General features: G+C 46.0%; 1 non-coding gene across 1 annotated transcript; it reads right to left on the bottom strand.

The window, feature by feature from the left end:
- Positions 1-103,779: 103,779 nt before the first annotated feature.
- trnai-uau (transfer RNA isoleucine (anticodon UAU)) lies at positions 103,780-103,875 on the bottom strand. The gene is made up of 2 exons: positions 103,838-103,875; positions 103,780-103,815 (listed from the first exon to the last, which is right to left on the bottom strand). It is a non-coding gene; the product is annotated as a tRNA-Ile (tRNA).
- Between the last annotated feature and the right edge of the window lie 40,304 nt (positions 103,876-144,179).

The following is a 144,179-nucleotide window of genomic DNA, read 5'->3' as shown; positions in this document are numbered from 1 at the left end:
TTCTTTCTCGAAGGCTGCTCACTAACATCCTCTTGTCTATACCCCATTGTAGATGTTCAGTCTCTATGTGACATCTTATTGGATGACTACCCTGGTGTACCAGCAATTTGAACTCCAAACCATTCAGCCCTTCATCCAAATCGTTAATATGGATTGTAAATTGTTGATGGCCTCACACTGATCCCTGAGGTATTCCACTAAATACAGCTTTCCAACCTGAAAATAAATAATTATTTCTATTCTCTATTTCCATTTAGCGAACCAGGGCTCTCCTGTCACTGTGTAGAAACTTAGAAGAGTTGCATGGCCTCCTCCTGTGGTATGTAGCTAGTTGTAGAGGCGTTTCTAAGTTCAGCAGTACCCTGTTCGGGCTATTTGTTATCTGACCATCAGCTGGAGGTTGTACTGATCCTTGAGAGTTTAAAAGATGATCACAAAATACAGACTTGAGGAGAACGCTACACAGTCAAAAATGCTGTCTTTCGGATGCAGCAATAAATCTTGACTGCCCTCTCAATTTGGTGCTGAATTTTCACCGAACATGTATTGAGAAGGAGGGGAGATTTGCTCTCAGCCTGGTTAACATTTGTCCCATTATCAACACCACCTTTTCTGATAATCTTAATCATTAATTTCACTTTTGGCTGTGGGTGCTGTATGAAAAAATTGCTGCACTCGCTACACAGTAAAATAGACAATTGCAAATGAGGGGTGACCTTATAGAGGTTTATAAAATCATGGTAAATCAGCATAAAGAGTCAAGGTCTTTTCCCTGGGATGGGCAGCATCCAACCCAGAGGCATAGTTTTAAGGTGAGATGGGAAAGAGTTAAAAGTGCCCGAAGGGCAACGGCTTCATGCAGGGGGTTGTGCGTGGATAGGGTCTTACTTTATTTCTGTAACAGCTTCAAGGGGCAGAGTGAGAGAACAGCACATTGGATAAGGAGTGCAGTTGGCCATTCAGACCCTCAAGCGTGCTGCTCAGTTCAGAAAGATCATGGCTGATCTGTTTTTCCTGAAAACCCCTTTCCTGTTCATTCCCAATAAATATTGAATCTCCTGTCCTTCAAAGGTCTGTTGTGTACATAGAACATAGAACATAGAACAGTACAGCACAGAACAGGCCCTTCAGCCCACAATGTTGTGCCGACCATTGATCCTCATGTATGCACCCTCAAATTTCTGTGACCATATGCATGTCCAGCAGTCTCTTAAATATCCCCAATGACCTTGCTTCCACAACTGTTGGCAACTGCTGGCAACGCATTCCATGCTCTCACAACTCTCTGTGTAAAGAAACCGCCTCTGACATCCCCTCTATACGTTCCTCCATACAGCTTAAAACTATGACCCCTCGTGTTAGCCATTTCTGCCTTGGGGAATAGCCTCTGGCTATCAACTCTATCTATGCCTATCATTATCTTGTATCCCTCAATTAAGTCCCCTCTCCTCCTCCTTTTCTCCAATGAAAAACGTCCGAGCTCAGTCAACCTCTCTTCATAAGATAAGCCCTCCAGTCCAGGCAGCATTCTGGTTAACCTCCTTTGAACCCTCTCCAAAGCATCCACATCTTTCCTACAATAGGGCGACCAGAACTGGACGCAGTATTCCAAGTGCGGTCTAACCAAAGTTTTATAGAGCTGCAACAAGATCTCACAACTCTTAAACCCAATCCCCCTGCTAATGAAACCCAAAACACCATATGCTTTCTTAACAACCCTGTCCACTTGGGTGGCCATTTTAAGGGATCTATGTATCTGCACACCAAGATTCTTCTGTTCCTCCACACTGCCAAGAATCCTATTCTTAATCCTGTACTCAGTTTTCAAATTCGACCTTCCAAAATGCATCACCTCGCATTTATCCATGTTGAACTCCATCTGCCACCTCTCAGCCCATCTCTGCATCCTGTCAATGTCACGCTGCAGCCTACAACAGCCCTCTATACTGTCAACGACACCTCCAACCTTTGTGTCATCTGCAAACTTGCTGACCCATCCTTCAATCTCCTCATCCAAGTCATTAATAAAAATTACAAACAGTAGAGGCCCAGGTACAGAGCCCTCTGGAACACCACTCACCACTGACTTCCAGGCAGAATATTTTCCCTCTACTACCACTCGCTGTCTTCTGTTGGCCAGCCAATTCTGTATCCAGACAGCTAAGTTCACCTGTATCCCATTCTTCCTGACCTTCTGAATGAGCCTACCATGGGGAACCTTATCAAATGCCTTGCTGAAGTCTATATACACCACATCCACAACTCGACCCTCATCAACTTTTCTCGTCACATCCTCAAAGAACTCGATAAGGTTTGTGAGGCATGGCCTGCCCCTCACAAAGCCGAGTTGACTGCATCTTGGAATATCTTCAATAACCGAGTCTTCAATGTTCCCTGGGATTGAGAACACTGCAGATATCACAATATTTCAGGGAAAGAAATCTCTTTATCTCAATCAAAAATGGGACACCCCTTAAAGTGTGTTAATCTCACAGCAGGTCGCCTCCTTCTTCAGGAGCACAAGAAATTGGACCAGATTTGAATATTCAGGGCCTCTAACCTATCCCACATTCCCATTGAATTTGTTGACTGAAAGACTTATCAATATCGGCCTTCACAGATGTCTTGGTGACATGTTTCTCAGCACAATTCACTGAAACAAACCATGCATTCCAGTTTTTCCATGCTGACCAGACCTACTAAATTAATCTAGTCCCATTTGCCAGCATTTGGCCAATAGCCGTCTCATCCCTTCTGAATCAAATACCCATCCAGGTTGCCTTGTAAATGTTGCTTTACCAGCCTCCTCAACTTTCTCTGTCACTTTGTTCCATACATGCATCAAATTCTGTGTGAAAAAGATGCCTCTAAGTTCTTTTTTTATAACATTCCTCTCTCACCTTAAACTTATGCTTTCTAATTTTGGACTCTCATATCCTGGGAAAATGACTTTGACTATTCACTCTATCCACGCACTTCATGATTTTACAAACATCTATAAGGTACAAATTTTACTCCAATCAACACAAATGGTTATGTTTTTGTGTCATCGTGGGCTTAAATTCTGAAACTGATACCTCTTCCTCCTCGATCAAGTCACAATTCTAAAATAATTTTAATCAAATTTTCAACCTCTGTGGTATCTGGGCCTTTGGCCCCAGAGGTAGGGACACTCTCACCACATTGCAATAGCCCCTGAATCTGCAACATTTCTCTCCTGTATGTTTGCTCAGTAACCTGTTCTGACATGCCGTGACACACCTCTGTGAACGGCAGGACTTGAATCCAAAACTTCTGTTCCCAAACTGCAGACTTTTCAACAGGTTCAGAGATTAGAATCAAATCCAGAACTGTCCCTCAAAGGCATGGACGCTACCCACTACACAAGATCTAAGTTATGCCCAGATTTTGGGTCACATTTTAAGTGCCAGCTTTCAGCCAAGTCTGAATTTCTTAAATTCTGGTTGGTTTTACTGAATTACACAGGTAACTTTTTTTATTGTCCAACAAATGAAAGGTATCTGCCTCAACCATAATATATTGAGTGCAGATGCTCTGCCATCGAGATAAATAATTAGCATCTTTATTTGCTTGACCATGATTTCCAGTTTCATGGCTATTATCTGTAGACTGCAATGCTAGGGAAAGAAATCCTACAGACACATTATATACTATGATGGATCTCGCAAAGATATTATTACTGAACATCAGTGACAACGAAAGAGCAGAATTCCCAGCCCCAAATAACAGCATTGCAGATCACTATTTCTCACCTATAATGTGTGGCTGCCTTCTTCCTAAAACCATTAAATCTCACAAAGCAACAAATTATATTCCAGTGTCTCCTCACCACTGTCTGGTCAGAAATCCCCCCTCCTCCTCCGGCCTGCACAAGGCAAACCAAGCTCAGGGTTTTTTTGGAAAATCAAGGTCAGAATTTGTAGGCCTCCTGGAGAGAGGAGGGTCAATCAAAATACCAAGTGATAGTGTGGTGGGAGGGAATATCACTCGCTGGGCTGTAGTGTGGCAGATGGTGTTTAATTGGGATAAATGTAAAGTGTTGCATTTTGGTTAAAGGAACAAGGCTTACACAACTAGAGTCGGACCTTTGGTAGTGTTCATAGAATAGAGATACATACAGGGAGGATGGTTAAGAAGGCATTTAGTACCCTGCGCTCATTGCTCAGACCTTTGTGTTTATGAGCCCAGACATCGTGTTGAGATTGCACAGGATGTTGCTGAAGCCTCTTCTGGAGCACTGTAACCAGTCCTGTTTGCACAGCTATAGGAAGGGTAATACTAAGCAGGAGAGGCTTCAGAAGACATTTCTGAAGATTATGCCTGAAATGGGTTGTTTGAGGTATAACGAGAGGCTGGATAGGCTGGGATTTTTCGCCGGAGAGTTGAAGATTGAGAGGTGACTTTCTAGAGGTTGATAAAATCATGAGGGGTCAGATAAGTGGAATGACAGATGTATTTCCTAAGGGTGAAAGATTTCAAGACTAGGAGAGTATTTTAAGTATAGAGGAGTAAAGGTTTTAAAAAGACATGTGGGGTAATTATTTTCCACGGAGAGTTGTTTGTGCGTGGAATGATCTTCAAGAGAGAGTGGTGGGAGTGAATGTAGTTATAACTTTTAAAAGACATTTAGGTAAGTACATCAATAAGAAATCAGTTTGGATGGTGTCGTGAGCTCCTGCATGCCCAGTGCTTCTTTGAATAAATCTCTGTTGGCTTGCATCCTCTCACACTGCCTTGCGGAGGGTGACATTGCATGACTTCAAACAGCACAGAGACACACAGATACACACACAATTACACGGACACTTATACAGATAGGGGGTGCCTATCAGGCCTTCACTTGCTCTGTGGTTTGTCAATATTTCACTCCATCCCGCTGGTGTGTTCGAATTTCTGTTGTTCCATTGACAGTATTTCATTATTTGACTCACTCTGTGAGAGTACATCAGTATTTACTCACTTTAGTGAGTGTATCAGTATTTCAGTTGTTCCATGGGGACTGTGACCCTAACAGTTTCAATGCTGCATTATTGAAGATGTCAGGGCAAGTGGGGAGAGCAGTAACTGTCATAGATTTTATTCGGTATCTGAACTGTATGAAGGAGGAGGTTGAGGAGGGAGACTCCGTGCTCACTTCCTGGGAGCTGGTGGAGACGATGTGTTGTGAGCCCACCCTCCTGCCCACCAAGACCGTGGGGATTCCATTTGTACCGGCTCGATATAAAAGGGAAATGGCATCAGGGACACGATTTCTAAGCTGTGCCAGGTGGAAATGGAACAGATAGTAGATTAAAAGTGAGAATTACCCTTCACTGAATATTGCTTCTTACTCGGTTGGTGGGACTTGAATGTTTCAGAAAATCTACACGGGTCGTCCCGGTTCTCACCAGCTTGTACCAGGCTCCTCTCTGCATGGCATGGGCAGGGATGGACGGAACTGATGTCGAGCCTTCCAACACCCAGCTTGGCACTCTCTCTCCTATTCTAGGCTGTTTCTCCTGGAATGAGCAGAGGGAGTGAGGGTGAAAGTGGGTGATCCTGCTGTTCGTGATGGCGTAGTTGGGGTGAAATGGTGAGGTGGCTGGAGTGAGTCAGTTAACAATGGTGAATCCGTCTAGTGTTTTCAGTGTACAGGAGTCGCGGAGGCGCGAGAGAAAGGGAGACAGAGAGAGAGAGAGAAGGAGGAGACTGAATGTGGTGACAGTTACCCTGACAGGGCGGCGAAGGTTACTGATGCTTGCTCTGTATTGCTAGACGTTTATTCAGACTCCAGATACTGCACTGAGGTGGGAGGTGAGCTCAGACCATGATCGATGGGTCTGGTGTACCTTTGGAAAAAGAATGGTCCTTCTCTGTACTAGCCCACCCATCAGGACATCCGTGTCATTTTCGACAATGTTGGTGCAGTTACCCCTTATCTGCCAGGGTCGGGGTAAACCGTGCAGGGCAGCGCAAAACTGAGCAAGGTCAACTGTGTGCCCATTGGCATTTTAGAGAAGGCACTTGAACCAGGGATTATGGAATACCCGGGCCATTCAGGCGATGGGAACTATTACCTGCCGTGATAGGTGGGAGAATCAGGCTGGCATTGAATGAGAGGGATGGCATGTGTTGGGATGCTTGATAAGATAGCACCAGAAAACTAGCTCGGCCTCCTGCAGACTATCCCTGTGTCACACTCAAGTAAAATGTCACTGAGTGACATTTTAACTATTGTTAAAATCAGCCCAATGAACCAAAGACTGTGCTTGCCACACTCTCAGCCACAAATGCTCATTCAAAACTCTCGATCATCTGAAATCACAGCAATATCTTATTCACGTATCATTCCTGAAAAACTGTTCTAAAACATGTCAACACATCATTCCATGACACTGTCTCTCACTCTCCCCTTCTCTGTGTACATATCCAACCCATTCCATTCGTTCGTATTTAAATTGATGCCCCACCGTCTCTCGCTGGCAGTGATTTTCACACCCATGGCACCCCTTGTCATGGCACATTGGAGATATGGAGCTGTAAATGGATGCGATCCGCACATCCTGTCAATTCCTGCATAGGCTGCAAGTTTCCCCAGGCTGGGCAGCGATTTAACACAGCGTTACTGAGCACTGCACTGGAGCGGTCTATACAGATCTACACGCTGGGAGGGTAACTGCTCCGGGTTTACAGATCAGTTCAGTGGTGTTCACTTCGCAGCCCCCATGCTGGAGAGATGCATGGTCTGGGTTTATAGACCAATGCTCTGGTGTGGTCTGCACAGCTCTCCACACTGGACTGACATCTAGTTAACTGGTGAGGTCTGCACAGTGCTCCATGCTGAACAGATATTTCATCTGGGTTTGTGGTGTCTGGGCTGGTTCTGTGAGGTGGATTGAGAATGTGAGATAACTGACCACTTCAGCTGATCTGGCAATGCCTTTAATTTGTGTTTGCCAGTTGGCTTGAGTTTGGGGAGAGATTCCCACCGCGAGGCTGAGTGGGTCTCACCAAAACTGATGGACAGAAGGGACTTTGTGATGTGGGTCTTTATGACTCCATCACATTCTGTACCTGACATTCCCCGGAACATTCTGTAACTGACATTATTTCTGAACAGTTGGATGTCAGTTCATTGAACAAAAAATAAGATCCTGACGGATAATATCCCATTCCAGGGAGAAGGAGACACAGTTTCAAAATCCCCTCAGGCAGTTAAAGGGGTAAGTGCATTTTCCCTGTGTGCACGTTTCTTCACAACTGAAAATTTACCACAATTTTGACTAAAAGAAGAAATTTCCAACCTCTGTTTGTCTTCAAGAAACTGGGAGAGAATCCTTCAGGGAGGCAACATTTTCGCCCTCTGTATCAGGAACTGTAAAGAAGTGGCCTGTGCCTGCTCTCGAGCGATTGAGTGTGTGCAATGATTTAGAAACCGTCTGTTCTTATGGATGTGAGTTTGTGTCTTCAAGGAGGGAGAGTTTCTTGTGTTTTACATTACATTTCTTATAAAAACGATTGAGACATTACTATTTGTTAATTCAGCTTCATTTTTTTCAATAAATCAGTGATACATTTGAAAATATCACTGGGTCCTCAATCAAACTGGTTATTTTGCCTTCAGGCTGATGTATATTCCATTTGTTTTCCTTCCTCACAGTTAACGTAGTGACGATCTATGTCCTGCTTTATAAAGATTGTGGATTGTCTCCATGCGTCAGACGTTACCTGGGGGCCATGGCACTGGCAGATCTACTGGTCATTATCCTCGACCTGATCCTGAGGCACATTCCCATTGTTTATCTGGAACAGTTTTATTTCCTGTGGTTTATCCCCGTGTGTAATATCCACGCCGTTCTGCTTTATGCAGCCACTGACTGTTCTGTCTGGTTCACCGTCACTTTCACCTTTGATCGATTTGTGGCTATTTGTTGCCAGAAGCTGAAAAGTAAATATTGCATTGAGAAAACGGCGGCTGTGGTTCTGGGAACAGTGACTGTGCTGAGCTGTTTAAAGAACATTTTCTGGTATTTTATGCTCACAGCTCGCTATTGGCTGGTGAACCCCCGCTGGTTTTGTGAGGTAACATCCGATGTTTATTCCTCTCGTGCCTGGGTCACAATCGAGTTCCTCCACCACATTCTAACCCCGACTCTCCCATTTCTCCTGATTCTGCTGCTCAATGTTTTCACCGTCAGACACATTTTCGTGACCAGCAGAGCCCGCAGGAGACTCCGGGCTCACACCAATGGGGACGGTCAGGGTGACACAGAAATGCAAAATCGAAAAAAAAATCCATCATTTTACTGTTTGTGATCTCGGCCAATTTCATCCTGTTATTGTCAATGTTAATGGTGTATTCTATTTGGTACCGAATGTGGATGATTGGGTATGACTCTATTTATCTACATTACTTTGTGCAGGAATTGGGCTTCCTGCTGCAGCTCCTCAGTTGCTGCACAAACACCGCGATTTATGCCGTGACCCAGACTAACTTCAGGCAGCAGCTGAAGAATGTGCTGAAATATCCCTTTACCCAAATTCATCAATCAATCAAATTCACTCATTAATCAATCCATCCAGGATTTTCTCATTTCAGTTCAATGTTTCAGCAATGAAGCAGCCTGTCGCTATGGTAAGAGAAAAGGCACCATTCCACTGACAGCATCCATAACTTCAATATGTAATTAACGTTCATTAAAAAGTGCCAAGCAGCACAGCAAACTATATTGTTGCTTGTCTCTGTGTTGAAGAAGCTCAGCTGGAGAGAGACAGACTCGGCCCCAAGGGAATGGGAGGATTTCGGGACTGAGCTCAGGAGTTGGTTTTCAGTCACTGTGTCCTTGCGTTAACCTCTGATATATACCTGTCTCTTTCTCTCTCTCCTGCCCGTCCTCGCGCACTCTCTCCCTCTCATACCCACATTTCTTCGTAGCCCACCGCTCCCCATCCCTCTTGCCATTCCCTTCCTTCTCTCTTTCCACCCACCCTCTGCAAACCACTCCCTCCCTCTCCCTGCATCCTGTCTCTCTCTCCCTCCTCCTCGAATATTCACACTCCCTTCTCCCACCGTCTGCCTGGGTGAACCCCAACTCCCACTCTGTATTTTTCCCTCTGACCCCACCTCTCCCTAAATCCCTATCACACTATTTCCCTCTCTCCGTCCCCTTCCCCCTCTCTATCTCTCTCCCCATCCCGGCAGCACAGTGGCTCAGTGGTTAGCACTGAAGCCCCTTCATTCAGAAGCAGGTAGCCATTCCCTTTATCTTTGTGTCTCCAAGAAAAAAGAAAGGAAAAAGCTGAATGGGTCTTCTTTTTCCCTCTGTAACAGCCTGGGGGGTCCGAGTGAGAGACCAACATATGGGGTAGGAACTGCAGTTGCCCATTTGGACTCTTGAGCCTGCTGTTCAATTTAGAAAGACCATGGCCGATCTGTTCATGACGGAACACCCCTTTCCTGTTTATTCCCAATAAATATTGACTGTGCTGATCATCAAAGGTCAGTTGAGGTCAGCATTAAATATCTTTAATAACCGAGTCTTCAGTGTTCTCTGGGGACGACAACGCTGCTGAAAACACAATAGTGCAGAGAAAGCAAAATCCTTATCTCAATCTTAATTAGGAGACTCCTTAAAGTGCAGATGTAGGCCATTCAGCCCGTCAAACTTATCCCACATTCCCACTGACTCTGTTCCGTAAATTATTTATCAATCGCAAACTCCACTGCACTTGTGGGAAAATATCTCTGATTCCTTAAGACCATACAGCATAAGAAATTGGAGCAGTCTGCTCTGCTGTTCGATCATGCCTGACATGTTTCTCAACACAATTCTACTGTCTTCTGAACATAACCTTTGATCCACTTCTTAATCAAAATTTATCTATCGCTGTCTCGAAGTCACAACTGTATCTGTGTCCCGACATGCCTGTGTGTGTTTTTCTGAAGAAGCGTCTACACCCGAAACATCAGCCTTACTGCTCCTCTGATGCTGCTTGGCCTGCTGTGTTTCCAGCTCTACAACACTACCTAGAATACACCTCCTCTCACCCACCTTCCTCCAAAAATGCCATTCCCTATTCCCAATTTCTTTGCCTCCACCGCATCTGCTCCCAGGATGAGGTATTCCACTCCCGTACATCTCAGATGTCCTTTTTTATCAAGGACCACAACTTCCCTAACTCAGTGGTTGAGAATGCTTTCGACCGTGTATCCCGCATTTCCCGCAATTCATCCCGCACACCCACTCCCCGCAATAACAACCAAAAGAGAATCCCCCTTGTCTTCACACACCACCCCACCAACCTCCAGATCCAACACATCATCTTCTGACACTTCCGCCATCTGCAACGTGACCCCACCGCCAAAGACATTTTTCCCTCCCCTCCGTTATCTGCTTTCAGGAGACCACTCTCTCCATGACTCCCTTGTCCGCTCCACACTCCTCTCCAGCCCCAACACATCCGATACTTTTCCCTACAACCGCAGGAAGGGCTACACCTGCCCCCACACCTCCCGCTCACCCCCATCCCAGTCCCCAAGAAGACTTTCCACATCAAGCAGATGTACACCTACTAATCTGCTAATGTGGTATACTGCATCCACTGTTCCCGTTGTGGCCTCCTCTCCATTGGAGAAACCAAGCGGAGGCTTGGGGACCGCTTTGCAGAACACCTATGCTCGTTTCACAATAAACATCTGCAGCTCCCAGTCGCGAAACATTTTAACTCCCCTCCCATTCCACAGGCGACATGCCTATCCTGGGCCTCCTGCAGTGCCACAATGATGCCACCTGAAGGTTACAGGAACAGGAACTCATATTCCGCTTGGGAACCCTGCAGCCCAATGGTATCAATGTGGACTTCACAAGCTTCAAAATCTCCCCTCCCCCTATCGCATCCCAAAACCAGCCCAGCTCGACCCCTCCCTAACCTGTCCTCCTTTCCACTTACCCCCTCTTACCGCCTCAAGCACCACCTCCATCTCCTATCTGCCAACCTCATCCTGGCCCCATTACTTGTCCGTCCTCCCTGGACTGACCTAACTCCTCCCTATCTCGCTACCCACATTCACTTTTACTGGCTCTATCCCTGCCTCTTTGACCTGTCTGTCTCCTCTCCACCTATGTTTTCCTCTATCCGTCTTCTATCTGCCTTCCCCTCTCCCCGTATTTATTTCATAACTCCCTTCCCTCCCCCACTTCTGAAGAAGGGTCCAGGCCCGAAGCATCAGCCTTCCTGCTCCTCTGATGCTGCTTGGCCTGCTGTGTTCATCCAGCTCTGCGTGTTTCTCTGTATTTCTGCTTCAGGGCAGTGGAGTGGGTGGTCGTGGAGGGTAGTTTTTTTTCGACTGGCAGCTGATTACCAGTGGTGATCCACAGACATCGGAGCTGGGTCTACAATTGTTTGTCATTTATGAAAATGATTTAGGTGCGAATGATAGAAGGTACAACCAGCCAATTTGCAGATGACACTAAGGTTGGTTTTACAGTAGACAGAGAAGAATTTTATGTAAGATTACACAGAGATCTGGATAAATTTGATGAGTGAATCAAAAAGTTGCACAGCATGGGAACAAACCATTCCGTCCAACTTGCCCATGCTGACCATCTATCCGAAATTAATCTAGTCCCATTTTCCAGCATTTGGCCTATATCCCTCTAATTCCTATTCATATACCCACCCAGAAGCCTTTGAAATATTGTTTCTACCAGCCTCCACTACTTCCTGTGGCACTTCGTTCCCTACACAAATCATCCTCTGCGTGATAATGTTGCCTGCTGGGTCCTTTTTAAGCTTTCCCCTCTCACCCTAAACCTGCTTATTTTGGACTCCCCGACTCTGGGAGAAAGATCTTGACTGTTCACCCTGTCCATGCCTTCATGATTTTACAAACATCTATAAGGTGCAAATTTAACTGCAATCAACACGAATGGCTATGCTTTCTGTCAACCCGTGTGTCCACCCTGAAATTCAAAGCTGTTGCCTCTTCCTCCTCGATCAAATCACAATTCTAAAATAATTTTAACCAACTTGTTCAGATATAGCATGAAGCAACTCGGGGGTTTTGAATCTAGACTTTTGGGCCCACAGGTGGAGACACTACCACCACACTGTGATAGCCCCTGAATCCGCAACATTATTCTCCTGTATGTTTGCTCATCATCCTGTTCTGAAACAGGCAGTACTTGAATCCAGAACTTCGGCTCCAGAGTTGGCTGCCCACTGCACACGAGCGAAACCATGCCCAGATTTTGGGTCACTTTTAAGTGCCTGCATTCAGCTAAGTTTGGATTTCTTAAATTCTGGTTAATTTTAATGATTTACAAAGGGGACATTTGTTTATTGTTAAACAAATACAAGGTATTTGCACCAAATATAGGATAAACTATTGACATCTTTAATTACATGGCCATGATTTCCGGTTTAGAGACTATCATCTGTACGCTGATTCATGAGGGAATGAAATCCTGCAGACAAACACTGTGCGAAGAAGGATCTCAAATAGATATTATTACTGAAAACAAGAGACAACGAAAGAGTATAATTTCTGGTCCCAAAAGAGCATACTGCATATCATGATTTCTCGTCTCGAACCATTAAATGGTGCAAAACAACAAACTATATTCCAGTGTCTCCTCACCACTGGCTGGTCTCCAATCCTCCCTCCTCACCCTGCCTAGACAAGCCAAACAAGCTCAGGATCATTGGGAAAATAAAGTGGGAGTATCACTCACTGAGCTGTGATGTGGCAGATGGTGTTTAATTTGGGGAAATGCAAGGCATTGTATTTTGGTAAAACATATGAGGGTGAGAATTACACATTTAAAAGTAGTGCCTTTGGTTGTGTTTAAAACAGAGAGACAAATTGGCAGGGTAGTTAAGAAGGCATTTAGTATGCTGCCCTCATTTCTCAGGCCTTTGAGTTTATGGGGCTAGACGTCATGTTGAGGGTGTTGAGGATGTTGAGACGTCATGTACAGGACGTTGGTGAAGCCTCGGCTGGAGCACTGTAACCAGTTCTAGTTGCACTGGTATAGGAAGGATAGTGTCAAGCTGGAGAGGCTTCAGGAGACATTTCCGAAAATGCCGCTGGGAATGGATAGCTTGAGATTTCAGGAGAGGCTGGATCAGCTGGGACATTTTCACTGGAGAGTTGGAGATTAAGGGGAAAATTTATCGAGGTTTATAAAATCATGAGCGATCACATAAGTTGAATGAGAGATGTATTTGCGTAGGGTGAACGATTTCATGACGAGGAGAGTATTTTAAGTTTATTGGAGGAAAGATTTTTGAAAGGAAATGAGAGGTAATTATTTTCCATACAGAGTTGTTGTGTGTGGAATGAACTTCCACAGGAAGTGGCATGAGTTACAACTTTAAAAAAGACATTAAGGTAAGTACACAACTAAGAAATTAGTTTGGATGGTGTTGTGATCTAAAACTGTCCCAGTCCTTTTCTGAATAAAGCTCTGGTTCTCATCCTCTGCCACTGTCTGTGTAGTGGCGTATGAAGCCCAGCAGAGAGTGGCATTGCATCATTTCAAACACCACAGAGAGACAAAGAAACACACACAAATGCGCCAATACCTGCACAGATAAGGGGAGCTTATCGGGATTCCACTTGCTCTGTGGTTCGGCAATATTTCACTCTGTCCCTCCGGTGTGCTTCAGGATTTCTGTTGGTCCGTTGACAGTGTTTCATTATTTGACTCATTCTGTCAGAGTATATCAGCATTTTCTCACTGTAAGTGAGTGTGACAGTATTTCAGTTGTTCATGGGGACTGTGACTCTGTGACAATTTCAGTGCTGTATTATTGAAGATGTCAGGACAAGTGGGGAGAGCAGTAATTATTATAGATTAGCTTCAGTATCAGAGCTGTCTGAAGGAGGAGGTGTATGAGGGAGACTCCGTGCTCACCCACCCTCCTGCCCAACGAGACCGTGGGGATTCCATTTGTACCGACTCGATATAAAAGGGAGATGGCATTAGGAACACTTAGGTTTCTAAGCTGTGCCAGGTGGAAATGGAACTGACAGTGGGGTTAAAGTGAGAATTACCCTTCACTGAGCATTGCTCCTTACTCTGTCGGTGGGATGGGGATGTTTCAGAATCTCCACTCGGGTCATTTACCGGCTCCCTCCAGCTCGGACCAGGCTCCTCTCCGCATGGCAGGTGCAGGGGTGGACGGGACTGATGTTGGGCACTCCAATACCCGGCTGTGAACTTTCTGTCCTATTCCAGGTTGTTTTCCCTGGAATGAGAGAAAGAGAGCGAATGTGCGAGGGTGAAAGTGGTGGTCCTGCTGTTAGTGATTGTGTAGGTGGGGTAATGGTGAGGTGGCTGGAGTGAGCCAGACAACAGTGTGCAGTGCTTTTTTAGTGCAGCAGAGATGTGGAGGACGAGAGAAAGGGAGACAGAGAGAGAGAGAGAGAGAGAGAGGGAGAGTAGAGAGAATACAGTGACACTTATTCTGGCAGAGTGGGGAAAGTTCCTGATGCCTGTCCTGTATTTCTGGACATTTCTTTAGACTCCAAATACTGCAGTGAGCAGGGAGGTTAGCTCAGAGCGTGCTCAATGGGTCTGGTGCTGTGGATTCCTCTGGGAAGAGAATGGTCCTTCTCTGTACGAGGCCATCTATCAGGACCTCTGTGCCCCTTTTGACAAATATTGGTGCAATTTCCCCTTATTTGCCAGGCTCGGGGTAAACTGTGCAGGCTGGCTCCGAACTGAGAAAGTTCAAATAAGTGCCTTTTAGCCTTTTAAAGATGGAACCTGCGCCAGGGATCATGGAATACCTGGGCCATCCAGGCGATGGGAACTATTACCAGTATTAATGGGTGGGAGAATCAGGCTGGCATTGAATGAGAGGAATGCCATGTGCTGGGGTAGGCAGATAATGAGGGGAGTTTGATAAGATTGCATTATAAAACTACCTCAGCCACCTGCAGACTATCCCTCTGTCGCATTCAATTAAAATGTCACTGAGACACATTATTGTTAGATATAGCCCAATGAGTCAAAGACTGTGCTCACCACACTCTCAGTCACAAATGCTGAACAAATGCTCATTCAAAACTCTCCATCATCTGAACTCACAGCAATATCCCATTCATACATCATTCCCGAAAAAGCTGCCACATGTTGCAAGATGCCATCAAAATGTTTACATGTCAGCATTCTAAAACTTGTGAACACATCCTTCCATGACACTGCCTCTCAACATCCCCCTCTCTGTCCATATATAAAACCTCTCCCATTTGAAATTCGAAATAAAATTAGAACATTTCAGCACAGTGCAGACCATTCGGACCTCGATGTTGTGCCGACTGTCATACCGATCTCAAGCCTATCTAACCGACACTATTCCATGTACGTCCATATGCTTATCCAATGACGACTTAAATGTACCTAAAGTTGGCGAATCTACTACCGTTGCAGGCAAAGCGTTCCATTCCCTTACTACCCTCTGAGTAAAGAAACTACCTCTGACGTCTGTCCTATATCTTTCACCCCTCAATTTAAAGCTATGCCCCTTCGTGCTCGCCATAAACATCCTAGCAAAAAGATTCTCCCTATCCATCCTATCTAACCCTCTGATTATTTTATATGTTTCAATTAAGTCGCCTCTCAATCTTCTTCTTTCTAATGAAAACAGCCTCAAGTCCCTCAGCCTTTCCTCGTAAGACCTTCCCTCCATACCAGGCAACATCCTAGTAAATCTCCTCTGCACCCTTTCCAAAGCTTCCACATCCTTCTTATAATGCGGTGACCAGAACTGTACGCAATACTCCATGTGCGGCCACACCAGAGTTTTGTACAGCTGCAGCATAACCTCTTGGTTCCGGAACTCGATCCCTCTATTAATAAAAGCTAAAACACTGTTGCCTTCTTAACAGCCCTGCCAACCTTGGTGGCAACTTTCAAGGATCTGTGTACATGGACACCAACATCTCTCTGCTCATCTACACTACTGAGAATCTTACCATTAGCCCTGTACTTTGCCTTCCGGTTTCTCCTACCAAAGTGCATCACCTCACACTTGTCAGCATTAAACTCCATTTACCACCTCTCAGACCAGCTCTGCAGCTTATCTATGTCTCTCTGCAACGTACAGCATCCTTCATCACTATCTACAACTCCACCGACCTTAGCGTCGTCTGCAAATTTACTAAACCATCCTTCTATGCCCTCATCCAGGTCATTTATACAGATGACAAACAGCAGTGGACCCAACACCGACCCTTGCGGTACACCACTAGGAACTGGTCTCCAGAATGAACATTTCCCATCATCTACCACCCTCTGTCTTCTTTCAGCAAGCCAGTTTCTGATCCAAACTGTTATATCTCCCACAATTCCATTCCTCCGCATTTTGTGCAATTGCCTACTGTGGGGAAACTTATCGAACGCCTTGCTGAAATCCATATACACCACATCAACCGGTTTACTCTCAGCTACCTGTTTCGTCACCTTCTCAAAGAACTGAAGAAGGTTTGTGAGGAACGACCTTCCCTTCACAAAACCGTGCTGACTGTCCCTAATCAATTTATTCTTTTCTAGATGATTATAAATCCTATCTCTTATAACGTTTTCCAACACTTTACCAACAACTGAGTTAAGGCTCACTGGTCTATAAGTACCAGGGGTGTCTCTACTCCCGTTCTTGAACAGGGGAACCACATGCACTATCCTCCAGTCGTCTGGCATTATCCCTGTAGACAATGACGAGTTAAAGATCAATGCCAAAGGCTCGGCAATCTCCTCCCTGTCTTCCCAGAGGATCCGAGGATAAATCCCATCCGGCCCAGGGGACTTATCTATCTTCCCCCTCTGTAGGATTTCTAATACCTCTTCTTTGTGAACCTCAATCCCACCTAATCTAGTAGTCCGTATCTCAGTATTCTCCTCGACAACATTATTGTTTTCTGGAGTGAATACTGTTGAAAAATATTCATTTAGTGCTTCCCCTATCTCATCTAACTCCACACACAACTTACCACTACTATCCTTAATTGGGCCTAATCTTACTTTTGTCATTCTTTTATTCCTTAAATACCTATAGAAAGCCTGAGGCTTTACCCTGATCCTATCCGCCAACAACTTCTCATGTCTCCTCTTGGCTCTTCTGAGCTCTCTCTTTAGGTCCTTCCTGGCTACCTTGTAACCCTCAAGCACCCCAACTGAGCCTTCACATCTCATCCTAACATAAGCCTTCTTCTTCCTCTTGACGAGAGATTCCAAATCCTTTGTAAACCACGGCTCCCGCGCTCTACAGCTTCCTCCCTGCCCACAGGTACATACTTATCTAGGACACACAGGAGCTTTTCCTTGAATAAGCTCCACATTTCTGATGCCCCCATCCCCTGCAGTTTCCTTCCCCATCCTATGCTCCCTAAATCTTGCCTAATCTCATCGTAATTGCCTTTCCCCCAGCTATAACTCTTGCCCAGTGGTATACACCTATCCCTTTCCATCACTAAAGTAAACATAACAGAATTGTGATCGCTATCACCAAAGTGCTCACCTACTTCCAAATCTAACACCTGGCCGGGCTCATTACCCAGTACCAAATCTAATGTGGCTTCGCCCCTTGTTGGCCGATCTACATACTGTGTCAGGAAGCCCTCCTGCACACTCTGGACAAAAACTGACACATCTATAGTACTCGAACTATCGTGTTCCCTGTCAATATTTGGAAAGTTGAAGTCAACCATGACAACTACCCTGTCTCCCTCCCTCCGATCGAGAATCATCTTTGCTATCCTTTCCTCTACATCTCTGGAACTAATCAGAGGCCAATAGAAAACTCGCAACAGAGTGACCTCTCCTTTCCTGTTTCTAACCTCAGCCCATACTACCTCAGTTGATGAGTCCCCAAACATCCTTTCTGCCAACTGTTCATATTTTTAAAAATTCCCCACCATCTCTCTCTGGCAATGATTGTCACACCCATGACACCCCTTGTCAAGGCACATTGGAGATATGGAGCTGTAAATGGATGGGAGCCGCACATCCTGTCACTTCCAGCATGGGCTGCAAGTTTCCCCAGGCTGGGCAGCGATTTGAAACAGCATTACCGAGCACTGCACTGGGGTGGTCTGTACAGATCTGCACTCTGGCAGGGTAACTGCTCCAGGTGTACAGATCACAGCCTCCCGTGCAGGAGAGATAACTGGTCTGGATTTATAGATCAATGCATTCATGTGATCTGCACAGCTCTCCACATACTTGATAGGCCTGTAGTCCAGATTTATAGATCAATGCACTGGTGTAGTCTGCACAGCTCCCTGTGCTGGACTGATGTCTATTTGACTGTTGAGGCCTGCACAGTGTCCCACTCTGGACAGATTGCCAGGTTGTATTGAGCAGGACACTAGCCGATCTGCACAGTGATCCATGCTGAACAGATATTTCATCTGGGTTTGTGGTGTCTGGGCTGGTTCTGTGAGGTTGGTTGATAATGTGAGATAACTGACCACTTCAGCTGATCTGGCAATGCCTTTAATTTGTGTTTGCCAGTTGTGTTGAGTTTGGGGAGAGATTTCCACCGCGAGGCTGAGTGGGTCTCACCAAAACTGATGGACAGAAGGGCCTTTGTGATGTGGGTCTTTATGACTCCATCGCATTCTGTAATCGACAGTCCCCGGAACATTCTGTAACCGACATTATTTGGGAACAGTTGGATGCCAGTTAATTGAACAAAAGATATGATCCCGAGGGAAAAGATTCCATTCCAGGGAGAAAGAGACACTGCTTCAAAATCCCCTGAGGCATTTAAAGGGGTGAATGCATTTTCCCTGTGTTCATGTTTCTTCACAAACGAAAATTGACCACAATGTGGACGAAAAGACAGAAATTTCCAAACTCTGTTTGCCTTAAAGGAACTGTGAGAGAATCCTTCAGGAAGGCAACATCTTCACCCTCCTTATTAGGAACTGTAAAGAAGTGACCCGTGCCTGCTCTCGAGTGAATGAGAGTGTGAGAATTTTCTGTTCCTATGGATGTGCATTTGTATTTTTCGGGAGGGAGAGTTTCTTGTTATTTTATGTCATGTTTTTTGTTTAAAAAATTGAATCATGACTCTTTGTTATTTCAACGTTATTTTTTTTCTCAGTAAGTCAGTGATGCATTTGAAAATGCCACTGGGTCCTCAATCAAACTGGTAACTTTGACCAAGGCTGATGTACATTTTGTCTGTTTTCCTTCCTCACAGTTACATTGTATAAGTAATTCAGCCCTTACTATTTGTGACTTCAGGTCCAATTATTTCACGAAATCTCTGAGTACAGTGATGCATTTGAAAATGTCGCTGGGTCCTCAAATAAACTGGAACATTTGCCTCCAGGCTGATGTACATTTATTTTCCTTCCTCACAGTTAACGTAGTGACGATCTACATCCTGCTTTATAAAGATTATGGATTGTCTCCATGTGTGAGACGTTACCTGGGGGCCTTGGCAGTGGCGGATCTACTGGTCATTATCCTCGACCTGATATTGAAACACATTCCCATTGTTTATCGGGAACAGTTTTATTTCCTGAAGTCCATCCCTGTGTGTAATATCCACGCCGTCCTGCTTTATGCAGCCACTGACTGTTCTGTCTGGTTCACCGTCACTTTCACCTTTGATCGATTTGTGGCCATTTGTTGCCAGAAGCGGAAAAGTAAATATTGCAGTGAGAAAACGGTGGCTGTGGTTCTGGGAACAGTGACTGTGCTGAGCTGTTTAAAGAACATTTTCTGGTATTTTATGCTCACAGCTCGCTATTGGCTGGCGAACAGCCCCTGGTTTTGTTTTGTAACATATGGTGTTTATGAGTCTCGTGCCTGGGCCACAATCGAGTTCCTCCCCCACATTCTAACCCCGACTCTCCCATTTCTCCTGATTCTGCTGCTCACTGTTTTCACCGTCAGACACATTTTAGTGACCAGCAGAGCCCGCAGGAGACTCCGGGCTCACACCAATGGGGACGGTCAGTGTGACACAGAAATGCAAAATCGTAAAAAATCCATCATTTTACTGTTTGTGATCTCAGCCAATTTCATCCTGTTATGGTCAATGTTAATGGTGTATTCTATATGGAACAGGATGTGGTATTTAGGGTATAAGTCTGTGTATCTACATGACTTTGTACAGGAATTGGGCTTCATGCTGCAGCTCCTCAGTTGCTGCACAAACACCGCGATTTATCTCGTGACCCAGACTAAGTTCAGGCATCAGCTGAAGAATGTGCTGAAATATCCCTTTACCCAAATTCATCCATCAATCAAATTCACTCATTAATCAATCCATCCGGGATTTTCTCATTTCAGTTCAATGTTTCAGCAATGAAGCAGCCTGTCGCTATGGTAACAGGCTGAGGGTAGTGCTGGTTTGTCCAACCTCATCCCACAGGGGGTTACAGGGAAACATGTCAATGTTTTTCTCAACTCACAGGCCAAAGAGAAAAGGCACCATTCCACTGACTGCACCCATAACTTCAATATGTAATTAACGTTCATTAAAAAGTGCCAAGCAGCACAGCAAACTATATTGCTGTTTGTCTTTGTGTTGAAGAGGCTCAGCTGGAGAGAGACAGGCTCCCTCCCTGTCCATTCAACCCTGTCTCCCTCCCTGACACGAGCTGTCCTCCTTCCTGTCCCTCCCTCTCCCAGTCACTCACTGACTCCCTCTCCCTCCATGTCCCCCTACCTCTCCATCTCTATCCCTTACTCCCCCCCTGTCCCTCATTCTGTCCCTCTGTCCTTTGCTCCAGTCCCTTGCTCCAGTCGCTATCTCCCTGTTCCTCGCTCACTCCCTAGCTCCCACCACATCCCTCACTCCCACTCTCACGCCCTCTACGTCCCTCGGTCCCTCCTTCAACCCCTCCCTCCCCATCCCTCACTCCCTCCCTCCGTCCTCGTCCCTTGCTCCCTCCCTGTCTCTCGCTCCTTCCCCAACTCTCACACCGTCACTTGCCCCGTCACACTCCATCCTCAACATTACTCAATTCTCCCTCCCTGTCCTGTAACCCCTCGCTAGCTCCCTCTTTCCCCGTCCCTCACTCCATCTCTACTCTGTCCCTCATTCACTCCCTCCCTCTCGCGTGCTCCTTGTCCCTAGCTCCCTCACTTGCTCCATCCCTGCCCTGTCCCTCGCTCACTCCCTCCCCATCCTTCGCTCCCCCTCCCTTGCTCAATCCCTCCCTCGGTCTCTCCATCCCCATCCCTCAGTCCCTCGATCCCTCCCTGTCCCTCATTCCGTCGTTGGCTCCCTCCCCATCCTTCGCTCGCTTGATCCCTTCCTGACCCTTTCTCCCTCCTGCCCTCACTGTCCCTGCTCCTTCCCTCCTCCCCGTTCCTCGCTCACAACCTACCCCTGCCCCTTGCTCCCTTCCTCCAAATGTCTCACTCCCACACTCGATATTTCTTGCTCCCCCCATCCCCCCTCCCCATCAGTCCCTCACTCCCCACGCCTCCCTCCTCCCAGGTCACCCCTCCCTAGCTTCTCCCCACTCCTTCCCTCCCTAAGCAGTGCCTGTCCCTCCCTTTCACCCTCCCTCCTCCCTCCCCATCCCTCCCTTGCCCCATCCCCATCACCCCCTTCCTCTTCTCTCGCTTCCTCCCTCCCATCCCTCGCTCCCTCCCTCACCCCATTCCTTGGTCTATCGCTCCCCATCCCTGACTCCCTTGTTCCTTGTCCCTCATTCATTTACTTGTTCCCTCCCTCACCCCCTCACTGTTCCTCCTCCCTCCCTTCCCCGCCTCCCTCGTTCCGTTCCCCACCCTGTCCTCCCTCCATATCTGCCTTCCAGCTGCTCCCTTTCTAGTCCCTTACTACCAGCCTCCCCATCCCTTGCTCCCACGCTCCTTCCCTCCCCATTTCTCGCGCTCTCCTTCCACAATGTCCCTCACTCCCTCCTTCCCACCGCGCCTTGCTGCCTTGTTCCCCGTCCCTCCCTGCCCATCCCTCGCTATCTCCCTCCCACACATCCCTCACTACCACCCTCCCCATCCTTCATTCCTGCATTCCCTCCCTCCACCATTCCTTGGTCCCTCCCTCACTCCGTCCCTGTCCCTCGCTCCTTTCTCGCTCCCTACCTGTTCCTCCCTCGCTCCCTCCGTATCAGTCCCTTTATCGTCCCTCTATCCCTGCCTCTCCATCCCTCACTCCCCATCCCTCACTCCCTCACTCACCCCATTCCTCACTCCTTAGCTCCCCGTCCCTCGCTAACTCGCTGCCCGCCCATCCATCCTTGCCTCTTGCTTGCGCTTTCCCTGCCCCTTGCTCTCTCCCGACCTATCCGGCATTCCCTTACTCTCAACCTCACTCCCCCACCTCACCCTCGCTCCCCAGCTCCCTGTTCCTCCTTCATTCCCTCCCCATCCTGCCCTCCCTCGTGTCCTCTTTTGCATGCTTCTTCGGTCCCTTTCTCCCTCCCTTCTTGTCCCTCGCTCCCTCCCTCGCTCTCTCCCTCCCCAGCCATCTCTCCCCACTCCCTCCCTCCACCATCCCTCGCTCCCTCCCTTCATTCCTGCCTCACTCCCACTCTCCATGTCCTTCAATCGCTCCCTCCCCTCCATACTCCCTTCCCTCGCATCCTCCCCCTCTATCTTCTTCCCTTCCTACTCCCTCTCCATCCCTCCCTCCCTCCCTCCCCATCAGTCACTTTCTCGTCCCTCTCTCCCTGCCTCCCCATCCCTCCCTCCCCATCCCTCACGCCCTCCCTCACCACATTCCTCGCTCCCTCGCTCTCCGTCCCTCACTAACTCGCTGCCCGTCCCTCCATCCTTGCACCTTGCTTGCTCTTTCCCTGACCCATCCGTCATTCCCTTATTCTCTATTTCACTCCCCACATTCCGCGCTCACTCACTCCCTGTCCCTCACTCTCATGGTCCATCCCTCACTCATCCCTCACTCTCTCCCTCCCCAAGTCTCTCGCTCACTCACTCCCCGTCCCTCCTTCTGTCACTGGCTCCTCCCTACCCCATCTCTTGCTTCCCGTCCCTCACTGTCTGTCCGTCACTGTTTCGATCCCCACCCCTGACTTCCTTGCTCCCCATCACTCCCTCCCCCGCTTCAGATCCCTCCTCCAAGTCAATTGCTGTGCCCTCCCTGTCAGACAGTCCCTCAAACCTTCTCTCCCTCCCTCCTTCCCTCTCTGTCCCTTGCTCTCTACGTCCCCTGCGATCCCTCGCTCCCTCGCTCCATCACTTGCTCATTTGTTCCTGCCCTGTCACTCGCTCCCTCACCATCTCTCATTCCCTCACCGTGCCTCGTTCCCTCACTCTCCATTCCTTGCTTCCCTCACTCCGAGTCCTTCATTCCCTCGATCTGCACCCCTCACTTCCTCATTCCCCATCCGTCCCTCCTCCTCTCCCCGTCCTTCACTCACTGTCCCACACTCCTTCCCTTCCCGTCCCTCACTCTGCCACTCCATTCCTCCCTGGTGCTTCGCTCCCTTGCTCCCTGTCCCTCACTATCTGTCCCTTGCTACCCGTTCCTCAGTCTCCATCCATTGCTTCCTTGCTCGCATCCCTCCCTCCCTCGCTCCCTCCCCATCCCTTGCTCCCTCTCTCACTCCCTCTATTTCCCTCACTCCCTCCCACCCAGTCACTCACTGCCTTGCTCCCTCCCTGCCCTTTGCTCACTCCCCATCCGTTTCTCCCTCCCTGTCACTCTCTCCCTTCCTCCCTACGCCCATGCCTTGCTCCCTGATTTCCCATGCCTCACTCCCTCACTCCCTGTCCCCAGCTCCCTCGCTTCCTCCCTCCTACCCGCCCCTTCCATCCCGCCCTCCCTACCCCCATCCCTTGCCTCCTTCCTCCACCATGTCTCATTCCCTCGATGCCTGTTCTTCACATCCTCCCTCCCTGTACCTTCCTCCCTCTCTCCCTTGCTGATCCCCCATCACTCCATCCCTCGCTCTCACTCCCTCCCTCCCTCCCCATCCCTCGCTCCCCTTCCCTTGATCTGGTTCCCTCACTCCCAGTCCTTCACTCCCTTGATGCTTATCCCTTAATTCCTCGCACCCTGTCCATCCCTCCTCCTCGCTCCAACCCCCACTCCCCATCTCTCGCTCTAGTGCTTTCTCCCTCCCTGGTCCCTTGCTCCCTCACTCCCCATTCTTCGCTGTCTGTCGTTCGCTCCCTTGGTCCCATCCCTCCCTCCCTCGCTCCATCCATCCTTGCACCTCGCTCACTCTCCATTCCTATTTCATTCCCTACCTCCCCGTCCATCGCTCCCTCCCTCCCTACCCCCACCCCTTGCCTCTTTCCTCCCCCTGCGACATTTCTTCACTCCCTGTCCCTCCCTTGGTACCTCCCAGTCCCTCCCTTGCTCCCTCCTCCTCACTCCCTCCCTCCTCATCCCTTGCTCCCTGTCCCTCACGCCTTCAATCCCTGTCATTTACTTCCTCGCTCCATGTCCCTCCCTCTCCTGCTGCCTGTCCCTCCTCCACATCCCTCACCCCCTGAATCATTCCCTGTCACTCATCCCCTCGCTCGCTCCCTCACTACCCTGCCCTTCACTCCCTGGATGCCCATCCCATTCTCCCTCACACCCCATCCTTCCTTCCCTCGCTCCCCGTCTCCCCTTCCCTGTACCTTGCTCCCTCCCTTGCTCCATCCGCGCCCCTCACTCCCTCCCTCTCCATCCTTGCTCCCTCTCTAATCCCCTCTCTTGCACCCTACCTCACCTACCCTCAGTCCCTTGCACCCTGTCCCTCACTTGCTCGCCAACTCCCTCCGACCCACACATTCCTTCCTCCCTCCACACGGCCATCGGTCCCTTCCCCTCTTCCCTCGATCCCTCCCCCACTCCATGGTCCCTCCCTCACCCCTCCCCATCCCTCCCTCGCTCCCTATCCCCCCTCGTGGTCCCTCGCTCGCACACTGCTCATTGCTCCCTTCCTCGTCCCTTGCACCTGTGTCCCCATTCCTTGCTCCCACACTTCCTCCCTCCCCAATCCCTCGCTCTCTCCCTCCCTCACGTCCCTTGCTCCCTCCCACGACACCCTGTCCCTCTCTTCCCACATCTCAGTCCCCATCCATCACTCCATTGGTCCAAAGCCCTCCCTTCCTCTCTCCACGTTCCTCCCTCCCCCATTGAATGTCCCTTGCTCCCTCCCTCCTTCACTCTCCGTCCGTCGCTCCGTCCCTCGCTACCTGTCCTTCGCTACCAATCTCTCCCTCCCCGTTCCTTTCCATCCATCATTCCCTCCCTACCCAATCCTCGCTCTCTCCATCCCTGTACCTTCCTCCCTGCCTTCCTGTCCCTCACACCCTTGCTCTGTGACTTGCTCCCACTCTGTGTCTCTTGCTCACCCGCTCCCACCCAATCTCTCACTCTATTGCTCCCTCCCCAACCCTCATTCCTTCCCTGTCTTTTGCCTCTTCACTGTCTCTCGCTCCCTCTTAGACCCTCACTCACTCTCCCTCCCTCGCTCCCTCGCTCCCAACCTGCCCCTTGTTCCCTCCCCATCCCTCACTCTGTCCCTTGCTTGGTACCTCACTCAGTCCGTTGCTCCCCCCTTTCTCCCTCCTCACTCCCCACTCATTCCCTTGTTCCCATGCTTCCTCACTCTCTCTCCCTCGCTCCCTCCCACACTCCCCATCCCTCACTCCCTCGCATCACGTCTCTCCCTCTCTGTCCTTCACTCCCTCCCCCACTCCCCGTCCATCGCTCTCTCGCTGCCATCCTGTTCCTCACTCCCTCCCTGTCTTTCGCTTGGTCCCTCACTCAGTTGGTCAGTCTCCACTTTTTCCCTCATCACTCCCCACTCACTCCCTCCCTGTCCCTCATTCCTTCACTCCCATCCCACTCCTCCCACCGCCCCATCCCTCCCTCATCCCTGCCCTCCCCGTCACTCCATCACTCCGCCCACTCCCTGTCCTTTCCTCCCTCACCCCACCCCTTTCCTACCTCGCACCCTCCCTCCCTCGGTCCCTCCCCCATCACCGTCCATCCCTTACTCCCTCCCCTTCCCTCCCTCTCTCCCACATATCCCTCACTCACTCTTTACCCCATCCCTTGCTCCTCCCCCTTCCCATCCCTCCCTCGCTTCCTCCCCATTGCACCTTTCCTTCCTTCCTACCCGCCCCTCACTCCCTATCCCTTGCTGTCTCAATCCTCGTCCCTCGTTACCTCCCTCCTGGTCCCTCACTCCCTCATTCACATACCTCTCTCCCTCACTCCCTCTCTGTCCCTCGCTCCCTCTCTTGCTCCCTCTTCATCCCTCCCTCCTTGTACCTCACTCCTTCCCTATCTGCCCCTCAGTCCCTCCCCATCACATGCTACCTCCCGTCCTCCCCATCCCTTGCTCCCTCCTTGACCCCATCCCTTGCTACCTTCCTCCCCATGTCTTACTTCCTTGATCAGTGTCCCTCACTTTCTCCCTCTCTCCAACCCTCCCCATCCGTCCCTCCCTCCCACCCTCCCTCAGTCACTCCCTCCCCCTCATCCCTCATTCCCTCGCCCACTGTCCCTCACTCACTTGCTCACGCTCTTCCCCTCCCCATCTCTCCCTCGCACTCTCCCCATGCTCCATCCCTTGCTCCCTTCCTACTCCCAATCCCTCATTCCGTCATCCCCTGTCCCTCTCTCCCTCACTCCCCATCCATCACTTCCTCCCTTGCTCCCATGCCATATCTCACTCTTCACCCTGTCCCTTCTTCCCTCTCTGACCTCGTCCCTCCCCATCCCTCCCTCGCACCCTCCCTACCTCCTTCGCTATCTCCCCCGACCCTATCCCGCCCTCGCTCACTCAACCCCCTCCCTCATTCTCCCCATCCCCGTCACCCCTCCCCGATCACCATCTCTCTCCCACATCCCCCGCTCCCTCCCTCCATGTCCCTCCCATCATCGCTCCCTCCCTATCCTTCATACCCTCTTTCACTCCCTTTACATCCCGAGCTCCCTCGCTCCCTCCCTCCATGTCGCTTACTCCCTTGCTCGCTCCTTCCCTGCCCCTTGCTCCCTCCCCAACACATGCTCGCTCCCTCTCTCCCCGTCCCTCACTCCCTTCCCCCCCACCTCTCCCTCCCTTGCTCACTCGCTTGATCCTTCCCTCTAGGTACCCCCCTCACTCCTGCGCTCCCCCACTCTCCTTCGCTCCCTCCCCACTCCCTCACTCCCTCCCCCACCGTTCTTCCCTCCCTTCCTGCCCCATCCCTCACTCTTTCCCTCCCTTGTTCCCTCCCCATCTCTCCCTCACTCCCTCCCCGTCACTCTCTTCCCCCCATCCCTCACTCCCTGTTCCTTGCTCCCTCAAACCCCATCCCTCGTTTCCTCACTCACACTCCTTCGATCACAGCCCTCTTTCCCTCACTCCCAATCCCTCCCTGCACCCACCCCTTGCTCCCTTGCCCCCTCACTCTCTCCCTCCCTCTCCTTTCCTTACTCCCTCACTCCCTCCCCGCCCCTCTCTCCCTCCCCACCCCATCCCTTGCTACTTTCCTGCCCATCCCTCACGCTGCGTCCGTTGCTTCCTCTCTCCCCCTCCCTGTCCGTGCCTCGCATCCTCACGCCCTCCCTGTTTATCTCCCCTGTCCCTGTCCCTCCCTCGCTCACTCCCTCCTCTATCCCTTGCTCCCTGCCTCCCCCATCCCTCGCTCCCTACCTCTCCTTTCCTTACTCCTTCACTCCCTCCCTGTCCCTCTCTCCCTCCCTACCACATCCCTTGCTACTTTTCTGCCCATCCCTCATGCTGTGTCCCTTGCTTCCTCTCTCTCTCCCCCTCCCTGTCCGTGCCTCGCATCCTCACACCCTCCCTGTTTATCTCCCCTGTTCCTCCCTCGCTCACTCTCTCCTCTATCCCTTGCTCCCTGCCTCCCCCATCCCTCGCTCCCTCCCTCTCTGACGCCCCTCCCTGCCTTGCTCACTCCCTTGCTCCCTTTCCGTCCCTCCCTCGCTCCCTCCCCATCACTCTCTCCCTCATCCCTCGCTCCCTGCCTGCCTGTACCTCAGTCCCATGCTCCCACCCTCCCCCATGTTCCCCATTCCCTCCTTCCCTATCCCTCACCCCCTCACTGTCTCCCTCCCTCACCCACCCCTCGCTCCCTCGAACCCCGTCCCTCCTTCCCCCCGCCTCCCCATTCATTCAATGCTCACTCACCACCTCTTGATCCCTCATTTCCTCCCTGTCGCTCCCTCACTCCTTCATTCTCTCTCCCTGTCCCTCCATCCCCATCGCTCACTCCCTGAAGTCCGTCACTCCCTCCCTGTCCCTCGCTCACTCTCTCCCTCCCTGTCCCTCCCTGTCCCTTGCTCCCTATCCCTGTCCCTCTGTCTGTCTCTCTCCTCGATCCCTCCCCGTCTCTCGCTGCCTCACTGTCCCTCGCTCCCTCACTGTCCCTCGCTCAGTATCCTTGCCCCCGCCCTTTGCTCCCTCCCAGTCCCTTGATCCCTCCCTGTCCATCCCAACCTGTCCCCCTCCCTGACTGTACCTGTCCCTCTCTCTAACCCTCCCTTTCTGTCCCTTATAGCCTCCCTGTCCCTTCTTCCCTCTCCTTTGCTCCCTCTCCCTCCCTGTCTTTGTCTGTCCCTGTTCCAGTCCTCCCTGTCCCTCCATCCCTGTCCACTTTCCCTTGCTCCCTCCCTGACCTTCCCTGTCCCCACCCCTATCCCTTGCACACTGTCCCTGCCCTTTCTCCCTCTCTCTCCCACCCTCCCCTGTTCTTGTCCCTTGTTCCATCTCTGTCCCTCCATCCCTGTCCCTGTCCCTGCTCCTGCCTGTGCCTGTCCCTACCCCACCTCTACTTGCTTCATCTCCGCTTTCATGACCTGTCTGGCTTCCCTCCCACCTGCCTCCCTCTCTCTCCTCACTGACCATTCCCCATACCAACTCCCTGCCAACACTCACCGTTACTGGCTTCATCCCACCTCCTTGACCTGTATTTTTTCTCTCCACTATTTGCTCCACTATCCTTTTTCTATCATCCCCACCCACCTCGATATATATTCAGAGCGCCCTTCCCCTCCCTCATTTCTGATGCAGGGTCCAAACCAGAAATGTCAGCTTTCCTGCTCCTCTGATGATGCCCGGCCTGCTGTTGTCATCCAGCTCCACACCTTGTTATTTCACAGCCCAGCATTGGCATTTCCTACTAACCACAAAGGCTATCATCTGTCTTTTGTGACCTCACTCTGGACAGGAAGCTTGTAGAGCCCACCACTGGGCTGGGTACTTTCCATCACAAGTTGGTACCTCAGGGTATACAATCCCTCATAGACACTGGGAACAACAACCTGATTTATTCAAGAATGTTGCTTTTGGTGCTGATTTTAACATCTTTTAGTGTGGGTCATAAGTTTTGGGGTGGGTGCAATAAATGACAATGTCTCTCAGAAACTGAATTTGTTTGTTCTGAAATCTTTCCCTGTACAAACAGCGATGATGTTTGTAAATATTTCACAGAGTAATAGAAAGAAAGACATTGAAGATGAGAGAATCAAATCAAAAACTGTGTCAAGATACAACAGAGTTAATCAATTCATCAGGACCAGAAGGGAACATGTTTATGTGGTATGTCAGTGGGTAAAGATTTCAAACATCAGTGTGAGTGGGAAAGCGCCAACACCCACACACTGACACACCTGATTCTGAATGTTCCAGTGAGCTAACTGCAGAAATTATTCAACATCATCCAGTTAACATTCTGGGAAATAAAATTCCACAGAGCAGGGAAACTGTACACACATTGTGTTTATGGACAAGGATTCAACAGACCATCCAATCTGGAGAGATGCCAGGAGATCAGCATCATGGAATTACCGTGGGAATGTGTGGATTGTGTGAAGGGATACAGATACCCAGGGTAGCTGGAAGCTCATCGTCATCGTCGCTCTCAGGAGCGATCATTCACCAGGCTAGGCATCATTTATTGTCCATCTCTAACTGCCCAGAGGGTTCTTCAAAGCCAACCACATTGCTGCAGGTCTGAAGTCACATGTGGTGCAAATCAGGTAAGGATGGCACTTTCCTTCCCAGAAGAATGTTAATGAACCCGATGGGTTTTTCCAACAACCGACAATGGATTCACAGTCATCATTAGATTCTTAATTCCAGTTATTTATTGAATTCAGATTCCACTATCTGCATCCATACGGGGAAGAGGAAGAGACCATTAAACTGCTCCAAGTGTGGGGAGATGTTCAGAGATTCATCTGGCCTACAGGTACACCAGCAAGTTCATACTGGGGAGAAGCCATTCGTATGTTCTGACTGAGGGAAAGGATTATTCAGTCATCCAGTCTGTCAAAGTATAAGAAAGTTCACAAATGGTCATATCAGTTGGATCTGCTGTTAATCCGCATTATATATGCTGCTGGACAGCACATTTCAAACGGACAGTATCTACTGTCTCAAAACAAACAAGTGAAGCAGTTACATGGGACAGTCAGCACCTGCATGCTCTTCTCCATATTGCACACCATTCTCATTAACAGGATGGAGAAATGGAAGATTTGCGGACAGAAATCTCAAAATGACCATCACATGAAGATCTAATGGAGTCACTGAAATAATTGGGACTCGAAAATCATAATCTTCCATATTGGCTGTTCCTTTACTCTCAGTGATTCAAAATCCTGGAACTTCTCCCAAACAACACTGTGGGTGACCGTGCACCTCAAAAACTGGAGTCTCAGAAACACATTCTGACAGTGGGTAAAGTGGGAGGGTCAGAGGGTTTCTCTCTGCTGGACTGGCCGCTCTCACTACTTTGCTTCCAGTGACGCTGATGTTGTTTGAGCCTGGGACTGCACATTCCCAAGGAAATGATCCCCAAAAGCTGATGAAGCAAATTTCTTTTGTCCTGGATCGGAAATAATGTTTTCCTCACCAGTCCAACTGGATCAGAAGTAAATATGCTTGTCTTTATTCCATTGAGTGTCAAGCCCAATCAACTCAATTAGTCTCCATCAGTATTTACGCACCACATCTCCCCCAACAGAAGATCCTTCTATTTCTTGCAAATGATAGAGGGGTGATAAACAGAACCATGCCCCTTCAACATGTGGTCTGTAAATATCCTGATCTGGTTTTCTTGCTAATTAGCACATATTAATTTAAATATGGCAACTATTTTATTTGTTTATGAGTCATTGGTATCGCTGGGCAGGGCCAGATTTATTGCCAATCACTAACCACCCCGGAGAGGATGGGGCCAGCTATAGCCCATGTACTGTCAATAGATCCACCGTGCTATTTTGGGTTTTTTCCAGGAATTTGACCAAGCAACACAGAAGGAACATGATATATTCCCAGGCCAAAGTCAGAAGACACACAACACCTGATTAAAGACCAACAGGTTTATTTGAAAGCATAGCCTTTCGGGGTATTCCTCCTTCGTCAGGTGAAGAGCTACTTTATTACTTTGTTACACGTCATAAGAAAGTGAGAAATTCAGGTGCAGTTTTCAGAAAGCTTGTGTTTTCAAATAAACCTGTTGGTCTCTAACCTGGTGTCATCCGACTTCTGACTAACCCACCACAGTCCAACACCAGCATCTCCACGTTATATTTCCAGGTCAGCACAGTATGTGGCCGAGAGGGGATTCAGCAGGTGGTAGCGTTCCCATGTGACTGCTGCCCCTGTCTTTCTGGATGGTAAAGACTGCAGATTCAGAGGGTGCTGTTGGAGGAGCCTTGCTGAGTCACTGCAGTGCATCTTGTAGCTGATACAGACTGCTGCAACTGTGCATCAGTGGTGAGGGGAATACAGGGATGTAGTTTGGGTGCAAGTCATGGGGGCTGTTCTGTGTTGCATTGTAGTAAACACAACGTCAGAATTTTGAAATAAAAAAAGAAACAATGTCATACGATAACCCTGCCGCATCTTCACCATTCCCCCAGACCTTCCACTGACTGAGAACGAACGGTCAGTCCCTAGTAAGGGGCTCACGTTTGACCCCCTACAACCACACATCAACAAATACCAGTCACGTTTGGACAGAGAGCAGTTTTTCCGCCGCCTTCGCCTCCATGCCTACTTCTTCAACCGGAACCTAACCCTCCCTCCACTGACCCCTTCACCCGCTTCCAACACAAGTCCTTCTCCTGGACACCACCCCCAGGCCTCCTACCCACCCTCGACCTCTTCATCTCCAACTGTCGTCGATACATTAACCGCCTCAACCTCTCCAACCCTCTCACCCACTCCAACCTCTCCCCTGCAGAACGGGCAGCCCTCCGCTCCCTCCACTCCAACCACAACCTCACCATCAAACCCGCAGACAAGGGTGGCGCAGTGGTAGTATGGCGCACTGACCTCTACATCGCCGTGGCCAAACGCCAACTCTCCGACACCACCTCCTACCGCCCCCTCGATCATGACCCCACACCCGAGCACCAAACCATCATCTCCAACACCATTCATGATCTCATCACCTCAGGGCACTTCCCACCCACAGCCTCCAACCTCATTGTTCCCCAACCCCGCACGGCCCGTTTCTATCTCCTTCCCAAAATCCACAAACCTGCCTGCCCTGGTTGACCCATTGTCTCAGCCTGTTCCTGACCCACCGAACTCATCTCCACCTATCTGGATTCCATTTTTTCCCCTTTGGTCCAGGAACTCCCTACCTACATCCGTGACGCCACCCACGCCCTCCACTTCCTCCAGGACTTCCAATTCCCTGGCCCCCAACACCTCATTTTCACCATGGTCGTCCAGTCCCTATACACTTGTATTCCGCATGCAGATGGCCTCAAGGCCCTCCGCATCTTCCTGTCCCGCAGGCCCGACCAGTCCGCCTCCACCGACACCCCCATTCGCCTAGCTGAACTCGTTCTCACCCTCAACAAATTCTCTTTCGATTCCTCCCACTTCCTACAGACTAAGGGGGTGGCCATGGGCACCCGCATGGGCCCCAGCTATGCCTGCCTCTTTGTAGGGTACGTGGAACATTCCCTCTTCCGCACCTACACAGGCCCCAAACCCCACCTGTTCCTCCGGTACATTGATGACTGTATCGGTGCCACCTCTTGCTCCCCAGAGGAGCTTGAACAGTTCATCCACTTCACCAACACCTTTCACCCCAACCTTCAGTTCACCTGTCCATCTCCAGCACATCCCTCACCTTCCTGGATCTCTCAGTCTCCGTCTCAGGCAACCAGCTTGTAACTGATGTCCATTTCAAGCCCACAGACTCCCACAGCTCCCTAGAATACACCTCCTCCTACCCAACCTCCTGCAAAAATTCCATCCCCTTTTCCCAATTCCTCCGCCTCCGCCACATCTGCTCCCACGATGAGGCATTCCACTCCCGCACATCCCAGATGTCCAAGTTGTTCACGAACCGCAGGTTTCCCCCCACAGTGGTCGAGAACGCCCTTGACCGCGTCTCCCGCTTTTCCCGCAACACATCCCTCACACCCCACCCCCGCCACAACCGCCCAAAGAGGATCCCCCACGTTCTCACACACCACCCAACTAACCTCCGGACACAACGCATCATCCTCCAACACTTCCGCCATCTACAATCTGACCCACCACCCAAGACATTTTTCCACCCCCACCCCTGTCTGCTTTCCGCAGAGACCACTCTCTCCGTGATTCCCTTGTTCACTCCACACTGCCCTCCAACCGCACCACACCCGGCACCTTCCCCTGTAACTGCAGGAAATGCTACACTTGCCCCCACACCTCCTCCCTCACCCCTATCCCAGGCCCCAAGATGACTTTACATATTAAGCAGAGGTTCACCTGCACATCTGCCAATGTGGCATACTGCATCTACTGTACCCGGTGTGGCTTTCTCTACATTGGGGAAACCAAGCAGAGGCTTGGGGACCGCTTTGCAGAACAGCTCCGCTCGGTTCGCAATAAACATCTGCACCTCCCAGTCGCAAACCATTTCCACTCCCCCTCCCATTCTTTAGATGGCATATCCATCATGGGCCTCCTGCAGTGCCACAATTATGCCATCCGAAGGTTGAAGGAACAGCAACTCGTATTCCGCTTGGGAACCCTGCAGCCCAATGGTATCAATGTGGACTTCACCAGCTTCAAAATCTCCCCTTCTCCCACCGCATCCCAAAACCAGGCCAGTTCGTCCCCTCCCCCCACTGTACCACACAACCAGCCCAGCTCTTCCCCTCCAACCACTGCATCCCATAACCAGTCCAACCTGTCTCTGCCTCCCTAACCTGTTCTTCCTCTCAGTCATCCCTTCCTCCCACTCCAAGCCGCACTACCATCTCCTCCCTACTAACCTCATCCCACCTCCTTGACCTGTCTGTCTTCCCTGGACTGACCTATCCCCTGCCTACCTCCCCACCTATACTCTCCTTTCCACCTATCTTCTTTTCTCTCCATCTTCGGTCCGCCTCCCTCTCTCTCCCTATTTATTCCAGAAACCTCATCCCATCCCCCTCTCTGATGAAGGGTCTAGGCCCGAAACGTCAGCTTTTGTGCTCCTGAGATGCTGCTGGGCCTGCTGTGTTCATCCAGCCTCACATTTTATTATCTTGGATTCTCCAGCATCTGCAGTTCCCATTATCACTGAAACAAAGTGAAATATTGTTTTTTTTTTGAAATTATCTCTGGATCAGACAAGTGAATGGGAGGTAGTCAATTTGGGAAATGGTATCAAAGTGGGAATAAAAGACATCTCCTGGAGACATTCGCATTCAGTTCGACATCATTGGAAAGTGATAAAGTCTCAGACGAGACTCCTTCAGAAAAAAAAATCTTGCCACTGCCAGCACTAATCCCGATTACATCCTTTCCTGACCAATATATGCATGTTACGTGTAGTTATTGAAAACGAAAACTAACATTTTGTCAACACTCCCCATGTCATCCCTGTTGGTGAAATATTATTTCTAACCCAGACCCTTCTCTCACTTCACCCTGGTGCATTCTGTGTGGTTACAGCCGAGGCAGGGATAGGATGTTCATACCCCTGCTCCCACTGCTCTGGGTCTCAGTGTTGTATGTTTACGAAATACTGTTTTATCATTACCAATGTAGAAGAAATCTAAATGTGAACCTGATGGTTCACTCCCAGCCAGAAACGGATCTTTGATTTACGCTCATCTCTGATATGGAGCACATTTCCAGCATTCCCTGTTATTATTCCTCTGAGTCTAAACCCAGAAGGAAGCGAGATTCTATTCCATGTCTAGGAGCTGTGAGCCTTGGAAGACAGTAGCTGGGACACATTTCTTACACACAGCAGGATTAACCCACACCGTGGCTTGGCTGTCAGTGAAGAGAGACGTGAAAGAGTAAAGTGCCACCTGACCCCCTCAGTGTGACCCAAAGGATTTGCCCCGGCTGAAATTCTGTTGCTGCGTACGATCCCCAACCCCCCACCCTGAGATTGTCCTTTCTGAGCTCCAGGTGCTGTTCAACCCTCAGCACAAATACAACAATCTACAGTGATGTGTTTGAAGCAAAGCTGACTTATTTTACATTTCTTTCGAATAATAAATTTTAATCCAATTTGTCAGGTTATAAACATCATCAGAAGCAAACACCAAATGTCAGAACAAAAGTATCAGAAACTTAAAGTGCAAATCAAGGCCATTAATTTAAAATGTATTTGTATGATTTGGGTATTGCTGGCTGACCAGCATTACTTGGCCCATCATGGTTTGTGTTGGCTGAAATAGAACCACGTAGGCTTTGCAGCTTTGCGGACTCACCACAGAGACCAACAATTTCAGACTGTGAACTCTGCCCTCGAATTGTTCATAAATTTTGTTTCAATTTGTTTGTGTCTGCTGCTTACCTCATTACAGTCACATCTTTTGTTTCTTTTCCAGCCCCATCTCCATTCCCCGTGGCCTTGAGGGACTAACATTTCTGCAACTGAATCTCTCCTGCCTTTCCCCTGTAACAGAACCGCCTTTCTGCCCTTGTCTCACCACCATCTTGCTCATAACCTGTTACATTTCTGACGGGCCCCAGCCCTCAAGTCAGAGGCGCGAGTTTTGAATTCTCTTCCTCCAGGGACAATCTGAAATATTTGCGGCTGCAGCTTTCCCCAGATTTTATTTTGAAACAAAAACGCTGAAATTGTTTCGGAATTAAGTGTTTTTTTAGCCTTCGTCCACAATTTCATCTCTTTACAGCTGTGATCCACCCACAGTCCAAACATATGCAGGTTAGGTGGATTGGCCATACTAATTTGCCCCCTTCTGTGTCTGTCAGATGGATTGGTTAGCCATGGTAAATGTGGGTCATGGGAGTAGGGTGGGATAGAGGGTCAGCACAGACTTGATGGGTTGAACACCCTCTTTCTACACTGTACAGATTCTGTGATTCTAACCACTTGTGCTCATGGTCATCATTTCCTCATGTCAGCCCACACATAACCAGGATCATTCACCTGATGTCTTCATGCTGCCTTCCTGTTTTTTTGTGGGTTCTTACTTTTGTTTGGTTTACACAGTGTATTTGAGGATAAGAATGAATTTGTCGACAGAAAGTTTCCAACCAAAATCCCTTGGAGTTTAGGAACAGTTTCTGCTGCTGCCATTACTCATAAGGATCAGGAAAATAAAGTTTCCATCACAAATCCTACAGGAACACTGGTTGTAATCACCAGGACAGATTGAACAGCTTAAAACTCAAGAAAACAGGACTCTGAGGGTTAAACTGATACAAATGGGAAGCGTTGACCCTGTAAAACGAAATCATTGGATCTTAAACAAAATAGTGGGAATCAGTTCTGAGGAAGAGTGACCCGACCCAAAACATTATCTCCAATTTCTCTCCACAGATGGTGCCAGACTGCTGAGCTTTTCCTGCAATTTCTGGGGGTTTTTTTGTTTGTTTTTGAAGTACAGTTTCTACAGTCGTTTTGGTTTTGGTTAATTGAATCCAAAGGACTTTCATTGCCTCCAGGTCATCAAAGGCACTGTCTAAATGTGCATCTCTCTTTCTTTCTGTCTGTCTGGGTTAACAATCAAATGGAGAGGTCACTGACTGAGTGTCTTCTCAAATTCCGGATTGAATCTGCTTCCTCCATACTCTCAGTTCCGTCACCACTCGCTTGGTCATGGAGAAGCTCTGTTGTTAAACTGGGAACATTCTTTGATGTGAACTTTCTTTATATTTCTGCCCACTTCCCAGTTCCCTGCTTTAATTCCAGCTGCCTCTAGTCTGTCCAAATGGGGTTGTTGAATAAATTGTTACAGTTCAAAAAGAGAGCAGACTGAAATGAGAAATTAAAGAGTCAGAATGAAAGAGGAAGAGGAAAATATGCTAACAGGGGATCCCAGGGGAATGAGACTTCAGGATCCGCCTGTTGTAACTGTTCACAGAGTGACAAGAGACAGCATTCTCTGATGAGACTTAAACACAGGCAGCAGGAGACAGAGCACTGAATATTAACACATTTAGTTCAAACACAGGGGATTTGTTCAGCGAATAACAGCATGTATTGTAAAAGAAAAGGATATGAAGCGAGTAGTAAGGGGAAATAATGCCACAAGCTACAGATGGGCAACTCTTTTCGAAACAGGAGTAGGCCATTCAGCCCCTCAAGCCTGTTCTGTCAGCAATGAGATCATTGCCTGAGCTGTGGCCTGACTTTCAATTTCCAAAAGCCGCCAAGCCTATCAATAAGGCTCCGCTGAAACAGATAAAATGAATATTGATAAACCTGAAAAAAATCTGCAGATGCAGTGGAATCAGAAACAAAAAACAGAAATAGCTGGAAAAATTCAGCACGCCAGGCATCATCTATGGAGTGAAACCAGAGTTAACCTATTGGGTCCAGAGATCCTTTCACCAGATGCAGCTGACCATTCCCTCTTTTCTGTAACACTCTTTGGTACAGGTTATAGTGTGAGGGCAATGAGATTGTCAATAACAGCAGAGAAAACAGCAGGACCTGCTCAATCAGAATAAAACCCATATTTTCCACGTTTAAATCAACTGTAACAATTTATTCATTACCATTTCAGAAACAGGGAAGAGACAAGAAAATCAACTTTTTGTGCCCTTGGATTTGGGTACCACGGTTAATTCAACCTGGTCTGACCTACATGTGAATCCATACCGTAACAACGAGTTTGATTCTTCACCATCCTCTGAGCAGTTCAAACGGATGATAAATGCTTGCTGAGCTCATAATGCTATGATCACATGGACATTAAAAAAATTCAATTACTGCAGTTATTGTGAATCGGTTGTTGTTTCATCAAGCTGGATGACTGAGTGAGTTTTCCCCACATTCAGGGTTGGTGAATGACCTCTGCCCAGTGTATATTTGCTGGTGTACAGTGACGGTTGATGATGTCCGGAACCCGGTCCCATAGTGACAGCACTGGAACCGTCTCCCTTCAGTGTGAACATGTTTATAGTACATCCGTCCCCTTCAGCTACTCTAGTACTTCCCACAATCTGCACGTTTAATTGGTCTGTCTTCAGTGTGAACCTGTTGGTGTTTCAACAGGCTGGATGACCGGGAGAAATCCTTCACACACCTAGAGCAGGTGAATGGTCTCTCCACAGTGTGGACCCATTGGTGTGTCAGCAGGTGGGCTGGCTGAATGAATTCCTTGCCACACTCACAGCAGGGAAACAGCCCCTTTCCAGTGTGAAACCACTGTGAATGCGTTCTCACACATGCAGCTGGTGAACAGTTTCTTCCTGGTGTGATTGTGCTGATCAGTTTGCAGCTTGAATGGGTAATTGTAACTCCTCTCACAGTCCCCATGAATCCACAGTTTCCTGTCAGTGTGGCATTGCTTTAGTTTCAAGACGTCATTTGATGGCCTGAAGCCTCGTCTACAGACTGAACCTGTGCACAGTTTCTCTTCCCTATGAGTGGCACATCTATCTTGCCTTTTCAAAATCTGGTGAAATTCAACTTACAATAAAATGATGCAATTCTGTCAGATCCTGTCTCCCAACTACAATCCTCAAATTCTAAGACAATGTGGAGTTGACCAGAAAGAAAAGGAGCATACGATAATCGACAAAATGAAAGGCAGCGTGCGAGCTCAAGGTGAACGATCTGGTAATTTATGGGGAATAGTGACCATAAAAGCTGCTGTCTTGTCGTTAAATCACAAACTAGTTCTCTCATAGTAATCAGGGATGGGAACTTGTCATCCAGTCAGGATTCTGACATCAATGTGAAGAAAGAGCACTGGGCACGGTTTAAGAGTAGTCCATGCTTTCAGAGGGAGAGACTTTAGCACTCTACAACGAGCTGAAGGGGCGCCTTCCTTGTTCTTTTGTTCAGAGCAATTTAATAATAGCCAGCTTTTAGGGATCTTGCCAATCAGATGCTCACTCGCTTCTGTGGTGCAATTGATCAGCTATTGCAGCTCATAATGTAAGGTTGGTGCAATGTCTTTTTATTCCTTGTGACACAGGCTATAGAAATGCAGCAAGAGTCAAATATTTTTAATGTGAAAATATTCTTTGATGTGGCGACAATCATCTCTCAAACCCCGCTGTCTCATGCATCTGATTTCAATCCCACCACTTGGAGAATTCTCTCCCACCCACAATCACGAACTCTCATTTACGTCCTTCCTTCCACTTCACTGACACACTGCACAATCTAACATCCATTTTCAATTGACATCATTCATTCTGTCCTGTTGCCGTCAGTGTTGCTGTGTGAACGTAGCCTTCTCACCAGCAGGAACTTTAAACCAGTCGATCCATTTAGATACTGCGGTTGTGAGATAAAAACTCATGTAGGAGATTTTATGGGCGGGGACCAGTGATTACTGGAGCATCAGACTTAGGAAAGTAACAGAGGCCAATACTGAGAAAAATAGATTTCATCGAAAAAGGCCAGTTTCTGTGGGTTTCTGCGTCATTTATTTCATTTTTTAAAATTTGACTATAACTAGAGTATTGTGTGCAGTTCTGTAATTCACATTATTACAGGGATGTGATAGCACTAAAATGGGGCAGAAAGATTACAAGGACATTGTCTGGGCTGAAGTTTCAATTATGAAGAGAGATTCAATGGACTATGGTTGTGTTCCATTGAGCAGAGGAGATGTACAAAATAATGAGTGATATTGACAAGGTAGACTCAAATACATAGCTCCACTTAAGGGGGCATTGATTTAATGTAAGAGATAGGAAGGTTTGAGTAAATGTGCGGAAAAACGTTTTCAGCGAGTGGTTGATTTGAATCTGGAACTACTGCCTGTAAGTGTCCTAGAGGCAGGCTTCCTGATGACTTTAAGCAGCGTTCAGATGTGAACTTATGACGTTGTGGCATTAATGTCTCTGGGCGAAGCGATAGAAATGGAATTTGGATATTTAAGCAATTGTACTTGATTGGTGCATACGTAAAGGCCTTCCGGGGCATTTCTGCTCAAGGTCCTCCGTAGGTTAGTGGTTAGTATCCCTGTGTATCTTTTGAATGATGATGGATCCACATCCCATGGAGAAAATCAAACTTTTTTGGGGCCTTTCAGCAAGAGACCCAGCTTTACTTTCAGCTTCAGCTGATGCATGTGAAGTTTGCACATTCTCGCCAAGTCTGTGTTGGAGTGCTCCAGTTTCGTCCCACAGTCTAAACATATGCAGGAGAGGTGAACTGTCTGTGGGAAATTGCCCCATTGTATGCAGGGTTGTGCAGGCCAGTAGTGCGGCGATGATAAATGCAGGTTTACGAGGTCTGGAGTGTGTCACTATTCTATAGTGGGCTCTGGACGAGAATGGTCATTACTTCATATTGTGCTCTGAAAGAGAATGTTCACTGCTTTATATTGACTCTGTGGGAGAATATTCACTGGCTTATATTGGACTTTAGGGGAGATTGGTCACATTCGTCTATTGGGCGCTAGGACCAAATGTTCACTGTTGTCTCTCGGGCTCTGGGAGCGTTTTATATTGATCTCCATTCTACTCCTCCTATGCCTTCACAGGTGTAATACATGCTGCAGCAAATAACTATACCCCTTCAATAAAACACACAAAAATGGCAGAGATAACAAAGTGCGGAGCTGGATGAACACAGCAGGCCAAACATCAGCTTAGGAGCACAAAAGCTGACGTTTTAGCCCTAGAGCCTTCATCAGGGCCCAGCCCGAAACGTCAGCTTTTGTGCTCCTAAGCTGATGTTTGGCCTGCTGTGTTCAACCAGCTCCACACTTTGATATCTTGAATTCTCCAGCATTTGCTGTTCCCATTATCTCTGATCACAAAAATGAATGGTAAAGTGAATGTATATTTTGGGACTCAGTGAATAAAAAATGCTATGTGTCTGTGAGAATGTGTGCTTTATAAAGAAAATACAAGCTGCACATTTTAGGGATTTAGGTATTCCCAATGGAATAGGGTTTGGTCCCTTCTTTGAAACAGAATAAATTTCAGGTGTAAGTGAAACATGATCAGCACTGCACTGCAGGAAAAATGCACAAAGCCGATTGAGCCACATCTCAGATGACACCGTGCAACATATTTACAGTCACTGAGCCTGCATTGCAAAATAAGTAGTCTGAAAAAATAACACTTCCTCTCAAAAGGTAAGCAGATTTACAATTTGAGAAAGGCAGATCCTACTCCATAATTGTTCTAAAGGCAGTGCAGGGATGAGCAACATTATCATAATTCCTTTCACTTTCCCAGCCTTTCTGCTTAGCTGGCCGTATTCTGGTGAAGATTTCTGTATTTTGGGAAGGAGCAAATACCAGAGGTGACACGGCGCCATATTATCCGAGCGATTGGCTCAAAAATGATTTTTCTGATGTTGGTAGGGAGCAAAACAAAAGCAAAGGCACTGGGAAAAACTTTGAGGATCCCCGAACATCTCGTCCATTTTCTTTGCTGCTCGACTGTGCCTGGATATAATATCAACTTCCCAACAGATGCTAATAGCCCACCAATCAAAACAAAAATCTACGGCCAGCTGAATCTACTTTGTCAGATAAAAACCGAAAGAACTGCAGATACTGCAAATCAGGAACAAAAACAAAGTTACTTGAAAAGAAAACAGCAACAAATTTTTAAAAATGGTGGAAGAGCTCAGCAGGTCTGTCAGTATCTGTGAAGGAAAAAACAGAGTTAATGTTTCGGCTCTGGTGACCAGTTGAAGGAAGGGTCACAAGACCCGAAACGTTAAATCTGTTTTTTTTCCTTCACAGATACTGACAGACCTGCTGAGCTCTTCCACCATTTTTAAAAATTTGTTGCTGTTTTCTACCTAGTCAGGCTCGGCTGAGAGACAAATGTGATGCGGCCGGGAGGAAGTATATTTGGTAGTGCTTGCATAAAGAAAACATGAACTGCAGGACATTTCTGGAATGTTGATTTTCGCTTTGATAAATGATTTTGCTCTTTGCTCGTAACAGACCAACTTTCGCATTTACACGTAGCATGAGAAACGCTGGACGGCCAGGAAAACACACCAAGCTGACCAGACCGTGTACCAGATAATATTGTATAGCACACTGACAGTTGCCACACCGGTTTTATCGAATAAGTGGCTCAAAGATAACCCTCTGTCTGAAAAACTGAGCTAGCATGAGAATTCGAGAATGACAAATCACATTGCGAGGCTGTTCGAACCTCGGTGCAGGTATAAGCTGCCATCTGCCTTGATTTTCTCCTTAATTGAAAATTTTGCTGCACAGCTTTCCAGTCCTGGATATATGAACAAATGTCAGACGGGATCCAGGTGATTTGGCAAGCTGTGTGGGAAACGATGAAAAGCATATCACTAAATTTTAGGAAATTCAATGGTACTTATTTAGAGATGCACAAAAGGCCATTTTTGAACGCTTTGACAGAACATAAAAGCCAGAGATGTCACAGAAGTGCAAACAGCATGCAATTGCTTTTTGTTCAAGAAGTGAAAAGCTCTCGCGCCTGAGTCACCTTCATGTCTCTTGCTGCTGACTGAATAAGATACAAGTTGTATCACTTGGGCTGCATGTGGCTCCATTTCCTATCTCTCCATGTTTAGATTTTCTTGCTCCTCTTTGATATAAAGATAAAAGTATGGATGTAATGTCAATTGGTAGCCTATCCTGCCATTCCCTCACCTTCAATGCCAACATGGCTTGGACTTGAGAGCACACATTAATGCTCGTGATTCTGCAAGAGCACGAGTCATGAAGTTCGTCTGAGCCTGTCAATCCTTCACTCCTGTTGTTGGCTGAATGAGCTGTTACTGTGTCCGCTGCTATGAAATGGAAACTTTTTTTTTTATAATTCCAAAATGTGACTGAGGGCTTCTGACTTTGATTCACGCACTTTGAGACATAGCAGAGTCTGACGGAACTAGGACATTCGGAAACTACTTTGAGATGCATTTGACAGAGAGGAATGTGCAATGCACTGTGACTCCAACAAATCAAGCTTTTGCTTCACTTTGAGCTGGAACACTGTTGCATGTTAAGCGAAGGTAACACTACTCGGCCACAGGAAGAATTAGAGCACACCAAATGGACTCTTAAAAGGGATGACCATCTGTACACATGGATGACCAGGAAGCAGAGAAGTTTAACAAAGATTCATACCACAAAGAAATAGAATTATCCTCCTATTCACAACAAAAGCAGTTATGGTTTACTTCATTCAAAGAAAGTTTGGCTGATGAGAACAACAAACGGGAAATTTCATTCCACGTCCAACCAGAAACCTATCGCTGTAAAAGAGGAACATCACTATTTCTGCCCAGCTTCGACCTGGGGACCTTTCATGAAAAAGGCAAATACGATAAACACTACACTACAGAAACACGACCGTGGTGATATGCTCTGCAGTGACCTTCCTACAGCATTGAAATTCACAGCTGTTCAACGCTTCATCTCTCTGCTTCAAAGAGTTCGACGTGGTCCATCGATATTGGCATTATTGAAAAATAAAAGATAACATGTAAACCCGCCCAAAAAACATTCACGAGGACATTGTCAGGGTTGTAGGGTGCGGACTGTATGGCGATGCTGAATAGGATGGGGCAGTTTTCCCTGGAGCGTCAGAGGCTGAGGGACAACATGACAGAAGTTTATATAATAATCAGGGATATGGGCAGGGTGAGGAGTCAAGGTCTTTACGGCACGGCGGACGAGTCCACACCTGGAGGGCATATAATTAAAGTGAGGGGCAGAAATTTAAAAGCGACCTGAGGGCCATTTTTTCATGCAGAAGCTGGTGCAAGTATGCATTGAACTGCCAGATGATGTGGTGGAGCCTGGTAAAATTATAACATTTCCAAGGCATCTGGATGCGTATATGAATCGTAAGGGTTGAGAGGGATATGGGCCAAATGTCGGCAAATGAGGCTGCATTGATTTCGGATATCTGGTCGATAGAGGCAAGGTGGACCGAAGGTTGTCCGACAACTCTCCACATTTCTACGATGAAATTGATAACCACTGGCAGCATGGAAACTAGGAGCAGATGCTCTGTGCTCTCCTGCATCATTCATTGACAAAGCATTCCACTCTTCTGCTTTCATCTGAAACACAGCTCCTCCCTTCTTCGCCTCTGCATTACGGTCCCCTCCAGCACAACTGGCTGTCAGCCAAAGTCTTGTGACTCGGACCCATGGCTCCTAGAAAGTTGGAATTTGTTTGTAGTGCCTTAATCCGCTGGGCCACACTCCAACAAGCAGGGAAATGTTTACATACGAATCTTTCTGATATTTCTACTGCAACACATCAAAAAAGCAGGCTCAGGATAATGCTTGGAGGAACCTTCTCTTCATCCATTTTCTTACCTGTATGTTGAAATATTTGTCTGTGGCTTATTGCAGCGTTCCAACGCAAACGAGAAGAGCAGCACTTCATTTTCGACTTGGGGACCCTACAGCGCGCAATATTGAATTCAATAATGTCAGGGCCTAATCTCTCCCATGTCCAAGTCTCTACCCTACACACCAGGACTTGTTCCCACTCAGTCTGCCACTATACATCCCCTGTTGTAAGTCATTAATAGTCCCCATTAACATGTATTCACCATCCCAGCTTAATCATTATCAACTCTCTGTCTGTCCAACTGCCCTTCTCTCTATTTAGCCTCTATCCTGTTCCCTACCCCATCACACCCCAAACCGACCATTTTTTCTGCATGAAAACTGACGTTTTCCCGGCCACCATCAGTTCTGAGGAAGGTCACTGGACCCGAAATGTTAACTCTTTTTTTTTCCTTCGCAAATGCTGTCAGTCCTGCTGAGCTTTACCAGCAACTTTGTTTTTGTCCTGATTTATAGAATCCGCAGCTCTTTTGATATTTATCATTCAGTTCTCGACATGGTCAGCAGCCATCTCTCACACAAACAGGAAATGACATCACCGACGCAGGAAATGACATCGCCAACCCAAGGAAACTTAAACAGAATACCAGAAAGCGGGGCACAACACAGCGCTTCACCGGAGGCTCACTGATGATGTTACCGAGAACGGTGATGAAACATCTGGGAACAAACGTTCCAGCTCAGTCGCCCAGCTTACATTGGGAACAAAATAAAGACCCACTCTTTTGTGGACCGAGAGGAGGAGAATGCTGTGTTGGAGGTGGAAGGAAGACATCGGGTTGGCTGTGCAACCTTGCAACCAGTGGATCCTAATGCTGGCTTCGGCCTAACGCTGGTTCAGGGGAGCAGCCAACCTGCAATGATGGCTGCGGCGAGTGCTCGTGCTCCGGGTCAAGAGGTCCGGAACACCATCCGCGTTTCCATGAAGAAGGTGGATGAAGGTGCACCTGTGGGCCGCACCTTCTTCGTGAAGAGGGTTCTGTTGGACTGTTGTGGGCTCACTGCTGCAGACATTTACTGCCTGCAGGATTTCCCTGGAGGAGGTTTTTATGATGTAACCTTCAGGAGTGCCAAGCTTTGCGAGCACTTCCTGGAGGCTTTGAAGGAGAAAGGAGGTGAGGTCCCCCTCTCTGTACTGACTGCTGTCCCGCTGTTTGTGATGCCAGCACAGAGGAGCTGTATGGTGACTATACACATGTACAACCAGCGTGTGCCAGCAGCTGATGGCCTGACCTTCCTCGGAAGGTACGTGAAGGTGGAAGGGGACCTAACTGACATCATTGGACCCCTTTGGGATCTGGACCAGTAAGAGGCAGGTAAGGGTGATGCTGAGGATGGGCTCGGACAGGAACATCGTACACCCACCGTCCAGCTTCACGATCGGCGGGAGCAGGGGCTACCTGACGTACGCAGGGCAACCTAAAGTCTGCCATGCCTGTGGTAGGTCAGGTCACGTGACGGCCGAATGCAAAGCCACCATCTGCAGGAACTGCAGGGAGGAGGGACACCTTGCAAAGGATTGCCCAAAAGAAAAAATTTGCAACCTTTGTGAGGAAGTGGGCCACCTCTATAGGGCATGCCCGCAACAGGGTACAACCTACGCCCAGGTCGCCGGCAGGGGCAATGCGGGGCAAGCCCCCCCCCACCGGAAGAAAGGAAGGCACCAGGGCCCTGCAAGGACCCCCCTAATGTGCAGGAGGGCCAGGTCATGCAGGAGGGCCCAGCCCCGCAGGATGGACCCGAGGCCAGCAAAGCGCCCCTGCAGGCTCCGCTCGCCCCCAACAACCCAGAGTCAATGGAGGAGAGGAAAGGTGACCCAAGGGAATGGACGACGGTCCGGAAAGTAAGGAGGAAGGCGTGCCGGCAGGCCCAGCCACCACAACCATCAGGCGGGAAGAGGCAGCGACAGGGGGGCTATAAGAGCTCCTCGAACGAGGGAGATTCAGAACAGGGCCGCCCGAAGCAGAAGCTAAAGATCTCAAGAGAGAAGGAAAGCAGCACCCCACTCCCAGGTGACGGGAGGCATCTTGATGCTCCCTCCGACACCCAGTCACGTGCCGCTGGGGCCCTGGAGGGCCTCCTGGAACTTTCAGGCGGAAAGGAGGAAACAGAATGTCCCCAGCCTGACCCAGAGCCGGACTCTTCTGCCTCCATACCCCCGACTGGGTGATGCCACCCAGAAGGCAGCACAGATCGTCTCCTGAACCTGGACAGCATCCAGCAGTTAGCCCGGGCAATGGGCATGAAGGCACAGGACCTTGGACTTGGGGAGGGTATTGCAGTCACTGCCCACAATGGGGGTATGAGTTGCGAGCATGAATGTGTGCAGTGTTCATTCCACTGCAAGATGTGTGTCCACGTTGGCTGACCTGACCACTGTCAAGGCAGACCTCCTGTTTCTGCAGGAGTGTGGGACACCGCACTGCAGCAGGTACAGGAAATGGTCGGGCGCCTGGACCTGTGGGCCATTGATCTGGTCGGGGGGTAACGACTGTTCATCCTCAGGCCTGGCTATCCTGTTGCGGGGGCGCAACTTCACCATCTCTCAGGTTCAGGAGATGGTGTGGGGGCATCTCCTAGTGGCTGATGTCACCTACGGGAACGCTTCCCTGAGGCTGATCAACGTGTATGCCCCAGCGGTACGGAGTGAGCGGTTGGCCGTCCTGCAGTGGCTTCCACCCCTGCTGGCTACGTCCAGGCCGGTCCTCCTAGCCGGAGACTTCAACTGCATCATCGATGCAGATGGAAGATCTGGCGTGGGGACAGCGGGTGGGGGAGCCAACTGGATGTCACATCCAGATTCCTGATGGGCACGGTGAAGGACGCCAAGCTGCTCAACATTTTCAACACCCCTGAAGACAGAGCGCAGCAGAGATACACCTGGTTGCGGCCAGACGGGTCTATCCGCTCAAGGATAGAATTCCTGTTTGTGTCACGGGCGCTCTCGGTCAGGTACACCGGCGTTGAGCCGGTGTTCTTCTCTGACCACTGCCTCCTGCTGGCCGACTGTCACTTACAGGATGACCAGCCAGCCAGCAAGTGGACGCGGAAGCTCAACACGACGTTGTTGACCCCACAGAACGTCGAGGAGCTTAAGAGGGAGTACGCTGGTTGGAGAACCGTGAAACCCCTCTAAGTCTCCGGGGAACTGGTGGGAGACGATGGAGGAGAACTTCAAGAGGTTCTTTGTCCTCAAGGGTGTTCGGAAGGCAACAGAGAGGCAGGGAAGGCTGTCGCGACTCCAGAAAAGGGTGCAGAACCAGCTCCTTCTGCAGTTGATGGGGGTCAATGTCACGGAGGACCTCCGTGGGGTGAGGGGCCAGCAAGCCTCGCTCTTTGCCGGGGAGGCCTCCAGGATAATCTTCCGGTCCAGGGTCCGCTCCGTGGAGCAGGACGTGACGTGCTCACGTTTCTTCTTTCAGAAGGTGCTCAAAGAGAGCTCTGTGCTTAGCCGGCTGAAGGAGGATGACGGCTCGGTGACGTCGTCTCGGCCCGGCATTTTGAGGATCAGCAGATCATTCTATGCCGGACTGTATGAGGAGAAGCCCATGGACAGCATGGCCTCTGGGTCGTTCCTGTCGTCTATCACGGAGGTCTTAGACGACAGCACGAGGGAGTGGCTGGTCTGGCCGATATCCTTGGACGAGCTGACCAGAACCCTCAAGTCCTTGGAGAGTAATAAGACTCCTGGGAGTGACGGCTAACCGGTCGAGCCGTACTCCGCTCTTTGGGACCTGGTCGGCCAGGACCTGCTGTAGGTGTACGATAGTGCACATCGGGCAGGGGAAATGTGCACGTCCATGAGGAAGGGCATCATCACCCTCATTTACAAGAGGAAGGGGGAGAGGGAAGAAAATAAGAATTGGCGTCCCATTTCATTATTGAACATGAACTACAAAATCCTGGCCAAGGTCATAGCCAGCCGGGTCAGGTCTGTCCTGGAGTCGGTGATTCACCCTGACCAAACCTGTGCTGTGCCGGGCAGGAAGATCGCTGAGAGCCTCGTGCTCATCAGGGATACAATCGCCTGCGTGCAGGACAGGCGGGTGGACACCTGCCTCGTCAGCCTGGACCAGGAGAAGGCCTTCGACAGTGTCTCTCATGCTTACATGAGGGACATCCTCTCCAAATTGGGGTTCAAGGAAGGCATCCACAATTGGATCCGACTGCTCTACACCAACATCGTTAGCACAGTCTCGATCAATGGGTGGGAATCAGACAGTTCTCCTGTCAGATCTGGAGTCAGGCAGGGCTGCCGCTCTCTCCTGCCTTGTACGTGTGCTGTGTGGAGCCCTTTACCACATCCATCAGGAAGGACCTGAGCCTAAAGGACGTGGCTATCTCAGGCAGTGGAGGCCTTCATGTCAAGACCTCCCTGTACATGGACTATGTCGCCGTCTACTGCACTGATCATCAGTCGGTGAATCGGCTGTTGGACATCTGCAGCCAGTTTGAACTGGCCTCGGCTGCCAAAGTCAATAGGGGTAAGAGCAAGGTCATGTTCTTCGGGAACTGGGATGACTGCTCCTTCATCCCCTTCACCGTCAGGACAGACTACCTGAAGGTGCTGGGTGTTTGGTTCGGTGGAGCTGGGGCATACACTAAGACTTGGGAGGAGCGTATCACCAAACTGAAGCGGAAGCTGGGCAGGTGGATGCTCCGGTCACACTCCATCGCGGGTAAGAACCTGGTTGTCAGGTGCGAGGGGCTTTTGGTACTGTTGTATGTGGCACAGGCCTGGCCTCTTCCCTGGACCATTGAATGTGGGAGGTTGACACCTACACGGTTCCCACAACCACAGCCGCCGTTTTCTCACTGCAATAAGGCATTGCAGGGAGGGTTCAAGGGAATGGGAGGGAAAAACGCGAGGGATGGGGAGGTAGTGAGGTACAGGAAGGGAGGGCATGAAGTTCGGAGAGGGAAAGAGGGACAGGGAGGGTTCAAGGGATGTGGAGGGAGAGGAAGCAGGGAGCAAGGGAGGGAGCAAAGTGGGAGTGAGGGCTAGCAAGGAGAGAGCAAGGGGGGAGTGACAAACCTATCAAGGGACCAAGCGACTGACAAGGAGGGAACAAATGAGGGACTGAGTGGGGAGGAAAGAGGGAGAAATTAGGGAGCGATGTACCAAGTGAGAGACTGGCCGAGGGACGGGAGGGAGCGAGGGAATGGGTCGGAGTGATGGAGCAAGGGACGGGGAGTGAGGGAGTGAGCGAGGAACATGGATCAACGAACGGGGAGTGAGATCAATGGGGGAGGGATGGGGAGCAGAGGAGGGAGGGATAGGGAGTGGGGAAGTGAGGAACAGGGATCGAGGGAGTGAGGGATGGGCAGCGAGGGCCAGCGATCAAAGGAGCAAGGGACAGGGGGAAGGAGAGAGCAAGGAACCGAGGGAAGGGGAGTGAGGTACAGGGAGTTAGGGAGCAAGGGACATGGAGTGAGGGATCGAGGGAGGGGCAGGAAGGGAGGAAGGGGCAGAGGTGGGGGGAAGCAAAGATGAGGGAATGATGGAGCAAGGGACAGGGGGCAAGGAACGGGGAGCAAGGGAGCGAGGGATATGGGGGAGGGTCGCGTAGTGTGGAGCAGGAGGAGACGGGAAGCAAGGAAGTGAGGGACAGCAATCAAGGGAACAAGGACCGGGACAGAAGGAACGAGGGAAGGGGAGGGAGTGAGCAATGTACAGGGTAAGAGAGGGAGAGTCAGGGAGTGAGCTAACGAGGGACAGGGAGTGAAAAACAGGGAGTGAGGGAATGAGGGGAGGAAGGGAGCAAGGAACAGGGATAGGGAGGGAGAGAGGGACAGGGAACGATGGAACGAGGGACGGGGAGTGAGGAACAGGGAGTGAGGGAGTGAGAGACATGGGGGAGGGTCAGGGAGTGGAGGAGAGAGGAATGGGGAGCCATGGAGTGAGGGACAGGCGTATAGAGGGAACAAGGGAAGGGGAGCGAGTGAGCAAGAGATGGGAAGCTAGTGGGAGAGCGGGGGAGTGGTGTATAGGGAGGGAGGTAGCGAGGGGTAGTGAGGCACCGATCGATGGGGCGAGCGAGAGGAAGGAACGACCAAGGAATGGAGAAAGGAACGAATGAGGGATGGGGAGGGAGCCAGCGAAGGAGCGAGTGGGGAGTGAGCAGGGAGATGGGGGGAGAAGGGACTGAGCTAGGGAGCGAGCTAGGGATGAGGAGGGAGCGAGGGACATGGTGAGAGTGAGGGATGGGGAGAGAGCGAGAGACGGAAGGAGGCAAGGGAGCATGAGACATGGAGGGACCAAGTGAGCAAGGGACGGTGTAAGGGATCAATGGGTGGGCAGGGAGGGAGGCACGGGGAGGGAGCAAGGGAGTGAATGATTCGGAGAGACTGATTGAGCAAGGGACATAGTGAGGGAGTGAAGAATGGAGCGAGGATGCGACGGACGGGGAATGAGGAAGGGAGTAAGGTACTTGGAGGTAGGGACTGACGGCGGGAGTGAGGTACAGCGAGAGAGTGAGGGACCGAGTGAGGGACATGGGGGAGTGCTCGACAGCGGAGGAGGGAGGGGTGGTGTGCGACGAATTGAGGGATGGGGGGCAAGGGGCTGGGAGCAAGGCAGTGAGGGACGAGGGATGGAGGGAGCGAGGGAAAAATGGAAGGGGCGGGAGAGAGTGACAAAGCAATCGAAGGATCAAGGGTCGGGAAGGGAACGAGGCATGGGGAGGGAACAAGAGAGCATGAGATGTGGCGGGAGTGACTGAGCAAGAGATGGAGTGAGGGAGCGACAAAAGGGGACGGAGTGAGGGAAGGGGAGGGAGCGAGGGAAGTGGAGATAGCGAGGGACACGGAGGGTGGGAGTGACAGACATGGAGGGAGGGAGCGAGAGACAGGGAGTGAGCAAGCAAAAGAGTATTGGACAGAGAGAGAGCAAGGGACAGGGAGGAAGCAAGTGATGGGGGAGGAGAGAGGAAGGACGCTGCAAGGGAGGGAGTGAGGGGAAGGCAAGGAGACAGCAAGTGGAGAAGCGACAGTCCGAATGAGAGAAAAAGTGAGGGACAGGGAGGAAGTGAGGGATCAAGGGAATGGAACTGACAGAGGGAGGGAGGAACGGGGTGCAAGTCACGGGGAGAGGGGATGTGAGGTATGGAGAGGAAGGTAGTGAGGGATAAGGAGTGAGGTAGTGTGGGATGGGTGAGGAAAGCAGTGAGGGAGTGATGGATGGGGAGGGAGGGAGACCGGGACAAGGAGGGACGGAATGAGGGAGTGAAGGAGGAATTGAAAGAGGGAGCCAGGCGAGGAGGGAGGGAGGAAACAGTGAGGTGATGAAGGAGGGATTGACGGGGAGGTAGGGTGGGAGGGAGGGACTAGGAGGGTGCGAGGAAAGAGGAGGGAGGGAGCAAGGGATGGGGTAAGGGAGGAAGCAAGGGACTGGGAGGGAAAGGGGGGGAGCAAGGGAAGGGGAGGTAGTGAGGGACGGTGATGGAGGGAGTGAAGAATGGGGAGGGAGGGACCGAGTGACGGGAGCAAGCACATGAGGGAGTGATGGACAGAGAGGGAGTGAGGGATGGGGAGGGATCATGGGATGGGGAGGGAGTGAGGAAGGAGAGAGAGAGGGACGTGGAGGGAGCCAGCGAAGGAGCGATTGGGGAGTGAGTAGTGAGAGAGGTGGAGCGAGTGACAGAGCAAGGGACCAAACGAGGGATGGAGTGGGATCGAGGGACAGGGTGGGAGCGAGGGACGGGGAAAGAAGGCGCAAGAGACGGAGAGGGAGCAAGGGGGGGGAGAAACGGAGGGCGAGGAAGAGATGTGATGTGAGGGAGCGAGGGACGAGGAGATACCGAGGGTTGGAGTGGGAGCAAGGGACAGGGAGGGAGCAATGGAGTGAGAGATGTAGCGAGGGAGCGACGGTCAGGGAATTAGAGAAGGACCAAGTTACAGGGAGGTACGGAGTGAGGGAGGGAGTGAGGGATGGCTAGTGAGTGAGGGAAGAAGTGAGGGACATGGGGGAGTGTTCAGGAGTGGATGAGTGAGGGACGGGGAACAAGGCGGCAAGGGACAGGGGGATGCAGGGAACGGTCGAGTGTCAGGGATGAAGTGAGGCAGGGGGAGGGAGCAAAGGACAAGGGGACGGAGTGAGGGAGTGACGGACGGGGTCAGAGGGAGGTGTGTGGAGGGAGCTAGGGACAGGGAGGGAGTGATTGAGCACATAACGGAGCGAATGAGCGAGGGATGGACAGAGGGAACGATGGACCGGAAAGGAGGAAGGGAGAAAGGTACAGGGAGGGAGGGGACAGGAGCAAAAGCAAGGGAAGGGGAGTGATGGACATGGGGGAGGGTTGGAGAGCAGAGAGGGAAGGATGAGAAGCGAGTAAGTGAGGAACAGGGATTGAAGGTGTGAGGGATGGGAAGAGAGGGATAGAGAGCAAGGGAGCGAGGGACAGGGAGATGGAGGAAGTGAGGGAAGGGGAGGGAATGATCAACCAACGGGGTTAGGGATGGACCGAGGCTGCGGAGGGGACGAGCGATGGACAAGGAGGGACAGAGAGACGAGCAAGGAGGAAGGAGCACAAGAATAAGTCAGAGAGGGAGGAACTGGGCAGTGGGATGTGGGATGGTGAGGTTGGAGGAAGTGAGTGTTGGGGAGGGAGGGAGCGAGTGAGGGCGTGAGGAACGTGGAGGGAGTGAGCGAGGGTGCGACGGAAGGGGAGGGAGGGTGTGAGAGACTGGGGACCGGAGAGCGCAAGGGATGGGGAGGGAAGGGGAGGGAGCGAGGGAAGGGGAAGTTGTGATGGACGGGGAGGGAGGGAGTGGAGGACAGGGACGGAGGGAGGGAGAGTGAGACAAGGAGGGAGGGAGCGAGGAATTGAAAGAGTGAGCGAAAGAGGAAACAAGGGATGGCAGGATGGGGAGGGGGCAAGGAATGGACCAGGAAGTGCGGGGTCAGGGGCGTGGGTGTGGGAGAGCGCAAGGGTCAGAAGAGGGAGTTAATGTGGGAGTGAGGGACGGGGAGGCAGGCAGCATGGGACGAGCAAGGGAGTGACGTACAGGCAGTGAGGCATGGATGAGGAAGGAGCGAGGGAGGGAGCGATGGCAAGGGTGGGAGGAGGGAGTGATGGATAGAGATGAGGAGGGAGTGAGGGAGGGACAGTGAGGGAGTGAGCGAGGAAGTGAGGGATGGTGAGCGAGGGGCACGGGATGAGTGAGCAAGGGACAGGGTAGGAATGGAGCGAGGGATTTGTTGGGACAGAGTGAGGGAGGTATTGAGAGATGGGGAGGGAGCAAGGGAGGGATGGGGTGAGAGATGGTGCGAGAGACGGGGATGGAGCTAGAGATGGGGAGGGAGCGAAGGACAGGGAGGTAGCGAGGGACACATTGGGGTGAGGGTTAAGGGAGGGAGCAAGGAACAGGGAGCTAGGGACATCGGGGAGGGTCAGAGGGAGGAAGAGGGATGGATGTGGAGCGAGGAAGTGAGGGACAGGGATTGAGGGAGCGAGGGACAGGGAGCAAGGGACCAAGGGACAGGGAGATGGAGGGAGTGAGGGAAGGGGACGGAGTGAGCAAGGGACAGGGTTAGGGAGTGAGCGAGAGCAGGTGATGGAGGGAGTGAGTGACAGGGAGGGGGAGTTAAGGAGTGAGCGAGTGAGGGACAGGGAGCGAGTGACGGGAGATTGAGGCATTTGGACGAAGGCAGTGCGCGATGGGGGTGGAAGGCAGTGAGGTAGGGGTGGGCAGGGAGGGAGGGAGAGAGAGCGGGGCAAGGAGGAGGGATCGAGGGACCAAAAGAGGAAGTGTGAGAGGGAGGGACGGGGAGGTGGGGAGCGAGGGAGGGGTGGTGATGTGGGGAGGGACGGAGTGACACAGAGGTGGGGAGCTTGGGAGTGACGGTGAGGGAGCAACCAAAAGACCGAGGGAAGGGGAGGAAGGGTGCGAAACATTGTGGAAGGGAGGGAGCAAGGGATGGGGAGGAAGCGAATGCAGGGGACATAGCGAGGAACGGGGAGGGAGGGAGTGATGGACAGGGAGGGAAGGAGAGAGGGAGTGAAAGCGGAAACAAGGGACGGCAGGACGGGGAGGGAGCAATGGAGGGATGGGGAGGTGGGGAGCGGTGGACGTGGGCATGGCAGCATGCAATTGATGGGGAATTGAGGGAGCATGTGAGTGAGGAATGGGGAGGCCGGTATCAAGGAATGAGGAAGGGAGTGAGGGATGGAGAGACGGGGAGGGGGGAATGAGCGAGAGATGGATGGGGATGAGGAGGGAGCAAGAGAGTGACAGAGGGAGCGAGTGAGGGAGTGAGGGACGTGGAGTGAGGGACAGGGAGGGAGTGAGCGAGGGACAGGGTAGGGCTGGAGCGATGGACACGCGGGGAAGCAGCAAGGGAGGGATCAAGGGATGGGGAGGGATAGGGCGAGGGATGGTGCAAGAGATGGGGTGGGAGTGCGGGATGGGCAGGTAGGGTGCAAGGGACAGGGAGTGAACAGGTGCAGGGAGAGAGGGAGCGAAGGATGTGGAGCGAGAGACGGAGGGAGGGACTGGAGCAAGGGACAGAAGCAAGGGAGAAAGGGACAGGAGCGAGGGACTTAGTGGATGCAAAAGAGGGAGCGAGAAATCGGGGAGGAGTGAGGGATTTGGAAGGACAAGAAGTGGGAGGGGCAGTGAGGGAGCAAAGAACAGGAAGGGATGGACAGGTTTGGACAGAAAGGGAGGGAGTCTGTCTCTCTCCAGCGGAGCTTCTTCAACACAAACACAAACAACAATATAGTTTGCTGAGCTGCTTGGCACTTTTTAATGAACGTTAATTACATATTGAAGCTATGGATGCAGTCAGTGGAATGGTGCCTCTTCTCTTTGGCCTGTGAGTTCAGAGAAACATTGACATGTTTCCCTGTAACCCCCTGTGAGATAAGGTTGGATAAACCAGCACTACCCTCAGTCTGTTACCGTAGCGACAGGCTGCTTCATTGCTGAAACATTGAACTGAAATGAGAAAATCCTGGATGGATTGACTAATGAGTGAATTTGATTGATTGATGAATTTGGGTAAAGGGATATTTCAGCACATTCTTCAGCTGCTGCCTGAACTTAGTCTGGGTCACGGCATAAATCGCGGTGTTTGTGCAGCAACTGAGGAGCTGCAGCATGAAGCCCAATTCCTGCACAAAGTTATCTAGATACACAGAGTTATACCCAATCCACACCATCCGGTACCATATAGAATACACCATTAACGTTGACCATAACAGGATGAAATTGGCCGAGATCACAAACAGTAAAATAATGGATTTTTTTCGATTTCTCATTTCTGTGTCACACTGACCGTCCCCGTTGGTGTGAGCCCAGAGTCTCTTGCGGGCTCTGCTGGTCACTAAAATGTGTCTGACGGTGAAAACATTGAGCAGCAGAATCAGGAGAAATGGGAGAGTCGGGGTTAGAATGTGATGGAGGAACTCGATTGTGACCCAGGCACGGGAGAATTCAACAATGCCTGAAACAAAACAAAACCAGGGAACGTTCATCAGTCGATAGCGAGATGTGAACATAAAATACCAGAAAATGTTCTTTAAACAGCTCAGCACAGTCACTGTTCCGAGAACCGCAGCCGCCGTTTTCTCACTGCAATATTTACTTTTCAGCTTCTGGCAACAAATAGCCACAAATCGATCAAAGGTGAAAGTGACGGTGAACCAGACAGAACAGTCAGTGGCTGCAAAAAGCAGGACGGCGTGAATATTACACACGGGGATAGGGATGGACCACAGGAAATAAAACTGTTCTGGATAAACAATGGGAATGTGTCTCAATATCAGGTCGAGGATAATGACCAGTAGATCCGCCACTGCCATGGCCCCCAGGTAACGTCTGACACATGAAGACAATCCACAATCTTTATTACGCAGGATGTAGATCGTCACTACGTTAACTGTGAGGAAAGAAAATAAATAAATTATACATCAGTCTGGAAGCAAAGTTACCAGTTTGACTGAGGATGCAGTGACCTGTTCAAATGTATCACTGACTCATTGAAAAAAAATGAAGCTGAAATAACAAATAGTAATGTCTCACCATTTCTTTTAAAAAAGGAACATAAAATATAAGAAACTCTCGCTCCCTAAAGACACAAATAAACATCCATAAGAACAGATTGTTTATAGAACATTCCCACAGGCTTGATCACTCGCAAGCAGGCACAGCACTTTACAGTTCCTGATATAAAGGGTGAAGGCATTGGCATCCTGACGGATTCTCTCCTAGTTTCTCGAAGCCAAGTGGAGGGTGGAAATTTCTGTCTTTTTGTCAAAATTGTGGTCAATTTTCAGTTGTGAAGAAGCATGAACTCAGGGAAAATGTATTCACCCCTCTAACTGCCTGAGGGGATTTTGAAACAGAGTCTCCTTCTCTCTGGGATAATGGGAACTGCAGATGCTGGAGAATTCCAAGATAATAAAATGTGAGGCTGGATGAACACAGCAGGCCAAGCAACATCTCAGGAGCACAAAAGCTGACGTTTCGGGCCTAGACCCTTCATCAGAGAGGGGGATCGGGTGAGGGTTCTGGAATAAATAGGGAGAGAGTGGGAGGTGGATCGAAGATGGGGAGAGAAGAAGATAGGTGGAGAGGAGAGTATAGGTGGGGAGGTAGGGAGGGGATAAGTCAGTCCAGGGAAGACGGACAGGTCAAGGAGGTGGGATGAGATTAGTAGGTAGATGGGGGTGCGGCTTGGGGTGGGAGGAAGGGATGGGTGAGAGGAAGAACCGGTTAGGGAGGCAGAGACAAGTTGGACAGGTTTTGGGATGCAGTGGGTGGGGGGGAAGAGCTGGGCTGGTTGTGTGGTGCAGTGGGGGGAGGGGACAAACTGGGCTGGTTTAGGGATGCAGTGGGGGAAGGGGAGATTTTGAAACTGGTGAAGTCCACATTGATACCATTAGGCTGCAGGGTTCCCAGGCGGAATATAAGTTGCTGTTCCTGCAACCTTCAGGTGGCATCATTGTGTCACTGCAGGAGGCCTATGATGGACATGTCATCTAGAGAATGGGAGGGGGAGTGGAAATGGTTTGCGACTGGGAGGTGCAGTTGTTTGTTCCGAACTGAGCGGAGGGGGTTCTGCAAAGTGGTCTCCAAGCCTCCGCTTGGTTTCCCCAATGTAGAGGAAGCCACACCGGGTACAGTGGATGCAGTATGCCACATTGGCAGATGTGCAGGTGAACTCTCCTTCTCTCTGGAACGGGTTCTTTTCCCTCGGGATCTTATCTTTGGTTCAATTAACTGACATCCAACCGTTCACATATAATGTCGGATACAGAATGTTCCGGGGAATGTCAGTTGCAGAATGTGATGGAGAATATCGGTTACAGAATGTTCCGGGGAATGTCGGTTATGTAATGTAATGGAGCCATAAAGACCCACATCACAAAGGCCCTTCTGTCCATCAGTTTTGGTGAGACCCACTCAGCCTTGCGTTGGAAATCTCCCCCCAAACTCAACACAACTGGCAAACACAAATTAAAGGCATTGCCAGATCAGCTGAAGTGGTCAGTTATCTCACATTATCAATCAACCTCACAGAACCAGCCCAGACACCACAAACCCAGATGAAATATCTGTTCAGCATGGAGCACTGTGCAGACCAGGCTAGTGTCCTGCTCAATACAACCCGGCAATCTGTCCAGAGTGGGACACTGTGCAGGCCTCACCAGTCAAATAGATATCAGTCCAGCACGGGGAGCTGTGCAGACCACACCAATGCTTTGATCTATAAGCCTGGACCAGGTATCTCTCCAGCACGGGGGGCTGTGAAGTGAACACCACTGAACTGATCTGTAAACCCGGAGCAGTTACCCTCCCAGTGCGTAGATCTGTACAGACCACACCAGTGCAGTGCTCGGTAACGCTGCGTTAAATCGCTGCCCAGCCTGGGGAAACTTGCAGCCCATGCTGGAAGTGATACGATGTGGGGCTCCCACCCATTTACAGCTCCATATCTCCAATGTGCCATGACAAGGGGTGCCGTGGGTGCGAAAATCACTGCCAGAGAGACTTGGTGGGAATCATTTTGATCAAGAACAAATTCAGGAGCCTTGTATATGTATCAACAGAGAATGGGAGGTTGAGGGGCAGTGTCATAGAAGGATGTGTTTTGCAAGTTTTAGAATGCTGACATGTAAAGGTTTTGATAGTATCTTGCAACATGTGTCAGTTTCACAGAAATGATGAGTGAATAGGATATCCCTGTGCTTTCAGATGACGGAGAGTTTTGAATGAGCATTTGTTCTAAATTTGTTTCTGAGAGTGCAGTGAGCATAGTCTTTGGTTCATTGGGCTGAACGTAATAATAATTTGTCTCAGTGACATTTTTACTGAGTGTGACAGAGGGATAGTTTGCAAGAGGCCGAGCTAGTTTTCTGATGCTATCTTATCAAACTCCTCGCATTAAATACCTACCCCAACGCATGCCACTCCTCTCATTCAATGCCAGCCTGATTCTCCCACCCATCATGGCTGGTAATAGTTCCCATCGCCTGGATGGCCTGGGTATTCCATCATCCCTAATGCAGGTGCTATCTTTACAAGGCCAAGGGACACACAGTTGACGTTTCTCAGTTTTGAGCCGTCCTGTGCCTTTTACCCCCAGCCTGGCAGATAAGGGGCAATTGCTGCAAGATTTGGCAAAAGGGGCTCGGATGTGCTGGTGGATGGGCGAGTACAGAGAAGGACCATTCTCTTTCCAGACGAGTCCACGCCACCAGACCCACCGAGCATGGTCTGAGCTCACCACCCAGCTCAGTGCAGTACCTGCAGTCTGAAGAAATGTTCAGCAACACAGGAAAAGTAATAATATCCTTCCCAACACTGTCAAGGTAAGTGTCACCATATCTTCTCCCCTCCCTCTCTCTGTCTTCCTTTGTGTCGCGCTGCCACTACACCCCTACACTGAAAACACTGCATGGATTCAGCTCTGTTGACTGGATCACTCCAGCCACCTCACCTTTTGCCCCCAACCCGTACCATCACTAACATCAGGACCACCCACTTTCACCCTCACTCCCTCCCTCCCTTTCTCTCACCCCAGGACAAACAGCCTGGCATTTGGTCCGACTACCCCTGCTCCTGGATTGCGGAGATGAGTCTGCTACAAGTCGGAGGGGACTGGTATATGACCCGTGTGTAGATTTTGAAATATCTCCGTCCTACCAACCGAGTCAGGAGCAAGTTCAGTGAAGGGTAATTCTCACTTTAACCCCACTGTCAGTTCCATTCCCACCTGGCACAGCTTAGAAACCGTGCCCCTGATGCCATCTCCCTTTTATATCGAGCCGGTACAAATGGAACCCCCAAGGTCTCGGTGGGCAGGAGGGTGGGCTCACAACACATCACCTCCACCACCTCCCAGGAAGGGAGCACGGAGTCTCCCTCCTGCACCTCCTTCTGTAAACAACTCAGATACTGAAGCTAAACTATAATAGTTACTGCACTCCCCACTTGTCCAGACACCATCAATAATCAAGCATTAAAACTGTCACAGAGTCACAGCCCCCATGGAACAGCGAAATACTGTCACACTCTCTACATTGAGCAAATACTGATGTCCTCTTACAGAGTGAGTCAAATAATGAATTGCTGTCAACAGAACAACAGAAAGCCTGACACACACCAGAGGGAGGAAATGAAATATTGACAAGGCACAGAGCAAGAGAAATCCTGATCGGATCCGCTAATCTGTGTAATTATTAATGTGTTTGTGTGTGTATTTTTGTCAATCTGTGTATTTCTGTGGTGTTTGAAGTGATGCAATGTCACCCTCTGCTGGTCTCCACACACCACTGCACAGGCAGTGGCAGAGGATGAGAACAATCACGACTGGGAGGGTGGGAATTCGCAACACCATCCATACTAATTTCTTATTTATGTACTTACCTAAATGTCTTCTAAAAGTTGTAACGGCATCCACTCCCACCGCTTTCCCTGGAAGTTCATTCCACACACAAACGACTCTCTGTGGAAAATAATTACCCCTCATGTCGTTTTTACAATCTTCACTCCTTTCAACGTCAAATACTCTCCTCGACTTGAAATCCTTCTCCTGAGGTAAATACATCTGCCATTCAACTTATCTGACCCTTCATGATTTAATAAACCTCTACCTCTATAAAGTCACCCCTCAATCTCCAACGCAACAGTGAAAAAGCCCCAGCCTGTGTAATCCCTCCTTATAACTCAAACTATCCATTCTAAGCAACATCTTCGCAAATGTCTTCTGAAGCCTCTCCTGCTTAATATTGCTATAACAATGCGACCAGAACTGGTTGCAGTGCTCCAGAAGAGGTTTCACCAACGCCCTGTGCAATGCCAATATGACGTCTGGGCTCATGAACTCAAAGGTCTGAGCAAAGAAGGAAGCATACAAAGGGCTTTCTTAACCACCCTGTCTGTATGCGTCTCTGTTCTATAACATCACCAAAGGCCATCGTTTTAAATGTATAAGCCCTGCCCTCATTTGTTTTACCAAAATGCAAAACCATGCATTTACCCAAATTAAACACCATCTGCCACACCACAGCCCAGTGAATTATATTCCCACCCAAAACAATATGCCTTCGTATTTTGAATGACCCTCCTCTCTCCAGAAGACCTACAAACTCCAGCCTTTATTTTCCCAAAGACCTTGAGCTTGGTTTGCCTTGTGTAGGCGGGAGGAGGAGAAGGGTAGGTTGCAGACCAGCCAGTGGTGAGGAGACGCTAGAATATAATTTGTTGCCTTGGAACATTTAATGACTTTAGGAAGAGGATAGTCACACGTTAGAGGCAAGAAGTAGTGATAAACAATGCGGTCTTTTGGGGCCAGAAATTATGCTCTTTCGTTGTCTCTGGTGTTCAGTAATATTATCTACGCGAGATCCTTCATAGCACGCTGTGTGTCTGCAGGATTTCTTACCCGAACATCGCAGTCCACAGATGATAGCCATTAAACTGGAAATTATAGCCAAGCAATTAAAGATATCAATAGGTTATCTTGATGGCAGAGCATATACACTCAACATCCGATAGTTGATGCAAATGTCTTGTATTCGTTTAAAATTAAAAAAAAGTTCCCTGTGTAAATCAGTAAAATTAACCAGAATCAAAGAAACCAAAACTCAGCTGAATGCTGGCACTTAAAAAGAGACCCAAAATCTGGGTATGGTTTAGATCTTGTGCAGTGGGTTGCACCAGTGCCACTGAGACAGAGCTCGAGATTTGATTCCCACCTCCAAACCTGTGGCCATGTCCCCAGCTTTGGAACAGAGGTTCTGGATTCAAGTCCTGACTGTTTCAGACGTGTGTTGCAATATGTCAGTAGAGTTTACTGAGCAAACACACTGGAGAATAATGTTGCGAACTCATGGGCTATTGCAGTGTAGTGGCACTGTCTCCACCTTTGGGCCCAAAGATCTAAATTCAAAACCCACATAGGTGTTTCACAATATATCTGAACAAGTTGATTGAAATTATTTTAGAATTGTGACGTGGTCGAGGAGGAAGAGGTATCAGTTTTGAATTTCAGGATTTAGGCACGGGGTGATAGAAAGCATAGCTCTTCGTGGTGATTGGAGGAAAATTTGGAACTTATAGATGTTTGTAAAATCATGAAGGCATTGACAGGGGAATAGTCAAGATTTTTTTCCCCAGTGTAGGAGAGTCCAAAATTGGAAGGTGTAAGTTTAAGGTGAGAGGGAAAAAAACTTAAAAAGGCCATAAGAGGCAATCTTTTCATGTAACGTGTGGTGAGTGCAAAAAACAAAGTGTCAGAGGAAGTTGTGGAGGCTGGTAAAAATAACATTTAAAAGGCATAAAACTGGATGAACACAGCAGGCCAAACAGCATCATTGGAGCAGAAAGGCTGATGTTTTAGATCAAGACCCTTCTTCAGAAATGCTCCTGATTCTGTAATGTTGAAAAGGCATCTGGAAGGGGAGATGAATACGAAGGGTTTCGAGGGATCTGGGCCAAATGCTGGCAAATTAGACTAGAATAATTTAGGATATCTGGTCAACATGAATAAGTTGGTCTGAAAAGGTCGTTTCCATACTGTACATCTTTATGATTCATGTATCCAACTGATCCAGATCCCTTTGTAATTTTAGATAACATTCTTCCCTGTCCACAATAAAATCAACCTTGGTGTCATCTGCAAACTTGCTGATTGTGCCTTCTATCATTCACACCTAAATCATTTTCATTATTGACAAACAAATCTGTATCCAGCACCGATCTCTGTGGATCACCGCTGGCCACAAGCTCCCAGTCTGAGAAACAAGCCTCACCGACCACCCCTTCTCCTGCCATTAAACAGAAAAACAAAGAAACACACACACACAGGAACACAGTAACATTTGTGTCTTTAAGACAGCGATTTAAGTTTGATAAATAAGGGGATCAAGGGTGACATTGAGAAGACAGCAGAATTATGTTGGGAAACAAGCCAGGCAAGATCGAACAGCAGAGCAGACTGCTCCAATGCATTATGCTCTATGGCCTTAAGGTATCAGGAATATTTTTCCATGAGAGCAGTGGGGGTGAGATTAACAAATACTTTACTGAACAGAGTCAACAGGAACATGGAATAGGTTTGAGGGGGCTGAATGGTCACATCTGCTCCTATTTGTTGTGCTCTTTAAAGAGGAGGTAACGTGCTGTGAGGTTGACACACTTTAAGGAGTCTCCCAATTAACATTGAGATCAGGATATTGCTTTCTCTATAATATTGTCCTCTCTGTGGCTTTCTCATCCCCAGGGAACAATGAAGACTCGGTCGTTGAAGATATTCAAGGCTGAACTCAACTGACCTTTGATGGACATGAGAGTCAATACTTTTTGGGATTAAACAGGAAATGCGTGTTCAACCACAAACAGATCATCCATGATCTTTCCAAATTAAGCAGCAGGCTTGAGGGTCCAAATGACCAACTGCAGGTCCTATGTGATGTGTTGTTCTCTCACTCCACCCCTTGAGGATGTTACAGGGGTAACGTAAGGCCCATTCAATCAGTCAGGATGACTACAATGAGATCGGAGGAGACCATTGTACCCCTGTAAGGGATAGAATGAAATATTCAGTCATAGAGTCATAGAGATATACCGCATGGAAAGAGAATCTTTGATCCAACTCATCCATGCTGTTCAGATATCCTGAACGAATCTAGCCCCATTTGCCAGCAATTTGGTTCATACCTCTCTCAAACGTTCATATTCATATGTCCACTTGATGCCTTTCAAATGTTGTAATTGTACCACCCTCCACCACTTCCTCTGGCAGCTCATTCCATCCACACATCACCCAGTTGCCCTGCAGGTCGCATTTAAATCTTTCCTCTCTCATGTTACCCTTTGCCCTCTGGTTTTGGATTCCCCCCACCCTAGGGAAAAGAACTTGACTCTTTACCCTGATTTACCATAATGTTACAAACCTCTATAAGGTCACCCCTCAGTGACAATTGTTTATTTTATTGTGTAGTGACTGCAGCAATTTTTCCACACAGCGCCCACCGCCAAAAATATCATTAATCGTAAAGATTATCTGTGTTGGTGGGACTGTTAAAAGGACAAAGTAAACCATGCTAGCAAGAAATTCCCCCTCCTGTTCAATACATGTCTGGGGAAAATTGAGCACCTGATTGAGGGGGCAGACTAGATTTTTTGCTGAAGCTGAAATTTTTGACAGTGCAGCGTTCTATTCAAGTGTTAGTCGATATTCTGTTCTTGTCTTTTAGTTGCTCAAGAATCCGTATCAACGACAATACAACCTCAGCCTTATTATCTGACAACAAATGTCCCTAATGGTGTATTGCAGAGCACAGAAACACCTCCACAGCCGGCTACACACCACCAGAGGAGGCCATGCAATCTTTCTCGGCTGCTACACAGGAACAGGGAGCCCTGGTTCGCTAAAATTAAATACAGAGCAGAAATAACTACTTACTTTTATATTGGAAAGCTGTATCTTATGGAATTCCTCAGGGACCCGTGTGAGGTCATCAACAATTTACAATCCAGATTTACGATTTTGGAGGGAGTGGTGAGAGCACGAGACAGGGGGCAGCCGAGAAGGCAATATTCTGCGTTTAAAAACTTACCTTGTGAGTCGGCGGCCTCCTGATTTGAGAGGCCGGGGTGGTGAGAGCACCAGCCGGGAAGTGAACTATTATGTTTGGGCTTTGTCCTATATCAATAGTTTAGATAAACACAACAAAATGTACTCTAACTATATTTGTCAGTGATGCTAAGATTAGCAGGAAATTAAGCTATCAGGTGGAGGTACAGAGAATGTAAGTGGATAAGCAACTGACAATTTGGCAGATGAAATATGATGTTAGTAATTGTGAACCTGTGCGACTTTCAGGAAGAACAAAAGGCTATATGTTACACGAATGGAGGGAGATTATGGGTCCTAGTGATACAGTGTGTGCCAGAGGGTTCCCTCTGAAACTTTCAGACATTGGAAGCGTTGCTCTACCATCCTGATGGCTACTCCCTGATGGTCCGAGTTGCCTCATTACTCTCAGTACACACGGGATATTTTTATGTGGTTGGTTGGTGGTGAGCAGTCTTGAGGAGGGGAGTGTTTTGGAGTGTGTATCAAGGGCGTGGCCTTTATCCAAGATACCATCCTATATTTCTACATGAAGATCTTAAAGCAATGGGAATGGCTGCCTGCTTCTGAATGAAGAGGCTGTGGGTGCTGCCAGGACAGTGGGTCTTCACCACCATGATGTAGTGTGCATGGTCACACTGCAATGTTAATGGAGTGAGGGTTTGAAGGGTTCAATCACAAGAAAGAAAACATTAAATGTAGGTATTTTCAGATCAGCTGAAATGGTTAGTTCTATCCCATTCTCTATTCCAATCCCAGAACCAGCCCGGACACTTTTCTCTGTTCAATCACAGGATGTGGGCTTCATTTGCTGAGCCAACAGTTATTCCATCCCTCATTGCCCAGAGGGTAGTTAGAGCCTGTGACATTATTGGGTGTGTTGGGTCACATGTAGGCCAGAGCAGAGAAGGATGGCAGTTTCCTTTTCTACAAGATATCTGTGAATCAGATGGATTTTCCTGACAATTGCCAATGATTTCACCTTCATCATTCAACTTTTAATTCCAGACTTTTATTGAGTTCAAATTTCAGCATCTCACTTGGCAAGATTTGAACTCAGAGCGTTGTGTGCGTTTTTGGACGAATAACCGAGAAATAATACCCTCAGCCATCACTGTAAACCCAGACGAAATATCAGTTCAGCATGGAGCTCGTTGCAGGCCAGTATGTGTCCTGAGCTCCATCTTACAGGAAATTTCAGTCATTCAACTCCCCAAGTTCCTGTCACGGTCCAAAAAGTTTTCAGACAATTTCATACAACAGTTTTCTTCAAGCATATGTTTGAGACCCGTTTCTCATGAGGACGGGATAATAAAATGTGAGGCTGGATGAACACAGCACGCCCAGCAGCATCTCAGGAGGACAAAAGCTGACGTGTCGGGCCTAGACCCTTCATCAGAGACGGGGATAGGGTGAGGGTTCTGGAATAAATAGGGAGAGAGGGGGAGGCGGACCGAAGATGGAAAGAAAAGAAGACAGGTGGAGAGGAGAGTATAGGTGGGGAGGTAGGGAGGGGTAGGTCAGTCCAGGGATGAGGTTAATAGGTAGGAGATGGAGGTGCGGCTTGGGGTGGGAGGAAGGGCTGGGTGAGAGGAAGAGCAGGTTAGGGAGGCAGAGGCAGGTTGGACTGGTTTTGGGATGCAGTGGTTGGAGGGGAAGAGCTGGGCTGGTTGTGAGGTGCGGTGGTGGGAGGGGAGGAACTGGGCTGGTTTTGGGATGCGGTGGGAGAAGGGGAGACTTTGAAGCTGGTGAAGTCCACATTGATACCATTGGGCTGCAGGGTTCCCAGGCGGAATATGAGTTGCTGTTCCTGCAACCTTCGGGTGGCATCATTGTGGCACTGCAGGAGGCCCATGATGGACACGTCATCTAAAGAATGGGAGGGGGAGTGGAAATGGTTTGCGACTGGGAGGTGCAGTTATTTATTGCGAACTGAGCGGAGGTGTTCTGCAAAGCGGTCCCCAAGCCTCCGCTTGGTTTCCCCAATGTAGAGGAAGTCACACCGGGTAGAGTGGATGCAGTATACCACATTGGCAGATGTGCAGGTGAACCTCTGTTTAATATGGAAAGTCACCTTTGTGCCTGGGATAGGGGTGAGGGAGGAGGTGTGGGGGCAAGTGTGGCATTTCCTGCTGTTGCAGGGGAAGGTGCCGGTTGTGGTGGGGTTGGAGGGCAGTGTGGTGCGAACACATCATCCACCGACACATCTGCCATCTCCAATCCGACCCCACCACCCAAGACATTTTTCCGTCCCCACCCCTGTCTGCTTTCCGGAGAGACCACTCTCTGTGTGACTACCTTGTTCGCTCCACACTGCCCTCCAACCTCACCACACCCGGCACCTTCCCCTGCAACCGCAGGAAATGCTACACTTACCCCCACACCTCCTCCCTCACCCATATCCCAGGCTCCAATATGACTTTCCACATTAAGCAGAGGTTCACCTGCACATCTGCCAATGTGGTATATTGCATCCACTGTACCCGGTGTGACTTCCACTACATTGGGGAAACCAAGCGGAGGCTTGTGGACCGCTTGCAGAACACCTCTGCTCGGTTCGCAATTAACAACTGCACCTCCCAGTCGCAAACCATTTCCACTCTCCCTCCCTTTCTTTAGATGACATGTCCATCATGGGCCTCCTGCAGTGCCACAATGATGCCACCCGAAGGTTGCAGGAACACCAACTCATATTCCGCTTGGGAACCCTGCAGCCCAATGGTATCAATGTGGACTTCACCAGTTTCAAAATCTCCCCTTCTTCCACCGCATCCCAAAACCAGCCCAGTTCGTCCCCTCCCCCCACCGCACCACACAACCAGCCCAGCTCTTCCCCTCCACACACTGCATCACAAACCAGTCCAACCTGTCTCTGCCTCCCTAACCTGCTCTTCCTCTCACCCAGCCCTTCCTCCCACCCCAAGCCGCACCTCCATCTCCTACCTATTAACCTCATCCCTGGACTGACCTACCCCTCCCTACCTCCCCACCTATACTCTCCTCTCCACCTGTCTTCTTTTCTCTCCATCTTCGGTCCGCCTCCCCCTCTCTCCCTATTTATTCCAGAACCCTCACCCCATCCCCATCTCTGATGAAGGGGCTAGGCCCGAAACGTCAGCTTTTGTCCTCCTGAGATGCTGCTGGGCGTGCTGTGTTCATCCAGCCTCACATTTTATTATCTTGGATTCTCCAGCATCTGCCGTCCCCATTATCACTATCTCATGAGGACAGACTCTCCAAACAGTATATTACATCAGCTTTATACATGCATGTAATCATAAGCACACCTTATACAGACCAATGAAAAATGTATGCTGATTTTATTGCTATCAATATACAATCACTGTCAGTAATTTGAATTATTTTGCTTGGCCACCTTATTGTGTTCAGCCAATAACACCATCTTAACACATCTCATTATACAGTATAACTTCATGCAGACATTTATTTTGTCGTCAGCCATTATCTTGACCAGTATCTGACTTGTACCTTCTTCATTGGCATCAATGTTTCTATTGTCCTTTATCTTTGATAGTGTTATTTTATCAGGAAACTAAAGTAACATTTTCCATGATTTTACATGGCAGAACATCAGTCTCCTTTCACAAAACAACGTTGACTCTGACTGCATGAAGGTTCTTGAAATGTCTTGCAGTACTTTCCTTAATAATGGAGTCTAGCAGATTCCCAATGATGAATGTTAGGCTGACAGCCTTTAAGCTCCAGCTTTGTGTCTCACTCTTTCCTTAAAACCTCGTGTTATTGGGCATAGAGTTATACAATGCAGAAACAGACCCTTCAGTGCAACTCCTCTGCACTGATCAGACATCGCAATTTGAGCTCGCCCGATTTACCCGCAATTGGTGAGTATCCCTCTAAACACCTCCTTTTCACATGACCATCCAGATGCCTTTTAAATATTGTAATTTAACCAGCCTCCATCACTTCCACTGGCATTTCATACATGAACCACACTCTGTGTGAAAAAGTCACCTCTCGGGAACTTTTTAAATCTTTCTTGTTTCACGTTAAACCTATACTGTCTAGGTTGGATTATGCTACCATGGGGAAAATGCCGAACTATTCACCCTATCCATGCCCCTCACTATTTTATAAAACTCTTTCTGGACACCATTGGCGTTTGACTCTCCAGGGAAAATAGAGGCCCATTCTATTCAGTGTCTTTCTATAACTCACACCTAATATAATGCCAATCCTGGCATCATCCCTGTAAATATTTTCTGAATAATTTCCATATTTAACAACATCTTTCATACAGGAGGGTGACCAGAATTATATGCAGCATTCTAAAAGTGGCCTCACCATTGTCCTGCACAGCCGTATATCAAGTTCCAATTCCTGTACTCATTACACCGACCAAAGTCACAATAGAGGTTTTTCAGTTTTGTTGGAAAATTAATGGAATACAGAGAGTTCTGGAATATTTCAAACAATGTCCCCTTCATTATCCATCAAACTTTCTCCCCTCGTCAATGTATTGATTGTTAATTCTTTATACCCATACTGTACTCCTGCTCTCCCCTCATCACTTTTGTTTCAATAAATCCATCCACTTGATTCGAATTGACATTCAGTGCCTTGGCTTCCAGAGTGGTCGTGAATTCCCCAGGTTCACCAGTTTCTGAGTGAACACATTTATTCTCATCTCAATGTAGAGTGATCTGCTTGCACTGAAGACTGTAACCCATTCTTTTAGACATTCCAGCCAGGAAATCATCATCTCTGCTTCCATTCTGCTTTGCCCTGACAGGGTTTTATATGTTTTACTGAGATTGTCACTCAATTTTGGAATCCTCATTGAATCCAGGCCCAGTCAATGCAAACTCTACTCACGCAACAACCTGTCATCGCAAGGATCAGTCTGGTCATCCTTTATTATATTCCTCTGGAGCAAATGTGCCCTTTATTCAGTAAGGGCACTAAAGCTACACACAATATTCCAGAATATTTTAAAATGAGACCTCATCTGTACAGCCATGGTACGACAGCCTTCACCCTCTGCACAATTCTCTTTAAAGTGAATATTAATTGAAACATTGATCCCACATTGTTCTTTTCAATGACTGAAGTACAAGGACATCCAGATCCTTTTCAGCATTATGAGTACCCACTTGGTGAGCCTGTGTGCACTGACCAGCGTACCAATGCCATTCACAGTGCTGACTTCTAGCTTCAGAAGTTACCGCTCTGCAAAGATTTCGGAGTCTGCACAGAAGAACACAAAAAACAGGGAGCACAGGTCCCTTTATAGATCAATATTTTTCAAACAATCCCTCTTCAAATATTATACTGTTGCTCTATTACTTCCCACAAAGTGCACAACGTCACACACATCCTCATTGCTCTTCATCTGCCATATGTTTTCCCAGTCATGTCACTTGTGTCAATTGCCTTGGAGAATCTTCACATCCACCGCACCACTCACAATCCCAGTTTTGTACTGTCAGCAGAGATGGACACATTGCAATTGATTCCCTCAACCAAACTTTTGATATATTTTGTGAATATCTGGAATCCCTGTTTTACACCACGAAACTTGCAATCCAACAAAAAAAAATCCATTTATTCTTACTTACTGTTCCCTGTCAGCTTCCCCATTATGGCACCATATATGTGGCCCAATCCCATGTGTTTTACTTTACACATTGGGCATGGGCATCTATCAAAAATCTTTCCAAAACTCCAAATGCATTACATTTATTCCATCTGCACTGTAAAGTTTCATAATGGGTTCCCTACTGGGATCCCTTTAGAAGCAATTGCAGTTCATTCTTTTAGCCTGTGTTATTATTGTCTCCAGAAATCAAACAATTATTGCCCTATGCTGCTCAGTGGGTGAACTTCCACAACCATACAATCACAGTCTGTGTTCTGTCAGAAATACAGTGCCATCTCCATTAGTCCCACTTTCCTGCACGAGGCCTGTTGCCCTGAATATTATGACACTTCAAGCGCTGATCCAAATACTGATCAATGGGCTGTGAGGTTACCCGTGACAACTCCTCTCAGAAAGTGCTTGGACCCCAGTACTCTCTGGGTGAAAATAATCCTTAAATTTTCTTTAATTCTCAAACCCTTCACTTTAAAAGTGTGCTCCCTTTTCCTTGATCCTTTTACTAAAAGGAGCAGCTGCTTTCTTTTGACCCTGTCCATACCTCTCCATCTTGTATACCTGAATTACTTACCCGCTCAACTTTCACCGCTCCACAGCAAACAACCGGAGATGAAACAGCCTCTCTTCAGAGCTGATGTGCTCAATCGCAGAGATCATCCTGGTGGATTTCCTCTGCACTCCTTCCAGTGCAATCTCGTTCTTCCTATAATGTGGCATCAAGGACTGCACATACTACTCCATCATGGCCGAACCAATTGCTTGTATGTTCTTATAATCTATGCCTTGATGAAGAAAAGCTATCCCTACAGTCCCCGATGCCTTGTTAACCAACCTAATAAATTGCCCAGTCACATAGGGATCGGTGGAGAAGAGCCCTCTGAGCTTCCTACTGTGCTGTCATTCATTGAATACTCCCCCTGTCTGGTTCCTTCTTCCAAAGTGCATCATCTCATATTTATCAGTGTCACATTCCATCTGCCATTGACCTGCCTATCTGACTTTTCTTCCACTATCTTCCTTTAACTTAAGACCTTTCTCCTCAGGACCAAACACCTAGCGTCTTTGTGTCAAACACTAATTTACTTAGCACACGCGCCCCCTCCCTCCACCCGCTCCTCATTCACATCTACACCATTTCTGAATTCCACAAGCAATAGGAGACATAGAACTGATCCCTGTGATACACCATTGGACACTGGTCTCCAGTCACACAGTCAGCCAGCTATTATCACCCTCTGTCTCCTGACACTGAGCTGATTTTGGATCAAACTTTGTAAGTCAGTAATGTGTTCTCTGATTATTCTGTTCTACTTGACATGCTTGTAGAATGTCTGGGGATTCTCCCTTAATTTGCCTGACAGCAGTCTTCCATGCCCCTGTGCTAGTCTATCCCCTCTGAGTGAAGAATCTCCTTCGTGTTACAGTCTTAAATGGCCTGCCCCTTATCCAACCATTATTTACTTTCAATGTGCAGTAGACAATTAAGGAAATATTGTGTTCATTTCCAACTTGTCATATGTTTTGTGAATTTTCTACATTTCAATGCGATCACATTTTATTCTTTGAAACTGTAGAGAACACAAAGATTCCTCATCAGACCACCTTGTCGTCTGAGCAATAAAGGTGGAGAATTTTTGTTGCACTTCCTCTGGGGTAAGTGTATTCTTTCTAAGATTGGAACACCAAAACTCTGCACAATACTCAATGCACAGTTTCATCAACACTCGATGCAACTCCTGCAGAAAGTCTTTATTTCTATATTCCAATTCTCTTAAATGATGGCCAACTTAACATTTTGCAAATATTCCTCCAAATACCCTTTGATTTTATTTTTATTGAACTCACGATGTGACCTCTTGCAGGAAGCTTTCCGAACATCCACATATACCACATCCACTGGTAGTGGTTCTCTATTGTAGGTGCTGCAAGATGCAACTTCAAAAATTATGATGTTTGTCAAGCATGATTTCTCTTTCAGACATGCTTATTGATTCTCCCGAATGTAGTTTATAAATGCTAAATATTCAACATCACATCCTGTCTCAGAAATTCCAATGGCTTCCTTACTGATTTCAAGATAATTGGATTGCAGTTCTCCACACTATCCCTTCTTCCCTTTTTAAATGGTTGAATAATGTTTACTACCTTCCAGTTATCTGCAATGGCTTCCATTTCTTTGCAGAATGTACAGGAAAATAAAACACAGTTATCATCAGTGCAATTAATAATTCTATTACTGCTTTCTTTCCCTGACATTTTGATATGAAGTACATCTGGCCCATCAGATTTAACAATGCTCAATCCAGCTGCATTTCCAAATACTACCCTGTCATTGACATGAATTGACTTTACGTCATTAGTTCCAAAAGTGCCATGACAGCAGTTTGTGTTACTGGGAGATGTTCTGGATCTTCCTTCCTGAAGACAGGTAACTGGGTAGTTTATCAGTTAATTCACTGTTCTCCACAATAAATTCTCCTGTCTCCATTGTTAATCTTCCACATTTAACCTTGCTTATATATATATATTTAAAGAATAGATATTAAATTTAGGCAGACTTTGTGTTTCCTATTCTCTTGTAATCAGATTCCCTTCTTGATTTTCTTATCAGCTTCAGGGCCCTGCTTTTCTGAGTCATCAATTTCCCAGGATTCTCAGGTTTGCACAATATCTGTAACTCCTCTGAAACCAATTCCTTTGATTTAATACAATTTCTAGTTTCTTATATTGACAATCGTTGAGTAATCTTCTCTTTATTTGAAGTTTGTACCTTAGAGAAATATATGTGTTTTTTTGACTTTGCAGTATTTCTAGAAATAACAACCATTGCCTATCTGCCACTAGATTTTATATTGAACTTTCCCAATTCATTACAGCTAACCTGACAATACAGCCTCATGGATTCCATGATGTTTGACTGTAACATTTTAAAATTCAATGTTTCTGCAGACGCCATGCAATATGCAGTATATTGTTGTCACTGTCTCTCAAAAGCTGCTTCAGAGCAAAGTTATTCATTAGCTCTTCTGACCACACAACACTGAAGTCAAAATTACTTGGTCTCTGCTTTGGTTCACAACATACTTTTCAACCTACCTCGTATACATGTACGTATTTTAATTTTCATAGCGTTAGCAGTCACTTATTTGAAGGAGTTTAAATGCAACTTGAGGTAATCCATTATTACTGCAGATTCCACAATAGTTGCACATCTAATTTTCAAAGCATAACATGTACAAAATTTGTGCTACACTTTTGGTTTAGATATGTAACATACAATATTTGCTTCTTCTTGCTATTTGTAAGATCCACCCAAGCTGATTCAGTGGAATCTGAGGGACTTGGCCTGTGGCGTTATTAGTGATGGATTTGGACAAGATATTCAGTGAGGCTCACCTTGACGCTGATATGATCTGAAAAAAACATCCAGAAATAAAGGACTAGTATCAATAACCATTCCATTACTGTCAGTGTAAGTGCCACTGTGTTGTTTCTGTTCCTTCACACTCATTCTATACCTATTGCAGTGCCTAACTCCGAATAAGGGTCACACTTTATCACCAAGTAAGGCTCAAACTCTTACCACTCCCACTGAATGCAATACCTTCCTTTCCTCATACTCCCTGTCACTTAGGCTAAATTCCAACAAAAATAATATTGCATGGAGTCAACACTGTGGTCTGACTCTCTCTGGACATCTCATAATTCCGCCCAACCTACACCAGCTCTTATAGCAGTGCCATTCTTTCACCCTCACTCACTGCTATCCCTTCCCTCATTCAAGGAGAAACAGCCTGTAAAGGGACAGAAAGAGCCACGCCATATGGTACAGTGCCCAACATTCATTCCCTTAGCCACCCTACCCTACCCCCATTGATCAGCGGACCCTGGCACAAGCTGGAGATGACCAGAATGACTCGTGTGGAGATTCTGAAAGATTGACGCTCCACCAACTAAGGACTTTTGTTCATTGAAGGGCAATTCTCACATTAAGCCCACTGTCATTTCTGACGTCAGTCGCCTTACCTCCAAAACAGATACCTCATTGCACAGAGATGCAGACACAGAAATACACAGAAACATCGGTAAACACCCCAGTATGCCAACACACACAATACATACACGGAGATAAACACACGCACACACACACACACACACACACACACACACACACACACACACAGAAACACAGAGAGAGAGAGAGAGAGAGAGAGAGAGAGAGAGAGAGAGAGAGAGAGAGAGAGAGAGAATCAGGCATAAATAGATATAAACACACATAGAACCACACAGGCTGATACACAGACATGGACACAAGTAAACAGCCACATAAACACATGGACAAAGAGACACATGCACACACAGAGACACAGATATACAGACACCAGTGTCTTTAAGACAGAGATAGATATGTTTTTTTTTTCAGTCATAAGGGGATCAAGGTTTATGGGGGAAGCAGGAGAATGAATCTGAAAAAAAATAGGTAAAACATTACGGATCAACATATCAGACCCGATTGGCCAAATGGCCTAATTCTGCTCCTTTTTTATGTTTCCATGGTGTTACGCTATCTGATATTCTCTTTCCAAGAGAGCAGTGAAGGCTGAGCTTGATGCATATTTGATTGGAAAGAGTCGGTGGTAATGTGAATCAGGGTTTGAGAGCCAAATGGTTGATGGTCACTCATTATTATGTCCTTATGTCTCAAAAGAGTTGGCGACATGATGTTAGGTGGACACATTTTTTAACATAACATGTCCCCCATTGAAATAACTCTGTCACTTCCTCTTTATTGTTCTGCTACCTGTGGTACCCTCATCCTCAGGAAGCAGGTAAGACTCTGTTATTGAAGATATTCACGGCTGATCTTTGCTGGGCTGGATAGTCAATGTTCATTGGGAGAAAATAGGAAATGGACGGCCAGGCACATTCAGATGGTATGACACAATCTGATCATCCATGAGCAAACCATTGCTGCCCCTAACTAAAGCATTGTTCTCTCAAATTGCACCTCGCCACTGTTACAGAGGACAGGGCCACTCCATTCATCCAGTCAGGATCGTTACAAATAATCCGTGTTCTCCATAGAGGTCAGAAGCTGGTGGGAATCGTGAACTGATTTAGAACAGAGGCATTGTGGCTGTTGCCGGGATTGCAGATAATGTGGTATTCACTGCAGGATCACACAACAACTGCACATTAATGTGGTGAGACTTAATTCAAAGCCTTGATAACTCTCTCTCTCTCGCTCTCTCTCTCTCTCTCTCTCTCTCTCTCTCTCTCTCCCAATTGACTTAGGGAGTGGGGTTGGGATTGGAGAAACATCCTCACAGGCAATTAAACTATCCAGAATCATGCATCTTCAGTAAGCTAAAAAGTAGGTCATGGAATTTATCACTTTATTAGTGTCTGTTTAGAAAATAATGACAGTCCACAACCCTCAAGGTTCAACGCAACCACGTTTTATTCTCTCACAGTGCTACGGATTAATCTTCACTCACTCCTCATGGTGCCATCATACCAGCGGTTTTCCTGTGGCAAGGATATAATTCCCTATAAAAGAGAGAAAATCTGACCAAAATTCCCAAAATACTGTCTCAATAACACTCCCAGGTTAATCACAATAGTTTGTTATCCTTACTTATCCATCTACAAAGCAGACAAGAACAGGATGCAACGATGTGACCTAACATACCGGCCACACTGCCCTACAGTAAGAACATGTCGGAATTGACAGCAAGACTCTGAAGGCCACGAGGAATCATGTTAGCCCACAAACCCAAATCCACTCTCCGACAAATGCTTACGAGGACTAAAGACCTTAATCCCACAACATGTGGAACGACCGTAGTTTACAAAATACCAGGCAACGACTGTCACAAATATTACATCAGACAGACAGGAAGAAAGCTAGCCATTAGCTTATATGAACATCAGCTAGTAGCAAAACGGCACAATGAACTCTCCTTAATATCTGTACTTTCAGACAATGAAGGCTATAAATTTAACTCAGGCAAGGTAACCATAGTAGCCGAAGCTAAACATAGACATGCACAGGAGTTCCTAGAAGTACAGTTTCTCCACCCCTACTTCAATCAACAAACGTATTGAGTTGGACCCCATATACAAAGGGTCCATGCAGATAAAAGCCGGAAATGACATCACTCACCAAAACAGACCGTGGAGGCCCGACTGATGATGTTACCTAGCATAGGGATGAAACGGCTGAACAGAAACAAGCCAGCTCGGCGAGCAAGTCAACAACCTCATCCACAACCCAAGCTACAGGTCTTTGTAAAAGCTTATGCCTTTCTGTTTATTTCCTGTGGTGGGTAAGCCCATTCCTTCTCTGTGCATTGTGACTGGCACAAAATGTAAAAGCTCCTTGCGTATGCATGTCAGCATCAATAAAGCCAGCACCAGAGGTGCCTATGGAGATGACCATCACTCTCAAGGAGAGACTCAGTGAGAGAGAATGCACCTCAATTAGGGAATTGCCACATGCCTGAATGGAAATGAGGTGTAGGAATATGGTCAAGAGGCAGAGGAAGGGAGCTATCTTTACTTTTGTTCTACTGTCAGGTGATGGATGCAGCCCTGGTCATGCCAGCATGTTATACCTATCCTGAACTGAGTGGCTGGTTCAGCTGTTCTACATAACAAGAAAGAATAAAACAGTTTGCTGTGGGTGTGCAGACACCTGGAAGTCACACGACCAGGGAAGGATGACACATTATCTTCTGCAAAGGGCATCTGCTCGGTCTTTTTTTAGGTAACAAAGATAATGGTTTCATTTAAATGTCACCAATTTCCTTAATGAGATACCAACAGACTTTTATTCTGTGCCTCGAGGTTATGAGTCAATGACTTGTGCACAAGGCACTGTCTTCCCGTCTGACAGATTCTGTGGAGAGAAGAACTTAAACACCTCAAGTGCAATTCTTTTGCAACAGAAACATAGTTAGAAGAGACTTGAAGTTGTATCCGGATTTAACAAAGGCACAAATTATGTTTTGTTTTCAGAAGTTACACTGAGGCTGAGCTAGAGACTGGGATAACATGATGGTGGCAATGGGGAAGATCGGTGAGTGGCAAGGATATGCAGACATAAATCTGTGCAGGAGAAAAAAAAAGTCATGGAATTTGATAGCAATCTGGTTCCACCTCGCATATTGGTGAGTGGCCTTTAAATAGTAATCTGCTGGTTATAATTTGTAAAGGTTGGAACTTTTGATTGGAATGGAAAATGTTGAATTCCACCTTTCCAAAATTTATACTTCATGAGCAGCAAGTCAGTTCAAACCAGTTTAAGAGACAAAGAGACCTACCGGGAACACCAACTGTAGCAAGTATGGGATAGTAACCGGCTTGAATAATCATCAGTACATCATGAATCTGCGATGCTAATGATATCCAAGGCTGAGAAAGCCAGTAAAGACCCTCGGATAAACTCCTGTCCATTGGAACATTCCGCTGTGTATTGTTCGCAGGTTCTGGTCTCTACTCTCTCCCTCTCTCTGGAGCTGCTGTTCCCTGTCAGTGCTGTAGGTGATGTTCCCGTGCATACTATGGGAGAACACATGGAAAGTCCTTTATTTATATAACAGGGAAACACTCCAGTGACACGTTTATGATCCACAGAGACTGAAATTAATCGCAAACACTGAACAAACGGCTGAAATTAACACTTTTCAATTCAATAATGGTTTATTAAAATTCAAAATAACATTTAACTTTTACACATTTTGCATGATACATGTGAGCATAACTGAGGAAAGGAATGTTTTAGATGGTCAACCAAGTGTGCGTGACCATTCAGTCTGCTTTGGATATGGGAGTAATGCCAAAGGATTGTCACAACATAAACATGCTTATCTATTCATAAATGGATACATCCATCCTGTAAGTAGTGATCAGTCATCACTCTATCAGTAAAACATTGAAAGAACATTTATAATCCATAATCTGAGGCGGAAATGTGCATAAAATAACAGACAAGTGGTATGGATATGTTAACAGAGAACAGTACCTGACAAACACAATTCAGGATGTTATTCCAGAATCAGAGAGGGCAGATGAGAGTTGTGCCATTGATGTTATCGATGTCAATGGACTGCATGTGAATTCCAATAAATTATACTTAATCAAAGTGTGATTATTTTTTCTATTTATTTATGGGATGTGAGCCTTGCTGGCTGGCCAGCATTTCTTGCCCATCCCTAGTTGCCCTTGAGAAGGTGGTGGGGAGCTGCCTTCTTGATTCGTTGCATTCCTCCTGCTGTGGGTTGACCAAAATGATTGTGAATTTGGAGAATATACAGAATACAGAGAATCGGAGGACACAGCTGTTGTCATTCGAAGAAAGGACAATGATATTTCCCAGTCATCAGTCTTGCAATATTACTCTTTATAACTCATATGAAGAGCAGACTCAATGATACATCTACAATAAGAAATGCGATGGAATAATATTAATGAAATGTATTTATTCAAAATAAAAGACAGGACAAAATGAGTTTCCATACAAACCAAAATGTGAAAGGTACAAAGAGGTAAGATTATTATAATGCACTCATGATATAGAGCTACATGAATTGAAATGTGGATTCCGAAATCTTGCAAGTGGTGTGCAAAATTTATTAATCTGATACTGATTCCCCCTTCATCAGTGATTCTCCTCACTGAAATTCTCTGCCCCAGAATCTTACACATTGTGTATGTTATCAGTTCTTGTAGCTGTTGGCCCAGTCTATTTAAATAAATCAACTTTCTCCCTGGAGCAACTCTATTTTGCTGGCTGGATTCTGCTTAGCTGTTAGTGACTCAACTCTGTCGTATTGCTGGAGATCAATGATCTGGGATGACAGCCAATATCTGCATATTACTCACAGGGTATGGCATTACACACAGTTTTCGCAGATCATAGGAATTTCTAAATAAAATTTCCACCCCGCTTCTGTCTCTGTCTATCTCCCCTCACTCTGTCTTCTGATTTATTTAACCTCCAACTCTTTAGCAGCGCTTTCACTCTCGCTTTGTCTGTTGCTCCCCTTTCTCTTCTCGCTCAGTTTATCACATTTCACTTTCTTTCTCTTTGTTTATCTCTCTTTCAGTCCATCTCCACACAGTCTCTCTGTGTCTCCAAATTGTGCAGTTGTACAGCTCACGGACTGCAATGGGCTGAATGGCATCTTACTGTGCTGTAATAACTCTAAGGTTCTCTGACCCGCAACAAAAACTTCAGATGGCTGGAGAGAAAAGTTGGTCGAATGATGGACACAGTGTACAATCGTCCATTATGTCTTCCTGTTCTTCCCTGACGTGCAGCTGCCTCAAAATGTCTGTTAAAATAGATTGAATGCAATTTAAAGATAATAAAATGTGAGGCTGGATGAACACAGCAGGCCAAGCAGCATCTAAGGAGCACAAAAGCTGACGTTTCGGGCCGAGACCCTTCATCAGAGAGGGGGATGGGGAGAGGGAACTGGAATAAATAGGGAGAGAGGGGGAGGCGGACCGAAGATGGAGAGTAAAGAAGATAGGTGGAGAGAGTGTAGGTGGGGAGGTAGGGAGGGGATAGGTCAGTCCAGGGAAGACGGACAGGTCAAGGAGGTGGGATGAGGTTAGTAGGTAGATTGGGGTGCGGCTTGGTGTGGGAGGAAGGGATGGGTGAGAGGAAGAACCGGTTAGGGAGGCAGAGGCAGGTTGGACTGGTTTTGGGATGCAGTGGGTGGGGGGGAAGAGCTGGGCTGGTTGTGTGGTGCAGTCGGGGGAGGGGACAAACTGGGCTGGTTTAGGGATGCAGTAGGGGAAGGGGAGATTTTGAAACTGGTGAAGTCCACATTGATACCATTAGGCAGTAGGGTTCCCAGGCGGAATATGAGTTGCTGTTCCTGCAACCTTCTGGTGGCATCACTGTGGCAGTGCAGGAGGCCCATGATGGACATGTCATCTAGAGAATGGGAGGGGTAGTGGAAATGGTTTGCGACTGGGAGGTGCAGTTGTTTGTTGCGAGCTGAGCGGAGGTGTTCTGCAAAGCGGTCTCCAAGCCTCCGCTTGGTTTCCCCAATGTAGAGGAGGCCGCACCGGGTGCAATGGATGCAGTATACCACATTGGCAGATGTGCAGGTGAACCTCTGCTTAATGTGGAATGTCATCTTGGGGCCTGGGATAGGGGTGAGGGAGGAGGTGTGGGGGCAAGTGTAGCATTTCCTGCGGTTGCAGGGGAAGGTGCCGGGTGTGGTGGGGTTGGAGGGCAGTGTGGAGCGAACAAGGGAGTCACGGAGAGAGTGGTCTCTCCGGAAAGCAGACAGGGGTGGGGATGGACAAATGTCTTGGGTGGTGGGGTCGGATTGTAAATGGCGAAAATGTCGGAGGATGATGCGTTGTATCCGGAGGTTGGTAGGGTGGTGTGTGAGATCGAGGGGGGTCCTCTTAGGGCGGTTTTGGCGGGGGCGGGGTGTGAGGGATGTGTTGCGGGAAATACGAGAGACGCGGTCAAGGGCGTTCTCGATCACTGTTGGGGGAAAGTTGCGGTCCTTCAAGAACTTGGACAACAGGGATGTGCGGGAGTGGAATGTCTTATCGTGGGAGCAGATGCGGCGGAGGCAGAGGAATTGGGAATAGGGGATGGAATTTTTGCAGGAGGGTGGGTGGGAGGAGATGTATTCTAGGCACCTGTGGGAGTCGGTGGGCTTGAAATGGACATCAGTTACAAGCTGGTTGCCTGAGACGGAGACTGAGAGGTCCAGGAAGGTGAGGGATGTGCTGGAGATGGCCCAGGTGAACTGAAGGTTGGGGTGGAAGGTGTTGGTGAAGTGGATGAACTGTTCGAGCTCCTCTGGGGCTGAAGAGGCGGCGCCGATACAGTCAATAATGTGCCGGAGGAAGAGGTGGGGTTTGGGGCCTGTGTAGGTGCGGAAGAGGGACTGTTCCACGTAACCTACAAAGAGGCAGGCATTGCTGGGGCCCATGCGGGTGCACATGGCCACCCCCTTAGTCTGTAGGAAGTGGGACTAAGGCCTTGGCCATGGGCACCCGCATGGGCCCCAGCAATGCCTGCCTCTTTGTAGGTTACGTGGAACAGTCCCTCTTCCGCACCTACACAGGCCCCAAACCCCACCTCTTCCTCGGGTACATTGATGACTGTATCGGCGCCGCCTCTTGCTCCCCAGAGGAGCTCGAACAGTTCATCCACTTCACCAACACCTTCCACCCCAACCTTCAGTTCACCTGGGCCATCTGCAGCACATCCCTCACCTTCCTGGACCTCTCAGTCTCCATCTCAGGCAACCAGCTTGTAACTGATGTCCATTTCAAGCCCACCGACTCCGACAGCTACCTAGAATACACCTCCTCCCACCCACCCTCCTGTAAAAATTCCATCCCCTATTCCCAATTCCTTCACCTCCGCCGCATCTGCTCCCACAATAAGACATTCCACTCCCGCACATCCCAGATGACCAAGTTCTTTAAGGACCGCAACTTTACCCCCACAGTGATCGAGAACGCCCTTGACCGCGTCTCCCGTATTTTCTGCAACACATCCCTCACACCCCGCCGCCGCCACAAACGCCCTAAGAGGAGCCCCCTCGTTCTCACACACCACCCTAAAACCTCTGGATACAACGCATCATCCTCCGACACTTTCGCCATTTACAATCCGACCCCACCACCCAAGACATTTTTCCATCCCCACCCCTGTCTACTTTCTGGAGAGACCACTCTCTCCGTTGACTCCCTTGTTCGCTCCACACTGCCCTCCAACCCCACCACACCCGGCACCTTCCCCTGCAACCGCAGGAAATGCTGCACTTGCCCCCACACCTCCTCCCTCACCCCTATCCCAGGCCCCAAGATGACATTCCACATTAAGCAGAGGTTCACCTGCACATCTGCCAATGTGGTATACTGCAATCCATTGCACCCGGTGCGGCCTCCTCTACATTGGGGAAACCAAGCGGAGGCTTGGAGACCGCTTTGCAGAACACCTCCGCTCAGCTCGCAACAAACAACTGCACCTCCCAGTCGCAAACCATTTCCACTCCCCCTCCCATTCTCTAGATGACATGTCCATCATGGGCCTCCTGCACTGCCACAGTGATGCCACCCGAAGGTTGCAGGAACAGCAACTCATATTCCGCCTGGAAACCCTGCTGCCTAATGGTATCAATGTGGACTTCACCAGTTTCAAAATCTCCCCTTCCCCTACTGCATCCCTAAACCAGCCCAGTTTGTCCCCTCCCCCCACTGCACCACACAACCAGCCCAGCTCTTCCCCCCCACCCACTGTATCCCAAAACCAGTCCAACCTGCCTCTGCCTCCCTAACCGGTTCTTCCTCTCACCCATCCCTTCCTCCCACCCCAAGCCGCACCCCAATCTACCTACCTACCTCATCCCATCTCCTTTACCTGTCCGTCTTCCCTGGACTGACCTATCCCCTCCCTACCTCCCCACCTATACTCTCTCCACCTATCTTCTTTACTCTCCATCTTCGGTCCGCCTCCCTCTCTCTCCCTATTTATTCCAGAACCCTCATCCCATCCCCCTCTCTGATGAAGGGTCTAGGCCCGAAACGTCAGCTTTTGTGCTCCTGAGATGCTGCTTGGCCTGCTGTGTTCATCCAGCCTCACATTTTATTATCTTGGAATTCTCCAGCATCTGCAGTTCCCATTATCTTTGAAATGTTAAGTTGTCTGATTTGAACATAAACAGAAAAGCAATGTTCCTTATTCCGAACGTTATGCAAGAAAAGATTCAACATCTTCAGTTTAGGCTTTCCTATAATGAGAAAGGTTTCAAATATTGCATCATTTATTCTTGCTGAAGGCTGTGATAAATTTCACCGACAGTGTTGAATTCAACGGCACTGGCATCACAGGATTGATCCTTTGAAACAAAAGAATGAAAATGACAATCTTCGTAGAGACAATGTGCTCCCGGCAGATGACACTCACTGATGGCAGCGTGCATTCAACACATTATTGTACTCCTGGCCAACACTGAATCTTCCCACTATCTGTATCATAGGGCTTAGCATTGACCAGAATGTGAGATTGAATTGAAATGAATATACAAGGGTACAAGAGCAGGTCAGAAGCTAACAATTCGACAGTGAATAATAGACGGAATGCTCATTAAGACATGAGAGAAAGCAATATATTTCGGACATCCAGCCCATCGAATCACCTCCAACATTCAATCATTGCTGATATGTTTCTAATCCCCATTATCCTGCTTGCTCCCTTAACACGTGTTCTGCTTTTTATCGAGAGCCCAATTATCTCTGCCTTAAATAATGTGGCCTGCACAACCTTCTGGAGGAAAATGTTCCATAGATTCACCACCGTCTCGCTGAGGAATTTCCTCCCAATCTCAGATCTAAAGTGTCATCCCTTCAATCTGAGGCTGTGTCCTGGAACCATGGTCTATGTGACTAGTAGAAATATCTTCTACAAGTTCAATGTATCCCAACCTCTCAGTATTCTGCCAGTTTCAGATCCCTCCCCTTATCTGTCTAAACTCCATTGTGTACAAACACCGAGCCCTCAACTGTTCTTCATATGACATGCTCTAATTCCCAGGATCATTCTGGCCCTCATCCAATATCTGCACATCCTTCCATAGATGCAGTACCCAAAACAGCTCACAATATTCCAAATGCAGTTGGCCAGAGCCTTCATAAGGCCTCAGCAGTACGTCTCTGCTCTTGCATTCTAGCCTGGTTGAAATAAATGCAAACATTGCATTTACTTTTCCCACCACAAACTGAACCTGCAGATCGAACATAAGAGAGGATGAGGACTCCAAAATCCCTTTGATTTCACAGAATTTTTCAGAATATAGTGTATGCATATAATTCTGCCTCCCAAAGTGTATAATCTCCATAGCGTGTTCCATCTGCTGCTTCTTTTCCCGCTGCCCAAGACTGCCCAAGTCCTTCTGCAGCCTCCCCACTCCCTCATCATCTTCTGCCCACCCAACTATTATTGTATCATCTGCAAACTTTGCAAAAATGCCCTCAGGTTCTTCTTTTATATTGTTCATGTACATGGCAGCTCATGAGCCCATTAGGGCAGCCCACCATCCACAAGGTTCAACGCTCAGGGTGCTTGGCGCCATTCAGGTTAAAGCAGTGGCTTGACTGGACTCACATCTGCAAAATATTCACTCTCTGCACCAGCGGCATTCAGTAGGACCACATCCTGTCCCTGTTTTGTTATGAATTTACACCATTATGGCGATGCAGAATTTGATGGATCATAGTCGTGGTCTATTGATGCCTCCCTGTCTCGACACAAACTGTGTGGTGCTCACACCAACCAGTATTGCTATGTATTAATGATGACTGAGGGATGTCCTTTATGAATGACTTTGTGACAGTCACGAATTTGGGGCTGATGCCTGCCCTGATAGCCCTGGATGTGCCTGTGACCACTGTCAAACTGCAGATGTCAGATCATTCTTTCTGGGAGTCAACCCAAGGAAAGCACTGGGCTCTGACTGTGGCCCCAGCCAAGGACTCAGATCCTGTGCTGACCAACTGGTGTGACGTATCCACCAACGTCTTCAATCTCTACCACTTACAAGCTGAAATCTCCAGAAGACCACCATACATCCCTTCCTTTTAAGAGAGGGAGAGACACAGGCTTTAGAGATTGACTCCCTACCATTAACTCATTTCCGAACCTCTCAAAAACAAAACCCTGGGGGCAGTCAGAAAGTATTTGCCCTTTAATTCCAGTTGAAATCTGTTCCTATTCTCTGAGTTTGAAATCAGATGAAAGTGCCAATAATGGGGTGAGTCAGTCAGTAATGGGATCTCATTTGTTTCTGATTATTTTTGTTTCAAACCATCTTAACTTCGATTGTATCAATTTCTATCTCTCGTCTTCACTCTTCTTGTGGTCTGTCTGAGAGACTGAAGCTTGGACACAGGGAGAGGGAGACACACAGGCTCTCGGAGTACAGCTGAGTCCAAGCCTCTGGAGTAAATAATTCTTCTGTCCTACCCTTCAAACGGAAACACCAGTGCAGTTCTGAGGCAATATGAACCACCTTCGTATGCTCTGCTCTCTAGTTTTGATATCAGCGGCAATGCTGGGTGGGCAAAGAAGGTGGATGGGAACTGGAAGAGTGTTAGGAGGTGAAGGACATATTATTTGGTTTTGTTAGAAATTCTCTTTATTTGTTCACTGTTAGTGATAAATAAATAAATTATGACTTGCTACTTATAAATTTGATATCAAGCATTTTATTTCATTTAATCTCTCTTTTTAACATTTCATACATGGGGAGGTGAGCTTTTCAAGGTGACATGGCTTTAGTCGTTAGAGGGGAATCTCGCCTCCCTCTATAATGGACTGGGGCTTCTGTTTTGGTTTAAGTATCGGGGGATGTCTTTCTTCCCTCTCTAACAGATTCGGGGCTCAAGTCCGGGATCCGGCCAGTTCATGAACAGGATCTGAATGGATATGAACGTATTTGTACATATTTAAACAATGTGGAAAATGTGTGTGCTAGATCACCAAATAGAATTTAGGTGAGAAAAATCTGTTTAATTTTGGTTACTTGTGGGGGTAAAAATTAAATGTGGGGGAAATGGCTCTTAACATTACTACAGTTTCTGGGGTTTGGAGATGCTTCCCAAATTTGCCAAGACAGTTTAGAAAGACAGAGGAAGGATATATTTTTAGAATTAACATGCAGGCTAAAATTGGATTCAGGGGAATTGGGTAAAAGGAAGGCTGAAATTGTAATGGAGTTGGTCAAGCCCTTAGGTCTATCAGAGAAATAGGCAAGTGCAGTAGAATGAGAAAAAAAATACAAATGAGATAACTGGAGTGAGAGAATGAAAGGGAAGACAGAGAGTTTGAATTATGGTTGAAACTGGAAGACAAAGAAAAGGAAAGAAGAGCCATTTTGGAAGATAAAAGAAAGGCAAAGGCTGTTTGAGTTGGAAAAGATAATGTTGGAACTTGAAGCAAAATAATTTCAAGTGACAGAAGGAAATGTACAAGCTAGAAGCGAGGTTGAGCAAACTCATCATAACCAACAGCCTAATAAAGATACATACAAATATATCCACACATTACCAACATTCGATGAAAAGGATATAGAAGCCTTTCTACCATTTCCTTTCAGGAACTGGCCAGGGACTCTGTGGGTAATGTTACTTCCGACCACATTGGTAGGCAGGGCGAGTGAGGTGTTTGCAGTGCTGTCAGATGCGATGTCAAGAGATTATGGAGATGGAAAACAGGTGATTGTGAGTGCCTACAAATTGGTAACAGAAGCATATCGACAACAGTAGAGAAATATAAGAAAGGAATCTGGTCAGTTTTATGTCGAGATTGAAAGAATTAAACACAGTAACTTTGACAGATTGGTGACAGTACTAAAGACAGAAAAGATACATGAGGGTCTTAGAGAGATTATTCTGTTGGAGAAGTTTTAAAACTCATTTCCAGAAGTGATGAGAACTCATGTTGAGGAACCGAAACCTCAATCACTGAGAAAAGCTGCTGAGGTGGCGAATGAATACGTATTCGTACATGAATCGAACTTTAGTTTCTGACAGCAATTTCATTCAGTGAGGGATGTAAATTGGGAAAAAAGGGAGATCCCTCAATGAAAACAAAACAAAGTTGGTCACACTGTGACCGGTTTACCATTGATGAAAAAATAAGCCCATTCGAATGAAAAGGGGGCAACAGGCATCAGGGGTTTACACTGTAATGGAGAGGGACACAGAAGGTTACAGTGCCAGTGGTTTTAAAAAGGCACCGGGAAAAGGTGTTTTCACTGTCATATGTTGGGACACACAGAGCCACATTGCTGGTAGCTGAAGGAAGGCACTGGTGAAAAAAGGATGTGGTAAATGAGGCTAAACCAGTGAAATTAGCTGGGATTGTGAAGAAAATCCTAAAAGAATCTCAAGGAGCTGCAGGACAGTGTGCATCCGAGTCACAGACTGGATCAGAAGATGTTGCCTGACCTCTATGAAGGGTTGATCTCTGAGGATAAAGTTTTCTCAGGAAGAAAAGGGAGAGAGGGTAAAGAAGTAAAAATATTGAGGGATGTGGGAGCTTATGTTATCTTCTCTAATTGTAAGAGAGGAAAGCATTTGCACTCCTTCTGAAATGTTACATGAGACAGTGGGAATCTGTGGAATAGATGGAGAGAGATTTATCGTTCCACTGTGTAAGCTATGGTTGGAAAGTCTTATTGAGACTGGGGAAGTGGCAGTGGGAGCAATTGAAAGAATACCAATTCCAGGAATACAGTTCGTCATTGGAAACGGCTGAGCAGGATCGAAGGCAGGAGTCACACCTCTTGTGGTGGAGAAGCTAAAGGTACACCAGGTGGCCAGAAGAGGTAAAAGAGAAATAGCCTGGGATTTTTCTGGATTGTGTGGTAGCACCATCCCACAGTCATAAGTTACAGCAAGAAGGAAAAAAAAAACCGAATGAGGAAGACCAAGGTCCAGTTAGCTGCCCTGTGTGATGAAATGGTAAAGGAAATTTCTGAACAGGTAGAGGGTCAGGCAGAGGTGCTTAGTTCTGATGATTACTGGAGTTACAACAAAAAAAGAGACAATAAAATATCGATATCATAAAACCTACACAGTCAAGGAATCAGAAGTATTTCAACTGGTTTTTGTCTGAAGGTTAGCATCTGAAAGCAAAAATGGACACTGCAACAGATTCATGCAGAAGAGAAATGGGTGGAAATGCATCAAATGTTGCTTCTGGTCGCATACAGACAGGAGGTGTTGCGGCGAGCACATCAATTACTGATAGCAAGTCATTTGGGAGTGAGGAACAGTGAGGTTAAAATTCTAAAGCAATTCTATTGGCCAGAATTAAAGAAAGATGTGGTTGAATTTTCTCATTCCTATCATACATGTCATATGGTAGGAAAGGCACAGGCAGGAATAAAATTAGCGCCTTTGGAATATAAACTGAGGAAAAAAAGGTATTAGCCACTGCCACTCTGAGGAAAAAAAAGTATTAGCCACTGAGATAGGACAGTGAGCTACCAGTCTCAGGAACAGGGAACTGAATCAAAATGCTCGATGCAGCAATATGAGTACACAGACACTAATAGAATGGGGAGGAGTAATTCTATCCTGTATGAAGATGATGTGGGTAATGCTTTTTAGAAAAAAAAAACGCTCCTACAGGCTTAATCCTCTCAAAAACACACATTTACAGAAAGAAGTGGATGCGATGCTGCAAAAAGACGTCACTGACCGATGTCAAAACGAATGGAGTTCACTGATCCTGCTGGTTGCCAAATTACATGGTACTCAGGCACATTGTACCCTGAAGGTGACAACGTAGGTCAATAGTGTGGTCAAGAAGGCATATGGCATGCTTTCCTTCATTGAGCGGGTATTGGGTACAAGAGTTGGCAGTTCATGTAGCAGTTGTATAGGACTTTGGTTCGGCCACATTTGGAGTACTGTCCACAGTTCTGGTCGCCACATTACCAAAAGGATGTGGATGCTTTGGAGAGGTTGCAGAGGAGGTTCACCAGGATGTTGCCTGGTATGAAGGGTGCTAGCTATGAAGAGAGGTTGAATAGATTAGGATTATTTTCATTAGAAAGATGGAGGCTGAGGGGGTCCTGATTGAGGACTACAACATCATGAGGGGTATAGGCAGGGTGGATAGCAAAAAGCTTTTTCCCAGAGTGGGGGACTCAATTACTACGCGTCATGAGTTCAACGTGAGAGGAGGAAAGTTTAAGGGAGATATGCGTGGTAAGTTCATTACAGAGAGGGTGGTGGGTGCCTGGAATGCGTTGCCAGTGGAGGAGGTAGACGCAGCTACGTTAGCGTCTATTAAGATATATTTGGACATGTACATGGATGGGAAGGGAGCAAATGGACACAGAGCTTTAGAAAATAGATGACAGGTTAGACAGAAGATATTGATCGGCACAAGCTTGGAGGGCCGAAAGCCCTGTTCCTCTGCTGTAGGTTTCTTTGTTCTGTGTTCTCTTTGTTCTTTGTTCAACACTTCTGCATGGATTATTTGAAGGTCAATGCCATAACTAAATTGGATCCATACCCATTTCTAAGGCTGGAGGACTGTGTGGGAAAGAAATGGTCAAGCCACTTACCTCACCATGTTGGACTTACTTTTTGGTTACTGGCAATTACATTTGTCAGAGACAAAAAAGAGAAGATTTTGTGTTTGTAACCCCAATTAAATGTCTTGCCTTTTGGTATGAAAAACGCACCAGACACATTCCAAAGACTCATTAACAGTGTTGTGGCAGGTTTGAATAATTGTTCTGTCTATATAGATGACTTAGCGATCTTTCACCATTGATAGAAATATCACATGATACATTTGGCACAGCTCTTTGAAAGATTGTGGGAGGAAAAACTGGTTGTAAATTTAGCAAATTTTGTATTCGTGAAGGCCAAAGTGATGACCTTGGGACACGACATCGAACATGGAAGGATGAGTCTGATGAATGCGAAAATGAAGGCCATTGGGGAATTTCCAAGATCATCCTCGCAGAAAGACGTTCTTCAATTATTGGCCCTGACTGAGTTCTACTGGAAGTTTGGACCAAACGTTAGTAGCACGGTGGTGCCGCTGATGGATTTGCTGATGAAGAACATTAAATTTCAGTGGACTGAACAATGCCAGGAGGCACTTGAGAATGTAAAAGCTATATAAACGACAGCACCAGTTTTAGCAACACCAAATTTCTGAAAGCCTTTTAACATCGCTCTTAATGCCAGTGGTGTAGTGGTTGGAGCTGCGTTGATACAGGAGGATGATGGTGGAATTGAACGGCCAGTTGGATAATTTTCAAAGAAACTCAACATCCACTAGAGGAAATGTTCCACCATTGAAAAAGTGTTAGAGCTTGGTACTGGCCTCACAACACTTTAATGTTTATGTTACAAACATTGCACCAGAGACGGTTTTGTATACAGATCCAACTGTCTCACCTTTTTGAAAAGACTGAAGGGCAAGAATACATTTCTATTTCCTTGGGGTTTTGATATTGCAGGCTTTTAATTTGCAGATTGTACATGCCGTGTGTCATAGAAATATTATTGCAGATGAGTTATTGTGAACTTAAAAGAAAATGTGCAGATAAGATTGAACAGGTACGGCTCAATAGAATTAGTACGAAAGTTGTAACATTTGATTACTGATCTATGTATCACATGCTAATGAGATTAAGATTTTTCTTAAAATGAAGCCATATTTTCAAAATGATGTTTTTTTTTTCTTATTGGGGGAGGTGTTATGAAGTTGTTGAGACCAGTTCTGAAGTGGAAGACAGGAAGCTAGAATTTGTTTGTCAGAAGTGGTAAGGGAGAAGAGTGCAGTTCCATTAATGGGTAAAGTGCTTATCCAAACTTGGAGAATTATGCGGAGAAAAATGTGTCTGTGTGTAGCTGAAGATATACAGCCAATTCTGAAATTGAAACCTGTAACATTTGGTTGTGTTATTGTCAGCCTTCAGATTGTTTTGATGTTTTGGAAACTAGCGACAGTTAACCAATTGATTGAAACAAGGATTTAGTGATTGTAAGGCAGATGACATTAAAACTGATGGTTTTGACAACCTCGGTCCAATGCTACTTTAAGAAAATTGAAATAGCATTAAAGGTATATCAGGAGAGCTTTTTTTGAAAATCAGGATCAGAGTGAAGCACCATCGAGAAATAAGCATCTAGTTCTCACTAAATCACTAAGCACTCTAAGAAAGCAGCATCACTTGATAAAACCTATCATGGCACTTCGAGCTAAGTGTACTCACAGAAGGCTTCAAAGAGATAACATTTCTGACAGCTGGGTCAGTGGAAGAAAAGTGATGATGACTTGAGGAAAGCAAAGAAAGGCTTGCAGACTTTCAGAGACTACGTGTTAAATAATTTTCTTAACACTTACGTTTATATAAGTGGGAATTGCTTATTGTAAGAGCATACCAGTACAATTTAGTTCAAGTAGGGAAGTCTGTGTAGTAAAGGCGAAGTATTTTTTTCGTTTGTTAGGAGTTGCGTTAATGTGTTCACGGTTATGGTTAAATAAATAACTGTTACTTATAACGTGAATATCAGGGATTTTCTGTCATTTAATCTCCCCTTCTCCAACAGTTTGGGGGCTCAAGTTCAAGATCTGCTCTGTTCGTGTATGGGATATGAACGGATCTGAATGGATTTCGACAAACTTAAATAGGCTTGGTGATGTGTAACCTCGCTCAGCTGAGAGAAACCTGTTTAATTTCGATTACTTGTCGTTGGTTAAGTCGAAAGTAAGGGAAATGGCTCTTAACATTGATAAAGGCATTCTGGGATTTGAATCTGCTTCCCAAAATTTCCAAAAAAAATGTTTACCTAAGTAGAGGAAGGATACACTTCTGGCCTCAGCGAACAGTTTAGAATTGGGTTTACAGGGACAAGAGGAAAGCTGAAATTGTAAAGGGTTTAGTCAACTCTGGGTATGCCAGAGAAATTAGAAAGTGCAGGGGAGCTAGAAAAAAGTTAAATACCAAAAATGATGGCTGGAGTGATACAATAAACGGGAATTGAAAACAATTTGAATTACATACACAAGCAGAACAAAAACAAAAGCAAAGAGAGAGAGACGAGCGTGAAAGACAATGAGAGAGAGAAGATTAGGAAAGAGAAAGAGAGAGAAGACAGGAGACAGAAAGAGAGAAATGGAAAAAGAGAGAGAAGAAAGGGGAGAAATGCTTGCATTCAAAAAGATAATGTTTTAACTAAAAGCAAAAAGGCTACAAATGGCAGAAGTACAAGACAGAAGTGAGTATGAACAAACTCATTGTCGCCAACAGCCTGTTTGGGACATGTATAAATATATCCAAACATGATCAAAATTCAATGAAAAAGACGCAGAAATCTATTTTTATTTCCTTTGGAAAATTGACTCACCAGATGAATTGACCAGACACTGTTATCTCTTTAACTGCTGCTGGAGCAGGTTACAGTGATAAGGAAGGCTGTCGGCATGAAAGGAGTTCACAGTGATCGGGACGATTGGGTTAGGGAGCTGAAGCAGGTTACAACAATAAGGAAGAGAATTGGGTTTTGAGGGGTTTCGAGAGAGTGGAACAGGTGTAGTTGCTGGTGGGGATTACAGCAATAGGGAGGGCTCTCATAGTTGGAGAACAACTTGCAGCCATAAAGAGGGTTGTACGGGCTAGAGGATGTTTCAGAGATCGGAGTGCATGGCTGGTGGAGGTTACACAGCATGGGAGGGATGACTTCTCCTCACAGGGATGAGGAGGAATGGAGGTGTTGAAGGTGGTTAGGGAGATTTATGATGATATACATGCTTCAGTGGGTTACAGCGATAGGGAGGGCAAGAATAGCTGGGGTTTACAGTATGAAGAACAGTTGTTGGTACTGGAGGTTTTTCCATATATATATATATATATATATAGCTCTATATATATACAACCCAGTTCGCCCCCTCCACCCACTGCATCCCAAAACCAGCCCAGCCTGTCTCTGCCTCCCTAACCTGTTCTTCCTCTCACCCATCCCTTCCTCCCACCACAAGCCGCACCTCCATTTCCCACCTACCACCTCATCCCGCCTCCTTGACCTGTCCATCTTCCCTGGACTGACCTATCCCCTCCCTACATCCCCACCTATACTCTCTCCACCTATCTTCTTTTCTCTCCATCTTCGGTCTGCCTCCCCCTCTCTCCCTATTTATTCCAGTTCCCCCCTCCGCATCCCCGTCTGTGACAGAGGATATGGGCCCGAAACGTCAGCTTTTTTGCTCCTGAGATGCTGCTTGGCCTGCTGTGTTGATCCAGCTTCACATTTTATTATCTTGGAATTCTCCAGCATCTGCAGTTCCCATTATCAAAGATATCTCAGATACCGCATTCATGCTTTGGTGTATCTGCAACAGCGTGCGCCTTGTTGTTTTAGCTTCTGTTGCACGTGAAGAGCTGTATCTCTCGGGATTCGTTTGATACCTGACGCACCAGCACAGCTTTTTTCTTGTAGCCAACATCCTCACTGAGGACGTGCCACGGAGATTGGCTATTGGGGTTAAAAGCGCAGGAGCTTTCAATCCCTGGGTGGACTTGAACCACCAACTTTTCAGTTAAGGGCCTAACACACTGACCAATTGCGTGATATGCCTGAATTTAAACACAGTCCTCAACTGTAGTGTTGTCTGGATGGACAGCGCACAAACTGATACTTCGGTGCACCTCATCCATGCCGGCCAGGTGTCCTCAATTAAGTTAGCTCCCTTTGCCAGCGTTCAACCCTTCTCACTCTAAAGCCTTCCGATTCATGCATGCATCCAGATACCTTTGAAATGTTGTCATTTCACCAGCCTCCACAACTTCCTTCATCAGTTCTTTCCATGCACGCCCTACCTTCTGCATGAAAAATGCCTCTCAGCTCCCCGTCTCAGTTTTCCCCTCTCACGTTAAGTATATCCTCTGTCATGTTGAACTTGCCCACCCAGTGAAAAAAGACATCGATCATTCACCCTGTACATACCCCTCATGGCTTTATAAACTTCTCTAAATTCTCATCCTCTGGCATTGCAGGGAAATTTCACCCTACTGTCCAAGCTGCGCAACCCTGGCAAGAAGGTGACTGACAGATTTGTTAAGGCTGGAAACATCAAAGGCTCAGGGAACACTGCAGGAAGACACTGAAAATGTGTCTTGCAGTAATCGAACCAGTTTGGCACTCTGTGGTTCAGCAATTTCCTCAAAAATATCAGGAACCACTTGTGAAGAGAATCATATAATCCCAGCTCACAGCCGTTTTGACAACCAATAAAGGATCATTGGAAATAGGGAGCCTTTCCAGCCTGTGTCGATCCAGTGATGCAGTCGGTTAATCCGCTGTGCTGAATGTGACAGAGTAGAGGTCTGTGCAATACCGAGGTTGTGAGTTCCAACATCTGCTGGTGCAGTTTTAAATTGTCGTCGGATATGGCCCAAAGGAGCAACGATAATTTTGAACAATGTTTATGGGTAATTGTCAGTTTCTAAAGTTTTGTAAATGACTTAACGATTGACAAACATCTTGGAAATGTTCAAAATGTCAAAAAATACTTGCGGAGAGACAATAAAGAGGTTTTTTTTCAGATCGCAAACGTTTCTCGTATGACTATTTAAAACTGAGTTAATTTGCGGGGGAAAAAAGTGCAGTTTCACTGGCTTCAACTCATTCATTTTGCTGCAAACTTCACAGGTCATTGAAACATTCAACAAGAAATTAGATTTACCTCATTGAAACGTGTGAATGTTACATTCAACTTTGGTCAGAATTTTTTTAATCATCTTAAAGTAAAGCACTCCTGAGAAGATGTGAAGTTTTGAAACACAAAGAGGCAGACCATTGTTTGTGGATTTCTTTTGTCAAGTTCAGACAGTGTGAAATGTTCCTAACATCATTGGAATTTAGTCGAATCATTAAGGCACCATTTTAAAGCAGGAATTGTGTCTCAGAGCGACGGTTTCCTTCCGACTCGAGAGGATCTAACTCTACTTTTCAATTGAGAAAAATGTACAGTTTCATTTATAGTTCTTCACAGAGAATGAATTGTCAATCTTATTCAGCTCCACGCGTACAATAAATTTCTTTATATGTGAAGTCAAAGAAATTCGAAACTATTCCTACATGCCCACCGGCTAAGTCTCAAAGTTAAGCTGCCTGCTCAGGGACCGAGGGGATCCAGGTACATAATTATTTGAAGTTCACATCACATATAGACAGAGTGCTTAAGCAGGCTTTTGGCACGCCGGCCTTCATTGCTCAACTGCTTCAGTTTAGGAGTTGAGAAGTCAAGTTGAGGTTGCACAGGATTTTCGTGAGGCCTCTTCTGGATTATAGTGCGCAGTTTCTGTTGCACAATGACAGGAGGCATATGATTAAGCTGGCGAGTATTAAGAAGAGGTTTACCAGGATATTGCCTGGTATGGAAGCTTTGATTTATAAAGAAAGGTCGGATAGACTTTGACTTTTTCGCTGTTGCTTAGGGCATTCAGAAGCGACCTGTTAGAAGTTCACAAAATAATATGACATATAGATAGTACTAATTGTAGTCCTCATTTCCCAAGGATGGGAAATTTCAAGACTAGGGGACATTTTTAAGTTGCAAGGAGATAATTTAAGAAGAAAAGCTAGGAGAGGCAGAACATTGCAATGACTGTGAATAAAACAATGGCAAGTTCCAGCAGAGAAACGGACGGCAGAGAAACGGGTGACAGTGAAGCAGGCATGAGGATAAATGTGTTTCATTTGCCAGTAAAATTCACTGCTTCGCAAAGTGGAGAACCACAATGATTTTCCTGATGTTCATCTTGCGAATGTGTTTTTTTACTGAACACATCACAAGTCGACAGGCTGAAAGCTGAAGCAATACGTGTGGAGCCAGTGGTGTAATTGATACAGCGTCTGACTTTGGTTTGGAGGATTGAAATGTTGTATCTTCCCTCACTTAAATGAAGTTGGCAGCTTTTCTACGCTTGCAAATTGACAGATGCTTCTGAAGAGCAATGTGTGCCTCATGCTGTTTTTGTCAGATTCCCAGCAACTGAAGTACTTGGATCGCTGGGTTTTGGAAATTGAAAATTGAAATTGAAGGTAAATGAGTCACATGAGTGTGGGGCTACCTCAGCTCACAGTCTATTTCATATCCCACCTCATGGCAACGGTACCCATTGTCAGGAGAAACTGCTTCAGTCCACATAAAGCTCCCTTTTTGTTGGGGAACCTTGTGTATGGTGGGACAAGCGGGTAAAACAGTGTGTGCATAAAATCACGAAGACTGACACTGAGCCGTACATTAAACGGTACAGTTAATGTTGTTAACTTGCTCGCCCAGCTGGCTGGTTTTCTCTCAGACATTTCATCACCATACTCAGTAACATCATGAGTGAGACAAAGCGACGTTGTTCTACTCCACTTGGAATTTATATTGTCCGGTCTGTTGCGGTGTGTTCTGTCATTTCGGTTCTGTTCTCTATAGGTTGTTTATGGGGTCCCAACTTTGCCATCTAACGTCATTTATGACATTTCTCATACACGGCACCATTCACGTGAATCTGTTCAGTGCTGCCTCCAATCACTTTGCATTCCCGCTTCCGGAAGTTTAACACCCTGAACTGAGCAATAATGCAGCTGGAACTTTTACTCAGAATCAGATGGCGTGTGCAAACAACCTGAAACACTTGTTTTCGACTTGAATAAGCATTCTCTTTGGCCGTGTTCACTGCAATGTTACTTCTGCCCCGTCCCCACTTCAGGCAAGCCAACCTCATTTTACGAGGCTGGTTTTTCAGAAAGCTCTTTGGGCATTGTGGCAAAAGGGATACAAGGAAGATGGGGTCTTCCGCGAGTTGAACCCACGACCTGTCACCGTTATACAGTACCCTAAGCAAGAATCACACCCCTCGACCAACATGCCTGACAAACCTGCTCAGAAATGGGGGCACAATGGAATTGTGTTACTTTCATTGATATGTGAATCCAGAGACCTGGGTAATGTTCTGGGGACCCAGGTTCGAAACCATGCAGATGGTAAAATTCAAATCGAATAAATTTCTGGAATTTAGAATCTAGTGATGACTGTAAATCAATTGTTGGAGAAACCACATCTGGTTCAGTAATGCCCTTTAGAAAAGGTAACTGCATCTTTTCCTGGTCTGGCCTACTTATGGCTTCAGACTGGCAGGCAATATGTTTGACCATGTTTCTGAGTAACTGGGGATGGGCAATAAATACTGGCCTAACTAACAATGCCGTCAACCCGTGAATGAATATCCAATGAACGAATTTTAAAAAAAATACTCGCCACACAGTTCCTGAAGATTCTCAGGCTGAACTAAATCTCAACAAAATCAGACCACCGCAGTGAAGAATGGAGCAAGATGCAGTACTCCAGGTATCGTCTGTAATTTGAATGCGAGAACTGTTCCTATTCACTCCATCCCCACGCAGCAGAACTATATTCCAAGATCAATGATCCAGCAACAGCTAAGATCTGTTAACTCTGAAGCAGCATTGAGCTTTAACAACAGCTACTTCCCATTCTGAACCCCGGCTCCAAGGAGGGTCTGTTAGCACTATTTCCCCGGGGCCACACTGTCTCCATCGACAGCTGGAGTAAACAATCTTTCATTGGCAGACCGTGCTGGAGAAGAGCAATACGAATGTACTCTTCAGCTCCCTGCCAAACATGGACTTGCAAGACAAGGGACTGGTGAGGTGGGAGTGGGAGGTATGGAAAGTGTGGAAGGCTGTGCAAAAGGGAGATTGTGTATGCGGAAAAACTAACATTCTGTTGGGAACCTTCTCCAAATTACCACATCTGACACAGCACAAAAAAATCAGAGTTTTTGAGAAAGATAGAATCTCTCCCAATCCAGAGGATCTGCGCCTGTGTCATTCTCAATGTCACAGGAAGGTGCAGCTGTCTGATTCAGCATGGGGTACTACTGAAGGAAGTCCTGTCTCTCAAACACAATGCGGCTGATGTATATAAACTTCAGCACACTTTCCCCAGCTCACAGAATCGATTTTATTATTCAAATAATCCAGAGCGACAGAGAACGGGGCAAGGCAATTCATCCTGACAGCTTCTGGAGAGAAGTGGAATGTGTGAAAGCGGACAGCCTCAACTAGTGCATAGTTTCAGCATTTACGACTTTGGCCCATGTGGAAATAAAAATCAGTTTGAGAGATTGATTCAAATACAAATAGCAGGAAACAGGTGAGACAGTTTATTGTGTGCCTGAAAGCCAGTAAATCCTATTGTTGTCCTTCCTAATGTCTTCCTATCCCAGTGAACCCAGTCCATTGTCTTTTTTTTATGTCCAAGGAAATGTTATCCATGTTTGTTCTATTACCTTATATCCCAGTAAACCCTGACTTGTGAAAGGATGCTGGGCAGCTCAACCCAAATTCAATGCATCAATTCTCTCACCGGTGCTGTGCCATCTCATTAGTGCTGCACGAAGAGTCTTTGCAGCTCCAGCAGTCTCGACATTGGTTTGCTCTGCGTCTCCTTCAGCTCCTGCGAACACTTCAATTCAGAACAAACATGTCAATGTATTTTCATTCCACATGGACACAAGTTGTAAACATCAAGCCCACCTCGCCGTTCACTGAGATCATGAATGACCATTTGCTTTGACATCATGTTTCTGCACTATCCCCTGAGCTCGTGCTGATTATCATGTTGTAGCAATTTATCAATGTCACTTTTTTTTTTACAGACTCAATACAGACATTCCTAACCTCTGGAGCCATGAACTGCAAAGATTCTCCCCATTCTGACTTCCCTAATGTCAGCCCACTTTATAATAACTAGTCCTAGTGTGTGTCTGGAGCTCTCTAGCGCTACTTGTTTTCTGCTTTTCCATTGTATGGCTCTGTGATCGTATAGTGGTTGGATTTTGCGTTATAATCACTGTAACCTTTGTAATCAGTGTCGTTCCATTTTGTCCCTGTTAGCGTGTTTTAAAGGAACATAGTAAGGGATCAATTAATATCACAAGAGGACACGCAGAAAGAGGCATGTGAAATGCGAGATTGTGAAATCAAAACTCTTCCTGAGTAGCTTTTATTAAAATGGACCATTATTTCTTGGAGCATCAGGCTCACGAAAATGCACAGAGCCATGTTAAATGAAAAGGCCAGTTTTATGGCATTCTGCATTGATCAGTTAAGTTGTGAATTTTGCCTCATTTTAGGATTTTGAAGTCATCTGTTCCATTCACAATTCTGTGTCATTAAGAAATGTCCAGGAAAGGAGTGGTCCCAGTACTGACTCCTGATTTCTTGTTTTCAGTTTTGCCAAAGCTCCGAGCAGCTTTCTGAAAGCGCAGCTCTGATAAATGAGGTCGGACTATGTGAAGGAGGGATGGGGCAGAGCTACCGGTGCAGGGAACACGGCAAGGAATCACTCAAAGGGAAAACGAATATTTCAGAATACACGCAATCCAACTCTGATGTTTCGGGAATGTAGTGACTCTGCGTGAAATCTGAGTTCGAACAGAATGTGGGAAATTACACAAAGGTTATGTTCACTCAGCCAGGAAAATGTTACAGAACATCAGTGATGGTCTTTTAGCATCATACTCGAATGCACATGTCACACAACAGAGGAAAAGCCCAATATCTGTCTGAAAGCCCAGTACTCTATGCTAGTAGGATGGTGCAGGGCGAGCATTTTGCACCTATTAAGTTAAAAATCAGTAGATCAGAACCACACCTTGAACTTTAAGAGCTCCATGTTGTGGTATGCCTGTATTGATCGCTGCCTGTGTCCTTCCGGCACAGAGCTGCAGTTTGCTGCATTTTGATCAACCTCCCGTAACTTCATGTGTCAGAAATAATTGTCTCATATTGATATACATCCACTGCAGTGTGTTCCACGCACAGGGCATCCTGTAGGAATTGCCCACGCTGTTTCGGACAGCAGCGCTCTCCCAGTGAAATGAGAAGTGATGAACGTCAAGAGGGTCAGTTTGTCGGAGACAGAATCATGGCACAGGCACAGCTCAGCATTATTTGGACAGATTTCAACGATTGTAAATATCTCGGAGAGATACAAGCCACAGACAGTCCCCGGGGACTTGATGGGCTGAACGGTTTCTTCTCGCATGGGATGACACAATGGGTTCATGACTTCACTCTCCCTGTCTCTGTGACGTGGAGATGCGGATGAAAAGTGTCACTTCACCTGATGGAGGAGCAGCTCTGTGAAAGCGTGTGATTTCACATAAACATGTTGCACTATAACCTCAAAGCTGCTCAGAGATTTGGCAAAACTGAAACAATGGCTCCTTGTTAACCCTGCCTTCCGTGTTGAACTGCCTGCAGCTCCACAGCTCAGAGACGTTGGGGATGACTCTCAGTGAGTGAGTGTTTCACTCGGATTCTCTTAATCATGGACTGTTGGTGTCAGATATCAGAGATAATGGGAACTGCAGATGCTGGAGAATCCAAAACAACAAAATGTGAGGCTGGATGAACACAGCAGGCCAAGCAACATCTCAGGAGCACAAAAGCTGACGTTTCAGGCCTTGGCCCGAAACGTCAGCTTTTGTGCTCCTGAGATGCTGCTTGGCCTGCTGTGTTCATCCAGCCTCACATTTTGTTGTCTTGCTGTCAGATATCAATCCCTGCCCAGTCGTAACAAAGAAACCAACGTCCGCGTTGCAAAAGACTTTCTGCAAAATTGCTGTGTGAAGTCGAATCCTGAGAACCAAACAGGCTGCACAGAACGATCCCATATAAAGTTTCTGAAGGGAATAGTCTTCAACTTTTGACTTTTCTCTTTTCAAGCAGCTCTGCTTCCTTCTCTCTGACTCTGATTAATGTCATTTGAAGACAGTTCCCAATCGTGGTTTATAATTTCCTGACGTCTGATTCTGCCTCTTCTGCTTCGTCACCCTTCCAGTGTTCAAGAAGGAGCTGCAAAACGCACACCATCGCCAAGCACTGCCTGCCCATGGAGGGAAATGGTTTGATCCATCTGCCATTGAACACAGCCCGGTGCTCGGGGAAAGGAGCAAACAGCAGCAGCTCGGGAGCAGGAGCAGAATGGGAAAAAGCTGTTCATTGTTGCTTTCACTGCCTGAACTGAGATTTTTTAAATGTAAGCAGCCTGTTCAAACGTGTTATTACACACCTCTGGAGCAGATCGAACACAGAACAGGTCTCCAACATCCAAAGGTGAGAGGGTCAAGTAGATTACTACAGAAAGCTGATGCTCGATAAAACTGTTCGTTGGTGTTGAGGTGTAAGGGCCATTGATGAGTTTTTCAGAGGCCCCACGTTTAAATCCCGCTTGAGCCCTTGTTATCTGTAGCTGTGTCCTCTCTTCGCTGTTTGACGTCTTTTCACGAAAAGCGTTGGGAGTGTGTGAATGTGGTTCATTATGAAATCTAAGACTGTCTGAGACCCCAAAGGGCCTTTGCAGTGATAATCTCACATTCGGAGAAAAGGGAATCAAACTGCTACTCACCCTGGTCAGTGGAAGGTGTTTCTCACGATCAGCTCAATCAAACTGCCCAACCCCACCCCTAACATGAAAAACAACGGGATATTTGGTAGTTGGCAAGTGTAACATGGGAACCAAACACGCGCCACAGCGGTGAGAGTGTCAAACCCTAACCACTGAACCACCAGGGAAAGCATTGTTGTCCTTGCCATCTTTTCTCAATGACGTTGCATTAGGCTTTTCATTCTATTGTTTATTTTGGCAGCAGGTCCGTTTGTCCTCATCTTGGAGGTTTTAATCGCGTGGAAAAAGACCATTCGGCCATCTTGTCAGTGCATGTCTTCAGATCTATTCTAGTCCCAGTTTCCAGCGTTTCTTCCGCTGATTTTCGTTTTCTTAATTTGAGAGTGGGTATTTCAATGAGATTATCCCTAAAATCAATGAATGGGACTGAAGTTTGAGATGATAAAAATATGCTAAAGCCCCTCGAAGTAATCATCCTCATGTTAAGCCACAGAGGGAGATACGCAGATATATCCCCCAAGAGTGACAGAGGCCTCAGGATGAAATACACTCAGTCTCCATCATGTCCACGCTCTGTTGCTGTACCCACGGTTCCCCGGCAAAAGACAGCTTTATGTGGAACACAAGCAGTTTCTCTGACAATTGGAGCCATTGCCATATGCTGGGGTATGAAATGAACAGTGAGTTGAAGTAGTCCCACGCTGAAGTTGCTCATGGGCAGCTTTCAATTTCCAAAACACAGCGACCCAATCACTTCAGCTGCTCGAATCCGACACAAAAACAGCACTGGGTACACATTGCGCTTCGGAAGCAACTGTCAATTTGCAAATACGGGAAAGTTGTCAACTTCATTCCAGAGAGGGAAGATACAACATTTTAATCTTAGAATCCAAATTCAGACGCAGTATCAATTACACCACTGGCTCCACACGTCTTGCTGCAGCTTTCATCCTGTCGATTGTGATGTAATCAGGGATACTGGCGGAAAAACCATTTGCAAGGTGAATATCCTGCAAAATAATCACCGTCACTGCTGCACTTCAATGTTCCCCACTTTGTGAAGCGGTGAATGTCACTGGCAAACGAAACACATTAGCCCTCACATGCCTGCTTCACTGTCACCTGTTTCTTTGCCACCTGTTTCTCTGCTGGAACTTGCCATTGTTTTATTCACAGTCATTGCAAAGTTCTGCCTCTCATTTTTTAAAAAATTATCTCCTCGCAACTCCTCCCTGGTCTTCATATCCCCCATACCAGGGAAAAGAAAACTACCATATTACTGTCTGCACGTCTCGTTATTTTTTAAACTTCTGCCAGGTCACCCTCAACCTCCAAGGGGTTAGAGAATAAAGTCCAAGTCTTTCCAACCTTTATTTATAACTTCCAACACCAGGTAAAATCTTGGTAATTATGTTTAATACTCGCCAGCGATAGGTTATGCCTCCTACCGCTGTACGATCGAAACTGCACACTGTACTCCAGAAGAGGCCTTGCTAATGCCCTGCACAGCTTGAACATGGTTTCCCAACTCCTAAATTCAAATGGCAAAGCAATGAATGTCAGCATGCCAAATGCCTGTTTAACGACCCTGTCTATATGTGCTGTAAACTTCAAAGACTTATGTACCTGCACCGCTAGTTCCCGACGCAGGCACCTTAACAGTGAGACAAAGTCTGTGGGTGGGTGGGGAATAGTTTCGAATTTCTTTGACTTCACGTGCAATGAAATTTATTGTTCACGTGCAGCTGGATAAGATTGGCCGTTCATTCTCCGTGAAGCATGGAACTGAACATGTTTTCAATTAAAAAGTAAATTTAAACCCTCTCGAGCCAGAAGGGAACCATCCCTGAAAGATGTAATTTCCGTTTGAAACTGGTGCCTTAAACATTTGGCCACATTCCGATGATTTCTGGTACATTTCATGGTTCCTGAACTCCATCCAAGAAATCCGCAAACAAGACTCTATCTTCCTTTGCATTTTGAACCCTCCCTTCTTCTCGGCAGTTCTGTATTTAAAGCTGATGAAATTTCTAACTAAAGTAGAATGAAACATTCAATGGGCTGAATGATCTGATTCCTTTCTAATTATTTCAATGACCTGTGCGAGGTTGCAGCAATGTGAATAAGTTGAAATGAGTTTAAAAGCTTTTTCTCATAATTTAACTGCGTGCATTCAGCCACGAGAGGAATGTCATTGCGCTGAAATAAAACTTCTCTTTCCGCAGATATTTCTTCACATTGAAAATACTTGTAGGATGTTTGTCATTCATTGAGTAATTTCCCAATTAACAGAAACTGCTGTATCCCCACAAACGTTGCTCAGAGTTGAATTTCCTTATTACCCTCTTGTGCCACAACAAACTAAAACTGCTCCAGGTGAGGCTTGAACTCACAACCTTGGCATTGCACACACCTTAATACTGTCTTATAAGTACCATGCGCTGGCCAATTGCGCCACTGGAGCAGGATGTTTCTGTGCAGCTCTGTATTTCGAATTATAACTCAATGTTTGGAAAATTGCCTGCAAACTGGGATATGATTGTCGTCATTCGTGGTTCCTAAGTTGTTCGATGAACTTGCGTAATTACACAGAGCTAAACTGCAATGAAATGTGCATTTTCAACATTTTCATCCACTGTCCCGTGAGCCCTTGATGATTTCACTCTGTAGAAATCTGTCAATTGTGGTCTTGAACACACTCAATAACTGACTTCCACAGTCTCTGGGGCATCAACTTTCAAAACTTCACTTCACTCAGAGTTCTCTCCCCGCAGTCTACTGTTTGGGGTGTGTTCCTGTTGTGGGAAATTAACTTCACCGTGTCCCTAGTGCTGCTCCTGGCATGCCCTCTGGCACTGCCCTCTTTTTGCACTTGCTCAAGTGTTGCCCTGATCGTGTCATGGTTCCGTGTCACAACGCTCAGGAAAAGAACACAGAGCAATGCCCAGTAAGATACAATTTGTTGGTAAAAAGCAGTTCATGTGGCTTCCTGCGTTGCTTAGTTCATTCGTGAGTTTTACATCATTTAGAGTTTTGAAACTGTGCACCTTCAACAAAGGTGCGGTTCATTAATATCTATCCTGAGGAGAGGTTGGTGTCAATACTGACTCTGTGCACTCTCCTCGAGTCAGGGAAGCAATTCCTCGCAGATAATGTTACATCCACAAAATTCTTCACAGAATTCGATTCAGCAACAATTCATTAACTTCGTATGCAAAATTCACACAACTGACAGGACAGACGCACCGTCATCAATATTCACCATTACTTCATTCAAGGACGCTTTCGAAGACTTTCATGAAGAGTGAATGCATAAGAATGGAACACAAAGACAAATTAAATTTCACATTTAAAACTGTAAAGTGAGAAGAGGCCAGAACTGGATTTAGAATATCAGAATATCATGGTTAGCACCACATTCAAAGCTCCTTCCCAAAAATTGAGTAATCTGCCCCTGAAGCTCCAACATCTCCAATGGCAACTTGTTCCATGTGACCAGTTGGAAACCTATGTGGAGGAGCATGCTCTCTGATAGAATGTCTGTGAGCATCCTCAATTGTCTGACCTAATGCTACCACAGGAGCTGTCCATCCCAGTTGTGAGAGCAGTGGGGTAAATGTGAAGGACTTGATATTCAGTGTTGTTGATTCACCATACTCAACAACATGAGGATGTGAACAGGAAGGTAATAGAGAAATACGCAACCATTGGCAGGCAAATGGGATCAGTTCAGTTCAGAATGGTGGTTGGCACAGACCTACATTACATTGTTTTATGTTCCACGTTATTGTTGACAATTCTCTGCCTGAAACAAAACTGAAAGATGGAAACAGTAAGAGGCCTTTCAACCCGACTCCACTGACTCACCGTTTCTTAACATCTTAGTTGATCGAAAACTTCAATGGATTTTCCTATCCCATCCTCCCATGTTACTTTGAGAATCTGGATTTATAGATCTCTAAATATATTCAAGGTGACAAATCATATGTATAACGGGAATGTTATGTTGCATTTCCCTGTCAACTATGCAGGTTTGTGCACGTGAAGTTGTCTAAGGTCGAACTATTCTCTGAAAACGTGTGTGGGATGGTGATGAACGCCCGCTGGTCAGCAGCAGGGACTGGAATTCCGGATGACAGGAAGTGCTGATGAAGCAGTTTCCACAGAACACCATTGATTCGTTTGGAACCTGAAATGAAAGTCGACTCCGGGAGGCTTCTGAACCCTCACGACCTTCAAATCGCAAATGTTTAGCAATCAACTGCCCTACCCATTACTACAAGAGCCATCCTCAAGCTGCCCTTGGCTTGTTGTGTTCGCGTCTTTCATCAAGCATCTGTCTCACTGTCGGTTTAGTAAGGACTGTTTGAAGTATTATATAGAACTTTGTGTTAGTTTGAAATACTCATCAACAATCCCACTGTATAAACCTGTGCTTCCGATATTTCGTCTCTTTTTTACCCGTATCATTTTTTCGTTCCATGTATGTTCATCGGCGCACAGTTTGGGAGGATTAATGGGAGGAAAAGTCATGTTCCTTCTGATGGTCCGAATTCAATTTACATTTTAATAGATGTCAGACATCAAGTTCCAATTTTTGATTTTGACTTTACCACAAAATCAACCGATTAAGAATCGCAAGGGAGATAAACTGACAAGAATTGGATTCCAGATTCACTTAAAATAAATATTGTCAGACATAATGACGATTGGCAGGAGCAAAATAGCTGGGAATAGCGAAGAGAGTGGGAGTCGAACCCACGCGTGCAGAGCACAAATGACTAGCAGTCCAGTGCCTTAACCTCTCAGCCATCTCGTCACATGAGTGAAGAAGATGACATGTGATCTTATTAAGACCTCATGTTTAACTCACTGAAGTAAATTATGTTGAGCAGCTGATATTTCTCCCTTGTGATTGTGAAATGATATACAGCGGGGCATGATTTCCAAAGTATGGTACGAATTCTGGTCCACACCCATTGCGACACACTGCTCTCATAAGTTGAACACAAATGAAGAGATTTCTCAATGACATGATTAAGTGGTGTATGGGGAATGGGTCTGGGTGACATGCTCTGAGGGCCGGTCTGGACCTGTTGGGCCAAAGGACCTGTTTCTACACTGTCGGGATTATATCATTCTATGATCTATTGAATTGAATTTGACAAAGAATTGAAGCCGATTGAGTGAAAAGCCTGGTGACAGCGGGGATGTGACATTTTCTGTGAGGAATTGTTTTTCAGATTCAAGAAAAGTACACTCTGCTGTTCCCAGAAGTGAGTACTGGGACCAACTCTCTTTTCAACAGATATTACTGGCTTGTACCTGTTTAAAGAGTGAACAATTTCATAATGCTAAATGAGGCAAATCTGACAAATAAGCTGCACAATGCAGAAACTGGTTTTTTGCCATGATGTGCGTTGCGCTGAACATTGCTCTCTTGTCATTTTCCTGAGCCTGACGCTTCAAGAATCACTGGCCTGTGCTAATGGGAGCTGCCCTGGGTGATTCTTGTTGTCACAACATCGGCATTGAACACACCTCCATGAGCATGCTTTCTGGAATTTAAATTGATCCCTCATTGTCTTCGTTTCGCACATTTTACGTGGAAATGGAACACTACAGTTAATGCAGTGACTCGGATTCGATCAAGAGTTGCTGCAGCCGTATCATACAATAAGGACCACTATACGGCCACAACGCCTCACAACGCCCTCAGGGAACAGGAAATAAGCGCAGTGCTGTAGAGTGTGACAGGAGCAGCACCAGGCACACGACAGGAATACTTCCCAAAGAACGGACTGAAGTGAGGGACACACAAAGGGAAGAATCTTTGGAATTCTGATCCTCGGAAGTTGTAAATGCTAAGTATTAAATTTGTAAAAGGCTGTCATTGATAGATTTTAACAGACTTTTTAAAAAGAAAATCAAAATCTCAGCGAATAGTGTAGGAAATTTGATATTGACTTCGGAGGCCATCCAAGATCTCATTGAACTGTGAGGTGGGCTAGAAGTGCTGAGTGGCCGCATCATACTCCTATTGCTTACAGTATAAAATGAAGACTTTATGCATTATATTCACATGGTGAATGTGATTCATGTTCATGTGGATTTTATTTTTTTTTGCTGGAGTGCATTTTTGGGTATATTTTTCAATGAGCATTTGAGTTTTACAACAGTTGTACCGGCAGTTTCCTCAGACAAGGAAGTGACTAAAGCTGCAGACAACCATGTAATCCCAGTTACCAGGCCTGGAATCAGAGAAACACAATGCCCCACTGTTTCATATGTTTGAGTAAATCTGATTCTAACCCTTAATCCCAACCCCTGCATTTGCCTGATAAATGCTAAGCCACTTATTTTTTTCACAGAATCATTGTCAATCTCCCTTTAACATATTCACGGCCACCGCAGGAGATATTGTGGCGTTTTCCCAAGACTGGATAAAATGGAATGGTATGCTTGGTGAGGCTGGGATTGTTCTCCTGGGACTAAGGAGGCTGGAGATGGCGAGATTTATGAACACACAATAACATTTATAAACATTCAATATTCCTAGGGACCCTGAAAGAGTAGAAATGGACAGGCGGTTTGCCTCAGTGTGAGCGTCGAGGGCCAAAGGACACAATCTCAGAACAAGGCGTTGCCCATTTAATTCTCTCTCTGAATTGTTGAGTATTTTCAAGCTGATCTAGACAGATGTTTAATCAGTAAGAAGATCAGGGGTTATTCACGTGGGGTAGGAGAATGATGTTGAAGATTATCAGAGCAGCCATGACACCATTGAATAGCGGAAAGACTTGATGGGCCGACTGGCTTACTTCTGTTTCTGCATCGTTTGGCCTACGGTCCCATTGATTGAAAAATTTAAAATTATGAGGGAGTTGGATAAAGTAGCAGAAAAGGTCTATTTATTTGATTAGACAGATCAGTAACAAGCTTCATTAGCCGATGAAGAACAAATGTGCTGTGACCTGGAGGCAACAAATGGCACTCTACACACCACAGATTGAAGAAATAACAGGAGGGAACATTGTGTTCCTTTTTGCTATTACAGTTTAATGCGCAATTTGAACATATCAAAGTGATAGGTTGCAATTCTTGATTTGGACTTTACAATCCAAGAATCTCTGCTGACATAAACTGATGAGAATTGGGCGTCAAGTCCAACTTGTGCAAATGTGTGAGATACGAAGAAGAATGACAACTGCAAGAATAACCTGAAACACCAACGACAGTGAGATTCAAACCCATGTAGGCAGTGCACAGTGGAATAGCAACCCATTGACTTAAATGCTCGGTCATGTCCTCACACACAGAAAACAGTTGATATGTGATATCATCAAGATCTCATGGGAGGAAGATGGAGGATGAGAAATTTCCTCATCGGAATCGAATCCATACCATTACGTTTCTGATTTTAGGGGAAGGATAAAATCAGTAAAATCTGAGAAAATACCACACTTTTTTGAAACAGCAGTTGTGATTGCTTCATTCTGATTGCGAATTGTGTTATAATGAACCAAACAAGTAATTTTGTCACATTCCCACCCACATCATCATTTCTTCAGTTGGTTTCTCCCTCACGCCTTGGATCCAATTCCAGCCCTTTCACTACCCTCGCTCTGCACTTGTTTCCCACCTGAGGCAATCCGTACTATTCCAATTGGATGGAGAGGTCATCAGCTGGAAGATTAATGTCAACCTTATCCCACAAACACGGGTCGAATTGTTTTATTTTTCATTAGAAGCCCTGCCCACTGTGACCACTCTCACAGCAGTAACACGGAGTCATTCCTGTCTGGAACGTAAACCCAGGGCACAGTGAAGAAAGCACCTTCCCCTAAGCACATGCCCAACCAGAAATGGGGATGGCAATGTGTGCACAGAGCTATTCTGTGGCTCCAGTGACACAATCGGTGAGTGTGCATCCCTTCTCTGACGGCACAGAGGTGCGTGAAATGCTGAGGCTGTGATCTCCAACCTAACCTATTGCAGCTTTTATTGACAGTTACTGGGGATTATTGGGACATCAGGCTGCGGGAAATATCACACACAATGTAAATGTTGCAAACACACGCCTATCCAAACTTTTCCCTTTCACTCAATCCCTTTCTCACCAGGGCTGACACTGGTGTGCTGGTCAGAATGGCCTTCTCCTTTTCTCTCTTACCCTGGATTGATCTGAACAGTGAAAAATATTCTGTACAATGGAGCAATGCAGCAGGGAAACAGCAGTGTATTGGCGATATGTCTCCTAGTTATCCCTGGGAACTGAGACACGGCAGCTGCTGCAGTTTAAATTCAATGAATACAGTCTGGAACGTTAACTGAATTTCAGAAACAAAGACCATGGCTGTAACTTTCTAAAATCTCATTCATTCATGTCCCTTCAGGAGTGAAGGCGTTCACCAGTCTGGAGCACAAGTGACCCCAGATCCACAACAATGTGGTTGACCCCTAACTGCCCTCTGACATCAGTTCAAGGTAAATTATGGACGAACAACAAATGCTGTCCTGAGTAGCAATACCCACAACCAATGGGAGAATAAGGAAGAATAAAAACACATTCACAACTGGGAAAATTGGGCCTTCTGTCTGCATTGACTCAAATTCACCTCATCACCCAATCTGGATAGAGACAAAGACACCCACAACACAGAGAAACCAGGGAAATGTGCGGACCGAGGGATGGATTCAATTACCCACCGAGGTGGAAACTCATTTACTCAGTCACACTGGGAGAGGTTGTTCACCAGTCCCATATGTGGTAAAGGATCACTCAGAAAAACAAACTCCAGAGACACTCACAAATTCACATTTGTTTATATTCTGTTATTATAGCTGCTGCGAATCCCCAACTAAGAATGAACTATATCTCGATGCTTGTTTGCAGTAAATTCTGAGGGTTACTCATGCTGAAATGTTATCTTTGATTGCTGTCCGCAGATGCTGCAAGTTCTATTGACCCTTTTGCAGCAATTTCTGCTTTGTTATTTGTTTTTGATTGACATCAACTGCAGTCCTTTCAGTTTTTATGCAGTGCACTTCCACTTTTTTCTGATCGATAATTATCAATAAAACCTATTTGTAGGATCTATAATTTAGAAGTTTGTAGATAACATGCAATAAACAATCATGTCTTTGACCATGAGGAAGAAAACCATGGACTGCAGGGAGGCAGCAATCAGGTGGAAAGAAAAAAAAAGTGAATAGAATTCAACCAGAAAAGAGAATGATAATAAATTCAGGGAGCGTGAACAATGAAAAATGAGAGTACTGAGCAGCATAGAAGATCAAAGACACCTTACAGTGGGCTTTTACAGATGCCTGAAGGTGTTTGGGCAGGGAGATTGGATGACCGCGAGGGTTTTGGGAAGCATTCTATTCTTAACCACAGGCTGGTATATAAGACCAGGAGATGCTGCTGGAGCTTCACCAAACAGCAATTTAGAGAAGAGCTAGAGGACTGAGTACATGTCTGGTCACTGAATTAATCAACTGATTTTTTTTAAAAAGGAATAACAAAAGATGTACAGCAAACAAGTGCTTTTTGGCCCATCAATTTCACTGCACCACTCAGTGAGATCATTGCTGATATAGATTCTGATCCCCTGGGTATGCATCTTAGCGGGGAACGAGCAGATGCTGAGATTTCACTGCATCTTCTAATGTTGTCCTTCCAGGTGACACAGTTACAAGGCTTGAAAGGTGGTCTCAATTGGGAGGGGGTTCGTAACTGTAGTGCATCTTGTAAATGGTGCGCTCTGCTGCCACTATAACTCAGTGGTGAAGGGAATAAATGCTGAAGCTACCGATTGGGGCACAAGGACTGCATTGTTTCGGGTTTCTACAGAACAAAGAAAATTACAGCTCACAAAAAGGCCCTTCGGCCCTCCAAGACAATGCCGATCCAGATCCTATATCTAAAACTATTGCCTATTTTCCAATGATATGTAATCCCCTGCTCCCTGCCCATTCATGTATCTGTCTAGATACACCTTTAATGATGGTATCGTGCCCACCTCTACCACCTCCACTGGCCATGTGTTCCAGACACACACAACCCTCTGCAAAAAGAAATTTCCATGCATATCTTCCATAAACGTTTCCCCTCTCACCTTGAAATTGTGACCCCTAGTAATTGAGTCCCCCACTCTGGGGAAAAATAAACTTCTTGCTAACCATCTTGTCTATACCCCTCATGATTTTGTAGACCTCAATCAGGTCCCCCTTCAACCTCTGTCTTTTTTAATGTAAATAATCCTAACCTATTTGTCAAAGCAATCTCATGTCCTCTTTTTGCCCTCCTGAATTCCCTCTTAAATGCACTCCAGCTGCCTCTACATCCTTCTCGGGATTCACTCAATTATGCTGTCGATACCTCACATATGCCTCCTCCTTTCTCTTTAAAACCTGAATTTCTCTAGTCATCCAGCATTTCCTGAACCAACCACCCTTGACCTTTACTCTGTAACTGGACTCCCATTATTTCATTTTTGAATGCTTCACATTTTCCAGCAGTCCCTTTACCTTCAAACATCCGCTCACACCACTCTCAACAACATCTGAAAGTTTTGGTCTAATACTGTCAAATTGGCATTCCTCCACTTTGGAACTGTAACTTTTACATCCGCTCTATCAGTTTCCATCACTACTTTACAACTAATACAATTATGGTCACTGGCCCCAGAATGTTCCCCGACTGACACCTCAGTCACCTGCCCTGCCTTATTACCCCAACAGTAGGTCAAGTTTTGCATTTTCTCCAGAAGGTCCAGCCACATACTGAATCAGAACATTTTCGTGTGTGCACTTAACCAATTCCTCTGCATCCAAGCCCTGAACACTATGACAGTCCCGGTCCGTGTTTGGAATTGTAAAATCCCCGACCATCACCACCTATTATTCTTACAGATAACTGAGATGTCTTTCAAATTGGTTTTTCAATTTCCACGGGCAGTAAGTTGATCAAAACTTTCCTATTTCTCAGTTCCAGCAAAATAACTTTCCTGAATGTACTCTTTGGAATATCCTCTCTAAATACAACTGTAATGTTACCCTTCATCAAAAATGCCACTCCTCATCCTCCCTTGTCCCACCACATACTTTTGATCTTTCCTATAGCATCTGGAACATTAAACTGCCAATCCTGTTCATCCCTGAAACATGTCTCGGTAATTGCTATGCTAACCCAGTACCATATTCTGAACATTTCTCAGAGTTCATCTGCCTTATCTGCTGGGCTTTTTTCATTGAAATAAATGCAGTCCTCTACTCTGTTCCTGCTTGCCCTGTCTGTTTGGCTAACTCTTTTTTTCCCAGCTGTACCAGTCTCAGACTGATCTCTTCCTTCACTACCACAAACCACCCATCCCACCCCTACCCCGCTCATTTAAATCTTCCCGAGCATCTCTAACAAATCTCCCAGCCAGTGTGTTCGTTCCCTTCCAATTCAGGTACAATCTGTCATTCTTATACAGGTGGCTTCTACCTCAGAAGACGCTTCAATGATCCCAAAATATGAATTCGTCTCCCCTGCACAAGCTCCTCAGCCATGGATTCATCTGCTGTCGCATCCTGTTCCTATCCTCACTAGTTTGTGGCACTGGGAGTAATCCAGATATTTCTACCCTTAATGTTTACATTCCTGCCAGGTCGCTACTTGCTGCTTTACTCTGATGCCGCCTGACCTGCTGTGTTGTCCCTCCTGCCCATACTGTGTTGTCTCTGACTCCAGTATCTAAGTTCTTGTTATCTCTGAGTCAGTTTCTCCTTGCCTTTTCTGCTAAAAGTTCATGGCTGCAAATTATCCGGGCCAAAGCCCATTCATTTCCCAAAGAAAAAAAATAGTTTAAAGAATGAACAGCTGCAAAGTTGAATGCTACAGCCACTTCACTTGCCCATTTCGTAGAGAAATCTTTCCAACATGCCATAGCTTCCATGTTCACGGAGAATACAAGATGGTCATATTTAGAAGCAACAAAGCTGATTCTTTCCTAATAAAGAGTGGGAAAAGTGACTGAGAAAACAGAAAGGCCATGCAATAATTCCAGAATGATAAGGATTTTTTTCAGCAAAATTGACTGGGATTTTTGTCTGCCAACTCTAAACAGTGATATTTGCAGATGAAACCCACTGCTAGCGGTGACTGTGAGCACCAAACGTGGCCATAACCATGACTGAGTGGTTATGTGATGGGTTGGCTCACGTGTTGTTTTAAATCCTGTTGACTGGAATCTGCAGTGCTGCGATTTTTATAAAAACTGTGCTCACAAGTTGCTAATGATCCAAATACACGTAGATTTTGTTTTGTGGAGATAGCAAGAACTGCGGATGTTGGAGTCAGAAGTAACACAGCGTGGAGTTGGAAGAACACAGCAGGCCAGGCAGCATCGGAGGAGCAGGAGAGACGATGTTTCGAGTTGGGATACATCCACATAATTGTTTGTTTCTGCTGTCTTCCTCCACCTCCACACTGTGTTATCTCTATAGCTTCTCATGGCTTTTTGAGGAAGCTTGCAAACTGCATGAACCGGGTATTGAGCTTATTTTACTGAAATTTGTCGCACTTTCAACAAAGAACAAAGAACAAGGAAAATTACAGCACAGGAACAGGCCCTTCGGCCCTCCAAGCCTGCACCAATCAAGGTCCTCTGTCTAACCTGTCACCTATTTTCTAAGGGTCTGTGTCCATTTGCGCCCCGCCCATCCATGTACCTGTCCAAATATATCTTAAAAGACGCTAAAGTGTCTGCAACTACCACCTCCGCTGGCAACGCGTTACAGGGACCAACCACCCTCCGTGTAAAGAACTTTCCATGAATATCTCCCTTAAACTTTCCTCCTCTTACTTCGAACTCATGACCCCTAGTAATTGAGTCCCTCACTCTGGGAAAAAAAAGCTTTTTGCTATCCATCCTGTCTATACCCCTCATGATTTTGTAGACTTTTCATTTGGATTCTTCGAGCGTGTGAGAGGTCCATGTTTAGAAACATCAAACCTGTTTTGTTTTAACAAAGAGAGGAAAATGCGAGACAGAAGCATTCAAGTCATGAAACAATTCGCAAATAGGAACAATTTCCATCCTGGAACCAGCAGAGCTCTGCAGCCTCACAACAGTGATATTCACCAACAAAATGCAATGCAAGGGACCGTGCCAGCTGAATTACATATTTGTGGTCGATTGATGAAGGCGATGGATTTAAAATCCTTTGGTGTTACCCCAGTGTGGTTTGGAATCCTGCCGACTATTATCTGTTATAGCAAAAGATTGGCCTGGTCCACAAGCTAAAGATGGAAAGTGGGGAAGAACAATTTTGATGGTATTTAATGGGAATTTTCAAAAGTTGATTGGGGAGGCTATTTGCAGATAAAGGGGCATCTAGTAAGTTGCAAGTTTTGAAAAGCGAGAGAAGGTGAGACATCAGGACCAGCATGCTTTTGTTAGTGCGAAGGACAATGCTGACAGAAGTAGCAAACACTGAATGACTGGTGGCAGTGAGGCTCAGGTCACGAAAGAGGGGATGTAGCTGGAGCAATGCATCCCTTAAAGAGTATCAGAGTGTAGGAATGCACTTTATGAATGAAATCTGGAGGGCAAAAATGGGATGTGAGATAACGTTGGCTGATAATGTTATGGAAAATCTAAAGTGAATCTCCAAGTATATTAAGGGCAATAGATTGATGATGAAGGATATAGGGATGCACAGGCATCAACGAGGCCACAAATATGGAGAACCATAGGATGTGGGTGAGATAATAAACAGCATTTCACGTCAGTATCACTGTGCAGAAACACCAGGAAATTCAGAGAAATAAAGAGCGATGTCTTGAATAGAGCCAACGCCACAAAAGACTGGTGTTGAAGGTCTTATAAAACTTTATCAATTATATCAGAGAACTTTTAGGAAACACGGATGATTTGTCGCACCCCAAGCACAAATATTTGACTCAAGCACAGGAGGCTGTGTGGTGAACATTTAGAGGTGTGTGAACAGTTAAAGAGAATAGCCAACAACATTCCCCCCAGGGTCGAGGGGTCCAAAACGAGAGGGCATAGCATTGAGGTGAGAAGGAAACGGTTTAAAGGAGAGCTGAGAAGTAGCATTTGCCATGTAGACAATGATGCAGGTATGGAACGAGCTGCCAGAGGAAGCTACAACATTGAAAAGATATTGGGGCAGGTACATAGACAGGAAAGCATTGAAAGGATAGGGGCCAAAGTCAGGCAATTGTGACTTGTTCAGTTCAGGAAACCTGGGCCATATAGATGAGTTGAGCAAAAGGGTCTGTTTCCATACTGCACAACTTTATGACTTCATTTGCTGCAGGAGGACACCACCGAGATAAGACAAGTTGCAGAGAATGAAGCAAATTACAGAAATAGGGATAGTAGTCAGGATTGGAGTACATTTCGAATATATGGAGGGATTGTAGAGAGGGAAAGTGGTTACAACAATAGGAATTGTTAGAGGAATTCGAATGGGTGAAGACTCTGGCTTACGAGTCATGACACAGATACAGTCTTGGAGAAGCGATCACAAAACAAAGGTCAGAGAAACATTTCCACCCTTCTGTGGGAGACTTGCTTTCACTTCAGTTGCACTGATCCCCACAAAGACAGAGCAGGACTGGAATGATAACTGTGAACTTCCTCTGCTGTCTTTGAAAGTCATCGTATAACATAGCTTAAAGTAGACCTCCCATGGCAGAATAGTGATCGAACCTGACTCAGTCATGAGGGAAGGAAATCTGTCACCATTACCCACAACTGTGTTCTGAAATGGAATGGCAAGCCACTCACTTCAAGAGCAGGCGGGGTGGGCAATCAATGCCTGCCAGCCAGAGCCTCCCACATCTCATGAGTGAATAAATAAAGCTGGAACTGTGCTGGGACCAGTGTCCTGGCCAATCAAGGCTCTAGGTCTATGGACAGGCCTGTAAACTGACAGAGAGGATGCTGGGACAGCGTTCAGGTGAAAGGTGATTTCTAAATGCAGACACAAAATGTGAAGCATTGGAACAGCATGGCAAATTGGCTAAAGTCAAGCAGAAAGGGCCAGGAAGCAACAGAGTTTCAATAAAACTGTCCATGAGTAAACTGGTTTGTGGCTGGAAATTTTGGTAAAACGTACATGACGCTGTTCCTTTTTGGCCTGAACAAGTTATATGCAATAAGATAGTGTCATTCGAAGAGGAGCTCAGAGAATGTTTTTGTCAGTGTTTCTTTGAATAACACGTTGTGCTATAGGCTCTGGGATAGTGACGTCCCTCGCCTATTGCACAACATGTAATGGAGCTGAGTGAATGAGTAATGGGACAATGAGAAATCCTAAGGGAATTATGAAAAAATGTGGAATTTAAAGGGATTATGAAGTTTTGAAGTGATCACACAAATGACAAACAGCAATCAGAAACAGAAATAAGGCCAAATACAGCAGTTTGCGAGGGGAAAGGCCAAATACAGCAGTTTGATAGGGCAACTGACCAAGTTCAACTGTGTAAAGTGACTGACATATATGGCTGCAAATGAACAGTGAAAAACGTTTGAAAGAACAGTGTAAAATATCTAGAAAAAAAGGATATTCCATTGAAACAGGCAAAACCTCAGCAAGAAATTTCTATATGCATCTCACTCGGGGCATAAAGTATACTATTCAATTAAGAAAGGCTTAGAAGACAATCAAAAATACCTAACTATTCTGAAGAAAAAGAATGTGCTTCAGAAAATGACAGCGGACTATCAAAGTATAGAGGTAGGTGATAAACAGATTGCAAGGGGTGTCCTCTCAGGAGGAATGTGATTGGAAGTGGTATCATTGTTAGGGTTCCATGAGATGACAGGAAAAGGGACTGTTGAAGGTAGTGAGAGTGTTTCAGACAGTGGCAAGGGCCGGAGCAAGTCTCAAAGTCAGTACGAATTGCTGCAGTGTTTGCAGAGGGTTGGGGGGTGGAATATAAACTTTTATTTCCTCATTCGTGAGATTTGGACATCAATGGATGGGCCAGTATTCAGTGCCTATTACTGATTGCATTGGGTAATTGCTAAGGATCAGTTATTTTGTAGTGGGCCTGGAGTTATATGTCAGCCAGGCCTGGTCAAATGCTGTTCCCTAAAGGGCATTCATTAATGAGTTGGGATTTTAAAAAAACAGATGACCAACAATGGGCTTGCCATTCCTGATTATCGAGTTTTGAGAAGATTTATAGCTCAGGTTGAGGTTCTGGATGTGAGTTTGCTCGCTGAGCTGGAAGGTTAGTTTTCAGACTTTTCGTCACCATTCTAGGTAACATCATCAGTGAGCCTCCAACGAAGCGCTGGTGTTATGTCCCGCTTTCTACCATCCCCTGGGAAAAAGAACAGGAAATGACATCACCAACGCAGGAAATGACATCACCAACCCAAGCAAACCTAAACAGATAAATAGAAAGCGGGACACAACACCAGTGCTTTGTCGGAGGCTCACTGATGATGTTACCTCGAATGGTGATGAAACGTCTGAAAACGAACCTTCCATTCCTGATTATTTTTATTGAATTTTAATTCCACGATCTGCCACGGTGGGATTCGAACCCAGGTGCCCAGAACATTATCTGTGCCTCTGGATTAACAGCCCAGTGGTACTATCATGATACTGTGCCAGCCCCATAATGGAGTGGTTGAAGAGATATAGAGTGTTACAGGATTTGGAGACCATTACAACTACAGAGCATGTTGTGTGATCCAAAACAGGCTTCAGAGATGGAAGGTGAGAAAGGAGTATGAGGTGTTCCAGAAACCAACAAGGCAGGTGGTGATTAAACAGGTTTGATATTGTGAGGAGATGTCAGAACAGGAGGATGTTAGGGCTTCTGGGCAGTTAGAGACATAGAGTTCTGCAGAGACTGGATGAAGACACAGTAATAAGGAGCATTTTGTTGATTGAGAAACAGGTGTCAACACACACGCAGAACAGAACATTCACCGAGCACACAAAGACCACACATACAACAATCACAATAAAGATCAGCTCCACATTCATGTCAGTTGTGTGTGATCTTACTACTCAAAGCTCCACGGCATAAAACCTGCTCTCCACACAACATTGACTATTTACAATTCATTCGATGAAAATTAGATCATAAATAACTGACAATTTGCAGCCCACAGGATGAATAAAATCTCCCCACAGATCATTGACAATTTGTAATTCACAACATATGAACCAGCAGTCCATACAGAATTAACTATCTGCAGTAGGGGAACGATGGGGAGGTTTTAAGGAGGAGGGAAAAAGAGGTTAACCAGGACGTTACATGGATGAGAGTGCATTAGCAGTAAGAACAGGATGGACAGACTTGGATGGCTTCTGCTCGTGCGTTAGTGGCTGAGGTGTTGGGGGCAGGGGGCAGGGGGGGCGGCGACCTGTTGAAATATATAAAACTGAGAGGCACGGATAGAGCGAATAATCAGAGTCTCTTTCCTCAGGTTGAAATGTCAAATGCAAGGGGTCATAAATTTAAATTGAGAGGGGAAAGTTTAAAGCACATGTGCGAGTTTTTACACAGAGGTTAGGAAGTGCCTGGAACATACTTCCGGCGAGGTGGTTGAAGCAGAGATAACAACGATGTTTAAGAAGCATTTAGACAGATACACCAACAGGCACGGATTGGAGGGAAATGTTTCATGTGCAGCCAGGTGGCATTAAGTTCGAATAGCATCATGGTCGTCGCCGACACGATGTGATGAAGGGGCTGTTCCTGTACTATACTGTGGTATGTCCGATGCCCCAACAGACTAAATGAAAGCTCTAAAATTAAATGAAGAATTGCAAAATCTGAAGATCTGAAACAAACAGAACTTGAGGGAGGCACTAAGTAGATTTGGCAGCTTCTGCGCAGAGAACTGAGTTCTTCAGAAACTAAAGAGACACACAGATGCACACACACAGAGACATGTCTAACTATTTAAAAACCAAATAATAAACTCAGTTCCCCACAGAGAAATTAAAACCAGTTCTGCACAAACAACTGACTAGAGTCCACAAGGTCAAGTGCAGCATTCAGACAAAAATGACCACAGACCATTGAATAAAAACAAGCTCTCCACACAGAACTGACCATTCACAATCTGTAGGATTATTCACCTCCACACACGAAATTACCTGCTCACAGATGTCAAGACAAATATCAGCTCCCTGCACAGTATTGACCATTCTCCAAACACAGGTTGAGAACCAGCTCAATGGATCCCCCTAACCATTCAAAATCCAGGAGTTATACACAAACGCAAGACACAATTTACCAAACACAATTTGTAGGAGTAAACCCGTTCACCACTCGTGCGAAGTTCAGGGAAAGCAAAAAAAAAAACAGAACAGGAGCTAAGTAAAGAAGAAAGGAAAAAGAAAATAGTGGATTCATAATCTCCTCAGTTCAGGGAATGACTCAGAGCTAGGACTGACAACCAGCAGTTCACAGGCTGGAAACAACTCCTCACAAACGGACTGACCATATGCAGTCTGCACACAATACTGGACAATCACAGTCCACAGAACGTTTAAAAAACTAACTTGTTGCACTTAGCAAACTGTTTGCTCTCTAAACATTCTTTTGTTTAAAAACCATGCCACAAATGAACAACTGCTGACAGTCCACAAAATGAAAATGATCACATGCAGACATGGAGAGAGTTGACAACTTGCAATCCACAGGTAAATAAAGGACAGTTCCACGTACAGAACTGGGCATTCATCATTCAGGTTTAGAATGCATCTTCCCAAACTCAGAAGTGACATTTTGCAATGAAAAGGAGTTTTAAAAACAGCATCCCACAGAATGCATGCTGCCCAACTACCCTGCACAGGTCAGCACTCTGATGGAATTGTCTCCACTTGCCTGTATGAACGTAGCTCCAAGAGTATTCAATAAGCTTGACATCATCCAGCGTAACACAGCCTCATGTTTGGAATGATACTTACTCACTTCACTTGAAACACACCATGATAGATGTGTCTACAATCTACAAGAATTATCAGCAACGTCTTTTCACAAGACCACAAACAACCTGAAAAGGAAAACAACATCAAGTGTATGACAGCAGAAGCATTTCCAAGGTCCCATTCAAGCCAGGCTCCTTCCTTACAGAACTGTGGCTGTCCCTGCACCCAAAGGATTGCAGTGGGTGAAGCAAGTGTAGAGCTGGATGAACACAACAGACCAGGCAGCACAGAAGCAGGAAAGCTGATGTTTTGGGTCTGGACCCTTCCTTCAGAAACTGGGGAGAGGAAGGGGACTCTGAAATAAATCGAAAGAGGCAGGGAGGCGATGTTCGAAGGTGGATAAAGGACCGGATAGGTGGTAGAAAATACAGACAAGTCAAGGAGGCGGGGACGAGCTTGGATGGTTTTGGGATGCGTTCGGGGGTGGGGAGATTTTGAAGTTGCAAGGTCCACACTGACACCAGTGGGCTGCAGGGTTCCTAAGCAAAATACGAGGTGCTGTGCCTGACGCTTTCGGGTGACATCGTTGTGGCACAGCATGGTGAGGATCTCCAACATGTTAAGTTCAATAAGGAGCAGGAATTAAATGCTTTTGGGGGCGTATTGGTGGACAAATTGCTAGCGCCCAATGAAATTTATCCCAGGAAGCTATAAGAGGCAGGGAAAGAGATTTCAGAGGCCTGCCAAATATATTTCATAACTTTCATAGATGTGGGGCTGAATGACTGGAAGATAGTTAATTTGATTCCTTTGTTCAAGAAGGGCAGCAAAGATTGGCCAGGTAATTGCAGAAGTGATAGCCTGACAACAGTAGGAGCAAAATTATTGGACGAAATTCTGAGGGAAAGATTGAACCAACACTTGCCAAGAAAAGAATTGACCGAGGTAGTCAGCACGAATGTAGGAAAGAGAGATCTTGTCTGATAAATTCAGTCGAGTTCTTTGAAACTGTGTCTAAAAATATTGTTGAGGGCAGTGCAGATGAAATGTTTTACAATGAATGCCAGTGAGAACTTTGACAATGTCCCACATGGGAGGCTGGTTCAAAAGGTTAGAACCCAGGGGATTTGAGGCAAGTTGGCAAACGAGATTCAAAACTGGTGGAGAGTAATTTTTTATTGAAAGCCTTTGACCATCAGCAGATCACAGGGATCTGTGCAGGGTCCATTGCTGTTTATTCTGTACAGTAATGACTTGGTTAGAAAGCAGGAGGTAGCATCAGTAGGTTTCAGCGTGACACGAAAGATGGGGGTGTTGTCCAGAGAGAGGTAGATGGTCTCAGATTACAGTCTGATACTGATCAGCTGCTAAAATGAGCAGAACGATGGCAGACGGAACTTGTTTCTAAAAAGTGTGAAGTAATATGCTGTGGCAGTTATGGTAAGTGAAGGACATACATAATGAACATTAGGTCCGCACAGACTACTGATAAACAAAGGGACCTTGGTACACAAGTCCAGAGATCACTGAACGTATCAGCACAGACAGACAGGCTGGTGAACACACATGTACTGGGGCAGGGCAAGGTGAATTGTTAGAGATATCCAAAAAAATGTATCCAGCCTAGCAGTGGTGTTGGACCCTAAACAGCAGTGAAGCAGGAAAGAGGTTGGCACAGAAGTTCAAGACAGCAATTTAAATGGACAAGGCAGGTAAGAACATGGCAGGAAATGAAGTAAAACTGATGAATTAAACTGTATTTATTTGAATGCAATGAGTCTGAAAAGTCAGGCAGATAAACTCAGGGCACGGATGGGGAGATGGTTTTGGGATATCAAAGGTGTTACAGAAACAGCTCTGGGAAGGAAGAGACGAGCAGCTCAATGCTCCAGGTACAGACACTGCAGGATGGGTATAAAGGGATGCAGGATAGGAGAGGAGAGGTATTTTTGAATTGGTAAAACATGACGGCAGTGTTTATGAGAATATTCCTGGGGTTCACCCAGTGAAACGATGATAGCAGAACTGAGATATCAGAATGGGTAATCGCTTTGTTACAATGGGCCGACAGACCCTCAACATTCAGTTTGAAATTTAAGAGCAGTCATGTTGGAAGATTACAGAAACATAAAATCCCCATGGTGTGGAAACAAGCCCTTTGGCCCAACAAGTCCTCACGGACCATTGTGGCATCCCGCCCAGACTCATCTCCCTATAATCAAAAATCCCATGGACGCTGCAGGCAGTTTAGCATGGCCAATCCACCTAACCTGCACATCTTTGGACTGTGGGAGGAAACCGGAGCACCCGGAGGAAACCCGCGCAGACAAGGGGAGGATTTGCAAACTCCACACAGACAGTCGCCTGAGGTTGGAATCAAACCTGGGTCCCTAGCGCTGTGAGGCTGCAGTGCTGACCAAACTTAGTAGACCAAATATGTTGTGAGGTCTTAGTTATCTGTAAGAATAACAGGAGTGTAATGGTAAGGGATAATAATTCTTCAGACTTAGACGAGTACTGTCATCGTGTTAAGCGCTTTGATAGGAAGAATTTATTATGTCTTCAAAAATACACTCTGAAACGATACATAAATAGCCCAACTGAAGAAGGGGTAAAACCTGACCTCCAGGTGCAAAACAAGATTGGGCAATGGATTGAAGTGTTATCGACGCACCAATTTGACAATGTGGCCACAATTTTATTCATTTGTAAAGAGCGGTGGAAAAAGATTGGTCTGGTCCACAAGCTAAAGTTATAAACTTGGGCAATACCATTGTTGATGGTATTTGATGCGAACTTTCAAAACATGATCGGGGAGGCTATTTGTAATTAAAGGAGCATCTGGTAAGTTGGAAGCTCCCAAGCATGAGAGGTCAGAGCCGGCATGTTCTTGTCAGTGTGACGTATGATGCTGACAGAAGTAGGAAATTATGGATGACTGGTGACAGAAAGGCTCAGGTCAAGAAAGAGGGGATAATAGCTGAATCAAATTAATCCCTTGATGAGTACGAGAGTGTCGGAATCCTTTATGAATGAAATCTGGAGAGCAAAAATGGGACGTGAGATAACTTTGGCCAATAAAATTAGGGAGAATAGAAAGAGATTCTTCAAGTCTGTTAAGTGCAAAATCGTGACAAGGAAGAGAACAGGGATGCATGGAGATCAATGAAGCCACCGATATGGACAACCACAGGAGATGTGTGAGATACTGAACAGGATTTCATGTCAGTACTTACTGTGGAGAAAGACTACGACATTCAGCAAAATAAAGACAGATGTTTGAAAAAGAGTCCACACAACAGAAGAGTGATGTTCAAGGTCTTAAAAAGCTTGATCAAGTGTCTCTGAGACTTTCAGGAAACCAGTGATGAATTTGTTAGACCGCTAGCAGAAACATTTCCCTCAAGCATTGGAAGCTGTGGAGCCACATTTCAGATATTTATGAAAGCCTGAGCAGCACAGATAAGGTGAATAGACAAGGTCTTTGCTCCCAGGATAGGGGAGTCCAAAAGTAAAGAGGGTAGGTTTGAGGTGAGTATTTTGAGGGGAATATTTTATAACAGGCCTGAGGGGTGATGTTTTCCACACAGAGAATGGTGCAAGTATTGAACGAGCTGCCGGAGGAAGTGGCGGAGGTAAGTACAATTAAACAGTGAAAAGACATTGGGGCAGGTACACAGACAGGAAAGGTTTGAAAGGACACAGGCCAAACACAGGCAAATGTGACTTGTTCAGTTCGGGAAACCTGGTCAGTATGGATGTTTTGGACAAAAGAGTCTGCTTCAATGCTGCGCAACTCTATGACTCCAGTTACTGCAGGAAGAAACTACCCAGACAAAGCATATCACAGAGACTGAAGCAATTTACAGAGATAGGGGTGGTGTTCAGGTTTGGAGTATTTTCAGATGTATGGAGGGATTGTAGAGAGAGGAGGTGGTGACTGAAATAGGAGCAGTTATAGGAGTTAGAATGGTTGAAGACACTGGTCAATGAGACATGACATAGATGTAGTGCTGGAGGGTGAACACAGACCAGAAAGATCAGAGGAAGCATTACCTCCCTGCTTTGGGAGATTATATTTCACTTAATTTGCGCTGATCCTCACGAAGAAAGCACATGGCTGGATTGATAACTGTGAACTTTCCATACTGACGACAAAAGGCATAGTACAACAATGTTTAAAGTAGGCCTACTTTAAATGACAGACTAGTGATGGCGTCTGACTCCTTAATCAGGGAAGAAAATGTGCCATCCTCACTTGGTCAGGCCTACATGTGACTCCAGACCCACAAGAATGTGATTGAGTCTCATCTACCCTCTGAAAAGGCACAGCAGGTCACTCAGTTTGAGAGTAGCTAGGATTGGACAATAAATGCTGGCCAGCCAGAGACACCCACATTTCATGAGTGAATAAATAATAACTGGAACTGTGCTGGGACCAGTGTCCTGGCCAAACCGGTCATAAGATTTATGCACTGGGCTTGAAATTGACAGAGAGGATGCTAGGAAAGGGCTACAGAGGAAGGGAGAATTCCAAATCAAAACAGAAGAAGTGAAACATGGGAAAAGCATGGTGACGTGGCTAAACGCAAGCAGAAAGGAAAGGAAGCACAGAGTTTCACCAAAACCTTACTTCAGTAAAGAGGTTTGTGACAGGAAATCGTGCAAAAAAGAATATGACAACGTTACGTTTTGGAATGGACAAAGTGTGTGCAATAAAATAGTCACATTCAAAGTGGAGCTCAGAGAATTTTGCTGTCAGTGTTTCTCAGAATAACATTTGTGCAACTGGATAGGGATGTAACTATCCCAGATCGACTGTTGTGTGATAAAGCTGAATGGATGAGTAGCATCACACCAAGAGATCTTCTGTGAAATTGTGGAAAAGTGGAATTCAAAGGATTATAAAGTTTTAAAGTGATCACACAAGGAACAAAAAGCAATAATCAGAGACAAGAAAAAAAAGCCAACTGTATGACTTTTAGAGGAGAACTGGCCAAGATAAACAGGATAAAAAAAGACTGAGATGGATCACTGTAAATCAACAGTGGAAAACATTGGAAGGAACAGTGTAAAACGTTCAAAAAAAGGACATTCCATTGAAACTGACAAAAGTTCAGCAAAATACCCCCATCTGTGACTCAGGGTGAAAACGAACATATTCAATTGAAAGAGGCTGAGAAGACCACAATTAAAACCTCACAAATCTGAAGAAAGAAACTGTTTTAGGAACAGAAAGTTACCAAATTATGGACATAGGTTTTAAAGGGATTGGAAGGTATCTCCTCATAGGAGAGTGCAGTAGGCAGAGGAACTAATGTTATGCCTTAATGAAATGATAGGAACAGGGAGATTTGAAGGTGCTGGAAAATGGGCGAGTGTTATGAAGAGTGACAAGGGCCTGAACGACGTTACAAAGGCAAGATGAATTGTTGCAGCTGGAGGTGTTTGCAGTGGTAGGGAGGGAAAGATGTACTATTTTTTATTCATTCATGACATGCGGATGTCTCTGGCTGGCCTAGCAATCTTTGCCCAACGCTAATTGCCAGAGCGCAGGTCAGAGACAACCATGATGCTGCGGGTGTGCAGTCACGTTAGCCAGACCAGCTAAGAATGTCACATGTCCTTCCTTAAAGGACAGAAGTGAATCGGAGGAGTTTTTCCTGATAATCAACAATGCTTGCATGGCAACGTCATCAATGCCCTGTACAGCCACAGCACGACGTCCCAACTCCTGTTCCCCATGCTCTGACCAATGAAGGCAAATATGCCAAATGCCACCTTCACCACCCTATTTCCCCAGGATGCCACTTTCAAGTATGTACGTACTTGCACCCCTAAGTCTCTCTGTTCGACAGCACTGCACAGGTGACTACCATAAGCTGTGTATGTCCTGCCCGGGTTTGTCTTTCCATGATGCAATATCTCATATTTATTGATTTAACCTCCATCTGCCATTCCTCATCCAACTGGCCCAGTAGATCAAGATCCTGATATACTCTTAGTTACCATCTTCACAGTCCACGACACCAATTTAACTGTCACCAAGAAACTTACTAACCGTGACTCATATATTTTCATTCAAATTGTTAATATAAATGCCACACAGCAATGCATCAAGCACTAAACCTTGCGGCATACCGCTGGTGACAGACTTCCAGTCAGAGCAACAAACCTCTACCGGTACCCACTGTCTCCCACCTTCAAGCCAACTTTGTACCCAATTGGCAACCTCTCCCAAGAACTCATGTGATCTAACCTCATTAAGCAGTCTACCATGCAGATCCTTGTTGAAGGCCTTGCTCAGAGCTACTTACCACTCTGCCTTCATCCATCTCCTGGCTACCCCCTCACAATATATGAACTGAGTTTTTGAGACACGATATTTCACACGCAAAGCTGTGCTGACTATCCCTGAGCAATCCCTGCTTTCCAAATGCATGAATATCTGGTCTCTCAGGATCTCCTCCAACAGATTACCCACCACTGACGTCACTGTCACTGGTTTGTAGTTTCCAGGCTTTGCGTTGCAGCAACAACATTACCCTGCTCTAGTCTTCTGACATCTCACCGTGGCTGTTGATACCACAAACATCGCTGCTAGGGACCTTACAATTTCCTATCCAGCCTTCCTCAATGCCCTGGGGTAAACATTATCAGTGCCTGAATATATATCTGCCTTCATGCATTTTAAGACATCCAGCATCTCTTGTTCTCTATTGTGGACTCTTGTCAAAACACCACTATTTATTTCACCAAGTTTCTGAGCTGCTATTTTTTTTTCTACGCAGTAAATACTGAAGTGAAATACTTGTATAGGATCTCATTGATCTCCAGTAGTCCCACACATAGACACCTTTAATGATCTTTAAGCCTGTGCATTCCCTCCATTGTTACTCCCTAGCCCTGTTCAAATTTGTCAAAATGATTCTGAAAATTCAAATAAATGATATGCCCCTCCTGTCACTCACATCCTTCACCCTTCCTTATTCTGAAATTTATACCCACACTAAAAAAAACTGAACAGGCTCACCAAAAAAAAAAGAAAAATCCTTTGATAAAACCATGTGTCTTCCATTGTTTCTCAGGTTGCAATTATTGTTTATTGTCATATCCTTTGTAATACAGTCCAGCACATTCCTAACTTACTGTCAAGCTCACAATGTTTGGTTTCAGACTGACTGCACAAGGAGTTTCAAGAATCCTTGTGGCTCAATCTGCAAAAGGGAGCTTACAGGTTCAGCAGGAAATAGAGAAGACAAATGAAATGCGGGCAATTATTACAACGGGAATGAAATCTAAAAAAAACATACAGAGACTTTGTGAAAATAAATAAGTATGATTCAGACTGTACCTAGAATATTAAAACCCCACGGAAAGATATTCTTGAATTCGAGGCAGGCCAGAGAAGGTTCACTGGGCTGATCTTGGGAATTGAGGGATTTCTAATGAGGATAGGTTAACTAGTTTGAGCTTGTCTCATTGTAGTTTAGAAGAATGGGAGAGAAATATAATGAAATATCTAAGATTCTTCGTGCTTTGTTTCATACAGCAAGTGCAGGGGTATTAAAAATTAAAATAAAACAGTGCAGCTCATCACCAGGCCCTCCGGACGACCACAATGCTATTTTAAACTGATACCATCAGCCTGCACATGGTCCATATCCCTCTATTCGCTTTCTGTTCATTGCATTTGTCTTGATCCTTCATAGAAAACTTCGCTAATGTGCCTCTAATTTAAAATTTCCTCCATCCTGTGCACCCATCAGCCTGGGGTCTAAATCACCAGCTTGATTGAGAGCAGTGATATTCTCAAATGTATCACCATTTTGTTGAAAACAATTGAAGCTGAAATAACAAATAGTAAGGCCTCAATTTTTTTAACAAAAAACATAATGTAATAAATGTTAATCATTCCCTCCAAAACACAGACACGCATCCATAAGAACAGATGGTTTCCAGAACATTGCCAAATACTCGATCACTCGAGACGAGAGAAAGGTCACTTCTGTACAGTTCCTAATACGAAGGGTGAAAAGGTTGCCAAAATGAAGAATTCTTTCTCGGTTCCTAGAAGATGAACAGAAGTTCGAATTTTCTGTCTTTTATTCTAAATCACGTACAATCCTGTTTTGTGAAGAAATGTAAATGCAAGGAAAATGTTCCAGGTCACAGTGGGAACTGAACAACAGCCTGGCAAACACCATTTCTTCGTTTGTGAACTTAACAATGCGAGCATCCGAAACACTGGGAAGCCAAAAGACAAGGCCAGGGAAAGATACGGAGGAACAGAAACATTCATATTAAAGATAGAAACAGACAGTTAATTAAGAACTTATTGTGGAAATACAGAGAAGGAAACATCCGCCTGGGAGTAACCGGACGAATGAGACCTTTGGCAGACCAGACTACAAGAATGAGAACAACTGAATATTGCCAGATCAGCTGAAATTGTTCCTTACATCAAATGATGAATCCGCCTGACAGAATCAAACCAGACACTATAAACTGGGACAAGATGATGCCCATCATGGAGTGCTGTACAGATGACGCTCATCCACTGCTCCGTAAACTGGGCTATATACCAAGCACGGGGAGAATTGCAAACTTTTGTTGTGAGAGTGAGTGGAAGCTCTAACAGTCTCTGTGATGCTTAAAATAACACATTGTACACGTTTTCTCCCTCTGCTGGACTCCACGCCATATCTCGTCAACTGCAGCGGTGGATGAAAACCATCAGAAAAGCATCAACATATACACACACGTGCACACGTGCTTGCACACACACACGTACACACACACACACACACACACACACACACACACAATCACACATAGTTTTGCACACACTCACACAAACACACACACACACATGCACACACACACTCACTCTCTCTCTCTCAAACACAGGCACACACACATACATACTCACATACTCACACATGCACATGCACGCATACATACACACCGACACACCCACACATAATCACACATACAGATTCACACACACACACACACACACACACACACACACACACATACACGTAGACACATGCATACTCACACACTCACACGCATGCACACACACATACACACACATGCACACACACAAACTTACACACACATATATACACACACTCACACACACACAAACACACACTCACATGCACACACAGACACACATACACTCACGAACACACTCACACACACACACTCCCTCATACACACACACATACACACACACTCATACACACAAACACACATTCACACACATGTACACACACACACATACACACAGGCACATGCACACTCACACACACTCCCTCACACACACATACTCACGCACACACGGGCACACACAGATGGACACATGGACACACACACACACACACACACACACACACACACACACACACATACACTTGTAATTGTGCTGACTTCCACTTCATGTCCAGCAGGCCCGACCAGTCCCTCTCCACTGTCACCCTCTTCTTCTTAACCAAACTCATCCTCACCCTTAACACCTTCTCTTTCAATTCCTCCCTCTTGCTACAGACAAATGGGGTGGGCATGGGTACTCTCATGTGTCCAAGCTATGCCTGCCTATTTGTACTGTATATGGAAGCGTCCCTTTTCCATTGCTACACTGGCCCTTTCTGCCACCTCTTCCTCCGTTATATCGATTACTGTATCGGTGCCACATCGTGCTCTCACAAGGAGCTCAAATAATTCATCCACTTCACTGAAGCATCTCTGATACCTGTCTCTCCTTCCTGGTCCTCCCTGATTCCAGCTCTGGCAAACACCTGGAAACCGATGTCCAGTTCAAGCCCACCGACTTCCATAGCTACATAGATTGCACCTCTGCTCAACAACCTTCCTTCAAAAATGCCATCCCCTATTCCTAATACCTTTGCCTCTGCTGCATCTGCTCCAGAGTTGAAACATTCCACTCCCGGACATTACAGATGCCCTCATTTTTCAAGGACTGCAATTTCCCCTCCATACTCGTTGAAAAAGCCTCGATTATGTCTCTCACATTTCCCGCATCTCATCCTTCATTGTTGTGGTGGAGGAGAGTAACAACCTCTTGATTGATTCTTAGGAAAACAATTACATTTGGCATCACATGTGGATAACACAGCAGAATTATCGAGAATGTGCAGAGAAAGCATCATCTTTCTCCTTTATCTCTAACATTGTGAGAGTAATTGGAGATGGGCAATAAGACCAATAGCAGGCAATGTCAACTTCCCACGCAGACCAGGTATTGTTGTCACCTTTAGAATGTCAAAGTGAAAAGGGTTAACTGGAGCTGTTTGTTCCCTGACTCAAAATAATGTCAGTCTCCATGGATGCTAATTGTGTCACTGGAGGATTTCCCTCTTCTATTAATAAGGAGTTTCTTCCGATGCGTTACCCCATAGTATCAGTGGCTGCGTCATCCTCAACACGATTGGGATCAACAGCTCCAGAGAGAGGGAGAGATCAGAATCTGTGAACATCAGACTGGGATGTTCCAATTATGGATCAGAATTTCAGAACCATAGACGGGAATATTACAACAACATACCAGAATTTGAGAGGGAAAGATTGGGATATTGCAACAATGAACAGGAGTTTATCTTTCGGCCTTTACTGGCTTTCTTTTGATTGGATACCATTAACATGGCAGATAGAATGTGTACTGATGATTATTCAAGCCGAATACTATCCCATCTTCTCTATTGTTGGTGTTCCTGGTAAGTCTCTCTGTCGCTGTCCATTTATTAATCCTGTAAGTGTTTGTGAGCAGCTTCTCAATTTCTACGTCCTTTATTTGGCAAAGATGCAAACAATTGTATTTACTTTTGATTGCAAACTCTTATTTTTATTCCATGGCTTTTAAACCCTTCAGGTACCAACAACTGTGGAACACAAGTGTTCAATTCCACAAACGCTCCATTTTGTCCTGAGCCGATGTATATCTCAATATTCCCTCTCTCACCAATAATATCCCCACTCTTCACTTCTGCCTCAGTGCTATTTCTGAATAAAACATCATCTACACCTTTCCAGTTGCAGTTCTCTTCTGGCCACTCGTCCAGTTACAAAATATTTTGATTGCAAACATATTTTTTTGTCTCTATCTGGGCCTTTGCTAGTCACAAAGTGTGAAGCTAGTTTGATTCTAAAGTGACGTGGTCACAGCGTTATGTCACAGGCTTCAGCATAACCAGTCGATGGCCATCAAATGACCGTTTCATTGAACTGTTTGGATTCTAGAACTCTCCGAGCAGGAGTGAGTACCATGTCCATCATCTCATAAGTGCAGTGCTCTGATGTGTCCACTTTTTGACAGAGGACACCTCTCTTCGCCTCTCTCCCACTGATCCACTGCTGAGTGGAATACACTATTTCTATCTCCACAGAAGAAGATACAGAAAATCTTCCAGAAATTCCACAGGACAGAGTGACTGTGAAAATGAGTAACTGTGAGAGATTGGAATTAATAAAGACGAATTACTCAAAACGAATTGAACTGTAGTTTGATACTTTGCTCTGGTACATCCCAGACTACATATGGAGGTGGAAAAAGAGCTACAGGGTCTTACAGCCCTTCAGTCTAACCAGTTCACGTCAAACATAATCAAAAACTATCCTAGTCCCACCTGCCTTGTCTTGGCCCCGTATGTCTCCAACTGTTTCCTGTTCATGTACTTATCCAATGTCTTTTAAACTTGTAACTGCAAGAAAGAGTTATTGATTGACCTTCAAAATCCTTTAAATTCTGGAATTTCTGGTTCCCGAAGAAAGGAAAGTAGCTGTTGTAACCCAAATAAAAAATGAAGCGGGAAGAAAAAAAACAAACAAACTAAGTTTTGGATAACTTGATGTCAGTTATGAGGAAAATATTGGAATCTTTTATGAGGACTGTGAAAACTAGACACTTGGGGAATCATAACATGACTGAGCAGAGTCAACATAGAGTCAGGAAGGTGAAGTCATCTTTGATAAACCTCTTTTGTGTTAATTAGAAAGTCCAAAAATTTCACGTCTGTGTCCAAATTATCCTCAGAAATGTCTTCCATTGCTGCTTCACCATCTTCCCTGCTCAGATTCTATTCCTATTAACTCTAGCCAGTTCCTCTCTCATGTTTTATTTTTAGTTTCATTTCTCAATTATAATTGTGTCACATACAAATGTGAGCAATACATTTAAACTGAAAGTGGGAGGTTTGAGTGACAAGGCATGGAGAAAGATGGGAGTATTTATTAACTCGATATACGTAATGTATGTCTGATAGAGAGAGAATATGGATGATGACATTTAAAAATTGTGAAAAGTAGATTATCGACAGAACTAGATGTACTTTCCAATTAGTTTTGGCAATTCCTGTTTGTTGTGATCCTTTGTGCAGTGTATGTACAACTGGGTCATTGGGGTCAAGCAAGGTCATTGGGGTCATTTAAGAGACTGCTGGGCATGCATATGGTCACAGAAATTTGAGGGTGCATACATGAGGATCAATGGTCGGCACAACATTGTGGGCTGAAGGGCCTGTTCTGTGCTATACTGTTCTATGTTCTATGAGTAATATGTATATAATAATTGAAGCATCCACAAATGAGAACCAGTGGGAGTCGTCTATTTAAAGTTACAGAATACTTTTGATATGGTGACACAGCAGTGAGTGATTAAAGTTGGAGACCAGGGGTATGGGGGAATATACTACATGGATTGAGAATTGTTTAGTTGTGGCAATGCAGAGAGTTGAGCCCTTTTCCAGACTGAACGCTGTTACTTATGGAGTATCACATGTATCAGTGTTTAGACCACAGTAATTGGAAAGGCATATAAGCAATTTGGATGAGTTCAGCAAGGCCATACATCTTATTATGTAATGATTAAATGGTGCAATGTTGGGAAGTCTTGTTGTCCAAAAGGACCTGCATGTCCTTGATCATAGGTCATTAAAAATAGTACGTACAGGGCTATCAGTAAAGACAGAATAAATGGTATGTTGTCTTTCATTGTGAGATGATTCAAGTGCAGGAATAAAGTCATCTTTCTGCACTTGTTGAGCCTTGATGAGAGTGGATTTAGGGGCATTGTGTACAGGTTTGATCTCTTTTGTAATGAAAGAACTCTTTGCCACAGACACGTACAAATGGGTATCACCAGTCTAATCCCTGAGATGATGGTACCATGAGGAGAGAGTGAAGAAACTGAGTGTTTAATCTGTAGCGCTGATAGACAATAAGAGATAATTGCATTAAAATTGAGGGTTGACTTTGAACACTTATGTCCAAAAAATACTGGTAGGTTGAGAAATTCCATACTTTACCCAAGTAAATACATTTAAATTTTGCATGGAGAATAACATGGAGCCCCATCTCAATTCAGAGAGAAGTGCAGGCTCTGATTAACCTATCCCCACTTTAATGTGTGACCGTTCACTGAACATCATGTTGTTCACAATGTCGACATCAGCCATAATAACCTCCTTCTGAAATGATTAGCCATTCCTACCAAATTATGATCTCCAGAGAGAACACAAATCTATCTCGTCAGTGGATGCCACCTTGAGATTTTGCACAAAACATTAGGCTTCCCACCTCACGGCTAGGAAACACTTTAAAGTACCACATGTGTACCACAAGCAATAGACACATGGGGAACAGCATGAAGCAGACTATCTGTGCAGCCCCTGCTCCATTTGCTTGTCATGTTGGAGCGTCAGTTACCTCACTCTGTTTCCATGTAAGTGACTGTAGTGGTTGAATGGCCTCCTCCTGTTCATATGTCAGTGACTCAAGGGGCTGCACAGCTGGACCAAGTGCCAAGCTTCCCCGGGTTCCTGTGTAACAGCTCGATGTGCAAACTAGTGGAACAATGCTGTAATTTTAAGAGATTGTTTTGTCCTGGTTTCTTTCAAGAGCGAGATTGAATGAGAGGCACAAAGCTGTCCAGTAAAGACCGCCTGACGAAACAGCTTGCGAGCCCTTGTTTTATTTTATGCAGCCTGAGTGAGTGTGATGAGCTCTCGTATGTTAGAATTTCTGTGTTTTGGGTTTACAGTTGCATCAACAGAGTTGGAAGCTTCAGTGAATACCTCACGGCTGCTGAATTTTCTGTGTATGATTTTCTTTATTTGTCTCCCTGGTTTGGAGACTGCATGTTAGAACCTCTAATTGAATTTTATTTTTCTTCTCCAATGTGTGTGCTTTCGGGGTGTTACTATGTTGGAACAGTCAACTAGTAATAGTTGTTGTAACTATTTTGTTGTTCTGTTTTCCGGCAGAGTTAGGTTATTATAAATTCCTCTTTCTTTGGTAGTAATTTCACGACAGTGTTTAAATAAATTGTGTTTTGATTAGCATTTGTCAACTATTTCAATAATTTAGCTCCGAATACATGTCATCAGAAAGGCACGACAGACTTCTGGGGATTTCCCCCACTCCAAATGTCCTTTCAGGATTTCTTCTCATTCATCTTATAGAATCAGAAAGTTATTCAGCACAGAAACAGGCCAACGTGCCCATGCTGATCAGCGGTGCATTCTGATGCCAGTATTTTGTCCATATCCCTCTAAACCCTGCCTACTCATGTACCAGTCCAGACCCTTTTTAATTGTGCAATTGCACCCATCTTCGCTACTTCTGTCTGACTTCATACACCACTCTTTGCATGAAAATTTAGCCCCTAATGTCACTTCTAAGTCTTTCCCCTCTCACTTTCAATATATGCACTTTATTTATGGACTCCCCTATCCTCAGACACAGACCTTGGCAATTCATACAATCCATGCCCCTCATCATTTCATATACCTCTGTAATGTCACCCCTCAGCCTCCGACACCCCAATGGGAAAACTGCTCAACCTATTCAGCCTCTCCTTTTGGCTGAAGCACTCCCATCCCAGAACATGCTTGTGAATCTTTTTTTCTGAACGCTCTCAAACTTAATAACATTCGTCCTTTAGCAGAGCCAATGCACGCAGTAAACTTAAAGTGGCCTCGCCAATGTCCTAGACAGGTGCAACATACCATCCCAACTCCAATACTCCACGATCTGACTGACTACGGCAAGCATGGCAAACATGTTCTTCACTATTCTATCTCCCTGCTACTCTGCATTCAATGAACTGTGCACCTGCAAACCACAGTCTCTTCTCTGGAGACCACTTCTGAGGGCCTTGCCATTAAATGTAAAAGTCCTGTCCTGCTTTACCTCACAAATTACAGAACCTCTCATTTATTGAAATCAAACCCCATCTGCCACTCGTTGGCCCATCTGATCAATGTTCCACGCTGCTCTGAAATAATCTTCATCACTGGCCACCACAGCACTTCTTTGATGTAATCAAACATTCTAACGATATGAACAATGCCTCTGATTATCACAACCAAATCCTTTATATAAATAATCAAAAACTGTGAATTCAGCACTGATCCTTGTGGCACACCGCTGCTCATAGCTTGCAGTCTGGAAAACAATCCTCTTTGCTCAAGCCAATTTTGAAGTCAATTAGTAGCTCCCCTGGATCCCATGTGCCTGATCTATCAACCATTCAGAACCTTATCAAATGCCTTGCTGAAGTTCATAGTAGTTCATATTCGACATTTCCCACACTGTCTTTATCAATATTCTTTATCATCTCTTCAAAATACTCAATGAAGTTCATGAGGCATGATTTCCACTGCACGAAGCTATGTTGGCTATTCCCCTTTACAAATGTATGGAAATCCTATCCCTCAGAATTCACTTAACGACTCAGCACCACTCATGTCAGGTTTGCTGGTATACAGTTTCCTGGCTTGTTGGGTCACTGTTTCCTTTTCTAGCCAATTCCTCCACTGGTCACAGCAAATTTTAAATGTAATCAGGTTGGTGATGTGGCCAATGATATAGGCAGGTTTCTTCAGCCTACTGAAATAACATGTTTACGGCCAAAACAAAATTACTGAATGGCAAACATTGGATATTCAAATATGTACATTGGCATTTTCCCTTTCTAAGAATACTGACACAGTTATACACACATACACACACACACACACACACACACACACACACACACACACACACACACACACATACCTTGAAAAAATTCCATCCACATAATAGTTGAACTCATGATAAAAAGAAACAAACCACAGGTTGCCCTGAACGTTCTTTCACTTCTGAAGTTATTCTACTCAGACAAGTTGTTGGCAATGGGATTACTTCCTGGAACAGTTAAATTTGGCTGAATTCCCTTTGCTACAGGCAGTGGGCAATTCCAATAAATCCTCATCAGGAATCGCCCATGAGTAGTAAAGATAACTGACTCGCTTTCAGCTCACAACATTGCTTGTTGAGGAACAAGGAAAGAGACAGATACCAGTAGGCTGTTGATTTTTTGGACAGGTTACATCTTTTTCCTGATGAATTGAATTACACAACAATATTAGCAGACACCCAATCTGTGCCATGTGAGAGCTCCTTGAACATTACCTGATCTATATGTTTCCATCACATTCCATGTTCCACGTACGTGCATCATGCTGCTGTCATACACAAAGCCATTTCCTTAGCAACAAATAATTGAAAGATATGTTTACAGTTAACTGACTAATTTTAAAAAATGATTTCACAATACCTGCATTGAAATGAATGTGTTTATTCTTAAGTAAATAAAGGAATTACACGCGAAATAAATCAGCAGGCCTACAGCATCTATGAAGAGAAATCAGAGTTAATGTTTCAGGTCCAGTCAGAATCTGTTTTATTCATTAGCTTATTCCTCATTTCTATTTTCCCATACAAGTGGAAATAGCCATCAATAATTCACAAGCTACGCTCTCCTCAAGGCCTTAGAAGACCAATAAGACTTCACATTCTCAGGCCTTAAACTATTATTCCTTCAGAACATAATGCCCTCAGCCCAGTACCGAGTAAAGACAAACATCTTTGAAAAGTTTCAAAGGCCCTACTATCTCTATGTTTATTTTAAGTTTAGGGCATCATAATTACACACCGTGTATCAGATATGGTCTTAGCAGTGCCCTGGGCAGATGCAGTAAAACATCCCTAAGATCATACCTGACACCCTTTGCAAGAAACAGCACCATTCCATTTACTTTTGAAATTACTTGCAGCATCTTCAGACTAGCTTTGTGATTTTTGTACCAAGACACACAAATCCCTCTGTAGCAACAAGATCTGCATTTTCTTTCCAGTTACAGACTCCTTAAAGTGCAGTAACCACAATGCAAGTTACTTCCTCTTTAAAGAGAACAATAAATAGGAATAGAAGTTGATGACCCAGTCCCTCAAACCTATCCTACATTCTGATCAAATCCGTTCAGTAAAGTATTCATCATTCTCAGTGTCTACTGTTCTCTTGGGAAAATATTTCTGATGCCTTAAGACCATTGAGCATCAGAAACTGAAGCAGAATTAAGCCATTTATCCCAATGAGTCACTGTGTTGCTCGATCATGCCTGACATGTTTCTCAAAACAATTCTCCTGTTTTCTCACGGTAACCCTTGAAATCGTTGTTAATCAAAACTTATTTATCTCTATCTTAAAGACAAGACTGTGTCTGTGTTTCTTTTTATCTGCGTGCATGTGCGTGTTTCTGTGCGTTTTCGTGTAAGTTTGCTTAATGGCAGGAGACTGAGTGGTCTTGGAGTGTTGCTTTCTCAGACTGGAAGACTGTGACCTGCAGTGATCCACAGGGATGAGCGTTGGATCTAATTTTGTTTGTCGTTTAAATAAATGATTTAGATAAAAATTATATAAGGCATGATTCACAAGTTTACGGACAACACCGAGATCTTTGGAACAGTAGGCAGGGAAGAAGGTTATCTATTATTACAAAGAGATCTTGAACAATTGGATGAAGGAATCATAAAGAAGTGTAGCATGGAATCAAACCCTGCGGTCTAACATGTTCATCCTGACCAGAAACCCGAAACTAATCTAGGTCCATTTGCCAGCATTTAGCCTATATTCCTATAAACTCTTGCAGTTCATGTACCCATCCAGATCCCTTTAAAATGTTGTTTTAACCAGCCTCCACCACTTCGTCTGGCAGTTCATTCCATACATTTTTTTAATCTTTCCCTTCTCACCTTAAACCTATGCCGTTTACTTTAAGACTTTTCTATCTTGGGAAAAAAAGACATTGACTATTCACACTATCAATGCCCTTCATGATTTTATAAACATCTACAAAGTGCAAATTTGGCTCCAATCGACACAAATGAGTGTGCTTTCTGACATCCTGGGCCAATTCTGAAACTCAATGATGGTACCTCTTCCTTCTGGGTCAAGTCACAATTCTAAAATAATTTCAATCAACTTGCCCAGACATATTATGAAATCCCTCTGTCGGTTTTGAATCTCGGCCTTTTGGCTCTGAGGTAGAGACACGACCACTACACTGCAATAGCCCTTATATCTGCAACATTATTCCCCTGTGTGTTTTCTCATCAAGCTCTTCTGACGTGCTGTGACACAGCTCTGCAACAGGTAGGACTTGAATCCAGAACTTCTGGCCCAGACCTAGGTGCGTTACCACTAGTTCACAGATTGGACTTGAATCCAGAGTTCTGTCTCAGAGGCATGCATGCTATCCACTGCACAAGACCTACACATGTCCCGATTTTGGGTCACATTTTACATGCTAGCTTTCAGCTGAGTTTAGGTTCATTAAATTCTGGTTAACTTCACTGATTTACAAAGAGAACATGTTTTAATGCTCAACAAATGCAAAGTATTTGCTTCAACTATAGGATGTTGTGGTTTGCCACCAATGGAAACGACTAACCAATTTAAATGTTTGCCAATGATTTCCAGCTTAAATGATGATTGTCTGTGGTGCCAATGCTGGGGAAAGAAATCCTGCAGACACATTCTGAATTGTTAAGTATCTCGAATAGATATTATTACCGAACACCAGTGACATTGAAAGATCATAATTTAAAGCCCCAAAAGACCATATTGTAGATCACTATTTAACAACTTTGAGGTGTGGCTGCCCTCTTCATAAAACCACTAAATACTCTAAGGCAGCACATTATATTGTAGCGTTCGCTCACCACTGGCTGGTCTGCAATCTTCCACCCTTCTCCTCCAGCATCCACAAGGCAAACCAAGCTCAGGGTCTTTGGGAAAACTAAGGCCAGAGTTTGTAGGCCATCTGGAGAGAGGAGGGTTTTTCACAACTGAAGGGGTAGTGTGGGTGGAGGGATCATCACTCACTGGAATGTCATGTGGCAGATGGTGAATAATCTGCACAAATGCAAGTTATTGCACTTTGGTAAATGAAACAAGGGCAGGACTGAAACAATTAAAAGTGGAGCCTTTGATAGTGATGCAGAACAGAGACTAGGCCATCAGGTATAATTCTTTGATGTGTGTGTCACAGACAGACAGGGTTGTTAAGAAGGCATTTGTACATGGCCTTCATTGTTCAGACCTTTGAGTTGAGGAGTGGGGACGTCATGTTCAAATTGTAGAGGATGTCAGTGAGGAATCCTCTGGAGTACTGTGTCCTGTTCTGGCCGTACTGTTTTAGGAAGGGTGTCATTAAGCTGGAGAGGGTTCGGCAGAGGCTTACCAGGATGTTGCTGCGAATACTGGATGAACAAAGCAGGCCAAGCAGCATCAGAGGAGCAGGAAGGCTGACGTCTCGGGCCTAGACCTTTCATTTCTGAAAAAGGATCTAGGCCCAAAATGTCAGTCTTCCTGCTCCTCTGATGCTGCTTGGCCTACTGTTTTCATCCAGCTCTACAGCTTGCATTCTCAGATTTTCCAGAATCTGCAGTTCCGACCATCTCTGTTGCTGAGAATGGATGGTTTGAGTTATATGGTGAAGCTCGATAGGCAGGGGCATTTTTTCCCACTGGAATGTGGGATGTTGAGGGGTGAATTCGTCCAGCTCTATAAATCGTGAGGCGTACCGATAAGTTGAATATCCGATGGTCTTTTCCCTAAGGTGGAGGATTTCAATCTTATGGGGATATTTTAAGGTTAGAAGAGTGAACATAGAACATAGAACATAGAACATATAACAGTATAGCACAGAACAGGCCCTTCAGCCCACAATGTTGTGCCGACCATTGAACCTCATGTATGCACCCTCAAATTTCTGTGACCATATGCATGTCCAGCAGTCTCTTAAATGACCCCAATGACCTTGCTTCCACAACTGCTGCTGGCAATGCATTCCATGCTCTCACAACTCTCCGTGTAAAGAACTCGCCTCTGACATCCCCTCTATACGTTCCTCCATACAGCTTAAAACTATGACCCCTCATGCTAGCCATTTCTGCCCTGGGAAATAGTCTCTGGCTATCAACTCTATCAATGACTCTCATTATCTTGTATACCTCAATTAGGTCCCCTCTCCTCCTCCTTTTCTCCAATGAAAAGGGACCTAGCTCAGTCAACCTCTCTTCATAAGATAAGCCCTCCAGTCCAGGCAGCATCCTGGTAAACCTCCTCTGAACCTTCTCCAAAGCATCCACATCTTTCCTATAATAGGGCGACCAGAACTGGATGCAGTATTCGAAGTGCAGTCTAACCAAAGTTTTATAGAGCTGCAACAAGATCTCATGACTCTTCAACTCAATCCCCCTGTTAATGAAAGCCAAAACACCACATGCTTTCTTAACAACCCTGTCCACTTGGGTGGCCATTTAAAGGGATCTATGTATCTGCACACCAAGATCTCTCTGTTCCTCCACACTGCCAAGAATCCTATCCTTAATCCTGTGCTCAGCTTTCAAATTCGACCTTCCAAAATGCATCACCTCGCATTTATCCAAGTTGAATTCCATCTGCCACTTCTCAGCCCATCTCTGCATCCTGTCAATGTCCTGCTGCAGCCTACAACAGCCCTCTATACTGTCAACGACACCTCCGATCTTTGTGTTGTCTGCAAACTTGCTGACCCATCCTTCAATCCCCTCATCCAAGTCATTACTAAAAATTACAAACAGTAGAGGCCCAAGGACAGAGCCCTGTGTAACCCCACTCACCACTGACTTCCAGGCAGAATATTTTCCTTCTACTACCACTCGCTGTCTTCTGTTGGCCAGCCAATTCTGTCTCCTGACAGCTAAGTTCCCCTGTATCCCATTCCTCCTGACCTTCTGAATGAGCCTACCATGGACAACCTTATCAAATGCCTCACTGAAGTCCATATACACCACATCCACAGCTCAACCCTCATCAACTTTTCTAGTCACATCCTCAAAGAACTTGATAAGGTTTGTGAGGCATGACCTGCCCCTCACAAAGCCGTGTTGACTGCATTTGATCAAGCCATGCTCTTCCAGATGGTCATAAATCCTATCCCTCAGAATCCTTTCTAACACCTTGCAGACGACAGACGTGAGACTTACTGGTCTGTAATTGCCGTGGATTTCCCTATTTCCTTTCTTGAAGAGAGGAATTACATTTGCCGCTCTCCAGTCCTCAGGTACGACTCCAGTGGAGAGCAAGGATGCAAAGATCTTCGCAAGTGGCAAAGCAATTGCATTTCTCACTTCCCAAAGAAGCCGAGGACAAATCTGGTCCGGGCCTGGCGACTTGTCAATCTTAATGTTTGACAAAATTTTCAGCACATCAGCTTCCTCTATCTCTATCCATTCCAGCATGCACACCTGCTCTTCAAAGGTTTCATGAACATTTAAAAAAAAAACTTGAAGGGCAATTATTTTACACAGCGAGTGGCTTGTGTGTGGAATCGTGTATGGAATGGATTTGCAGGGAAAGTAATGAAAGTTGATAGAGTTATAACGTTTAAAATAAATTTAGATATGTAAGTGAATCAGTTTGGATGCTCTTGTGAGATGCTGTCCTCCCCCTCTCCCTCTCTCAACAATTCCCTGATCATTTTCATCCTTTGTCACTGCCTGTGCAATGGCATATGGAGGCCAGCAGAGGTAGGCATTGCATCACATCAAACATCACAGAAACTGTGAGACCTGCCCCACACAGAGACACACAGATGCACATACACACACACACACACACACACACACACACACACACACACACACAATACAAACACAAGAAAAGGGGAGCTGATCAGGATTTATCTTGCTTTGTGGTTTGTCAATATTTCATTCGCTCTGTCTGCTGTGTGTCAGGATTTTTTATTGTTCCGTTGACAGCATTTCATTATTTGCTTCACTGGTTAGGACTATCTCAGTATTTCACTTGCTCACTCCAGTGAGTGTGACAGTATTTCAGTTGTTCCATGGGGACTGTGACTCTGTGAGATTTTCAATGCTTGATAATTGAAGATATAAGGACAAGTAGGGAGACTAGTAAAAATATTACAGGTTAGTTTCAGTATCTGAGTTGCCTGAAGGAGGAGGTGTAGGAGGGAGACTCCGTGCTCCCTTCCCTGGGGTTGGTGGAGACGATGTGTCGTGAGCCCACCCTCCAGCCCACCGAGACCGTGGGGATTCCATTTGTACCGGCTCGATATAAAAGGGAGATGGCATCAGGGGCACGGTTTCTAAGCTGTGCCAGGTGGAAATGGAACTGAGTGGGTTCAAACTGAGAATTGTTCTTCACTGATCATTGCTCCTCACTCGGTTGGTAGGACATGGATATTTCAGAATCTCCACACCCATTGTCCCAGTTCTATCTGGCTCACACCAGAGCTCTCTCAACAAGGCGGGGTGTTCTGGGTGGGGGTCGGGAAGTGAGGTAGCAGATGTTGGGCACTCCACCACACAGCCTGGCCCTTTTGTCATATTCCAGGCTGTTACTGCTGGAATGAGAGAAAGGAAGGGAGATAGTGAGGGTGAAAGTGGGCGGCACTGCTGTTAGAGATGGTATTGGTGTGAGGAAATGGTGAAGTGACTCGAGTGAGCCAGTCGACAGTGTTGAATCCATGCAATGTTTTCAGTGTAGGGGGATAGTGGAGGCGAGAGTCAGAGACGCAGATTGAGAGAAAAATACAGAAGGTACTGCTGTCAATAGTGAGAGTGGTGGAGCATGAGCCTTGTTCGGGGGTAGGTACTGAAACAAATATACAGGGAGTATGAGGGAGCAGAGGGAATGCAGTGACACTTATCTGGACAGAGTCGGAAAGGTTATCGATGTTTGTCCTGTATTGCTGGACATTTCTTCAGACAACAGTTCCGGCACTGAGCTGGCTGGTGACCTCAGGGCATGCTTAGTGGATCTTGTGATATGGCCACCACTGGGGAGAGAATCGTCCTTTTCTCTGCTAGACCATTCACCAGGACCACCGTGCCCCTATCGTCAAATCGTGGTGCAATTGCCCCTTATCTGTCAGGTTTGCGGCATTCTGCTCAGAGAAACACCAAACTGAGAAAGGTAAAACTGTATGCCCATTGGACTTTTAAAGATGGCACCTGCATCAGGGGTCTTGGATTACCTGGGCCATCCAGGTGATGTGAGCTATTACCAGCCATGATGGGTGGGAGAATCAGACTGGTATTGAATGAGAGGAATGCTACGGAGTGCAGTAGTTCGTGAATGAAATGAGTTCAATAAGACAGCACCAGAATACTAGCTCAGCCTCACCGTGAAAATCCTTCTCTCCCATTCAAGGAGACGGACATTGAGACAAATTATTGTTGGATTCATTTCATTGATTTAAAGAATCTGCTGACTGAACCCCCAGTTACACAGTTACAGAAGAAATTCTCAGCAAAACACTCTCCTTCCTCTGAACACACAGCAATATCCTACTCACGCACCATTCTTGAAATACTGGCCTACATTACAAGATCCGGTTGAAATGTATGCATTTCAGCATTCGGGATCCTGTGAACACCTTCTTTGATACTATCTCTTAGTTATTCCCTCTCTGTCTATATATC

This window comes from Stegostoma tigrinum, unplaced genomic scaffold (assembly GCF_030684315.1).
Source record: "Stegostoma tigrinum isolate sSteTig4 unplaced genomic scaffold, sSteTig4.hap1 scaffold_58, whole genome shotgun sequence".
Classification (NCBI taxonomy): Eukaryota; Metazoa; Chordata; class Chondrichthyes; order Orectolobiformes; family Stegostomatidae; genus Stegostoma; species Stegostoma tigrinum.
The sequence above is the reverse complement of the archived record's forward strand: the minus strand, read 5'-3'. Positions and strand labels throughout refer to the sequence as shown.